This window comes from Monodelphis domestica, chromosome 2 (genome assembly GCF_027887165.1).
Source record: "Monodelphis domestica isolate mMonDom1 chromosome 2, mMonDom1.pri, whole genome shotgun sequence".
NCBI classification, from domain to species: domain Eukaryota; kingdom Metazoa; phylum Chordata; class Mammalia; order Didelphimorphia; family Didelphidae; genus Monodelphis; species Monodelphis domestica.
Genome location: NC_077228.1, coordinates 319,252,698 through 319,396,876, shown reverse-complemented (window position 1 = coordinate 319,396,876; position 144,179 = coordinate 319,252,698). Strand labels below are relative to the sequence as shown.

Below are 144,179 nucleotides of genomic sequence, written 5' to 3'. Positions count from 1 at the left end.
TGCCTTGTGAGGTCACTTGATTCTAGTTGTTGTATTCTGGTTCTTAAAGATTGGATTTCATCTCTGGCTTTTTGGTCGTCTTTTTCCTTCTGGTCTGATTTTCTTTGAAGATGGTCTTTCATCCTCTTTACCTCATCTTTCATCTCCTTTGCCTCATTTTCCAGATGGTTGATTTTGGCTTTCAAGACACTATTTTCTTGTTTTAGTTCAAGTGCCTCTGTTTCCAGATGACTTATCTTAATTTTTAAGTTCTTTTCCCAATTGTCTTCAGCCTCTCTTAGTTGTGTTTTGAGTTCGTCCACAGCCTGTATCCAATTTGCTGGGATTTCTGGTTTATCGTTTGCTGATCTCTCCCCCTCTGTTCCATTTGCTGAGTAGTAGCTGTCTATTGTAGTTTCTTTCTTCTTTTTCTGTTGTTTGCTCAAATTCACCCCTTCTTTACTCCCCGTATTTGTCTGTGCTCTTATTCCTCTCATTTTCTTTGATTTTTGGGGACTTTTATCAGTCTCCCCTCTTGGAGCTTTAACAGAAGATCTCTTGATGTAATCACGTGTATTGAGTTTTAATGAGGCAGAGTTGTAGAAAGCCATCAGCACAAGTTTCTCTTCCAGTCATATAATTCCAGTGGCAAGACAAAAGTCAGGGGAACTGGTCATGGCAGGGGGTGTTTTGCTTCCTCTATATCTGACCAAGCTCCAAGCACTTTCCATCCAGTACCTGTTTCATCCGTCTTCATGGCTATTGGAACAAATTGTTCTTATCTGCCTATTTTGCCTGGGGACTTCTGGGGACATCTCTGAGGACTTTCCAAGCTTTTTTTTCAGGACTTCAGCATATCTACCTTTCGTATCCATTTTTGATCTAATTCCCACCTGTGGCTCCAAGGAACTGTGGCAGGCACAGCAGCCACACCCCAGTAAACTTTCTCCATAGCATGATTGAGCCAAATTGAGGGTAGCTGACAGACCTCAATCCCATCAATGAGTTTAGTATGTTAGAAAGGATGGGTGGGGCCAGGTTATGAAGAACTTAGAAAAACAGAGAGTTTTCTATTTGATTCTGAAAGTATAGGAAACTACTATATTTTTTTTATTAGTGATATGAAATAGTTAAACCTGAGCTTTAGGATGATCAATTTGACATCTGTTTGGAAAATGGACTGAAAGGAGGAGAGATTTGAGGTAGGAAGACCAACCAACAGGCACCTGTCATAGTTTGGGTGTGAAATGATGAGGGCTTACACCAAGATGATGATACTGTTTGAGTTAAAAGGGGGGGGTTATACAAGAGAGATGTCAGAAAGGTAAAATTTGATAGGATTTGGTAACAGATTAGATATGCATGGTGAAGGAGAATTAAAAGTCAAGGGTGACACAGGTTGTGAGCCTAGGCAATGGGGATATTGATGTTATTGACAGCAACAGAAAATTTCGGAAGTAGAGAGGGTTTGGTAGAAAATATTTGATTTTAGCTTGGGGCATGATGAATTTAACTTGTCTTTAGGATGTCCAGTTTGAGGCAGTTGGAGATGAGAGTCTATAAATTAGGAAAGAAGTTAGGGATGAATAGTTAAGATTTGAGAATGATTAGCATCGAGATGATGATCAAATCCATGGGTGCTGAGGAAATTAGCGAACTTGGATGTACTCATGATCAATAACTCCATTTGGGGTTTTCTTGGCAAAGATCCTGGTGTAATTTGACATTTCCTTTCTTTGGAGGAGGAAATGGAGACAAACAAAATTAAGTGGCTTGTCTAGGGCCACACAGCTAGTGTCTGGGCTCAGATTTGAACTTGGGTCTTTCTGACTTTAGGCCTAATGCTCTATCCACTGCATCACCTAGCTGTCCTTTTCAAATGCCACTTGGTAAATTGGTCATTAAAATTTTTTTCCCTACTCTTACATTGCATATACAAGATGTCTAAAGTCCTTTCTTCATTAAAAGGACTTTGATGTTCTAAATTCTCTAACTTCCTCCTAAACTATCTTAAGCATATATATGTAACAAAGCTTATTACAAGGGCATTTTTCTTTTTTTTTCTTTTTTTTAGAATACCCTTATTATTAGAATTACTGGAAACAGGATATTGACAAACCTATCACTTATATTATCTTCATCTAATGAATAATGAATTTCAAACATGTCCAAGTGGCAATATAGGTAACAAATTAAAGATAGAGGCTGGATTAGAACATGGAATTTCAATAAATATATTTTCAAGTGTTTCATTCCTGCGCTTGTTGTCTTTCTTCTTAATAAATATATGTTTTAAAATCTGTTGTGTTGACCATTAGACAAGTCTAAATTGTAAAGTTGCAATGATGGCATTTTCCACATAGAAAAACCATCATCAGAGTGAGTATTATTTATTATCTTTTCACACACAAAAATTGCTAGAAATATGCTAGCAAAAATGAGCATTAGTACTTGGCTCTGTCCAAATGATAGCAAGCATCTGGATGAAAATTGCAACATTCAATTAAGCATCTACATGTTTTACATTCATAAAATAAGACATCTGGATATTTGGTAACATCTGGATGATTATCTGAATTTTTCAGTATTTTTATTCAGATTCAATTGAAATCAACCAATATTTACTGAGTATTTTCTACATGCAAGGCATATTGCAGAATCCTTTCCCTGGCTGCCTCCTTCCATGGGCTGTGGTTTTCAATAGCACATCAATTTTAAAGAGTTGCTCATGAAAGAATATTTCAAAGAACTAATAATAAGAAAAATTCAAATCAAAACAATCCTGAAGTTTAATCTCACATCCTGAAAATTGTCAAAGATGATAAAAATGGCAATACTTAGTGATGAATGGGTTGTGGGATGATAGGTATATTGTTGGAAGAACTGTGAAATGGTATAACCCTTTTGGAAAGCAATTAGAAGACATGCAAATAAAGTGACTAAAATGTTCATACAATTTGAACCAGAGGCTCCATTACTAGTTTTTTTTGATATGAAGAAAGTCCCATATATACCAAGATATTTTTTGCAGCACTTTTTGTGATGGAAAGGAATTGAAAACAAAGTTGACATCCATTGATTGAGTCATTGCTAAACACATTTTGGCACTTTAATGTAATAGAATATTAATATGTTTGAAGAAATTATATATGATGAATATAAAGAATTATTAAAAATATGCATGAATTGATACAGAGTGGGAGTAAGCAAAACCAAAAAAGCAATATGTATAATAATTGCAATTATGTAAGTAGAACAATCATACACAAAAATTTAATGTTAATGTGATAAAATTCTAAAGATTGAGTTATACTTTAATGAAGAAATATGAAAGGATACTCCTAACCAATCTATCCCCTTGTGGAATGTGGCGGTAGAAAAGTGATACATACTGCACATGTTTTTGGACTTTTTTCAAAGTATCAATCAGTTGTGCTGTTTTTTTTTTCTTCCTTCTTTAAATAATACAATTTCTTTTGAGTAGTGTGAGGGTAGAGCCAAAATGGTGGAGTGGAAGCAGGGAAATGTCAAACCACTATTAAAATCCTCTTCAACCAATCTTAAAATAACATCTCAAAACTAATACTGGAGTGAAAGAACCAACAAAGAGGTGGAATGAAGCACTTTCATGCAGAGAACAACTTGAAAGGCAGGAAGAGAGGGTCTGGTTCAATAGGGTGAAAGCAGACCATAGCCTCCAGGAAACCATATCAAAGAGTACCAGTGCAAGTCAACAGCAAGATACCCACTCCACATCTACAGTCCCAGGTTCTGAACCTGGGCCCAAGCCAATGGTGAGACCTTGAGACCCTGCTTATGCCAACAGCAGTAAAACCCCATGCACACCCCAGTAAAGTTCAAAGCCCCAGTCCAAGCCATGCAAAACAATCTGCCTTGCTTTCCTGATCTGTGTAAACACAGAGTAAAGCTGGAAACCACAGCTCAAGCTTATAGTGAGAACTTGAACCTCAGTGCAAGGCAGTACATTGTACTCATGGTTGGGGTAAAGCTAAATGGAGGCCCCATGCTCTAGATCAAAGTAGTCCCCAGTGGTTGGCCTCTGTAATCACACCCCATGCCTCAGAGCTATCTCCTATTAAAGCTCAAGGGGAAGTTTTAAACCCCAAGGCAGGGCAATCTATAGTGTGCCAGACCTGATGAAGCCCAGAGTAAAACCAAAAGCCTTTGCTGAAAACCTAGCCCAGAATCTAAGATATAGCAAAGGATAGTTCACAGTGCTCTGAACTTTGCAAGCCATCAGCTGTCTCAGGGAGTTACTGAATCAGAAGTGGGAGGTGGCTTTCATAGCTCCCAGTCCATGGGCCATTATACCACCTTGGACAAACTGAAATATGCAGAAACCCAGAAATACGGATAAGGGTAGCATCAAGTAAAAACTGAAGCTTAAGAGAATGCCCTCTCTAACCTGAGAGCAGAGTCCATCTTTAAGATGAAAGTTAAAGTCAAGAAAAAGACTGGGAAAATAAGTAAACATAAAAAATAAAAACACTTAGCCATAGAGAATTTTTAAGGAGACAAAGAAGAGAAAGGCACAGTCACAGATGGGAATAGTGAAAGCAAACAAATGCCCACAAGACTTCAAAGAAAAATATGAATTGGACTCAGGCTCTGGAAGACCTCAAAAAGGATTTAAAAAATCAATTAAGAGAGACAGAGAAAAAATGAGGAAGAGAAATAAAACCAATGCAAAAAGAAAATGACAGCAGAATTGACCAAATAAAAAAGGAGGCTCAAAGTCTCATAGAAGAAAATCATTTCTAAAAAATTAGAATTGGGCATCTGGAAACTAATGACTTCATGAGACATCAAGAAACAAAACAAAATAAAAAGAATAAAAAAACAGAAGAAAATGTAAAATACTTCATTGAATAAACATCTGACCTGGAAAATCCTAGATAGACATATTAAAATAGACATATTTGATTTCTTTGGCCGAGAACTGCCTGTTCATGTCCTTTGCCCATTTGTCAATTGGAGAATGGCTTGATTTTTTGTACAATTGATTTAGTTCTTGGTAAATTTGAGTAATTAAATCTTTGTCAGAGGTTTTTATGAAGATTGTTTCCCAATTTGTTGCTACCCTTCTGATTTTGGTTACATTGGTTTTGTTTGTACAAAAACTTTTTAATTTGATGTATTCCAGATTATTTATTTTGCATTTTGTAACTCTTTCTAATTCTTGCTTGGTTTTGAAGTCTTTCCCTTCCCAAAGGTCTGACATATATACTATTCTGTGTTTGCCTAATTTTCTTATAGTTTCCTTCTTTATATTCAAGTCATTCATCCATTCTGAGTTTATCTTGGTGTAGGGTGTGAGGTGTTGATCCAAACCTAATCTCTCTCACACTGTCTTCCAATTTTCCCAGCAGTTTTTATCAAATACTGGATTTTTGTCCAGTGTGTGGTGTCTAGATTGCAGCCATGATTACCCAGAAGTCAAGAAAGAGCATATTTAAGGGATTTAATGAGGCCAAACTATATATTCCTATATGGAAAGATGATATCTGTAATTCTTAAAAAAAATTTTTTTATCAGCACTAGAATAGTTAGAAGGAGTGTACAAAGACAGGCGTTGTGAGAGTAAGCTGATTAGTATGATATGATATGCAAAATAAATCAAGGGATGGCAAAAATAATTGTACAGAGAGAAAAAGGAAGGGAGAGGTGGAATGGGGTAAATTATCTCACCAAAAGAAGCATGAAAAACTTACAATGGAAGGGAGGATAATGATGGTAATGGGCAATGTTTAAACCTTACTCTCATCAAAACTGGCGCAGAGAGAGAATAACAATCATCCTTATTCTGGTATAGAATCCTATCTTGTCCTATAGAGAAGTAGGAGGAGAATAAGACATCTTGGGGCATAGGGGAAGGGCAGCAAAGAAAAAGGAGGGGAAGTAGGAGGTGTTGATTAAAACAAAATACCTGTGAGGTGGGGAAGAGTGAAAGGAGAGAAAACAGGATCAAAAGGGGAAAACAAGATGGAGGGGAATGCACAATTAGCAATTATAACTGTGAATATAAATAGGATGAACTCACCTATAAAATGGAAGTGGATAACAGAGTAGATTAAAAAACAATTCTGTAGAAACAATCAATAATTTCATTCATGAGAATGACAATGAGGAGACGGCATATGAAAATTTATGGGATACAGACAAAGCAGTACTTAGGGGAAATTTTTTATATCTCTAAACACTGACATCAATAAAATAGAGAAAAAGCAGATCAACAAATGGGCATGCAACTAAAAATGAGAAAAAAACAAATTAAAAATCCCCAATTAAAGACTAAGTTGGAAATCCTACACATTAAAGGAGAAATTAATAAAATTGGTAGTAAGAGAACCATTGAATAAATAAATAAGACTAGAAGTTGGTTTTATGAAAATACAAAATAGACAAAGCATTGGTTAATTTGATTAAAAATGGGAAAAAGAAATAAAATAATTCATATAAAAAATGAAAAGGATAAATTCATCACCAATGAAAAGGAAATTAAAGGAATCATTAGAAGCTATTTTGCCCAATTATATGTCAATAAATCTGGCAATTTAAGTGAAATGGCTGAATATTTACCAAAAAAATATAAATTGCCCAGAGAAAAGAGTAAATAGAATACTTAAATAATTTCATTTCAGAAAAAGAAATGAAACAAACCATAAATTAACTCCTTAAGAAATAATCTCCAGACAGATTCACAAGTGAATTCTATCAAACATTTAAAGAGTAATTAATTCCAATACTATGCAAACTATTTGGGAAAATAATCAGAGAAAGAATCCTACCATTTTTTTTATAACACAAGTATAGTGATATTACCTAAGCCAAGAAGAACAAAAATAGTGAAGAAATATTATTGACCAATTTCATTAATGAAGATAGATGAAAAAATCTTAAATAATCTTAAATAAAAAATAAATAAAATAAAATAAATATTAGTAAGGAGACTATGACAATATATCACAAAGATTATTTACAATTGTAATGGAGGTTTGTGGGTGGTAAAAGAAACAGGATCTAGGAGAGATAGCTGATGTTTAAGGTTGGCTCAGAGAGAGAAAGGGTTTGAAGTATTTCCCCCTTTAGCCTTATCTCCTCAGGTATGGCTGCTCTCACAGATTGACTCTTGTCCCCCTCCACTACTAGAGCCTAAAATGTTTCTTCTCAGGAAGTTGTCCCTCCCCCTTTAAGCTGTTCCACTCAAATTTAATTCAAATTTGGGAAAGGATAAACACTTTAATGTAAACTAATTCAATGAGAGTAATACAAAGAAAATGACTGGCAGGGAAAAGAATGGGAAAGGAAAATGGGGAATGGGGGTCACTTTCTCTAAATCTACCCCTTTCCCTCCCACCTCGAGTTTGGGGAAACTCAGGCTTTGGCAACCTGAGACCCCTGAGAGAGAGTCTGGTTGCCTAACCCTAGGTTTGGCCCCTGGCCACAGTTCAGATCCAGGGCACCAGGAGCTGTGAGGTAAAGTTTTGACAAAGGCTCAAAATGTCTTCTTCAAATGTGCCTTTAGTTTGGGAATTGGGGGTGGGGGGAGAATATCTAGTCACTAGGAGAGGAAAGAGATGGATATCTTCAGAAGAAAGTCTTGGCCAGATCTCTCCTCCTAGACTTCTCAAGGTTGAGAGAGAGCTATCCAGCTGAAATCCTAGCCAGAATCTTCTGTCTTCTCAACATTCCAGACCTCCAGGGACCCCTCCCCCATTGAAGTGAGCAGATCCACAATCTCTTCAGCCTGGCACTTTTTCTTATGTGCAAACCCTCTGTCACACTAAGAACAGGTGGGGTTTTTACTAGCAATGAAGGCTGGGTTAATATTAGGAAAATTATTAGCATAATTGAACATATCAATAATAAAACTAATAGAAATCACATGATTATCTTAATAAATGCTAAAAAAGTCTTCAACAAAATACAACACCCATTTTATTAAAAACACCAGAAAGCATAGTAATAAATGTGTCATTCCTTAAAATGATAATTAGTATCTACCTAAAACCATCAGCAGTTATCATCTGCAATGGCAATAAGTTGGAAGCCTTCCCAATAAAATCAGGAATGAAGCAAAGATGTCCATTATCACCACTATTGTTTAATGCTATATTAGAAATGCTAGGTTTAGCAATAAAAAAAGAAAAAGAATTCAAAGGAAATAAATTAGGAAATGAGGAAACTAAACTATCACTCTTTGCAGATAAATGATGCTAAACTTAGAGAAATCTAGAGGATCAACTCAAAAACTAGTTGAAATAATTTATAATTTTTGTAAAGTTACAGGGTACAAAATAAAACTGCATAAATCATCAGTATTTCTATATATTGCCAACAAAGTTCAGCAGCAAGAGATAGAAAGAAAAATTCCCTTTAAAATCACTTTAATATAAAATACTTGGCCATATACTTGTCAAGACAAATCCAGGAATTATATGAACACAGTTACTAAACACTTTCTAAACAAATACAATCAGATCTAAACAACTGGAAAAACATTAATTGCTCATCAGTAGGCTGAGCTAATATTATAAAAACAACAATTTGGCTGAAATTAATTCACTTATTCAGTGCCATATCAATCAAGCTGCCAAATTATTATTTTATAGAACTAGAAAAAATAATAACAAAATTCATCTGGAAAAATGAAAAAGTTAAGAATCTTAAGAGAATTAATGAAAAAAAAAAGTGAAGGAAGATGGCCTAGCAGTACCGAATCTCAAACCATATTATAAAGCACCAATCATCAAAACAATCTGGTACTGGCTAAGAAATAGAATACTAGATCTTATATATATATATATATATATATATATGTATATATATATATATATATATAATATACAGGGGTAAATGACCTTAACAACCTAGTATTTGATAAACCCAAAGACCTCAGCTTTTGGAATAAGAACTTACTGTTTTAAAAACCGTTGGGAAAATTGGAAAACAATGTGGCAGAGACTAGGTATAAGCCAATATCTTACCCTACACCAAGATAAAGTCAATATGTGCATATGATTTAGATGTAAAGAGTGGTACCATAACTAAATGAGGGGAACATGGAATAGTTTACCTGGCAGATCTAAGAAGAAGTGAAGAACTTATGATCAAATGAGATAGAAAGCATTATAAAATGTAAAATGAATAATTTTGATTATTTTGATTAAAAAATTTGTATAAACAAAACTAATGTAATTAAGATTAGAAAGGAAACAATGAATTGGGAAAAATTTTTTTTATAATAAATTTTCCCAAGGCTTCATTTCTCAAATCTATAGAGAAAAAAGTGAAATTTATAAAAATATAAGACATTCCCCAATTGATTAATGGTCAAAGGATGTGAACAAATAATTTTCAGATGAAGAAATCAAAGCTATCAATCATCTTATGAAAAATGTTCTAAAAATCACTCTTGATTAGAGAAATGCAAATTCAAACAACTCTGAGGTACCATCTCATACCTATCAGATTGGTCAATATGACAGTAAAGGCAATTGATAAATCTTGGAGGGAATGTGGCAAAATTTGGACACTAAAGCATTGATCCAACCATTCTAGAGGGCAATTTGGAACTATGTCCAAAGAACTATAAAACTGTATACCCTTTGTTCCTGTAATACTATTTCTAGGTCTATATCCCAAAGAGGCAATAAAAAGGGGGAAAGAATCTACTTGTACAAAAGTATTTATAAAAGACCTTTTTGTGGTGCAAAGAATAGGAAATTTAGGGAATGTCCATCAGTTGGGGGCAGTCTGAACGAATTGTGGTACATGTTGATAATGGAATACTATTGTGTCATAAGAAATGATAAGCAAGATGGCTTCTGAAAAAATGGGAAAGATCTGCATGAACTGATGCATAGCAAAATAAGCCAAAATGGGAGAACAGTATATACAGTAATAGCAATATCATAAGATGCTGTGACTTTTCAACTGTGAAAACTTGGCTTCTCTCTGTAATGCAATGATGGAGGACAATTTTGAAAGACTTAAGACAGGGGATGCTATCTACCTCCAGAGGAAGAACTTTAGGAGTTAGATGGATGTGGATCAAATCATATTATTTTTCACATCAATGTATTTACTGCTTTGTTTGGGTTTGGGGTTTTGTGTGAGTGTGCTGTTACAACAATGACTAATATGGAAGCAGTTTTACATGATAATACATGTATGGCCCAGAAAAAAAGTCATTGATATGGAAAAAATCATATTCTTGGGATAACTATGATTATGTAAGAAACAAAAAACATAAATTACTTACTTAATTTTTTAAAAATTGCCCAGTTGTTTGAATGTTTTTATTTTTGCTGAAAGTGTGTCTAAAGAGATATTATCAGAGAAGATATCATGTTTCCCGAGTTTACTATATTCTCTATTTCTGTGATTCTATGTGTTGACCAGATGTTTCTATTCAATTTCTTCCCAGTTATAAGTAAAAATCAAGCTCAGGGTCTTCTGTTGCTTTTGCTGACCTTGGTTTTTTTTTTTTTTTGTGGTTGCTAAACTTTGCAGGTCTGCACTTACAAGGAAAGATAAAGGTCAGGAGAGGACTCAGTCATCAAGCATTTTACATATAGGGTAAATGTTGTAGCAATACAGAGGATATTGGAATTTAAACTTGTGATTCAAGGGTAACCCCGTCACTCATGAGCAGCATTGCAAATTGGTAACCAGGACACCTCTGAGTCTAATGAATGCCAATTCTCATACTATATCTGTGGCACAGTAGTTTGTGAAATTCTCTGTCTTTAGCATTTGTTTTGATTTTAATTTTAGTAAAAACTGCTCTTGCCTTTGCAGTGCACCCCTCTGTCAATATGTCCCTCAGAAGAATGGAAGAAAGAAGACTTGAAAACAGTCTTGCCTCACACTTGACTTACAGTCTTGGGCAAGTTACTTCTCCATTTGGTGTTTCAGTTTTCACATTAGTAAAATGAGGTAAAGTTTGCCCCGACCCTGCAACATAGAGATTTTCTAAAATTAAACAGTAATGCTTTTGAGCTAATCTATAACCCCATTGAGGTAAGAAGTTCAAACACCAGTTCTTATAAGGAGATTCATTCTTTTAATAGAGTTGTAGAAAGTTGTTTGAGAAAATTTTTGTTCTGAAGGAAACCCATAAAAGTTGCCAGGTTTAGACGTTGTTTTCTTCTAAATTCAGTGCTATGTTGAACAGGTAACCATCTAATATAATTTTAGAAATCTCTAAGGTTAGAGATTTAATTAATTTAAATCAGGATTGAATTCATCAGGTTTTTATTTTTTATTGCTATTTTCAGTATCATGAAGACTTTCTAACCTTCTACATAAATTTGTCCTAAGATATAATTCCATTTCCCCACAACTTATTTCTAGAGAGGCAAAGCAATTAGTTGGTATCTTCCAGGACAAATCCTCTAGTACTGTACCCAATTGCCAGATCTTAGTGTTCTCTGTCTTTCCTTTTTCTGCTCCTTCCTCTCCCAAATGAGATAATCCAGATCCTTTGGGATAGAGATATGGGGACAGTCAGAGCATCTCTCCTCTCCCAAATGTCATGTCCATTCCCCCTCCCCTTTTTCTTTTCACTAGAAAGGCAATTAGTACCAAGTTGTGACAGACTTAAAGCCAGAGGACTTTAAACTGTTTATCTTCAATGCCTTGTATAGAATAGTTTCCCCCCACTGCTGCTATTAATGCTTATTGAACTGAACTGATTTGAATTGAATTGAATTCATTTTATTACTTTGCTGAGGGGAACAAAATGAGAGACCTAAATCATAATAAATTCTCTCTATTGTTTTCATTTACTTCAAATATGTGCATATAGTTATGTCTTTGGATATTCATGCTTTTATATCTAATTATTCTCATTTGTCCCCATAAATCTGCCTGGCTGGACTGCCTTAGTCATTTCTGAGGCTTCCTCTCTAGTCACTGTGTTATTTATCAAGCTTGTCTTGGTGTTCAGGTGCCTAGTGTTAAAGGTGTCTTCTTTTGTATTTGTGGACATGTTTTATGAAGGGGGCTTGCCACTGTGAAAGGATAATTGATTAAAGTTTACTGCTGCATTGTAAGAGTTAGTACTTGGAGAACAGGGGAACCATATCTCAAACTCTTTGTATTCACAGTTCCAAGAACCTTAATTGACATGCAATGGCCACTCCATAAATATTTGTTGTTGATGATGGTAAGTTAATTTCCTTATTTATTAGATCAGCAGGGAACCTTCCTGTGGCTGAATTAGCACAATAAGCAACAACTCTAAACTCTCAATGTAGCAAACACACATGGTAAAATGGAGCTTGTTGCAGTAGTTAACCAGGCACAAAAACAAAAGACTAAAAGACTGAGAATCTGATTTCATAGAGCACAAGGAGAACTTTCCATGGTCTACGGCAAGCTGGTTACGCTTATGTTTTTGCCAGTTTCAGGGAACACCTGTTTGCAGTAAGTGCAAGGTGGTCTGTATCCTTTGGAAAAGGAGAAAATGAATAAAGGGCTGTCTCCTTTCTCTAGATTGTCAGAGAGAATGAAATTCAAAGAAGAAATAGAGGAGGGAAAAGGTGAGGAGACAAAGGAGAAATTGTGACTTACTTAAAGTTAAATGGTGAAAAAAATATGCCAGAGGAGGAAAGAAAGGAGAAAGACCACTGAAAATTCTCAACTATATAATACATACAGGACTCCATGTAAAACTGGGAAGTGAACCAATACAATGAGAAGAATTTTTATTTTATTTTTTGTATTACGAGAAATGATGGTGAAGATAATGGGGAAAAGATTATCCAATCATAGTTAGGAGAGAAGATGAATATTGATGATTGATGATAGGTGAAAGGTGTTGAGGTGCTACTTATAGATTTACTGTCAACAATAGAGAAGTCTGCTACCTTTCCAAAGTAGATAACTGAAACATGGAATACTTCCCACAACAACTAGTCACTCATGGTGAGCTACACCTAAATCCAGACCTAATTGTTCTTCTGAAATTCATTCTCATATGGCCATCTCCCAGGTTGAGATCTATCCCTAGATGGCCCATCAACATTTCAAACTCAATGTGGCCAAAATAAGCCCTCTAAAACTACTCCTGTTCCTATCTTTCTATTTTTGTTAAGCGGGACACCTAACTCCCTGCCACCCCAGTACCCAAATCTCAATCTCATGTTTAACATTTTTCCCTAGCCTGAATACCCAATAAGTTGCCTGAAAGCATTAATTGGATCTCCACAGTATAGCTCACATCAGTCCCCTCTTTTCTACTTTGACCACAGTTTCTTATGACTTTGCTGCCATACTTTACTCCTAATTGGCCTCTTTTCTCCTAGGCTATTCAGTCCTTGCACTATCTTCCACACAGCTGCCAGCATAATTTTACTTAGGCTCATATCACTCCCCAACTCAAAAATCTTGCCGCCTCATCACTGACTCTAGGATAAAATAAAATCTCTTTTGCCTGACTCTTAAAGCCTTTCTTGTTCCTTCTCCAGCTTTATTTTAATCTGTTCCCTATCGTCCTTGCTCTGTTCCAGCTATAGTGGCCTGTTTTCTGATACCTGAACTTAGCAGTCTATTTCCAAGTTCTATGAATTCATTTGGGCCACGACCAAGCTTGATATTCACAGCCTCTTCATCTTTGCTTCTCTTAATCCTTCTCATTTTCCTCTAAGACTTAGGTCAGACTCTGTCTTTGGTCTGTGGCCTTTCTGGATTCCCAGTTGAAAATTTTCTCTCCTTTTAAAAACTAGCCTGTATTCTACTTCTTATGTGCATATCATATTCACCACTTCAGTAAAATATAAATTCCTTAAGAATAGTCCTAGGACCCTTAGTGCCCCATACAATGCCTGGTGTAGGTGCAGTAGGTGACTAATAAATATTTCTCAAACCAAATTAAAAGAAGAACAATAGATGGAAGTTGCAGAGAAGTAGATTTTAGTTCCTTTTACAGAAAAAAAAAAGTTCCCACAATTTGATCTTCCACACAACTGATCAAGAACAGAATGGGTTTCCTTAGAAGAGGGTAGGTAAGTCTTCAAATAGAGCTGGAATTTATAAAGAGGATACTTTGTCAGATGATTTGATGGCCTCTAAAGTCACTTTAAACTCTGAATTCAGTTTTTCATAATTTAGATTTTGAATGCTTTAAATTTATTGTTAGATTATTTTCTAGGTATGATACAGTATATTTTTTCAAGTTGTTGAAACTTTTCATAGTTTATGTCTTGGAGAGTTTCTAATTCTCTCAAGTGTCCATGTAATGCTAGGATAAAGGAGCAAAGGTGTCCTTTAAAGTAAAATTAATTTAGAATTCTGGGGACAGATGGTTGCTATATGACCTTAGGCAAGTCTCCACATTGGCTCCCTTCCCTCTTCTTTATATAGCCCTGAAGAAGTCAGCAATCCAAAATGTGCCCATCTCTTCGAGCAGAGTGGGAAGGAAAGAGTTATGAGCCATTTGATAAAAAGTTCTAGTGTTCTAGTAAGTGAATTGCTCTTCTTAGGCAATAGAGCCTTCAGTACAGAAGAACAAAAATCATTAAGCATTAATTAATTAATTAAGCTCCAACTATATTTGAAGGACTCTGCTAAGGGGGAGGGATACAAAGAAAAAGCTATACAGTCCCTGACATCTATTACACTCTAAAAAAAGTACTCTTTCTACTACCATTACTTTTTATTTTATTTTAAATTTTTATTGAGCATCCATAGTGTTCTGGGCACTATCCAACACATGCACTCTCTGCTTCTTTAAAGCCTGCATTTATTTTGTATATATTTATACTGTGACAGGCATCATGGTTGGTCTTAGAGCCAGAAAGATCTAGTTTTCAAGTCCTACCTCTGACACATAGTAGCTATGTTACTCTGAGCAAGTTACTAAACTTCTCATTGCTCAGGGCAAATTTTTTATGACTAGAGTTATAGAACAGGTGCTAGTTTTCATTGGTAGATAGAATTTCCTAATCTAGGAATTCTTGAGATCAGCGAATCTCAGGTTCCACCCTTGTTCCCTAAATTTGCTCTGTATGTGTGTAGATATGTGTGCACCTGTGTCTCTCCATAGAAGTAAGATCCTTGAAAATAGTGATTGTTTCATCATTTGTATTTCCATATCCAGTGAATGGCATAATTCTTGCCATATAATAGTGCTTAACAAATGCTTGTTGCCTGATCAATTGATTCTATTTCTTGTGAGGATATTCTGTACATTTGAACATACTTTATTAAAAAAAAAACTCAAAACTTTCTCCCTTTTCTATTTTATCACAAGCTCTACTTGTTCAGTAGGTTGACATGAACAACTATCAGACATGGAAGCCTGGGACTGAAGGAGAGACATGTCATTTAAATCTTCTATACCTGAATTTCTTCTCTTAAATAAGTTAGCATTTAGGAAGGATTTCCAATGATATGGAAGTAGAGATTTAGCAAACAGAAGATGGGAGAATGTACAAGACTTCTCAAAAAGCAGAAGCTACTGTGCTAGAATCACTGATAAGACAGAGACAGAGGAGGCTATGAATGGGTTTTCTTGATTAGTAGAGGAAAAGCTGTCAGTAACAGTTGTAGTCATGTTAACCAGAGGACTTGGGAACCCAAAGAAAATTGGACATAGAAGATTAAGCAGAGTGATGGAAAGGCTTTGAGAGATTGACAGTTTATGGAAGATCACTTTCACAGTAGAAAGTGTTTTGCTCAAAAGAGAAAGAATCATTCTTGGAGGGACAGAAAGCAAACTGAGGAGAGAGGGGATGGAAGAATTAAAAGGAACTGTAAACACATTAAATAGGGATAACTCAACTTCCCAGAGAATGGGACTACTTTATTTACTACAAACATATGTTAGAGACATTGTAGGTTCAATTCCAGACCACTGTAGGAAAAGTGAATATTGAAATAAAGTGAGTTAAAAGAATTTTTTTGGTTTCCTAGTGCATATGTTATGTTTACACTAAAGTATAGTCTGTTAAGTATATAATAGTGTTATGTCTAATGTGGCAATGAACATACCTTAATTAAAAATACTTCATTTTTGCTAAAAAATGCTAACCATCTAAGCCTTCAATGAGTAGTAATCTTTTGCTGGTGAAAGGGCTTGTCTCAGTGTGGATGGCTATTTAGTGATCAGCGTGGTGGTTGTTGAAGTTTGGAATGTCTATAGTGATTTCTTAAAGTAAGACAGCCATGAAGTTTGCTGTATTGATTGACTCTTCCTTTCACTTGAACATTTATAAGGTATTTCATATTTTCCTCAATTTTTTCATTCTTTTGATTTTGTTTTATAGTTTCCTACTGCCTTGTGAAGTCATTTGCTTCTAATTGTTGTATTCTGGTTTTTAAAGACTGAATTTCATCCCTGGATTTTTGGTCATCCTTCTCCTTCTGGTCTGATTTTCTTTGGAGGTCATCTTTCATCTTCTTTGCCTCATCTTTCATTTTCTTTGCCTCATCTTTCATCTCCTTTGCCTCATTTTCAAGCTAATTTTGACTTTCAAGACACTATTTTCTGTTTCCAGATGACTTATCTTGCTTTTTAAGTTCTTTTCCCAGTTGTCTTTAGCCTCTCTTAATTGTGTTTTGAATTGTATTTTTAGTTCTTGTAAAGCCTGTGTCCAATTTGTTGGAGTGTCTATGTTTTTGCTTTGTGTTCCTTGATCTCCTCTGTTATATTTGCTCTTTGTTCATTGCCTGGATAGAAGTTGTTGATTGTAATTTCTTTTTTTTCCTATTGTTTGCTCATATTTGCCCCTTCTTTTCCCCCTGTAGTCTTGCTCCTGTCATTATGTGCTGGATCTGTGGGTTTGGGCTTTTCTGTCAACCTTCACCCTTGGAGTTTAGCAAGACTCTCAGAGCAGTCTGTGGGGGAGGGGTGTTGGAAGTTGAGTTTCCCTGTCCTCTGAAGGCTTGATAAGATTAAGCCTAGCAGAGTTGAACTTGCAGAGCAGGATGTGCCCTGAGCTCAAAACCTAGGGAAGGTGGGGGAGAAAGGGGGGAGAAGGAGGGCATTATGGAGTGTCTCAGCAGTGATTGGGCTGCCTTCTTTGAAGTTCTCCTCTAGCTACCTCCCCACCACCTGTGATCAAAGCTCTGAGCCTGGCACAGCTTTGCCCACAAGGTACTCCCTCTAGACTAGTGCCCTTGCCTGCCCAGAGATTCCAGCCACTGCTGGAGTCTCAGTGGGAGAGGGGTCCTGGGACCTTCCTTCTTCCTTTCCCTTAAATCCAAGTGTTCTCAAATTCAGGCTTTTGGGGAGCATACTTTTTAAGTTGAGTCCAGCAAGAGGATTCCTTAGGTCTGTCCTGTTAGATTTGGTTTTCAGTCCCCTAGGAGCTTTTTGTTTTTAATTGGTGAGGGAGGGTTTTCAGAGGCCTAAACTTTCACTGCCTCTATGCTGCCATCTTGACTTTGCCTCCTCACTTGAACAATTAAAAGCCATTTAGGGTTGTCATAGGCCTAATTTCAATACTGCTGTGTGTCAGGGAAGGAGGAGGCCCAAAAAGAGGAAAAAATATACAAGATTTCCTGTTTGCTGAGCAGTTAGAATGCACAAATTTGTTGATGAAAGTCATTGTCTTATATGAGGGATATTTGTGGTACCCCAAAATAGTTATAATAGTAATATCAAAGATTTAACTATCATAGATCAGAATTACAGATAATAATACATGATAATCTCTATAACAGATAATAATAATGAAAATGTTTGAAATATTGCAAGAATTACCAAATATGACACATAGATAAGATGTGAGCATATGCTGTTGGAAAAATGGAGCCAATAGACATATTCAACTCAGAGTTGCTACAAATCTTCAATTTGTAAAAAATATCTACAAAGTGTAATAAAGCAAAATATGCCTATAATCTTCTGGTGACTTGAAAAGCAACTACACAAAATTATTAGAATCATGTGTACCTCACATACTTCCTTGCTGGGTGACCCTGGGTAATACACTTAACCATCACTGCCTAGCCCTTACAACTCTTCTGCCTTGGAACCAGTACACAGTATTAATTCTAAGACAGAAGATAAGGGTTTAAAAAAAAAAGAATCATGGGTAAACCAAAAGTAAATGAGCTTTAAGTGAGGACTTACATCCTTTGCTGAAAGAGCCTGAATGCAAAAGGTCAGTTGAGAACATGAAATCTGTGAAAATGGATGTAGCAGCAAAAGGTCCAGCTAGAAAAATCTTACAAAGGTGAGATCTTTGATTTGCATTCTTTTCTGTTTTGGGAGTGGCTGATTACCAGATTCAAATTCAACAGAGTTCCCATATAGTTAATGAGCCATGCTTCTTCTTAAGAACTGGGGAAATCAAACTGTGAGAGTTCATCAAGCTGAGGAATAGCTCTAAGCAGGGAGGCTTCAAAGAAGTCAGCTAGGTTTGAGCACAGAGCAAAGAGGAGTGAAGGGTCTCAGATATAAAGTGATCTGGGCCAAATTGAGACTGACACACGTTGCCTGTCTTAGAATTTTTTAAATGGTCCTCGACTATTCCTGTAGTCCTAACTCGTGTGTATATGGATTTGAATCCTGATATTTGGTCAGTTAGTGAAACTTAAGGTCTTTTGTTTATTTTTATTTACTTTTTATATTTTAAGGTGTTTTAAATGAACAAAGCATAGGGAGTTTGTAGCATCTGTTTTGATTCTCAGAGAACTTTTTTTCCCCCTTTAAGATAGTGGACTTGACATCAAAAAGCCTGGGTTTGGCTTTCTATCTTGTCACTGAGCAATCCACTTAATCAGAATAATTATGTCTCAGTTGTTTTTTTTTTATGTATAAAATAGAGACAATAATACCTATGCTACCTATTTCACGTGATGGCTTTGAGAAAAGCATTTCATAAACTTAAGAATGCTATGCAAATGTGAGCTACTATTTTTGTTCCTGGTTCTTGTTCATATTCTAAGTAGGAAAGATTGCTAAATAGCTGAATGTAAGTGAAGTCTTTTGGCTTACAAATGCATGAAGGATCTATGATTTTTCTCATCATGAAAACTCCCAGTGTGGGAATCCTTTTCATCAAAATAGATAGTAACCCATCTATAACTCAGTAGGTGTGTAGATAGAATGCACTCCCCAGGCTCGTCCTCCCCAAGCTCGTCCTACCCTGCATCCCATTTTGTGTACCTACATTGAGGGATGGAGGGGGACATGAAGAAAAAGGTGTGGTTTAGCATGCAGAGTGCTCTCTCTCAGTTGGTGCTTCAGTGGAACACAGTCTCGAGCGGGAGCTGTGGTACCTGCTGTGTGCTCGAGGGCATTTGTGGACTTTGGAGTCTTTGCAGGCTTTGCATTTGGGCTTCCTGATTCAGTTTAGGGTATTTTATCTAGGTAATATTTTCTGTCTCCTTCTTACATTTCCCTCTTTTTACTTTATCTCCATTTTGATTAAAATTTAATTGTTAAGAGCTACTAACAGATGTGTGACATAAGAGTTAATTTTATAAATGGCGACCATGACAATTTTTCTTTTAATTAATATTACATTTAATATTTTACTTTCATTGTTACATAGGCAAATCCAAGGGAGTAGCTTTAGAAACCAAGGCTTAAACAACTTTTTCAGGATGATAAAGCTAGTAAGTGTTAGAGGAAAGATTTAAATCTATGTATGACTTCAGACAGCTAGGTGATACAAAGGATAGAACACTGAGCTTGAAATCTGATCTATATGAGTTCAAACCTGGCATCAGACGCTTACTAACTATGTGATCCCAGGCAAATCACTTAAACCTGTTTGTCTGCATTTCCTCATCTGTAAAATGAGCAGGAGAAGGAAATGGAAAACCATTCTAGTATCATTGCTGGAAAAAATCTCCAAAATGGGATCATGAAGAGGTGGACACAACCGAAACAATTCAACAACAACAATAATAAAAATAACAGAAATTAAATAGGGACAAAAAGGAATACACCTTCTTCTCAGTAGCACATGGCACATTCAAAGATTGACCATACTCTAGGTCATATAAACATGGCATACAAATGCAGAAAAGCAGAAATAATGAATGCAACCTTTTCAGATCATAAGGCAATAAAAATAATGATTAGTAAGGGTACATAGAGAGCCAAATAAAAAATTAATTAGAAATTAAATATGATACTACAAAATTGGTTAGAGAACAAATCATAGAAAAAATTAATAATTTCATTGAAGAAAATGACAATGGTGAGACATCCTTTCAAACCTTATGGGATGCAGCCAAAGCAGTACTCAGAGGAAAATCCATATCCTTGAGTGCATATATTAACAAATTAGGGAGGGCAAAGATCAATGAATTGGAAATGCAAATAAAAAAACTTGAAAGCGAACAAATTAAAATCCCCCAGAAGAAAACCAAATTAGAAATCCTAAAAATTAAGGAAGAAATTAATAAAAGTGAAAGTGATAGAACTATCGATCTAATAAATAAGACTAGAAGCTGGTACTTTGAAAAAACAAACAAAATAGATGAAGTACTGGTCAATCTAATTAAGAAAAGGAAAGAAGAAAAGCAAATCAACAGTATCATAGATGAAAAGGGCGACCTCACCTCCAATGAAGAGGAAATTAAGGCAATCATTAAAAACTACTTTGCCCAATTATATCTAGGCGATATGGATGAATATTTACAAAAAATATAAATTTCCTAGACTAACAGAAGAAGAAATAGAATTCTTAAATAATCCCATATCAGAAAAAGAAATCCAACAGGCCATCAAAGAACTTCCTAAGAAAAAATCCCCAGGGCCTGATGGATTCACAAGTAAATTCTATCAAACATTCAAAGATCAGTTAACCCCAATACTATGCAAACTTTTTGACATAATAAGCAGAGGGAGTTCTACCAAATTCCTTTTATGACACAAATATGGTACTGATTCCAAAGCCAGGCAGGTCAAAAATGGAGAAAGAAAACTATAGACCAATCTCCCTAATAAACATAGATGCAAAAATCTTAAACAGGATACTAGAAAAAAAGATTCCAGCAAGTGATCAGAAGGGTCATCCACCATGATCAAGTAGGATTTATACCAGGAATGCAAGGATGGTTCAATATTAGGAAAACCATCCACATAATTGGCCATATCAACAAGCAAACCAACAAAAACCACATGATTATCTCAATAGATGCAGAAAAAGCCTTTGATAAAATACAACACCCATTCCTATTAAAAACACTAGAAAGCATAGGAATAAAAGGGTCTTTCCTAAAAATAATAAACAGTATATATCTAAAACCAGCAGCAAACATTATCTGCAATGGGGATAAACTAGATGCATTCCCAATAGGATCAGGAGTGAAACAAGGATGCCCATTATCAATGCTATTATTTAACATTGTACTAGAAACACTAGCAGTAGCAATTAGAGAAGAAAAAGAAATTGAAGGTATTAAAATTGGTAATGAAGAGACCAAGCTATCACTCTTTGCTGATGATATGATGGTCTACTGAAAAAATCCTAGAGAAACAACTAAAAAGCTAGTGAAAATAATCAACAACTTTAGCAAAGTTGCAGGATACAAAATAAACCCACATAAGTCATCAGCATTTCTATATATCTCCAACACATCACAGCAGCAAGAACTAGAAAGAGAAATCCCATTCAAAATCACCTTAGACAAAATAAAACAGTTAGGAATATATATGCTAAGACAAACACAGGAACTATATGAACACAACTACAAAACACTCTCCACACAACTAAAACTAGATCTGAGCAATTGGAAAAACATTAACTGCTCATGGGTGGGACGAGCTAACATAATATAAATGACAATCCTACCCAAACTTATCTATTTATTTAGTGCCACATCCATCGAACTTCCAAAAAACTTCTTTACAGAATTAGAAAACACCATAACAAAATTAATTTGGAAGAACAAAGGATCAAGGATATCCAGGGAAATAATGAAAAAAATGTAAAGGAAGATGGCCTTGCAATCCTAGATCTCAAACTATATTATAAAGTAGCAGTCATCAAAACAATTTGGTAATGGCTAAGAGACAGAAAGGAGGATCAGTCTAATAGACTTGGGGTAAATGACCTCAGCAAGACAGTCTATGACAAATCTAAAGACACCAGCTTTTGGGACAAAAATCCACTATTTGATAAAAATTACTGGGAAAATTGGAAGATAGTGTGGGAGAGATTAGGCTTGGATCAATACCTCACACCCTACACCAAGATAAACTCAGAATGGGTAAATGACTTGAACATAAAGAGGGAAACAGTAAGTAAATTAGGTGAACACAGAATAGTATATTTGCCAGACCTTTGGGAAGGGAATAATTTTAAAACCAAGCAAGACTTAGAAATAGTCACAAAATGTAAAATAAATAACTTTGACTACATCAAATTAAAAAAGTTTCTGTAAAAGTAAAACCAATGTAACCAAAATCAGAAGGGAAATAAACTGGGAAACAATCTTCATAACAAAAAACTCCGACAAAGGTCTAATTACTCAAATTTATAAAGAGCTAAATCAATTGTACAAAAAAATCAAGCCATTCTCCAATTGATAAATGGGCAAGGGCCATGAATAGGCAATTTTCAGTTAAAGAAATCAAAACTATTAATAAGCACATGAAAAAGTACTCTAAAATCTCTTATAATCAGAGAAATACAAATCAAAACAACTCTGAGGTATCACATCACACCTAGCAGATTGGGTAACATGACAGCAAAGGAAAGTAATGAATGCTGGAGGGGATGTGGCAAAGTGGGGACATTAATTCATTGCTGGTGGAGTTGTGAATTGATCCAACCATTCTCAAGGAGAATCTGGAACTATGCCCAAAGCGTGATAAAAGACTGTCTGCCCTTTGATCCAGCCATTGCATGCTGGGTTTGTACCCCAAAGAGATAAGGAAAAAGACTTGTACAAAAATATTCATAGCTGTGCTCTTTGTGTTGGCAAAACATTGGAAAATGAGGGGATGCTCTTCAATTGAAGAATGGCTGAACAAATTGTGGTATATGTTGGTGATGGAATACTATTGTGCTCAAAGGAATAATAAAGTGGAGGAATTCCATGGAGACTGGAACAACCTGTAGGAAGTGATGCAGAGTGAGAGGAGCAGAACCAGTTAAACATTGTACACAGAGAATGACACACTGTGGTACAAGAGAATGTAATGGACTCCTCCACTGGTGGCAACGCAATGACCCTGAACAACCTAGAGGGGTACAGGAGAAAAAACACTATCCACATCCAGAGGAAAATCTGTGGGAGTAAAAACACTAAATAAACATTACAGCTTAAGGTCATGGGTCAAAGGAGATATGAATGGGGAAATAGACCCTAAATGAACACCTTATTGCAAATACCAACAACATGGAAAGAGGTTCTGATCAAGACCACAGGTGATACCCAGTCAAACTGCGCATCGGCTATGGAAGGGTTGGGGTAGGAGAGGGAGGGAAATAAAATAATTTTTGTAACCAAGGAACAATGTATGAAATTAAAAATAAAAATAAAAAAAAATAACTGCCTTCAAGTCCAGCACTCTATCCACTATAAAACAGTCCCTCTTTATTTGAAATATATAATTGTATGAACATATAATTAATTGTAGCATGTTGATTTCAGGTGATGTGGAAATTATGCTAGATTTTTAGATCAGTTCCTAATCTGCTCCAGACTTCATAGGAACTGTTTAGAATGAATATATTAATCTCTGCTTCTAAAAAACACAAAAACCACCAAGACATAGACTTACCAATGTAAATATATTGAGGAGTAGAAGCTGGATGCGATGACCTTCTGCTTCTATTCTCTGGTTTTCACCTCAGTGGATAGATTAAGATTGCAAATCATATTGTTTTAGAGTTGGATGGGATCATTTACTTCATCCTCCTTTCCCTGTACATTTAATAAAGAAATACATTGAGGCCCAAGAGAGGAATTAATTTGTTTTCATATATTCATCCATTCATTCAACATGGCTAAGGTCATACAGATCTAAATTAATTAAGGTTAATGGCAGAGTCAGGGCAAGAATCTAGGTCTCCCACTTCTTATCTAGTATTCTTTCCACATACTGTACTTTGGATCGCATTATAAAAAGATATAAATAAAAAGAGCAAAGAAACAGTTCTATTGAATAATGTTTAAGGCAGAGTCAAATAAATGGGCAAAAGTTTTTGCATAGCTGCTCTCAATATTACTCTCAGTGATCCTCTTGATTAAGGGTAAAAGAGAAGAAGGAATATGGCTATTTTAGGAGAACCCCTATCATAATGGCAGTTTCAGACTTTAAGGCATCAAGTAAGTACCAAAAGTAACCAGTATTGCATTTTTCCTCTCCCCCTAAAGAACTGATGGGACAGAAAGCCATTAGAGGGAATATGCAAACAATGTTCTTTTTCTTAGCTTTTAACACAGATGGTGGGTAACATGTAGATATGAAAATCAAAGTTCCACACCAAGGAACTTGTCTTGGGAGCTTGAAATATTATTTGGGCTATTTAGGTTTTATAGATTTGTGCATAAACTAGAAAAAATTTCCCTCTTTATATCCCTACCAATAGCAAATAGTTAATAAGTGATTATTAAATCCCTACTATGTACCAGACACTGGACTAACACTCCCCCCCCCCAATTTTCAGAATAATAGAGACATTAAGGTGGGGCAAAATTATTAAAATTGGATTGAAGAAAAGTACATTTTTTCTCAAAAATAAAAAACATAAAAGAATACCATAAAAATGACAAAAATATTATAATTTTTTTTTCAAATTCACTTTTTCAGGTACCAGCCTGGGTATTGGCCAACTTGAAAAATCCCATTCAACTCATTCCATTGTATCTTTTCAAATTCCAGTGTCGGCATCTGAAATTGGAAATTTTGGTATTTTCTAACTCAAACTACTATCATTTTGTATAGTTTATACAATTGCAGAGTGGACTAATTAGTCAATTTCCCTCTCTCCCCTCTTCCAAATGAGTACTAGCCTTCCTAGGCAAAACAAGGGACAAATGTGAGCTCTAGTAAGAACCCAAGGATGGTTCTCTGCTGTTTTGTCATTTCCAGCAATAGCTCTCCAATATATCCTATCCCTTTGGTGAACTCTGTGCTGAATGCCTCACACCTAGGATAACAATGTAAGGGTGATATTATTCAGAAGTAACAGGAAGAGAATTCTTACAGCTCCCTATAATAGAGAGTTTATTGTTTTTATACCAATCCATGAAGGTTCTGGGACATGATACTAGTTCAATATGGCTTTAGAAATGAGTCAAGATGCAAATACTGCTTTTCTACACAGACAATAAATCACTGGAAAGTTTCAGCAGCATCATAAACTGCAAATTCAAAGCAAATTGTCAGGGTACATTCCTGTCACATGTACACTGACAAGCCAGAGATGCAGTATATATATATTGCCTGTTGTTTTGAAAATTGTCACTGTTCGTGATTTATGGAGTACATTTAAAACAGATATATTTTTTGACATAAGTGACAAATGTGATAATCTGAAAATGGTGAGTCTAGTATAATCACTTTATTTTGTAGTCTGAAGAATATATAATGTTTTAGAAAGTAAGCTGCCAGCAAGTCCTTTGGGATTCAGATAATTATATGATGACTGGGACGTTTGCTGATACTTCCCAGTTTTGTGTTGCCAAGGCTGTCACCCCAGAGGGATTTTTATTACCTCTTAGGTTTTTAGGATGTGCACATTTCCACCAACTATGGGTGCTACCTTATGATTAGAGAAGTTAGATTTCTAATGTTCATGAAAACTGAAACAAAACTATGTAAATGCATTTGATTCAGTTATGCTTCTTTAAATGTGAAAATATTCTTTATTTAAAGAGTAAAGCATCAACATTAACCATTGTTACCCATAGCTTTCTCTTACATGCAAGAAGATGACATATAAAGTAAAACTTAAATTAATATTATATCTCTGTGCCATTAAGTTCCTTATTTTTAGAATTCTTCACTGTAATCAATTGCTCCTTAACCTAACCTTGTTTTTTTTTTCTCTTTCTTCTAAGACCTAAGTAGAATGTTTTCTTCAGTTTGCCATGATTTTTATATTTAGAGTCAAAATTTCTTCTGGGGAATATGTATGATTCATCTATGAGACATGCCTAAGATGGTGGTTTTATCCAAATGTATATCCAGATACTTGGTATTAAAGTGCTCTAGCAGTTTCCTATAATAGCTATGCACACTAATTATATTTTTCCTTGAGGCTTTTTAGTTGCTTTTCTTTGAGTCCATGTTCTTTTGTTTCTTTTCCCCTGGAATATAGGGAATCATGGCCACATGATAGAATGGGTTTCACAGATCAGGCAATATCAAAGTCAGAGTCTTAGGTCACCTAGGTCACCAGAGCTCAAAGTAGCAGCACCAACCAGAGAAGGAAATCAAATAGACATGAGGTTGTAGGGCTCACTGTATAAAAAATAAATGAGATTTTTATATATATATATATTTATATATATATATATATAATAACCCGGGATTATTCTATTGTTGGTGGCAGTGGTAGTGACCTGTAGTTGCTTACCATGTGGACCCAAGTGACTGAGTTGGGAAATACTGAAGAGATCAGGTCAGGATGATGAAGTAAGATACACTTGAAACCCACCAACCATCCTCTGAATGACCACAGAACAAAAATGTCTCAAAAAAAATTCTGGAATAGCAGAATCTCCAGGATGTGGAGAGACAGCAAGGATGATTTATCTCACTGAGGCATGAGGAGAGAGTACTGAACAAGCCTCAGTAGAACTCAACTGCAATATATACCACAAGTAGTGGGGGAAAGAGCGCAGCCAGCTTGGTCCAGCTTCATCAGGGTAAGAATGGAAAACCAGTGTAATAGAGAACAAGAAGGAAAGTGGCCTAGCATAGTCCAGCCAAAACAGAGGCCAGACTCAACCCAGTGCAGGCATCAGTTGGAGGAACACAAGGTCCAACCTTGGCAAGATTAGGTGGAACCTAATCCAAACCAGCTGAACTGAACAGTTGCAAACCTTCACAGAGCATGCCAACTAGGCTGCCTCTACAAAATGCTTATTAAGATTAAGACAACTGAGCTAATTATGGGCACCGTACAAATGCAGAACAGTATTCCCTCCACCCCATATAGGCAAAATCAAGAGAAAAAATAATCCCCAGATAAACAAAAGATAGAGGGGAAAAAAAAAACCCTGACATTAGAAAAATATCAGACTAAGAATAAAGATCAGAATAGCACAATACAAAAATGGGAAAAAAATGTGAACTTTCAAAGGAAAATGTGAAAAGATGTCAACCTTAAAATGACCTCCTAGAAGAGCTCCAAAAAAAGGATAGAAAAACAAATAATAAACTTAGAAGAAAAATTATATAAGAAAGTGATAAAAATCAATAACAGAACAAAAACTTATTGAATAAAAGTTCCCCCCAAAAGGAAATACCTCAAACAAGAAAATAACTCCCTAAGAAAGGAAGCCACAAAGAAGAAATTTTGTCCTAAAATTGAGAATTGGATAAATGGAAGTGAAAGATTTCATGAGAAGCAGGAAACAATAAAACAAATTCAAAAGAATGAAAAAAAATTGAAATCTATCACTGGAAAAATAACTACCCAGAAAACAGATCCAAAAGACATAATCTAGGAATCATTGAATTGCCTGTAAGTCATGATGATAAAGAGAACCTGGACATCATATTGCAAGAAAGTATCAGGGGAAAATGGGCCTGATATTATTTTTTTTTCCCTTTTAAACATTATTTTATTTGGCCATTTTCAAACATTATTCATTAGAAACAAAGATCATTTTCTTTTCCTCCCTCCCCCCCACTCCTTCCATTGGCAATGCATGATTCCTCTGGGTATCACATGTGTCCTCAATCCGAACTCATTTCCATGTTATTGGTTTTTGCATTAGGGTGTTCATTTAGAGTCTTTCCTCAATCATGTCCCCTCCACCCCTATAGTCAAGCTGTTGCCTTTCCTTGGTGTTTTTGAATAAGAGGGGGAAATAGAAATAGAAAGAATCCATCAGTGACCTATTCAAAGTAATTCCAAATTACAAAATCCCAGGAATATTATAGCCAACTTTCAAAATTCTCAAGTGAAGGAGCTAGAAAAAAAACAATCTAAATTTTGTGGAACCACAATCAGAGTTATACAGGTTTTAAAAGCTTCTACATCAAAGTACTGAAAGGCATAGACTATGATATTCTGCAAGGCACAGGATCTAGGCCTATAACCAAAGGTCATCTACTTAGCAAAACTGAGCATAACATTCCTGGGGAAGAAATGGACATTTATTGAAATAGAATTCCAGATATTCCTGATGAAATGACTAGAGCTAAAAAGAAAATTTGATGATCAAATTTGACACTTTAAAAAATACCTCAAAGTTATTTTAATTTGTATTTATCTTATCAAGAGTGATTTATAATATTTATTTCATATAATTATTGATAGCTTTGATTTTTTCATCTGAAATTGCCTATTCACATCCTAAGACTATATCAATTGGGGAATGATTTGTATTCTTACAAATTTGACTTAGTTCTAGTTCTTTATCTATTTGAGAAATGAGACCTTTCTGTCCCAGTTTGTTGTTTCTCTTCTAATCTTGGTTGCATTGGTTTTGTTTGTTCAAAGACTTTTAAATTTAAATTTATCAAAATTGTTCATGTTACCTCTTGTTTGGTCATAAATTCTTCCCTTTTCTTTAGAACTGAATACTTATAATACCCATTTTGGTCTTATCTTGGTATTGGGTGTGAGAGATTAATCTAAATCTAATTTTTGCCATATTGTTTTCCAGTTTTCCCAACAGTTTTTGTCAAATAGTGGGGCCTTATCCCCCAAACTGGAATCTTTGAGTTTATCAGTCCCTAGATTGCTGAGGTCATTTTCCTGTAATCTATTCCACCGATTCACTCTTCTGTTTCTTAGCCAGTACCAGATTGTTTTTATGATTATTTCTTTATAGTACAATTTAAGATCTGGAACCATTAGGCCACCATATTTCACTTTTTTTTTATTAGTTGCCTTGATATTCTTGATCTTTTGTTCTTCCAGATGAATTTTATTTTTTTCCTAGTTCTATAAAATAGTTTTTTGCTCGTTTTGATTGATATGTCACTGAATAAGCAAATGAATATAGGTAGGATTGACATTTTTATTATAATAGCTCAACCTACCCATGAGCAATTAAAGTTTTTCTGCTTGTTTAGATCTAAATTTATTTGTGTAAAACGTTTTCTAATTGTGGTCATATAATTCTTGCATTTGTCTTGGCAAATAGATTCTCTGATATTTTATGTTGTTTAGAGTGATTTTAAATGGAGTTTCTCTTTCTGATTCTTGCTGCTGAGTTTTGTTGGAAATATATAAAAATGCTGACGATTTATATGGGTTTATTTTGTATCTTGCAACTTTGCCAAAATTATTAATTTTTTCAACTAGTTTTTTAGTTGATTTTTTAGGATTCTCTAAGAATCCCATCTTATCATCTGCAAAGAGTAATAGTTCAGTTTTCTTATTGCCTACTTTAATTCTTTCAATTTTTTTCTTCCCTAATTGCTAAAGTTAGCATTTCTAGTACATTAAACAATAGTGGTGATAATGGGCATTCCTGTTCTTATTGGGTAGGCTTCTAACTTATACACATTGCAGATGATACTTACTAATGTTTTTAAATAAATACTACTTATTTTAAGAAAAGGCCCTTTAATTCCTATGTTTTCTAGTGTTTTTAATGAGTGTTATATTTTGTCAAAGGCTTTTTCTGCATCTCTTGAGATAATTACATGATTTCTGTTAGTTTGATTATTGATATGGTCAATTAGGCTGATAATTTCCCTAATATTTCCTCATTTAAACTCATTTACAAGAGATATTTATGCTTAAGATACTTTGAGGTAATAATGGGAAACAATGGGGTTAAACTGATTACATTTCTAGTAAGAAAATCATAACTAACATGCTTAAGATATCTACGAGTAAGGGGCAAGTGGGTGGCTCAGTGGATTGAGAGCCAGGCCTAGAGGCAGGAGGTCCCAAATCTGACCTCAGGCACTTCCTAGCTGTGTGACCCTGGGTAAGTCATTTAAACCCCAGTGCCCGGCCCTTACTGCTCTTCTGACTTAAAACCACTACAGAGTTGATTCTAAGGGAAGGTGAGGGATAAAAAAAAATCTATGAGTGATATTTAAGATACTGAACATACTTAAGAATTTTACCATTATTAATGAATAGAAACATGTAAACAGACCTGAGTATGTTGCATAAGACAGGATGATATTCAAACAAAATAAAGGGATAAGAAAGAGTAATATACTGTAAAACAAGAAAAAGAGAGAAAGTTGAGGGTAAATGATCTCACATGAAGGAGCATGTAAGAATCAATACAGTGGAAAGGAAAATGCTTAAACCCTATTTCAGAATTGGCACAAAATGAGAATGATATCCATGCTATAGAAATAGATCTTATGACAAACCAAGAAAAAACTATTATAACAAGTCTCTCTGACAGAGCCTTCATTTCTCAAATATATAGAGAAATTGAGTCAAATTTGTAATAATACAAAGCATTTCCCAAAAGATAAATGGTCAAAGGATATGAATAGGCAGCAATGCAATGATCCAAGACAATCTAGAGGATCTTATGAGAAAGATTGCCAGCCACATCCAGAGAAAGAATTGTGGAAATGGAAATGCATTAGAAAAATATGTGAGCTATCACATAGTGCAATAGGGATATGATTAGCGTTTTGATGTTAAAGGTTTTCTCTACTGCAGATATGAATAAAACAGGAATAGGTCTTGAACAATGATACATGTATAGCCCAGTGGAACTGCTTTTTGGATTTGGGAGGGGGGGAATAAAGAGCATGGGGTAGGGGGAATGGGGGGGGGATCATGTAACCATGGAATAATATTCTAAATAAAAAAGGGGGAAAAGAAAAAGAGGATATGAATAGGCAATTTCTCAAATAAAGAAATTAAAACTATCTTTAGTCATTTGATAAAATCCTACAAATCATCATTGATTAGAGGAATGCAAATTAAAATAACTCTGAGGTACCACCTCACATCCATCAGACCAGCTAACATGACAATAATGGGAAATGATAAATGTTAGAAGGCATGTGGAAAAATCAGGGCAATAATACACTGCTGGTAGACTGACACAACAATTCTGGAAGTAATCTAGAACCATTCCAAAAGTACCATCAAATTGTGCATATCCTAAACCTAGCTGTATCCCAAAGAGATTAAAGATAGAGGAAAAGAACCTTTCTGTAAAAATACACTTATAGCAGCTCTTTTTGTGGTGGCAAAGAATTGGAAATTAAAGGAATGTCCATCAGTTGGGGAATGGTTGAACAAGTTGTGGTGTATGCTTGTAATGGAATACTGTTGTGCCACAGGAAATGAGAAACAAGATCACCAAAAAACCTGGAAAGCTTTACATGAAATGATGCAAAGTGAAGTAAGCAGAAACAGAAAAACATTGTACATAGTAACAAGAATAATGTATGAAAAATTGACTTGCCTATTGTCAACAAGGCAAGGATCCAGGACAACTCCAAGAGACTCATGACAAAAATAATGTCCATTTCCAGAGAAATAACAGATGGAGTCTGAATGCAAATTGAAACATACCATTCTTAACTTTATTTCCTCCATGAACTTTTCTTTAGTGTAGGCAATATATGTCTTCTTTCTCAATATGCTAAATATGAAAATATATATTGCATGATAACATATGTTCAACCTATATCATATTGTCTGCCTTAGGGAAAGGGAAGAAATAGAGGAAGAGAGAGAGTGTGGATTGCAAAATGTCAGAAATCAAATATTAAAAAAATATACTGATATGTTAAAAAACATTAGCTTCTCAGACCCAGAAAATGGAAAGAAATGTACCAAGAGACATAGTCAGGTGGTCTAAAGCCAGCATGGCCATAGCATTAATATTGATCAAGATCTTAGGTTTTCTGTAACCATTTATCTATAGGCAGTCCAAAGTGATCTGATTGGCTACCTCCAGCCCCTAAAAGAGTATTCTTTGGGCTTTTAGAGATCCTAAATATTTAATGGGAATGTTTAATCCTTTTGAAGTTGGGAACAGTCTCAATTGGTCTGGGAACTTTCACACTATGTATCCAAAGACAAGGGTCTATTCTTTTGGCTAAATTTGAAACTCAATAAGGGCTGTATCCTCAGACAATTTACTATGTTGGATCCCAGTGGTAGAGGTGAAACATCTAGCTTTTCTACTTTTTCTTTGAAATCCTTTTTTATTTTTATTTTTATTTTTGGAGCTTTACTTCCATGTGCTTCAGTCCCACACTACCAACTTAAATGTTGGTCATTTTTAACTGTTTATATCTGGGGAATCTTAAGCTCAATATATCTAAAAGAGAAATCAATCTCTCCTAAGCATTCTCCTCTTCTAGCATTCCTATTTCTCTCATCTTTCTAGTTGTTTGTATAAAACCTTAAGAGGCTTCTCTTGTCTTTCTTCAATCTTCCTCCTCTTCCCCTACTCCTTTGTTCAATGACTTTCCAAGTTTATTATTTCATCTGCTACATCTTCCACACTTCCTTCTACTTCTACTACTCTTTAGAAATTTATCACCTTCCACTTAGATTACTGAAACAGCCTCTTATTTGATCTTCCTGCCTCACGTCTCTTAGCTTACTAGACTGTTCTCTCTAAGTCTGAATTGGGAAGGGGGTGACATGGTCAGATCTACACTTTAGGCAAATAAGTGTGACAGTTGAGTACAAGTTGGACAGTCATGGAGGGATTCATGTCAAGGAGACCAAGCAGAACATATTGCAAAAACTCAGTCTGGAGATGATGAAAGCCTTTACCTGGGTGGTGGCAATGTCAAGAGAAGAGAGCGGAGCATATACAAGAAATGTTATGAAGGTAGAATTGATAGAGCTTGGTAAATGACTGGATATAGAGGGTGAGAAAGAGTGATGAGTTGAGAATGTCACCTAGATTGTGAGCTTTGGTGACTAGGAGGATGGTGGTACTCTTGACAGTAATAGGATAGTTAGGAAGATGGAAGGGCTTAGGACGAAAGACAACAAGTTCAGTTTTGGCTGTGTTGAATTTAAGATATCTATAGGATATCTATATGGCATATAGCACACCAATAATAATGGAAAGCATGGAAGCTGATGAGATCAAAGGTGAAATAGTATAGAGGGGAGAAAAAAGGCCCCCAATACAGACCTTAGAGACCAAGGTTAGTGGGTGTGACCTGGATGAAATCCTAATGAGAGATCCTGAATAGGAATACAAGGATAAGAAAGAGGAGAACCAGAATAAAGTCATGAAAACCAGAGAGTATTAAAAGAAGGTGTCTGACCATATCATAGGCCACAGAGTGATCAAGAAAGATGAGAATTAATAAAAGTCATTATATTTGGAAAGTAAGAGATAACTAGTAAGTTTTGAAAATAGCAGTTTCATTTGAAAGATGAAATCAGAAGTCAGGATATTGAAATTAAAGCAAATGAAAGTGTCAATCAAGGAATTTAGCTGCAAAAAGTAGGAAAGATCTGGGAAAATAACTCTTATGGATGGGTGGATCAAGGGAGAGGGTTTTTTTTTTTTTTTAGATAGAGACTATATGAATGTTTGCATGGGAGTAGATTAACATCCAGGATGGGTGGGAATTATAGATAAGGCAGGATAAAATGGAATAGAGAAGACAGGATAGAAAGAGATGATTTGACCATGTAGAGGATTTTGCCTTTGGAAGGGATAGGCAAAGGTAGAGATGACAGAAGTTATCTGTGTGGTGTGGGATGAAGAGGGGAGGAAAACAAGAGGAAGCACTTACTAATCTTTTCAGGGGAAGATGAAACAAGGTTTTCAGATGAGAGGATAGGTGGGAAGGTGATCTACAAGAGGACTGAGGAATTATATAAAATTTGGAGAAGTAGCAGTAATTCTGGAGTGAGTGGTAATAAAACAATTAGGGTGGTATAAAAAGATTGTCTTACTGTATGTAGTAGGAGTCCAAAGGAGATTACATAACTTGAATTGGTAGTAGATTCACTAAGCACAATTTTATGATTTTCACTAGTTTATTAGCTAGCATGTGGGAAGGAGTGAAGGCAAGAATGATGGGAATAATCCAAAATTTAAGATTATTGCCCTTGGTAGGACCAAATCAACAGTAGGATAATGTGTGGGGGGAGGTCAAGGGATTCAAAAGGATAGTGTAGAGTTGAACTGGCTCACCAGGGATTCAAGATAGGGAAGGTAGGTGAATGTAGCCAGTGCAAGGAGGTTGAAGTGAGAAAGAACTAAGGCATCCTTTTGAGCTTGGTGTTTCAAAAAACCAAGCATAACTCAGGTGGTATGTCACTTTGAGAAAAAAACCATAATTTCATGATATTTATAGTTTAGATAGCAAAAATGTATAATTGTAATACATAACAGTGTTTAATAAACCAAATAATATTTAATAAATTTAATGAACTAAAATACATTTAAATTAAACCAAATAAATTTAATTAATTTAATAAACCAAAAACTAATTATTAAAGTTACCTGCTTAGTGACTTCTTTGTTCATCTGTCAGTTAGATTCTTTTGTTGGTCTTGATATTATTTAACTTGTGTGGGGTGCTGTGAACTAAGATAAGAGAGGGAGAAATTAGTAAATTCAGGAACTGGGAGGTTAGAATGTGTGAAGGAATATCAATATGGGTGTTGAAGTCCCCTAGTATGAGAAAGTGAATTGAGTCAGAGAGGATTGTGAGTGGGGCACTAAACTGATTAATGAAAGAAGGGAAGTTTCTAGAATCTTAATTGTATGGTAGATATGAACTGAATGACCCTCAAAGTGATGGAGTAGAGAGTAGAGATGGAAGTGTCAGTTACAAAAAAGGATTATTACAACTTCCTCACAGTAATCAGGGAGTAATCCTGGAAGTGCAACAATGCAAGAAGGGATGATCAAGGAGATCATATCATTGGAGTAGAGACAAGTCTCAGTGAGAACCAGAAAATGGAAGGAATAAACAAAGGAAATGATTTAAGATGGAAACAAATTTGTTATCTGTGGGGCAGGCATTCCACACAGCTCTGTAGAAGGGGTAGGTGGTTTTAGAATGCTACCTGAAAGAAGGGATTAAGTTGAGATAGATGGAGATAAAGGAGTGGTAGTGAGAATGGAGAATAGGACTTGAATAATGACAACTGAGAATATAGAAGCACAGGGCTTGAGAAGATATTGCCAAATGGGAGTTTGTTAATGAGTTGAGCTAATTAGCATCACTAAGGGTTTGACCTCTGAGTGAAGTTCTCTCTGGGGTTTAGGCTCTTCAGGGAGAATACTAATCCGGGAGTTTATAGAATGCCAATTTTTGACTACCCCTTGCTGGCAGGACAGGCCAGGAGGTAATAGTTGAAGCAGGATGACTCTTGTGACATTTAAAAGAGTGGGTGCCATAAACTGTTATATTTAAAATAGTTGTCTGCCATAAACTGTAAGAATTAAAATGGTTGAGGTTGTAAACTGTAGTGAGTAAAATAGTGGAAGATATAAATTGTGATAGATATAAGAGTGGGTGAGTAAATTTGACCGCAGGAAATATGTTTTCACTACAGTGTCTTGTTTTTAAATCAAATATAAGGTGGTCGCCATGGAAATATTCCCAATTATGAATATACCCAAGTCAACTGGGTTTTATAGAGAATTTAATTAATAATACAATGAGGAATCAAAGAAAGAGAGAAAGAGAGACAAAGGAAATAATGAGAAAAGGATAGACAGGTCCAGGGTAGCCCTGGCCAACCCAGGCCCGAGTCCTAAAAGAAAGGATCAGTCAGTCAGTTATCACTCACCATAAGATCTGTTCAAGCAAGGATTCTGGGGGACAGAGTCTCCCCAGAGGGAGTTCCAGCCAGAGTCAGCCTCCCTTGAGAGACCTCCTTAGAGATTGTCCTTCAAGAGATTCTCTCAAGGGACCCTCCTTAGAGCCTGTCTCTCCAGAGCTTGTTTTCTCAAGAGATCCTTTTTCTTATATAGGGGGTTTTCTCCTATGTCACCTCCCCTAAGTTCTTCCATCTACCAATCACAGTAGACGTTTTCCAAAGGACAGCCCATTCTGAATTCACAGCTGAGTCGACTAATCCCTTTAGTATGTTTGAACCAGAAAAAACACAGCTGAGTCGACTAATCCTTTTAGTAAGTTTGAACCAGAAAAAACTTCTGAATAAGTTTTCACCTCTTTGCTCCTTGTAAATTCACAAGTTGCCTGACCTTTATAGGTACTTAGCACCCTATTGTATTAATTCTAAAAATAGGCATGGCTTAAGTATGGGTGTAAGCATTTCTCATTGTTCAGCAAGGAGTTTTCTCCCCAAAAGCAGTCCTAAGTAAGGGTGGAGTAGAGGTCCTCCCATTTCTGATCCAAGTAGAGTTCTCACATTTTAGATCTAAGTAGCTTCACTGTTTAAAATGGGGAATGGTCTTAACCAAATGTTCTAAAGTAGAGTCTGAGAATCTTTTAACATTCACAAGTCTGAGAAATTTCAAGATTCACACTCTCTGCCTCCTGCAGCCAGGAAGGAATTATATGGAATAGAGTGTTAGACATGACCTTTATCCTCTTCTTTCTATTTGATAATAGATTTAAAATGGAATCTTAACGGTCACCTAGTACATCCTCCTTGTTTTACAAATGAGGAAACTGAGAACTCAAGAGGCCAAATAATTTGTCCAATGTCAGAGAAGATAAGTGAAAGAGGCAAATCTAAACCAAGTCCTATGACTCCAAAGTCAGTGTTCTTTCCACTTTAATCAAGCATCTTAGAACATCTTTCATCTTCATCTCGGCATCTTAGAATTCCTATTTTCTTTCAAAATTCAGTTCAGGTGCCAGTTCCAATAGGAAGATTTCCTTGTTTCCTTTCCAGGAGTAGTGCTTCCCTCCCAATTACTTAGTCTTTGCATATATTTTATAAAGACATATATGTACATTTTATTAACTCCAAAAGAATGCAAGCCTTTCCAGTCAAGAATGTGGGCAAGGACTATGCTTCAGAATGCTTAACTTCCTAAGACTTAACTGGTAATGATTTTTGGTCAATTGGGAGGGGTGGTAACTTGGGCACAGTAGATGCTGATAAAAGATAATTGTAGAATCTATACAATTGCAAATGTAACTAACTTGAATGTCTTTTTTCCAATCAGAGAGGAGTAATTTTCCATCTGTAAAGAAAGAAAAGGTCTCTTTCCTAATCTTTGCACTTTGCAGTTAGAATTTAATTATTTCTAATTTTAAAAGCCATTGTTAAAACACCGGGAAATTCTCTGGAATTTGGTTCATATATATATGTTTGCTTCCTATTAAAAATCTTGGGAGTTATACAAATTTTAGATTATACTAGAGTCTTTTAAAAACACATTTTCACAGAATTTTATAAAGTTTAAGAATATAGACATGAAATGATTTCATCAATGTGTCTTGTTTTGCCAAGAGGATCAGTCTACTGGAGAGGAATGCCCGCTGGTTTGGGGCAAAACTGTGACTGAGGCTAGACTTTGACTGACAAGCTTTGCCTGATCATCCATCCTAAGGGAATGTGGGAAAGGCATCAGCCGAGCTTGAGGAGCTGGGGAAGTCAAACAATCCTATTGAAGTGGGAGCACGAATCCAAGCTGGTCAGTGTTAGACTCCAAGATCATGAGTTTTGTGGCAGATTATACTCAGAATATTTTAATGCTGATCTTATTTTACCAAAACCCAATCAGAAGATGGTGGTTTGTTATTTCTTTTCTTTTCAGATTTCTGAGAGGAAGTTTCCCAGCTTTTCATTAAAAGTTTGGTACATTTTTGTTTTGTATCTTACTCCCCCACTATGATTAAAAACAAAACAAACAAAAACATCCTTTAACATTATAAAGCTATATACTTTGCATCATGCCTAGTATGTAGTAGGTGCCATTTAAATGAGTATACCACATAGTATCAGGAATAGAATTTAAATCCAGTTCTCTTGATTCTAGGTTTATTTCTACTACATTAGGTTGCCTTTCCTTCCCTCCTTCCTTCCTTCCTTCCCTCCTTCCTTCCTTCCTTCCTTCCTTCCTTCCTTCCTTCCTTCCTTCCTTCCTTCCTTCCTTCCTTCCTTCCTTCCTTCCTTCCTTCCTTCCTTTCTTCCTTCCTTCCTTCCTTCCTTCCTTCCTTCCTTCCTTTCTTCCTTCCTTCCTTCCTTTCATTATATAGTTGGTAGCATTACAAAGGTCCCATTTCTTTGGGTAAAGAGAATTTCTTCCTAGAATAGGACTCTTGCTGCTATAATTTCTTGGTACAATGCCATTTACAAGGAAGCATCTGACAAATGATTTTTGAGAATAAAGTTGCTCTCTTACAATTAGATGAGAGAGAGAGAGACTAAGGATTTAAGAGCTTTCTTGTCCCTTAGGTAAATGAATCAGCAGAAAAGAAGTCATTAACAAGTTCACAGGATTGCATAGCATAATTCAACAGCCACTCAAGGAGCAGCTAACAGTCTAGAGACCTGTCTTACCTTAACTAAATTTATACCCCACATTAAATGGTGAGATTAAACCCATTATCTTAGGTTGGGTCTCTAGAGTTATAGAGTTTATCTTTGGGACACACACTTCTGGTAGTAGGGACTATGGAAACTTCAATGTGGCAGATGGAAATGACCTTTAGAGACTTTCTAGTCTTACCACTTCATTTTATGGGCTAGGAAAATGAAGCCCAAAAAAGAGAAAGGACTTCCTCCCAGTGCTTAGTCAGTTCCTGTCACATAGTAGGTGCTTAATAAATGTTTGACTAATTTGAAGTCACATAGCTCAGGATTCAAACCCAGGTTTCCTCATTCTTTCCCAAGTACTCAATATCCTATACTACCACATTGTGCTCTATTAAAGTATCTCTCATATTAAATGTTTTATATTGTTACTTTGTTTTCATATTAATTTGTCTTTTATGATAAAAAATGGATAGACAACTCTTAATGGGTATGCAATTCTTAAATGAATTTTACTGATAGGCAATTTGAGTAAGAAAAGAGAAAGAAAGAAAGACATTTTAATTTAAAAAATAAGTATTACTGGTGCCTTTGTTTGCTTTTTCCTCACTAAAGTTTTTAATATACCTTCCCCCAAAACAGGTCAAAATTAATCCTCCCTTGTGAAGAGTTAGGCAAAAGCAACCTAGATTCCAACATTCCATATCCATACCCCTCTCTTCTTTATTGTGGTGGGTGGTTAATATAGTTCATGATTTATGATCTGGATCCAAGACTGGTCACTTCAAAGAATATGAATTTTGCTGCCCTAATTTTTTTTTTTTAATTTACGTTATTGCAATCATTGCATTTGGGATCTGTAGGTAGCATAGTTGATAGAATGCCAGACCTAAAGTCAGGCAGACTCATCTCTCTGAGTTCAAATCTGGCCTCAGACATTTACTAGCTGTGTGACCTTGGATAAATCACTTAATTCTGTTTGCCTCAGTTTCCTCATCTGTCAAATGAGCTGAAGAAGGAAATGGCAAACTACTCCAATATCTTTGCCACGGAAATCCCAAATGGGTCACAAAGAACTGGACATGACTGAAAATGATGGAACAATAAAAATCATTGCATACATTTATCTATATCTATCTATCTATCGATTGTTAAACTGGAAAAAACAGAGAACTATTAAAATAGTCAGAAAACTTCTTTTTAATTAGGGAAAAGAGGTGTGTGCATTAATAGACCTTCCACTCAGAGATGTGTACCTCAAGTCCCTCTCCAGGATGTACGAACCCCTGGGAGTCTCAGCACTTGGATGAAAAACTCCAAAGAATCCTTACAATGGGAAACTTAAATACCTTTCTAAAGGAACAAGGGGACTGAGGATAAGAGGGATAATTGATTGACTTTACAATGGTAACAAAAGAAAATGAGGAGTCCCAGACAGGAATAACAGTGAGGGGCTGAGGCTTTTACAGTGGAAACAAAAGGGAAAGACCCAGCCAAAGGACTTTAGCCTAAGGGGAGAAACCAATGTGGGCTACATTATTCAACATATATGTTCAAAGCATATAATTGGATAAGTGATACGTTAACTTTTGACAAATCGTTTGATTAACATTCTGTGATCATTCTATATACTTATATTGTTACTATTGATTCTGACAGCATACACAAAGCTTTTGCAAAAGATAAATGATTTCATCACAGGTGGAGTATCTAGAGGTCAGTTTTTTCATTAACCTGTGAGGTGCTTGAGCTTGTGGACAATCAAAGAAAATCACTTGTTACTTTTAATAAAAATCGATAATCAATCAGAAGTTCTAGAAAACAATCAACAAACATTGTAGCCAAATCAAGAGATCAAGGAGGTAATAGAAACACAACTTGGTTTTAATATTAGGCTAATCTTATTTCAGTGTTTCATGGGGAGTTTCAAAATGGATTTTTGGTTGGTAAATCAAGTCACTGAGGCATGGTGTACTAAGGCATGGTGTACAAGCCTCTCACTAGGATGACTGATGTACTGGCTTAGGAGAATTTGTTCTGTGCATGGGAGCAGGGAATTTCTGAGCACAGCTTTGTTAGACGTTATATGCATAAACAGAAGTTAACCCATTATAGTCTTTTGGATTTGGTTTTGTGAGTATGATTTTTTGGTGGTATTCTGGGGGAGTAACGTGCAAGTATTTTGCTCTAATATTATTTTTCCTAAAGCTAGGGAAAGAACAATAATCATAGCAATTCTAATAGTAAGGGATGTTAGTGAGAGAAGTCACATATAGGGGAGCTAAGTGGATGTCTCCATCCTTCCAAGGAGCCACTTTGTGATCTCCTGGCTTCCACAAGTGACCGTGTCAAGACATCATGGCTTGATGGTATCATTCTGCCCCCCAAGCCTGGAATGTCCTCCTTCTTCATCTTCTGGTTTCTCTAGCTTCCCCAAGTCTCATCTAAAATCCTATCCTATTAGAAGCCTTTCTTAATTCATTTTAATTGAGTACCTTTCCTCTTACTTCTTTCCTATTTTTTATTTATATAGCCTATTTATTTATATTTATTTGATTGTTGTTTTTCCTCTTAGATAATTAGGTCCTTGTGGGCAGAGTCTGTCTTTTTGCCTCTTTTTGAAACCTGAGCCCTTAGCACACTGCCTGCCATGGAGTTGGTAGTTAATAGATGCTCTTTGACTAACATAGTCAATAAGTACTTAACCTGTTTCTAGTTTTTCGATGCCCCAGAAGTATCAATTAATCAACAAATATTTATTAAGTGCCTAGTATGTGCTAAATCTTTCTGTCTTTTCAGTTCTTGAGGTACAGGGCTAGGATTTCTGAGGAAAAAAATATGAACAAATTAGTGTTTTTTCTTCTATAATTCCTAATTGTTTTTCCAGTATAAAAAGAAAGGAACAAACATTTATTGTGTCTGCCCTTGCCAAGAACTTTTAAAATATTTCCTCAATTTATCCTTATAAACAACCTCAGAGAATAGGTGTTATTATATCTTTACTTTAGAATTGCAGTAACTGAGGCAGGCAGAGGTTAAGTGACTTCTCTAGTGTTACATAGCAAATGCCTAAAAGTCAGATTTGAACTCAAGTTGAATTTATTTATAGTTCTATAAACAGTAGGTGCAACCACTGAAATTCTTGAGAGGCAGCATTTCTTAATTTTAGAATTATTTATTAGTGACTGCTCAAGACAAACTAGACAGTAGATTCCTTCCATAATCTGAATGGATGTCAATGTCAAGGAATGAGAGTAGAACAAAAGAGAGCTGAGCCAAATGAACCTGCCTGACTAGAGAGAGTGACTTCTTCTTGTGCAGGTCATTATATATCCCTTGTTATATCACCACTCAATCCCTCCCCAAGACATCTCTGAGTGGAAAATCATCACTGAGAGGGTGGAACTAGAGACCCCCAACTCCAAGATACAGAAAAGTCCCTTTCTCCCCACCTTATGGCTAGGCCAAAATAACTACTTAGGGAATGGTGGTTAGGGCTTGTACTTAATTTAATCTTTCAAGGGCTTCAAGTAGATGCTTGGACTTGACCCTAATACTATTATCATCAGGGAAGATCTCAACCAAAGGGAATACCAAAGCCATTTTAATAGCCTGGGAGAGAAACTGTTTATAGCTAAGAATCAGATTGTTTCTCAAGGATCATTAAAGAGACAATCATTTCACAAAAACAATACCAATTCGACATTAATTTTCTATATGCGTCTTTCTTCCCAGAACCCATTCAATGTTAAATATTAGAAATTTGGGGAATTATCTTTTCTGCCTTTTCTTTTTTCTCTTGGGTATTCCATCATTATTGGAACACTTTTATGGGAGCTAGAATATCTGTATGACTCTGATATGGTTGAAAATGATGGGGAGACAGCTGGGGGGCTCAATGGATTGAGAGCCAGGCCTAGAGATAGGAGGCCCTAGGCTCAAATTTGACCTCACACACACTTCCTATCTGTGTGACCCTGGGCAAGTCACAACCCCCATTGTCTAGCCCTTACCTCTCTTCTGCCTTGGAACCAATACATAGTATTGATTCTAATATGGAAGGTAAGGGTTTAAAAAAAATAAAGAAAATGATTCATTTTTAGCTTTTTGCCCTTGGCTTTCTTCTAAATTCTTTCCTTATTTTTTTCTTCTTATTTGAGGGGTCCCTCTTTATGTTTGAGATGTCTTTTACTTTGAAGCTTTGTATTCTCATTCAATTGTAGAAACAAGGACTAGTTTTAGAAAAGTCACTAAATTTGATACTGAGTTTAAATCTCAGCTCTTTTCCTTCTTACCTTTGAGACTTGAGGAAAGTTATCTCTAAGTGTCTTAGTTTTCTCATCTTTTAAAAGAGAGAATTGTATTAAGATGCCTTCTAGTTTAAATTTTTTGTATATATTTAAAGTCTGATTTATCTGTATCTTTTGTCCATTTCCTTCCCAATTTCCCTAGGGATTTTTTTCTAGTCATTTAATTTTTGTTGTTCAGTCCTTCAGTCTATATATACAAGTTCCCAATGTAAGGCTCCTCCCACCTCCCCTGGCAGTCATTAGGCTACTCAGTCCTGAGGTCTGTAAGCTAACTTCTCTGATTCACTCACTCTCAGACTCACCAGGTCTTTCACTGGATCTCATCTGAGATGTCTTGGAAACTAGACACCAGTCATTGAAACCTCAGGCTCACCAGTCAAGGCTATCCTGTGAACCAGCCAGGCTGCTTCAACCTTGAAAAATCTCAATAGGCATACAAACCTACATAATTGTCACAGCTTCCCTTCCTGGAAGCCCATTCAGACCTTTTCTGCTTTTTATTTTCACTTTCTTATCCCTTCAGGCTTGGAAGCTGGCAGGAACACACAAAATCTCTTCCCTGGCAGGGCCACCAGAATGACCCACCAAAAGGAGGAACTGAGAGTCTTTCCACCATTCCAAAAATCCCAGATGAGCCCCCACCTGAGTGGGATGGGGTCACAAACAGTGACCATTTAATTGCTGTCTTATCCTTTGGCCTCTCCACTCTTTGTTTGTAAACTTATTGCAGTGGTGGGGTCCACTGTTCATGACCTTGTCCCCACTCACAATGGATTATCAAAAAATCTTCTCTATCACCACAATTCAAAAGTGCTGATTCTGTGACATTCAGCTTTCCTTTTAGCCCAAATCTCACAGCCACTCATAGCTACTGGAAAAATTATAGCTTTGACAAAATGAACTTCTATTGGAAGGTGATGTCTCTGCTTTTTAGTATGCTGTCCAGATTTCCTATAGCTTTCCTTCCAAAGAATAAGCAGCTTTTAATTTCATGGCCATACTCACCATCTGCAGTGATCTTGGAGCCCAAGAATATAAAATATGACATAGCTACCATTTCTTCTCCCTGTTTGTTAAGGAGTAGTGGGATCAGTTGCTAAGATTTTGTATCTTTTGATGTGCAAGCCAGTTTTTACACTCTCCTTTTTTTACCATCATCAAGAGGGTTCTTAATTCTTCAATTTCTGCCATCAGAGCAGTATCATCTGCACCTATGAATTCACTGATATTTCTCCCAGCAACATTAATTCTGGCTTTTGATTTCTCTAACATTGCATTTCACATGATGTACTCTGAATACTAGTTAAATAAATAAGGTGACAATATGTAGTCTTGTCATATCCCTTTTCCATCTTAAACCAATCAATTGTACCATGTTTGATTCTAAGTGTTGCATTTTTTACCCACAAACAAGTTCCTCTGGAGACAAATAATATGATTTTATACTCCATCTTTTTGAGCACTTGACACATTTTGTTGTCATCCACACAGTCAAAGGCTTTATTGTAGTTAATGAAACAAAGAGAAATAGAAGCTTTTCTGGAAGACTCTTGCTTTCTCCAAATCCAGTGAATGTTGGCAATTTGGTTTTTATTTCCTCTGCCTCTTTTAAAACCAGCCTGCTCTTCTGTTAATTCTTAATTCATATATTGCTGAAGCCTAGATAGTAGAATGCTAAGGGTAATCTTGCTGGCATATGAAATAAGCATAATCATTTAGTAATTTGAACATTCTTTGGCCTTGCCCTTTTTTAAGATTGGGATGTAAACTGATATTTTCCATTCCAGTGGCCACTGTTGAATCTTCCAAATTTGCTGACATATTGAATATTGTAGCAGGTAATTTTTACAGTATTGATGGCATTTTTTAAAGATATTACATAGCTCAGATAGAATTCCATCACCTCAATTAGCCTTATTGTTCAATGCTTCCTAAGGCTGACTTGACTTCATTTTTCAAGGTATCTGGCTCTAGATCTGGCAACTACATCAATCATGGTTATTGATGACAAGATCTTTCTTATAAAGTTCTATATATTTTTACTACCACTTTGTAATCTCTTCATGTCCCTAGCATTTTTGTCTTCTATCATGCCAAATTTTGCATGAAACATTCTTGTGATATATCTAACTTTTCTCTACATATCTCTTATCTTTTCTATTGTTTTCTATTTCTTCACATTGCTCATTTAAGAAAACCTTATAGCTTTTTGTTATTATCTTGAATTCTGCATTCAGTTGGGTATATCTTTCCCTTTCTTTCCTCAGATATTTGTAAAGCCTCATCAGAGAGCCATTTTGCTTTCTTGATCTTCTTTTTCTTTGGAATATTTGTTGTTGTTGTTGCTACACCCTGTAAAATACTGTGAACTCCTGACTATAACTCTTCAAGCACGCTATCTACCAGATCTACACTGTTAAATCTATTGGTCACTTGTTTTTCATGTTCGTAATTGATATTATTTAGGCCATGCCTGCACAATCTGATGACTTTTCCTACTTCAATTTAAGCCTACATTTTGTAATAAGAAGCTTATGATCTGAGTCACAGTTAGCTCCAGGACTTGTTTTAACTGACCATATTGAGATTTTTCACCTTTGACTAGAAAGTATAAAATCAATCTGATTTCTACATTGATCATCTGGTGATGTTGTTGAATCACCTTTTGGTTTATTGAAAAGAGTGTTTGCTATGAAAAGCAAGTTATCATGCCCAAACCCTTTTAGTCTCTATCTTGCTTTATTTTATACTTCAAGATCAAACTTTCCTGTTATTCAAATTATCTTTTGACTTCCTACTTTATCCTTCCAACTCCCTGTGATGGATGTGACTTTTTTTTTTAACATTATTTCTAAAAGATGTAAGTCTTCATAGAACTCATAAATTTTGGCACAAGTAGTTGGAGCAAACATACACTTACATTACTGTGATGTTGAACAGTTTGCCTTGGATTAGAAAATATATCATTCTATCATTTTTGAAAATTTACCTTGGCTCTTTTAGTGATTATGAGGGTCATTCCATTTCTTCTAAGGGATTCTTGCCCATAATAGCCAATTATCACCTGAATTAAATTCACCCATTCTTGGCCATTTAAGTTCACTGGCACCCAAGACATCAATGTTTAATCTTTCCATTTCCTTCCTGTTTGACACCATTCAGCTTATCTTGGCTCATTGATCTTACATTCCTATGCAATATTGGTTTTTATAGCATTGGACTATCCTTTCATCACCAGATTTTTCCATAGTTGAGCTTCATTTCAGCTTTGGCCCACCTGCTTCACTTTTTCTGAACCTCTTAAAGTTGTCCTCTATTCTTCCCCAATTACACTGTTGGACAACTTCTGAGCCTAGGGGTTCATCTTCCAGTGTCAAAACTATTATCATTTTAATATCATCCATGGGGTTTTCTTGGCAAAGATATGGAGTGGTTTGCCATTTTTTCTCCAGTGCATCATCTTTTGTGAGAATTCTTCACTATGACCTGTCCATCTTGGGTAACCCTACATAGCTGTTTTTTTTTTTTTTTAATCCTTACCTTCTGCATTAGAATCAATACTGTGTATGGCTTCCAAGGCAGAAGAGTGGTAAGGGCTAGGCAATGGGGGTAAAGTGACTTGTCCAGGGTCACACATCTAGGAAGTGTCTGAGGCCAGATTTGAATCTAGGACTTCCTGTCTCTAGGTCTGGCTCTCAATCCATTGATCCACCTAGCTACTCCACCATAGCTCATAGTTTCAATGAGTTTCACAAGCCCCTCTGCCAGGACAAAGAAGTGATCCAGGTGAGGATACATTTAATAGGAACCTATGTAATAGAATTCAATATACAAATTTCCTTAAAAAACAACTATTCAGAAAAACATTGATTGTCAGTGATTTTATTGTTCTAGAGATCACTTTTAGTTTAATATTCTTAATAGTGATCAGCCATGTCTGAATTACTTATGGGAGCATGAGAGTCATATTCATTTTATTTTTGCTTTATTTTGATTTCTGGAGTGATATGAACTAATATTTACTCTGACTCCCTTAAAGAATTTCCATGCATGCACTCAAATATGTCTCTATTTGCAAGCTAGGTTTGTAGAAGATTTGTATGACCTGTGGTATACCTCAAAAGCAGTCATGTTTAATTTAATTTTTGATCAAATATCACCTTAGAATAGAAAAACCTTTTGTTAGACTATGTACCTTCCTTCTTTTCCCACCTTGCTGTTTATTTAAGTCTTTTGATGGAAAAAAAAACCGTGTGCTATATTGTGCCTCCCATATCTTGTCTTTCCATATCCATTTCAACTGTCTTCTAGAGATTGCTTTTAAATCTTCAGTCTTTGGAGACCAAAGGCTCCTACTGAGTAGTATTAGTGGTTTATGAGAAAAATCTTTTCAAAAACTTTCCATTTTCTTGGTGGGTGAAGAGAAACTAGGCTCTTATCGTGTGACAAGTGTCCTGGAATTCAACAGAATGCCAGTTGGCAATTAAGTTTCTTTCTAGTCAACTATGTGTGATATAATTATTGCTGCTAGTCAAGCAAGGGAGGGAGTTTTACTTACTCTGCAGGGAATTATGTGATTTAGAACTAGAAGGCACCTCAGTGGCCATCAAATCCAAAATAGTCCTGCAAGATGAATAGGAGGGGGTATAAATTGTAGGCAGGAAGAATAATTAGGAGATTATTACAAATTAAAAACAAAAATAACTGTAAGGCTATAATGACTAAGCTTGGATATGAGAGGGCACCTCCCTCTGCTGACATATTCAACTTGCCTTCCAGCAAACTAATTGGAAATTTGGGTGTTGTTACCTAAAAGAGGTGATTGGAAGGGACCACTGTATAGACAAGGCATTTTGCAAACCTTATAGACCTTCTAGCTTTTAGTTTTAAGCCATGATATGCAAAAGGATATAACAGGGATCTAAAGAATTACTTAAAATCTTCCTTACAGATGAATTGATTCCTAATGCCTAAGGCAAATCTACCTGTAGTAAAATCCTATTGAAGTAATAATTGGATTAGTGCTCTGTGAGTGATTTCTTTTTAAGCAGGTGTCATTCTTTATAGTCTCTCAACCTTTAAAACTGGAGAGGACCAATTTAATAGTAGAAGAGAGGATAGGGGAATGGAGGAGGTACATTGTTTCCAGATATTGGAAGAGAAGAAATGACACAGGAGGTAGCTAAGTGACTTGTAGATAGAATCCTGGACTTTGGAGACAGGAAGACTTTAGTTCAAATTTGACCTCGAACACTTACTATTTGTGTGATCCTGGACAAGTCACTTAACCTCTGTTTGTCTTAATTCCCTGCAGAAGGAAATGGCAAACCATCCAGTATTTTTGCCAAGAAAACTCCATGGACAGTATGGTTCATAGGGTCATGAAGAGTTGGACATGCCTGAACAACAAGAATGTTGAAGTCAGGGAAGATATAAGTATATATTCTCATCTGATAGCTAAAGAATAAAATGTCCAGCTGATCTTTGTTTTATTCAGAATATTCTTCTGAGAAACTCACATGCGTATACTTTTGGTTTTAATGAATAGTTTGTGCAAGACCTTGAATTCTTTATAATTGGGCATTTAAATTCCTTGTTAGAATTTAATTAATGTTTTTAAGAAAATATGTTAACTTAGGCATATGGTGGTTAGCACCAACTATAGCTTAGGAAAAAAAGAAAAAAGCCCAACATCATTCTACTTTCATTTTTTGCTTTCCTTCATCTCCTAAGCACACTACCTGAGTTCAGCTGTCAGGATTTAGTCATCAGGGTACTAGGATAAAGGGGCAAGCAGGATGTGCAAAGCATCAACAGACAAACACATTGCAGAGGAGGCACTGCCCTGGTCAGGATACAATTTCAAACTAACAGTTATAGATCAGGAGAAAAAGCCTTATGCTAAATTTAGGAGGGAGGGTGAACAGAAGCTGAAATAAGTTAACATGGAGGATTCAAAACTAAAATGTTATCAGAATCCACCCTGCACACAAATGCAGAGATTTACAAAGTTAAAGTAAATAAGGAACTAACCAAGGCAAAGCAGATTCAAGTAAATTCAAGAATTATTTATTTAGATCCCAAATCACTGTTAAATTCTCTTTTTAAATGAATTTTATTAATCATTTCCCCTACATTTCCTAATATAATCCCCTCCCCCAAAGCCATCCTTTGTTTAAAAAATCCATCTTTTTTTAAAAGAAAAAAATCAGTTTGACAAAAACAACCATTGAAAAAAGTGTGAAATTAGATGCAATTTTCCCATATTCATGATCCCCAAATGGTACAAAGAAGAGAAGGGGAGGTGCTTTGTCATAAAATTGGATACTTAGCAGACTTTTGATCTTGAAATTTATAGGATCACATCTCATAGATTTCAAGCTGGAAGGGACCTTTAAAGGTCATCTATACTTAGTTTTCAGGTGAGGAAAAAGAAGTCCAGACAAGTGAAGAAACTTGCTCAACATTCTCTAATCAGCAAGTAACAAAACTAAGTTTTGAACAAATATCCTTTGTACCTGCTGGCTATCCTCTCTGTCTTAAGGAATTCACACAAGCTATTATTCTCTGCTTGGAATACCAACCCTTCCTCATCTCTGCCTCTTAGAAGCATTATAGCCCTCCACCTTCTCTATGAAGCTTTATTTTCTCTCTATCTCCATCCCCAAATATTAATATTTTTCCTTATTCAAATGACCTCAAATTGCTCATCATAATGTCTGTGCACTAGAATATAATCTCCTTGATGCCAGAAATAATTCAGCTTTCATTTTTGTATTCCTAGCACCTGGCATGATGTTTTGCACATGATGGGACTTAATGAATGCTTATTAAACTGAAGTTTCAGAGGTAGGATTTGAACCCATTTTTCTCTTGACTCTACTCAACATGATTCTCCCAATATTAATCTGTATCTACTTAATGTGAAATGAAACTGATACTATATATTCAAGTCAACAAACATTTAAAGGGCTTACTTCGTGGAAGATATTGGATGTGTCATGGATTAAATGTTTCAGCAGGGAAGACCATGTGGTGGGTAACTGTTAGTCCCCCTGTATACTGACTCTTCTGTTACATTCAAAGCTATCAATCAATCATGATATCTCCCTCAGGAGCTTTGTCCTGTGTGAGACAGAATTGAGTGTGCTATTCTCAGAATGAGCATTCTAGTTTGTTACCTTTTGTTGATTGAAGATTCAGGGAAATGCTTGGGAGGGAGACTGATGAAGGACAGGAAGGGCAATGAACAGCTCAGTTATTTCCTTTACTGCATCTGAACTGGGTTGGAAGAATTTGCAATTGAGTCACAGGTGCTTTGGATTGTGGGTCTGGGCCCCATGTGGGGGCCTGACAGGGGAGGGGGAGGAGCCTTTTATTGGGAACATGTATATATTGCCTGTTTGCTGCCTAGTTAGTCAGCACTTCTTAGCCCATCATTGAAGTGCTCTCTTTCATGAAGAAAACAAACCACTGCCTCTTTTTACTCCTACCTTCTGACTCCAGGTTTTGTTTATTTGTGTGAGTGCAACATTTGTCATCATTTTTTTTTCACACAGCTCCCACCTACTAATTACTCCCATTCCTCTCAGATTCAGTGTTTTGCTTCCCTTTTTGGTCATTTAGTAAGCATTCATTAAGCACCTACTATGTGCCAGACACTGTGCAAAGCACTGGATTAGCAAAGAAAGGCAAAATATTAAGTTTAGAAGGAAATAATAGTTTAATTAGATTAGTAAAAGCATAGTAAAACCAACCCAGTAGCTGCTCATACCACAGCATATCATATTCCAAGCACTTCTCAGGCTCAGTCTGAAGACAAACTTTGTCCCTTTAGGTTGGAATCAGTTTTTGCTCTCTTTATGCTACCAACTTGTGAGCATAAGTCAGGTCATTCATCTACTTATTGTGTACTTTTTACCTCCTGCCATTAAGAACATTGTAGTGGATGGGAGAGAGGCTGGTAGCCATCAATTATTGTACTTCCCATGGAAGCAGGTGCCTTGCCATGTAAAGAATTATTACAGCCATTCTGACTGTAGCTAAGTCTGGCACTGGGCATTGGACTTCTATGCCAGGGTTGTTCCACTGACAATATAAAATCTAGATCATCCTCTCTGGGCTCCCTGGCTCTGCTCCAGAGTCTATGCTTCTGTCTAACCTCACAATGCATCACTGAAAGGGGTCACTACTCAAATATCCCAGAAGCTAACACTTATGGAATGTCACCTATCACAAATCTAACATCAGCAATAGTAAGGGAATTAGTTAAAGCTACACGTTGGCTCTGGTTATGATCTCTCTATCTCTTTCTTTTTCCCTTCAGATTTCTGCAGCCTGCTCAAATGTCACATTTTTATTCCAAAATTCCAAGTCATGCTGGCAATGAAAGCAATTGGGAATTATCCCAGTACTTACATCCCTGTGGAACCAAAGGATGCATTCCTTATAGTTGTTTCACACACTTTGGTGTCAAATAACTTCTAATCTAATAGAAGGAAAGACAAGTGCATTTATATTCATGATATAAGAGAATGTGAAATAAGTACAAAGGAGACATCCGCTCAAAGTGTTCTGAGAATTTTTGAAAAAAAAAGGGGGGGGGAGGAGAGAGATAACTTTCATCCCTGGTGTCAGGAAAACTTCATGGAGGATGCAGCATCTGATTTAGTCCTTGGGGGCAGGGACTCAAACTGTTGGAAGTGGTATTAGAAAAAGAGACAAAGGATGGGGTGAGGCAAAAACCAGGAGGGAAAGAGTAGTAGCCAGGTTGGTCTGAAACTTGGAAGAGATGATTGGGGGTGGGGCTAAATATGAGATTTAGATAAAGATGCAAAGATTATTGGGAGCCAAACTATGGTGAGGTTTAAATGCCAGGAACAGGAATTTATGCTTTAGTTATAGGAAACTAGTAAAAACTGAAGATCTTTCACTAGAGAAATGACATGATTAGAGCAGTGCCTTAGGTAGATTGTTCAGCATTTTGAAGTATGGATTGATGAAAGAAAAGACTTGAAGTAGGAAGATGAGTTAGTAAATAATTATTAATAGTCAACTAATATAGCACTAATAAGATTATTAGATGATGAGATTTTATTCTATTTTCTACTAGTTATGGACAGAAGCAACATGCCCACCTAGATTTTATAGTCATCTTTATGGCAATGACAATTGAGTCTTGAGGCAGAAGTGTAATGAAAGCCAATGGGCTTTCTCATAAAGTGGCTCACTCACTCCAAAGGAGTGTTTTTGCTTCCTTCCTATGGTGATCACCATCCATATAGTCCCCTACTAGTCTGCTGAATGTTAAATATCTCTCAGCCTCAAGTGTCTCATTAGTATGGCACCCCTTTCCCAAGCCTGTCTTCCCCCTTTAACCAATTCCTATAATGGCAAGAGCCAGATAGCCTCTTTGCCCCATATAACTACCCTACTGACTATCCTCTGCATCATCACCCCCTTAAGTATTCTAGTTTTCAAGGCATTTTCTTTTGCCTCCAGGGCAAAACATAGACAGAGGCTGAGTTGTGTTTAAATATAGCTGCTTAATATGCCCTCTGCTATGCAAACACGCTCATTAAAGCTCTGCTAGCAACTGATTGCTTTGGACAGAATAGTGATTGGCTAGATGGGGAGTTCATATTAGGAAGTAATGACTTACTTAAGGGAATATTGAATGAATGCAAGTTATGGAAGACCTTGAATAGAAATATGGGCAAGGAGTTCAGACTTAAACTCAAAGGGGAGCCATTGAAGGTTTTTGAGCAGGAGAGTGATAAGGAGAGGAGCTGGTATAAAGGAAAGAGCAGTAGACTTTTCTTTCACCTTTATTCTCTTAGTTAGGATACATCATATCCAACACAAACAATGGGAGGCAGCATAGTGTAGTTGATAGTGTATTAGACTTGGCATCAGGAAAATCTTAGTTCATATATCACTTCACATATAGTAACTGTAGTGACCTGGGCTAGTAACTTGAATGCTCTCACAGTTCCTTCACCAGTAAAATAAAGGGTTTGTACTCAATGGCCCCTAAGATTTCTTCCAATATAAAATTATGATCATTATTCTTCCTAACAGCCTTATTTTTGGCAGCCATTTACCACACTGGAGAGAGTGATGGACCTGGAAAGACAAGATCTGAGTTCAAATATGACCTCAAACACTTATGCATCTGAGTATGACCCTGGGAAAATCACTTGCCCTCTGTCTACCTTAGTTTCCTCAACTATAAGTTGAGGGAAATGATAGTACTTATGTTATAGGGTTGTTGTGAGGATGAAATGAGATAATATTAATAAAGCACTTAGCAAAGAGCCCAGTAAATAGTAGGTACTTAGTAAATATTTTTATTTTCTACCTTCCTTCTGTTGATGGCACCACCAACCATCTAGTTAGCTAAGGTTCTCTCCTCTCCCTCCTACTCTCATTATCAATTCCATTTCCCAAATCCAGGCTTTTTTTTTTTTGCTCAGTTCTCTTTTCTTTTTCTCTGGGCTCTTACATTCACAATCCATCATTCACACTGTAATCTACTTAAGTCAGGGTTCTGACTGTCCTGACATGTTAAAAAATTTCACTGACTCCAGGTTTGGTAAATCAGTTGACCAAATAGTAAGTATTTATTATGTTCTATGTGCCAACCACTGCCCTGAAGGAATTTACATTCTACCAGATAATATGTACATGTACTAGTAGATACAAAATATATACAAAAATATATAAGCACAATGTAATTTTTTTGAGAGAAAGGTTGGAAATGTCCGGATAGGCTTTATATTTAAAATGAGCTTTGAAGAAAACTATAGATTCTAAGATGTTAAAGTGGAGAAAGTATATTCCAGACATAGGGGATGCCATGAAAAAACCATGGAGATGGGAGCTGGAGTGTTTTGTGTGAGGCTAGTTTTGCTAGACTGCAGGATGAAGGAAATGGAATAACATGTAATAAGAACAGAAAGGCAAGTTGGAGACAGGTTGTAAAAGGCTACAAAAGTCAGACTGAGGAGCCTGTGTTTAGTAATGGAGATATTAGGGAGTCACTGAAGTTTATTGAGTAGTTGGCTTCCCAAGAACTATCTTGGGAAAATCACTTTGGCAGCTATGAGGAATATAGATTAGAGAAATCAGAGAGTTGAGGCAGGGAGACAATTTAAGAGGCTATTGTAGTAATTCAGGTGATCATGACCTAGAGTAGGATAGCAGTTGAATGAGCTCAGAATGGGAAAGATGTGAGAGATGTTATAGAGGTAGCAATAAGACTTGGAAACTGAAATGATAAGTGGAATGAAAGAGAGGAGTTAAGGATGACTTTCAGTATGCAACTCTGGGTGACTAGATGATGGTGCCATCTACAGAAACAAGGACTATTGGGAGAAGAGGGATGGGGAAAGATGTTGAGCTCTGTTATATACATGTTAAGTTTTGGGTGGCTTATAGTCATATTTAGTTTGAAATCTCTAAAAGGCAGCTGGTGATGAAGGGCTGGAGCCAAGAGAGAGATAAGAACTGGATATATAGTGTGAGAGTTAGTTGCATAGAGTTGAGTAAAGATAAAAGAAAAAGTCTCAAATTTAAGAGATATGGGATATGGATGATGATGTTTCATTATAGAATCAGAGTTGGAATCAATACATACTTATTAAATACTTAGCATGTGTTAGGCACTGTGCTAAGTACCAAGGATACATATAAAAAGGGATAAGACAGTTTCTCCCTTTAAGGAGTTTATAATTGAATGAGGAAAAACAACACTAAAACTAAACACTAAAACAACACAATGGGGAAAAAGTTGGGAGAAGTGGAGAGAGCACTTGTTGAAGGGTCATGATGAAGTCCTATAGCCAGATCAGGGAATGATCTGAAGAGGTGTGAGTTACAGGACTGATTTCATCTGGCAGAATGATGAGTTTCTGGTCCAGGAGAATAGCCAGATGGGAAACAATGAGGCAAATGCCCTGGAATTTCTTTTTAAATAAAAATGGAAAGATCTGGAAATTAGGAGGATGCCCATCAATTGGGGAATGGTTAAACAAGTTGTGGCATATGATTATAATGGAATACTAATACACTGTAAGAAAAAAAAAGATGAGTAGGTTTAGAAAAAAAACAACAAAACAAAACATATAAAAAACCACATATGACAAGCAGAACAAGTAGAATCAAGAGAACATTACCTACAGAAAGAGATTTATTGTTTGAAGAATAACTTGTGTATATACATTTACCTTGAAATATGGAGATTATTATTGATGTTATTGAGGAGGATGCTGTGGTAAAATATTTTGTTGATGTTCACAAAGTTATCTTTCAGCTCTCCTCCTCTGTAGGAAAGCCAGGGGTGACTTTCCTTCACCAGGCCAGTATGTAACTTACTTGGAGACTATATATTTATATAAAAATCTATTTATTTATATTTAACAGATATCAGTATAAGGATTGGTAACAAGGAAAGCCTTAACAATAAAAGGGAACTATACCCACTCACTTTCCTACATTTTCCTCATGGTAAAGTCTTCTGTCTCTTCAAGCTACTCTGAACTGCATAGCACTTACTAAAAATACCCCAAACGCTATCTGACTAAAAGCTAACGATAATACTTATTAAAAATAACTTAATATTGTCAAAGATGTCTCCAAGTAAACACAGAGTCGGTCAGCCCAATATGGCAGAGGCTAGCTGACCAGAGGGTAACTCTGAGATGGCCCAGAGTCCAGGCAAAAAGGCCTTAGATCTTTCTTCTCTCAAAACTGTTCTTCAACAAAGCAATATGACAACTTCTTTCTCCAAGATGAATTCTCAGGGTAAGGAAGGTGGGAAAACCTCTTCATATGGTTTAGAGTTCCCTATATCCAGCAAAGAGAAAGATCTGAGTTGTTTGTCTTCACCAGAAGCCAGAGAGAGAGTCTTCCCAGAAGCCCTGACCAACTGTCAGAACTTTGCCCATTTTCCTCCTTCCAATTTCAGATATCATTCACAGCACTCTGTTTTGTCTGCAGCCTCAGAGACCCCTTTCCTAAAGTTCTTATCTTATCAATATTTAATATATTTCCTATTCCATTTCTACAACCTCCACAGAAAGATAAATAGAAACAAACAAGACAGTATATAAATAGATAGATAGATGATAGATAGATAATCTAGGTTTTTCTTTTGTCAAATGATGTCTTCCCTTATCAGTATTTTTTTTGACAAATGATATATTTCCTCATCTCTCTCTATTTTTTTTTATGATGTCTTCCCTAGTGCAAAGAGGGGGAGCAAGGAGGGAGATACCTGGGAACTTTAATGTAGCAAACAAATAAGTTTTAAAAAATATAATTAAAAAAAGAAAGATATGTAAATAGTTCTCCAGTGTCTATATACTCTATCCCATTTTACCAGAGGGAGGGAGGGATGCTTAAGAGGTATGAGTTTAAGAGCTGATTTTTGTCTTACAGAATTATGTTTCTGAAGATCATAAAGTCCATGAGAGCAATCAGAAGAGATTGAAGAGTTGTCATATAAGAGGAGAATCAAAATCATTATCTTTTCATGAAAAATATTCCATTTTCAGGCAATATTTTCTAGTTTCCTTATCTGTAACCTGGGTCCAGATCAGAACTACAACTAATAATTTCTGTGACTGGACATATCACTTAACACCCCAGAAGCCCAGTTAGATTGTATAATAAAGTACCAGATTTAGCATTGCCTTAGACACTTAATAATTGTGGGACCCTGGTCCAGTCACTTAAACTATCTTTGCCTCAGTTTTATCAACTACAAAATGGGATGATTGATGCAGTGACCTTTAAGGTTCCTTCCATGTTTATTTATATTGTCCTATTATAATAGGAGAGCAGGTAGATGGTCCAATGGGTAGAATATTGTGCCTGGAGTCAGAAAGACTTCATCTTCCTGAATTCAAATCTGGCCTCAGACACTAGCTGTGTAACCCAGGACAAGTTACTTAACACTGTTTGCCTTAGTTTTCTAATCTGTCAAATGAGCTAGATAGGAAATGGCAAATCACTCTAATATCTTTGGCAAAAAAAACAGAAATTAAAAATTGGGACACTAATTTACCATTGGTGGAACTGTGAATTGGCCAAGTCACTTTTGGAGAGTAATATGGAGCCATGTCCAAAGGTAAAATTATGCTTACCCTATGACCTAATTATACCACTACTGGATCTGTATCACAAAGAGATCAGAGATAGGAGAAAAGGACTGACTTGTACAAAAATATATTTAGCAGTTCTTTTTGTAGTGCCAAAGAATTGAAAACTGAGGGGATACCCTTCAATTGGGGGAAAGGCTGAACAAATTGTGGTATGTGGTTGTAATGCAATACTATTGTGCCATAAAAATGGTGAACAGAATGAATTTAGAAAAACCTGGAAAAACTTATATGAACTGATGCAAAATGAAATGAGCAGAATCAGAACACTGTACACAGTAACAGAAATATTGTATGATGATCAACTATGAAGGGCTAAACTGTTCAGTAATGCAGGTTTCCAAGATAATCCCATGGGACTCTAGATTAAAAAAAAATACTATCTAAGGCAAAATAATGAACTGTTGGATCTAATTGCATGTCAAAGCATTCCATTTTTAAACTTTATTTCCTTCATGAATTTTTTATTATATGTGTAATATATTTTCACAAGGAATGAGGAAATGTGCATTGCTTAATAGTGCTGACATAACCTTTATCAGATTATTTACAGCAAAAGGGAAAGGGAGGGAGAAAATCTGACTCTCAAAATGTCAGATAATAATTGTCAAAAATTGTTTCCATGTGTAATTGGAAAAAAAATAGAGGAAAAAGAAAAGCTCAAATGGGGTCATAAGACATACAAATGAAAAGAATGAATAACAACAATTGTCACAGGAATTTGAGAACTGAATGATATCTTGAGATTTTTAGTTCATAGAGATAAGCATTCTATTCTCAGCCTTAAGAATTAATTTAGGACTATCTCAGTGTTTGAGTTGGAGATGGAATTGACTCATGCCTTTGAATTCATAAAGAGACATTCACAGTCTGGAAGACAGAGAAGAAGAAATCATAGAGGTTTTTAATAGCTTGTGTAGGAGATATGGTCTGCTTTCACAATCCACCCAGGACTTAAGGAATCAAGCCAAAAAAGAGTCAGTGACAGAGTACCAAAAGAAAAACAGTTGGTCTGAATTGTGGCAGAGAAGGGAGAAATCAAGGAGAATCATTGACTATAGTAATCTTTAGAACAGAAAATTTAAAGGGAAACTATCCCTTAAGCCTTCTCTTTGAGAACTGAAGGAAGGTCCAAGAAAATGTCTTCTATTTCCTCAAGTTCTCTTCTCTCTACCTGTCTTGTTAACAGACACTGTCACAGACTCCGTTTTACTTCTTTATCCAAGTGTTTCCCATAGCCTGAATTTTGCTTCAACCATAAAGATGTCAAGAGATAACTAGAGAAAACATAAATTTACTGGGGGCACTAAGTGATTATGATTTTTCTTCTAACTTTTGTTTTTATATAAACTTCATTGAAGGAGATAATTATATGAGGCTATTATATTGCCCCTGGGCTAAAAGAGAGATTGTTGTTTTCATCAGGTGTGGCTGATTGATATGGCTCCAGAGACAGAGAGATTAAGAAGGAAAAGATAGTGACACCCCAACACCTGCCTCCACTATCATATCTCAAATCCATATACTTCTGACTATATTTCCAGGTTGAAAACTATTTCAGGAAGATCAATTTGACAGTTGACTAGGTTATAGGGAATGGAGACTAGAATCAAGGAGACAAGCTAGGTGAGAAAATTAATTCAGATCTGAGGTGATGAGGACCTGCACTAGGCTAGTGGTAGAGAAAAGGGAGAGAAATGAACAAATCTAAGAGATAGTTTTGTAATTGATCTTGACTTTGTATGTCACTGCTGTAAGGTGCTCAGATTTTGCCTAAGCTCAAAAGAGTCTCTCCTTCCCTTGAACTCCTTTAAACTCCTTATCTTTTTCTTTTCATTTATTTCTAAAATTGAGAAAATAAAAAGTCTATACCAGATATCCCTATTTCCTCACCCCTCAAACTCTTGCACTCTAGCTTCTGTTTCCATTTCCTTTGAAACTACTTGTTCAAAAATCAATTAAAACCTCATTAACAAATCTAAATCTTAGTTCTGATCTTCCTTGATCTTTCTGCATGTTTGATATTGCTAACCATCCCCTACTTCTGGATATTCTCTTCTCCTGGATTCTAGGAAAATGCACTTTCCTGGTTTCACCTCAGCCTCTCCAATCTCTCCTCTATTTCTTTTAACACCAGTTAAAACCAGTACTTTGTCTCTCCTCTTTGCATATTCTCTTCTTTTGCAAATGTGTTTCCTCCCTTGACTTTCAGTATCATTATTATGCATATGACTTCTATACCTATATCTCTAGGATGACTTTTCTCTCAATCTTTAGATCCACATCCTGAATGTTTTACTAGCACTTCAAATTCAGCCTATAATAAATCTTATTTATTATCTTTACCCTGGCACTTGCTCCTTCTTTTGGCTCCCCTGTTTCTGCCAGTGGGATCACTGCCACTTATGTTTGAAACACCGGGGTAGCTTTTGATTTTTTCCTCTTTACCATATCCAGTCAATAGTTGAATTCTATCATCTCCACCTCTTCAATCTTGCAACTGTCACCTCTTCTCTTTTTCCAATGCATTACATTAATGCAAGCTTTAATTAATATTTATATGAACTAAATAGTTGGTCTCCCTGATTCCCAGGTACAATGTATTCTTTTCACTGCTGCCAAATTGGCCTGATTTATACATAGAAAAGATCATGTCTCTCCCTTTTCAAAACCCTTCAAGAGTTCCCTGTTGCCTAATAGGTAAAGTTCAAACTCAGCTTCGTTTCTGAAACTCTTTATAATTTGGCAATTTATAAATTTATCTGACATTATCTATTGTTCACCTATACTTCAGTCAAATTGGACCATTCACCATCTCCTATTCATGCCCTGTGTCTTCCTGTCTCTTCAGATTTGCTTGTGCATACATCCTATGACTGGAATATTACATCACTATGTCCTATCTTTCTACCTTTTGAAATCCTACCCATCCTTCAAGGGCATTCTCCTCCATGAAGTCCCTACTGATCTTTTTCAATAAAGATCCTTACATAATGAGAACTTGCATAGAACTTGGTCATGTACCTATTATGTACTTATCATGGATCATTTCTCAGAATTATTATTTGTGTTTATGTGGTAACTCTACCCTTTCTCCAGATTGTTAGCTCTCTGAAGGCAGGGCTGTAATTTATATTATCATTGCATCTTCCCCTAAATCCTGTATCTAGTAAGCACTCAATAAATGTTTGTTACAAGGTACCATGCCAAAAGCTTTAAAAATATTTTATTATTTGACCCTCATAAGCACTTTGAGGGGTAAGTGTTATTTTTTTTAACCCTTACCTTCTGTCTTGGAGTCAATACTGTGTATTGGCTCCAAGGCAGAAGAGTGGTAAGGGCTAGGCAATGGGGGTCAAGTGATTTGCCCAGGGTCACACAGCTGGGAAGTGTCTGAGGCCAGATTTGAACCTAGGACCTCCCATCTCTAGACCTGGCTCTCAATCCACTGAGCCACCCAGCTGCCCCCTGGTAAGTGCTATTTTTATCCCTATTTTCTAGTTGAAGAAACTGAGTCACACAGAGGTGAAGTGATTTGCTAAAGTTACACAGCTAGTAAGTGTCTGAGGCTAGATCTGAATTCAGGTCTTCTGAACTGCTGGCCCAACACTATCCACTGTGTCATCCAACTGCCTCTTTTCTGTTATTGTTGTGATGCATAGGGTCATTATGGATGCCTCCCCTGGTCCAGTGTTATGGCTCCTTCAGATTCACAAACAGCAAGCACCAGAACTGAAAGAATAAGCAATAATGAATGCTATGATCATATCCAAACTAGAGCTTCCTAACAGAGTGGAGCTATTTAAATTTACTACCCATTTCCTATCCCTCGAGAAGGTAGCCTGGTGGTGGACATGAGGCTTGTGAAGCTGATTCTCCACCTGATTAATTAGCCTTATAATATTATAGGCGCTCAGTCATATAATCAATCATTTATAAGCCTTTACTGCCTGCCATGTGCTATAATATATGGGTAAAATATGCTAGAGAGATCTACAAGAGACACAATCTGTGCTGATCAGCTTTCAGCTGTTCATTCTTCCCTAAGGCCTCAGTTAATCTTCATATATGAGGACCTTTGAGGATAACACAACTTGTTTAAGAGGAAAACAATCCATTTTCTAATAGCTGGAAGGGACTGTCAGTTCCAGAAAGTAGGTGGCAGTGGGGGATGAGTGAAGTGGGGGAGACAAGCCTAGAAGAGTTGTCTAAGACCAGAAGTGGAGGACTGGAGGAGGGGAGTGTAATGGAGTGGACAAGGAAACATCTTGGACTTGAAAGCTGGGGGGGTCTGGAACCAGGTGCACATTCTTGGAGTGAGAATTCAACAAGATATTATAGGTCAAAGCAAGGCTGCGAGGCAGAACTAAGTAAGCAAGCTGGAGTCTGGGCATACAGAAAAATCTTAGTCAGGAAAATTAATAGGTCAGAAGCCAAGTTGACAGACAATAAGCAGGAGGACACAAATATTGGAGGGCAGAGAAAGGCAGGAGATCTAAAATACAAACAAAACAGTCAATATCCAAGGGACCTGCATGGATCAAAGTAATAGGGCAAAGTGAGAGATTGCAAGTAAATAGCATGGAAGAACAGAATAATATAATAATAGTCTAGGGCAACGAGATGGTACAGGGAATAGAGTGCCAGGATTAGAGTCAGGAAGACTCATTTTCCTGTGGTCAGATCCAGCTTCAGAAACTTGCTATCTGTGTGATCCTGAACAAATCATTTGACACTGTTTGCCTCAGTTTCTTTATCTGTAGACTAAGCTGGAGAAGGAAATAGCAAACCACTCCAGTATCTTTGCCAAGAAAACCCCAAATGGAGTCAGAAAGAGTTAGACTCAACTGAAAAACAATAAGAGGCCTAGGAATCAGATCTAGTTTTGAATCCTTACTCTGACACATGGAGCCTTGAGCCAAGTCACTTATAATCACTGAGACTTAACATCAGTATCCTCATCTGTGAAATGGGGTTAATAATATTTGTACAGTCCTTTCATAAGGTTGCCATAAAGCTCTATAGAAATGAACTATGGATGGGTTAGAGACAGGACTTGACATTTCAGCTATCAGATAACATTCTTATAATGCTTTAAGGTTTGCAAAACACTTTTCAAGTTATCTTTCTTGATCCTCCCTACAACCTTGGAGATAGCTGCTATCCCCATTTTACAGATGAGGAAATGGAAGAAGCCAGAGGTTAATGATTTAACCAGAGTTGCACAACTAGTAAATGTCAGATAGGATTCAAACTCAAGTCTTCCTGACATTACGTTCATTGCTCTAGGTATTGTGTCACCTTCCTCCCTCTAGCTGGTTTTTCTTGCTTCCATACTACCTGTTACCTATTCCCAGTATGACCCTGGACACTTCTCAGTGCTTTAGACAACTCTCTATGATGATAGAGAAAGGATCCTCACTTGAAAGTATCCTATATCAATGAAATCATAAATAGTTGTTGTTGTTGTGCTTCTTTCTTTCTCTTTCTTCTTCTTCTTCTTCTTCTTCTTCTTCTTCTTCTTCTTCTTCTTCTTCTTCTTCTTCTTCTTCTTCTTCTTCTTCTTCTTCTTCTTCTTCTTCTTCTTCTTCTTCTTCTTCTTCTTCTTCTTCTTCTTCTTCTTCTTCTTCTTCTTCTTCTTCTTCTTCTTCTTCTTCTTCTTCTTCTTCTTCTTCTTCTTCTTCTTCTTCTTCTTCTTCTTCTTCTTCTTCTTCTTCTTCTTCTTCTTCCTCCTCTTCCTCTTCCTGTTCTTCTTGTTCTTGTTCTTCTTCCTCTTCTTCTTCCTCTTCCTCTTCCTGTTCCTGTTCTTCTTGTTCTTGTTCTTGTTCTTGTTCTTCTTGTTCTTGTTCTTGTTCTTGTTCTTGTTCTTGTTCTTGTTCTTGTTCTTGTTCTTGTTCTTGTTCTTGTTCTTGTTCTTGTTCTTGTTCTTGTTCTTGTTCTTCTTCTTCTTCTTCTTCTTCTTCTTCTTCTTCTTCTTCTTCATTTTCCTTCTTCATAATTTAGCCAGATGAAGAAAATCTGCCTCAAGTAGAAGATATAGGGGCAAAAGCATGCTTTACCTTCTGGGAGACCAATCCTAACCTTGTTCTTAGTTTCAGGTGGAAAATTATTTTAAAGAATGTTTGTTGTCATTATTCAATTCTTCATGTCCAGCTCTTATGACCCATTTTTAGGGTTCTCTTGGCAAAGACATTGGAGTGGTTTGCCATTTCTTTCTCCAGCTCATTTGACAGATAAGGAAACTGAGGCAAATAGAGTTAAGTGACTTGCCCACAGTAACCCAGTTATTAAGTATTTGAGGTTGGATAGATTTGAATTTGGGTCTTCCTGCCTCTAGGTCTGGCACTATATCCATTGTACCAGGAAGGTGACTTTAAGGAATATTAGTCCTCTTTGAATCTTTAAAGTTACATTAATATTAGGTATGTGTGTGCGTGTTTAAAACTTTAGCTCTGTGGCATTCTTATGATAGAAATTAATTTAAGAAATGGATATAAATCATGAAGGGAATTTGCTTTGTAATACTTTTCCATTGAGACATAATTCCTGTTGATGATTTGTTGCTGTGATTACTAAGGTAATTCTCAATTTTCACATCTGCAACATAGAGAAACACCAGTTTTATCTTCTGAGAGAAAGAGATAAAAATCCCTGGAATAATTTAATTGGTTAGCTATTAGAGACTTATTGTCCCTGGTAGAAACATAGAGCCTTGATAGAATGTTAGAATTGAAAAAAGGACCTTTGAGATGCTCTGGCTCAATGCCCTAATCTTACAGCTGAGGAAACTGAGGCCCCTGGCAGTGGCTGCCTTGCCCAAGGTCATATGTCTGCTTTTATTTTTCAGATTACCCCACTTTCATTGCTCACATAAGATGCTTTTTTATCTTTCTTGGGAAAAAAAAAGGAACTGTGCAGTAAGAAAAAAAATGAGATCATACTGAAGTAGCCAACTCTAGTGAGGGATTTAAAATTATTGATTTTCAGCACAAATTATTTCCTCAAGCCTGGTGCTTCCAGTCATACATTCAATGTTTACATCTGGTGCCAAGTTGCAGGGAAATATTTCTGACAGTGTTTTCCTTTTGCCCTGTGCTGACTACTCCAAATTTACAGTTGACCTCAATGATAAGAATTCTGTCAGGAGGAAGGTCCTGCAGGCAAATTGCCAGTTCAGACAAATGGCTCAGTGGATAGAAGAATGCTAGTTTTTTTGGGGGAGGTGGTATTAAAATACTTAAAGAGGACCTGTGTGTGTTCATGTGGGCGTATAATTGTACAATTTTTTTGGTATGTATCTATGTATCTACATATTTTGTGTGTATATCTACATATGAATATATATGTGTATATATGTATTTATGCACATATATCAAAAGAGAGTACATATTGAGATAGCCCAGGAAAGTGCCTGGGAATATATTGGTTCAAATTCCACCAATGACACTTATTAGCTACATAACTTTAGCAAGTCACTTACACTCTGTGTCTCAATTTCCTAATCTGTAAAATGAGAACATTGGACTTGATGATCTCTAAGTCTCATTCCAGTTTCTAAAACTTTGATCCTATATACATAGAAACATGATTTGAGAACAAAATTGGCATTTAATATTTGCCCTTGTAAGTCATTTCTCTCTCTATACCCCTCCTGCCAATCCAGTTAGAGGAAAAGCAATAAAACCGGCTTTTCTCCTGGTTAGAGTCCAGTGGCATTAAAAATGCCAATTACTCATTATTACTCATGAAACATAGTTCTCACAGATGAAAATTTGTGGTTGCCAGGAAGGCTTGAGTTAGTTCCATTCAGTGAACTGGAAGATTTCTCTCTTGATATGTGGCATTCTACAAATGGAGGAATTGAAATTGGGGCAGGGAAGGCATGAATGATTTTGTTTTTTTCCCTACTAAGGGCGATTGCTTACAGTGGTTTTTCACCTACATAGATTTGTACTATATCGATGAACCCTACCTGGTTGGGAGCAGCCTATGGTATTATAACAGATGCATATTGTTTCACAGCCTTTCTTCATGAACTCAGTGTTTACTGGGAGATAACTGTTATGAGTGAGTTATTAAGATTTTCTCGCAAGGAAAATAAAAAAGAATTATTGTTGCTCAATGATGACACTTTATTTAATGGGGCAATATTTTTCCTTACAGAGAGGCATTGCTTTCTGGCTAAGTGTAATGAATGTACATAGATAAGTGCTTTTGCCTGACATCAGTTATTTGCAGGTGCATGCACATTGTATATGTTGTAAGGGACATATTCTCTCCAGCACAAAACTTACCTTACACAGAGAAATGGGGTTGTGTAGAAGGCAATAGTCACATTCATATGACTTAGATAAAATGTTGTTTTTTATTGCTAGTTTAATAATCACCAGAGAATCAGAGATTTAGAGCTAGAAGAGATCTCAGATCATCTAATCCAAACCCAATACCTTCCCTCCACCTTTACTTGACTAGAAAATTAAGGTCAAGAAAAGGATAAATGACTTGCTCAGGGTCATAAAGTAAGGAGCAAATAAAAGATTTAAATTCATGTCTTTTGTTTCTAGCTCCAGGGTTCTTTCCATTATACCTACCCCTCCCATTCAATTTTGGATTCCACTAAAGGGAATATATATATATACACACATATATATATGTGTGTGTGTGTGTTTTGTGTGTCTGTATGTTTATATATAAATATATTTTCTAAATCCTCAAATTACTTATGATATAGTAGCTTTGATGTAATGAATATAGAGTTATACTTAAGGCTAGGAAGACCTCTTTTCCAATTGGCCTATTCTGTTTTTTTAAGAGTAAGGAGCAGATATGAGATTTGAACCCATGTCTTTTTTCCTAGTTCCAATGTTCTTTCCATTATACCATGCCCCAACCATTCAACTTTGGATGCCACTAAAGGGAATATATATTTATGTTTTTCTAAATCTTCAAGTTGCTTATGATATAGTGTGCATAATGTAGTGAATAGAAAATAAGCTTTGCTGCTACATACTAGCTTCTGTGATACTGGCAAGTCATTTTCTTATCACTTTAGGCAACTCTCTAAAACTATAAATTATAGAGAAAGTGTTTACCTGAATGCTAGAGGAAATTCCTTCTAATACAAGCAAAATCACAGGTTGAATCACTTCTCCTATAAGCAGCAACTTTTCATTTTATAAAACCTACAAATAGTATTAATAATCATCTTTTAAAAATTTATTTAATACCAAGTTGATTTAAATGTGAATTATTAGATGGAGAATAAAAATATGCCTTTCTGGTTCTAAAATTTTTAAAAGGCCAACAAATTGGTAAAAAAAATTAAAAAAAAACAAATTAAAAAGGAGACAACAATGTGAACTTAATGAAAAGAACCAATCAAACCAGCCTGAGTCAGTGATTGCACTGACCAGTTTGGTCAAAATAATAGTCTTGGTCATTGTCACTGTTTAATTCCCAATACATTAAATTCTCTGTCAGATTTAGTTTCAATTCAATTCAAAGAGCATTTATTATATGCCTGCTATGTCCTAGACATTGTCTTGGGTGTTAGGGATATAAAAACAAAAAGACTTTCCTTCAAGGAACTTCTAGTTTAGGGGGAGGGTGGTGGCTGAAGAACAACTGATACACAGTTAAATAAAAATAAAATATAGTCAAAGTAAATACGGAGGTGAAGGGCAGTAAAATCAGAAGTAGGATCTAAAAAGGCTAACTTGGCATTTGGTCTCATCTTTGAAGAAAACATGGATTGCAAGAGGTGAAGGAAGAAAAGGATAGCTTTTCAAGGTATTTAGGGCAGAGGAATGCCATAAATGCACAGATATTCGTCATAGTTTGCACGTGTGCATACATGTGGCAAATTTTTTATTAAAAAATATGAAAAACATTCTTAAATGATTAGAAATAGAAAATCAAGCCCTAGCTGAATTTAGTTCTTTGGCCATAGCTTACTGACTCCTGGATGGTAGAGTGGATAAGGAGGGTTAGTATGAAATCAACTAAGATAGGTTGGAATCAAATAATGAAGGACTTGAAATTACAAACAGATGAATTTGTCTTTTGTTGTACTACAATAGGGAGCCACTGTGGTTTACTGAGCAAGTGAGTCACATGGTCAGACCTGTGCTTTAGAAATTCAATTCCTAAAATTCAATAAATATATATTAAGTGCCTACTATATGCCAGGCACTCAGCTCTAGGTTTTCAAAAAGAAGTAAAATAGACAGTCTTTGCTCTCAAGGAGCTTATGATCTAATGAATATCAGTTTGGGAGCTATGTGGATTATGAATTAGAGATTGGAGAAGAACTTGGTAGAGAGATTGATTAAGATGATACTGTATGAGTTCAAGTAAAAAGTGATTAGTCTTACCTAGGGTGAGTTTGTGATTTAAAAGATGGAAGGAGACTGGGTAGATGTGAAGGTTGTGGAAATGGAATCAAGACTTGGTATATGTGGGCATGTGGGATAAAGAAGGAGGAGTTGCAGATGCTTTTCCAAAGAATTGTAAATATTTCCTCAGTGATCAATAAAATAAATGTATGGAAATCAACTTCCCCTTTCCTCAATAATGTTCCATTAATCTCAGATAGCATATAGTAGAGACTCTTTCGATTGACCCCAACTAAACTACAGGAATCTTAAATAAATAAAGCTGATGAGATGTTATTTGCTACTTCCATTTATGGCCTCACATATCCATAAAATTGATCAATGGAACAGATCAATGTGGTTAGCTAGACTTAGAATTCAGTCTCAATTACAACAACAATAGAATTTGGAGTTTGTCATCATGATATTTAGAAAAGTAAAATGAACAAAAGAAAAGGTTATTTAGGAAAAAAATACCAAGTTGATAAGGCAGAAGCAATGAGGGGATGAAGGCGATTGTGTGTTAGATGCATTTGCTGGGAGAGATGACAAAAGACAACACACAAGTGCAGAAAGATCTTCCCTTTGCAATGGTGGACTTCAGTTTTGAGGGATGCACTCAGAGCAATGCTATTCTCATTGTTGTAGGATAAGAAGTGACTGCAGCTTTTTGTGGTTTCAGCTGTCAGGTGCTTGTGGAGATACAAGAATATTTGGGTGGCAGCAGCAAATCTATGGCAGGAACATGAAAGATAAGGTTTTTATCTCATCCTCCATATCAGTTCTCTGAGTTCATAAAGCATCATGACACACGGTGGTTTCAGTTATTGTTTTGATCATGATGAAGTACAGGTTACTTGTAGGAGAGGAGTTGGGGAGATAACTGGCTATTCTTAAAGGACCAGCTACCTGGCCACACTTTAGAGGTCTGTGACACATTTCCTGAAGTGGGAGGCTATTCTTTTTCTTGTGTAATAATAGAAAAGAGAATTGACTCACTTAAAACAAGGCTTTCTTAACTTAGTTATCGTTTTATTGCAGATTCTACCAGATTTTTTTTTTTTGGGTGGGAGATATGAGTTAACATGCCTAAGGAGAGAGAGCAGTAAAATAATACTTGATACTCAGCTACATGGGTCAGGTTCTGTGGAAGTATTAAAGTGTGAAAACACCTAGGGGATATCAAAAGTTGTTTTTCGCATGAGATGTCTTTGTCAAAATACAGAATGAGTCTAAAAATCTCATGCTTATTGAAGATATCAGAATACCATAAGACTTACTGATTTGTCCTTCATCTACTCAAATCAACCATCCAGACAATTTGATCTCCAAGCACCAGAAAGATAAAACACTGTGAGAAAAGCCCAGGGACAACTCTTGAAATGATATAGTAGATAATGGACTTGACCAGGAATTAACCTCTGATTGTTCATTTCTGTAGGGTAGTAGGCAAGGTTTTTTTTTTTTTTTTGGTCTAGTACCTCAGTTTTCAAATCCATATTTAGTAATAATGAATGTTTATTGCTATATGATTTACAAGATTGCTTTCTGAGAAATGATAAATATGGAGAATGTTTTTTTGCCAAGATATTGGCTATGATTTGCAATGAATTGCTTGATCATAGCAAACCATGAAACAAAGAAAAGCAAATATTGCCCTCAGTTTGCCCTACATGTCTTCTGCTTTTGTAATGCCACTGACAGTGGCTAGAGAAAAGGTAGTTTGTTAAGAATAACAGTTTTTATAGACCCATCTATTAACAAACAATATTTTGTTCATTGGTAGTCTAAGGAGAGCGCTTTATCCAACACATACGTATTTATGCTATTGGAGGAATTTGACCAAATCAGCTTTTATATTTTCTGTGTAAATGATATCAGATGATGTAAGGAGGTTGCATCTAAGAGGAAGAATGACTCACAGATTCTCTTTTGATAGACAAATAAAGGAGATGGTGAAGATAGTTTCAAAATATGTCCAAAGACAAGAAGAAACTTTTTAAAAATGAAATATCTAGTTGTCTTTCCTTACACTTCTTATGATGGGGATAAGCAAAATGATCCCAATGAAAAGCATTGCAATTTATGATCCAACATCTGTTAAAGAAAACGAAGAGGCAGATTTCCTACAAAAAAATTCAACAAGATCAAACTGTATATCCTGAAGACATCTCAAATTGAACATGTCCAAAATTCAATTCATCATCTTGCCCAAATCCTCCCCTTTTCCAAATTTTACTATGTCAGTTGAAGGTACAGTTATCCCTCCAGATTCCTAGGTTTATAATTCCATCAAAATCTTTGGCACCTCAACCTATATAACTCATTTTTTCTACCTTTACAACATTCTTCACATTTTATCCCATCTCTATTCAATCTCTATTGACCCAACTATCACCTTAATTCTGGCTCCCATTATCTCTTACTTGCTTACTTCAACAGCATTCATATTGGTCTTTCTGTCTTGTCTTTTATCATTCTAGTTCATGCCACACATTGCTACCAAAGTGATTTTTTATAAACATAGAACTGATCATGTTGTTTCTCTACTCAATTAACGCCCATGGCTTCTTGCCTCTAGAAAAAATATAAACTTCTGTTAGTTTTTAAAGTCTCTCATAGACTGGCACCAACATATTTTTTTAGGTTATTTAAACATTTTCTATGCCCTTCCCCCTTTCAAAATGGCCTCTCTGTCCTTCCCATATATAATCGCATCTCCTTTCTCAATGTGTTTTTTTATAATAAATTTTTTTCTCCAGGTTATGCCTATACAATTTTAAAATAATTGTTTTCTGATAGTTTGTAATCCATATTCTCTCTCCCACTCCTTCCCCCTTCCCAAGAAGGCAGGTGATATGATTTAGATTTTATATATGTTATCATTTAATACATATCTCCAGTTTGGGAAAGAAGACACATATTGCTTACACTAGAGAAAAATTCAAAGAGGAAATAAAGTAAAGAATGTATGTTTCAATTTGCATTCAAAATCCATTTGTTCATTTTTTAAAAGTGGATATCCTTTTTTTGTAAACTCTTACATTCTGTCTTAGAATCAATACTGTAAGGGATTGGCAATGGGGGTTAAGTGACTTGCCCAGGGTCACACAGCTAGTAAGTGTCTGAGGCCAGATTTGAACCTAGGATCTCTTGTCTCTAGACCTGGCTCTCAGTTCACTGAGCCTCCCAGCTTCCCCCTTGCATTTCCCTTTTTTGTCATAACATTCTTGGAGTTATCCTGGAACCTTGCCTTGTTGATAACATTCACTATTCACTATTGATCATCATACATTATTGTTGTTATTGCATATAATATTTTTCTGGTTCTGCTCACTTTGCTTTGCATTATTTCATATTAAGTGATTCCAGGTGTTTTTATGATAATCTTATTGGTCATTTCTTATGGCACAATAGTATTCTATTATGAGCATATACTTGCTCAACCAATCCGGGCTGATAGACATCCCTTCAGTTTCCAGTTTTTTGCTACCACAAGAAGAACTGCTATAAATATTTTGTACAGGTTGGTTCTTTATCTATCTTTAATATCTTTGGGATAAAGACCCAGTAGTGGAGTTTATTAGCTCTTTGGCCATGGTTCTAGATTGCTCTCCAGAATAGTTATATCAGTTCACAACTCTTTTCCCTGTGTTTTTGTCCTTGCTATTTCCCTGGCCTGGAATGCACTCTCTCTTTATGTTTGCTTTGTAGATTCATTCTCTTACTTCAAGATGAAATTCAAACACCATTTTCTTCATAAAGCCTTTCTGGATCCCCTAACTGCTAGTGTCTTCCTTCCCCAAACCACCTTATATTTACTTTGTAATTAATAACTATATATAATATCGATTTATATATTTTATATTTATGTATTCTCACTGTCTCCCCCATAGTCAACAGTAATTCAATAAAATTTTTATTAAGCTCTTTCTAAATATTTTTTTTAAACCCTTACCTTCCATCTTGGAGTCAATACTGTATATTGGCTCCAAGGCAGAAGAGTGGTAAGGGCTAGGCAATGGGGGTCAAGTGACTTGCCCAGGGTCACACAGCTGGGAAGTGTCTGAGGTCAGATTTGAACCTAGGACCTCCCATCTCTAGGCCTGGCTCTCAATCCACTGAGCTACCCAGCTGCCCCCAACTCTTTCTAAATATTAATTCAGACACCATACTAGAGATACAAGTAGAAGCAAAAAGATAGTCTTTGCCCTGGAGACAATATTATAGATAGCTGAACAAAAGAGGGAGAATGGAAGAGAGATACTAAAGCAAAAGTTAGAGCAATAAGGATGATAACCTGGTGAGACAAGAAGAGATGGTTGACCTTGAACACCCTCCTTAAATGGAGGTTCTGAAAAGGGCCATCCAATCAGAAGGAGGGGATGCAGTGGTAGAGGGTATCAAAGTGTGAATTCCAGGACTAGAGTAAACTTCCAGGATGAAGAGCTTTCTTTGGATATGGTAGAAAAATTCAGAATGAAGCCTTGTGATAAAACATAGTACAAATTAAATAGAACTGACATACAGATAAAATAGAATGTAAGTTCATTGTGAGTAGGGATGCTTTTCCCCAGGTGTTGTTTCTGTATTTCTAGAACTTAGCACTGTGTCTCGCACCATAGATATTTAATCCATGCTTATGCTATTAGTAATTTTTGTAGAAAAGTATAATAAACAATACTTTAGAAATAGGGCTTAGGGTTGAGAGGAACTAGAACAAAGGCTAAATGAAGTCTGTAATTCAAGAACATTTTCTTCAAGAAGAGTCAGGAGGAATTGGGTATGCAAGCACAGAATAATATCCCTGAAAAATACAATTTCCTATATCTTAGCAAACAAGAAATGACAGGTCACCAAGGTAGTAACCTCTTCCAAATCATCTGTCTGTGTGCAGTCAGACCATTGACTTGTTAGGGCAAAAGTCAAAATCAATACCAAGCTACTGTAGAAGGAAGGATAAAGATGACAGCTCCAACTTGACCTACTGATAAACCATCGATGCTGAAAAATGGGAAATGGATAATGAAAGGGCAACACTAATTATAACTTCTCCAACAGGAATTTGGCCAATATGAAGCACAAAGGGGATAAAAGGGTCCCACAAGCCACTTCAGTCTCAGAAGTCAAAGGCAACACTGGCTACTAGAATAAAAACTCATTTGCCAAATGTCATGAAGGACTTTGGCAGAAGGTTATTGTCTTGCAGTATAAAAAAGAGTGGCAGTCAGAACCAGGTGTGGTAGAAGGTACACACAATCCCTGCTACATAGTACAGTTTATGCCAATGGTTGATTGAGCTCAGCAGTTCTGAGTTACTTTAGGGCTAAATCCGGCACTGATAGGGTGAGATCCTGAGCAGAGAGAGCAATCAGGGTGCCTTAGAAGAGGCAAGCTGGTCCAAACTGAAAAAGCAGAGGAAATTAAAGCCTCTCTTTTAATTGCCAATAAGAATCAATTCTATGGGTGACTGTTAGAGATCTAACTCAGGTAAGATAGAAAGATGGGGCTAGGTCTGGGGAACTTGAGCTAGAGAGAATAGCTTAGAAGTGAAGTACTATTCAGTGTAGAACTAAGTTGTTTTCATTCATATGCCCTTGTAATTACCTTTCCATGGAGAATTATTGTGGAATTTGGTGTTTTGGAGTGTGTTATGGAGAGATGTAAAAATTTAAAGAAGAGCAGCAGGTAGGTGTCTTGGTGGATAGAGATCCAGGCCTGGAAACAGGAGGTCCTAGGTTCAAATCTAGCCTCAGACACTTCCTAGCTGTGTGACACTGGGCAAATCACTTAACCCTGTTTGCCTCATGTGTAAAATGAACTGGAGGATGAAATGGAAAATCACTCTAGTATCTTTGCCATGAGAACCCTAAAAAGAGTCATGAAGAATGGAACCCAGCTAAAAAAAGGCTAAACAACAACTTCATGATTTAAAAAAAATGTGGGAAGGTGAGATAAGGTTACTGAATTCTTGTAACTGACAATACTATTAATGACAATGTTCTCAAATGAAGGCAGTGCTTTTGATTACATTATAAAGATGCCCGAGGTTCAGGACTTTCTGGACTGTACCTTTATGGGTGTTGTTTATCAGGTTACATTTAAGTTTACTCATTATGGCACTTCTGCCTCTTAGCCTCACCTGTCAACCTTGCCAATCATTCTTTACAATAGCATTTTTTAGATTCTTATCTGTCACCCAGATGTTGACTTAAATTGTCTCTTCCTTAATATCTATATAATATCTATCTACCTATCTATCTATCTATCTATCTATCTATCTATCTATCTATCTATCTATCTATCTATCTATCTATATGTTTGTTGGCAGAAAAAAGTATAGCTAAGCATAGGTCATGTAGCTTCTGATCAGAGCCACTCTGTGAGTTATTTCTTAGGAACAACAGCTCTACTTACCCTGCTAATATGTCAGCTTCACCTGGTACTGTGATGGTTGCCAGAATAGACCACCAAGAGCACTGTGCTGAGATGAGGGTTAGCTGAGATGTATAGCACTGCATTTGGGCTGTTGGCTCATCGGGATGTTACTTTGTAGAGGACAGCAATATAAAGGAGAGATGTAAACATAATGGCAAGTTCATCTGAAAGAAGAGATATAATCTTTGGGTCAGTAAGAGATTAAAAGAAGCTTTTCTCATCTTTGCTGTTAGATAAAATTTCAAGAGCAGTGCCTGCACCCACTGATATATCATATTTATAAGATTTGTGGCTGACATATTGAGGTTGTAGCCTCCAATTTGATCATATTCTCTCCTCCTCCTACATTATCTCTGTTTCCCAAGCTATATTTCATTCATTTCCCTGTGTCTTTGGGGCACCACATTATTAGGTTGGAAGACTTATTTAGTGTGTTCCAGGAAATGAGATAGAGACGAATGTCATCTGTGTTGATGACTCTGATGACTCTAATGACAAAAAAAAAGTATTTTGTCTGCTTCTTTCCCCACCTCTGACCAAGGAAGCCATTAATTTTTTTTTTACCTTTCTCTCTGATGCCCTATAAAAAAAAGAGTAAATGTTAATACTCGCTTGATCCCACCCAAACCCATTAACAATTAATAGTTGCAAAAATAACAAATCACTAGCACAACAAAAAGTTCCTACATCTCAACAACCTCTGGGATCATATCTCATTAAGTTCTCCTTTTAAGTATGGTGACCTTCCCAAAGAGCAAATCCTTCAGGACTTTATAAGACTTTACAGTACAGTTCTTATGTATTTGAATTTGTTCAAGTACGGACAGCAAGAATCCATTGAAAATAATTTAAATTAAATTTTTTTAATTAAAGCATTTTTTCAACTAACAATTATTTTCTCTATTAATTCTGTAGGAGGAGGAAAGGGAGGACGGAGGTGGAAAAGGAAGAAGAAGCGGAGTTATCAAGTAAAATAAATCCCCACATTAGCCATGTCCAAAAATTTATAGCTCATTCTGACTACATCCATCTCTTTTTTGTCATTAGGTGGGTAGAATTCTTTTTCTTTAGTCTTCTGAAATCACAGTTGGTCATTGTGTTGATCAGAATGCTTAAGTCTGAAAGCAACAGATTTAAACAGGTGATTATCTATCCATATCTATATATAAAGATAGCTCTATCCATATAATTTTCCTTTTCTTCCTCATCAATGAATTTTAAACACAAACAAAACCCCAGTTTTTGTAAGGCTTTATGTGACCCAACTGCTAGCCATGGAAAAGAATTTAGGAAAAATCATAGACGTACCAACTATAAAATATTTCTCTTTGGGAGTTTGGGGCAGATTGGCTAAAGTCTAGAGTCCCTCACTTGTTCTGGAACTTTGAGAAAAGAAGTCCTGTGTTGACCATATTAGGGCTAAATAGCAGGAATGTGCTCTCTCCATACCTCTTCCCCAGAGTCCCTCACTTCCTTTAAGCAGCAACTCAAACACTATCATTTTTTTTTTGTATATAGATTGTGGATTTAAAATTTTTTTTTCAGTTTTATTACCATCTTATTTATTCTTAATGGAAACAAATTATTTTTTTCAAGACCTATTTCCATATTATTAATATTTGCACTAGGGTGATCATTTATAGTCTATATCCCCAAACATATACCCATTGACCCATGTGATCAAGCAGTTGTTTTCAAACACTATCTTCTGAAGAAAAGGTGGCTAGGTGGCATGATGGATAGAGAAATAGATTCTGAGTCAATACCTGCATTTAAGTCTGTCCTTAGACATTTACTAGCTGTGTGACCCTGGGCAAGACACCAAACTTCTTATCTGCTGTAGTTTCTTCATCTATAAAATAAGAATAATAACATATTTATAACACCTAACTCTCAGGTTTCTGGGGAGGATCAAGTGAGTTAAAATTGGTAATGTGTTTGATCCTTACTAATATAAATGTTTTTATCCTTATTTTTGTTAAATCTCTCCAACTTACTGGTTCCTTCCCTTCAAATTACCATATGTATGATTGAATTTATATATTTATGAGAGTATATATACATCTTTATGTATATATATATATATATAGATATACATTTTTATATATACATCTATATCTATACCTATCTATTCATGGTACATTCATACTCTATATCTGTATGTTGGGTGGTAGAATAGTCATACCATCTGGCTTGGAATCAGGAAAACTCATCTTCCTGAGTTCAAATCTAGTGTCAGATGCTTACGAGCTTTGTCATTTGGGCAAGGCACTAGCCCTGTTTGCTTCAGTTCCTCATCTATAAGATGAACTACAAAAGGGAATGGCAAACCATTCCAGAATCTTTGCCAGGAAAATCCCAAATGGGGCCACAGAGTTGGATGTAACTGAAATAACTCATTAATAAATACATTTGCATATGTTTTTGTCTTCTCTATTAGAATGTAGACTCATTGGGAGAAGAGATTGTTTCATTCTTTGTGCTTGTATCTCCATCTCAAGCACCTAGCACAATGCTTGGCACATAGCATCTGCTTAATTAATGCTTGATGATTGATGCATAAGGCTATGAAAGGCCAAGTCAGTGTGTAGTAAAGGGTTTTCCAGAATTTTGAATTACTTTGGGGGGGGGGGAGCTTTGCTGATTGAGTTAGCTAATGTAATAAATACTAATTTGGTCTGGTTTCTCAAAATATAATCTTTTCTAATTGACATAACAGAACAATGTCTTCCAATTTTATAATAATTCTGTCATGTGTTTTTTCAGGTGTATTATGACAAAGCTTTGTTTTCTATGTTCATGTTCTGATATGATCATAGACTTAGAATTGGAAGGGACTTTAGAGATAATTTAGCATGACCACTTCATTCAGACAGATGAGAAAACTGCCACAGAAAGATGAATTCTTCTGTTTCTTACTTCATTAGGTCTAACGATTTTGTTGGTGAGTTTGCTAACTCATCATACTGGTTCATCCTGGATGATTTGTATTGATACCTTTCTAGAAATCTCAATTTCTAGAACACAATATGATCCATTTTCTAGTTCTTTTAATATTTAATTCAATAATTTTATTAATCATAATATCAATATAACATATCATTAATATATTAATAACATATTATATTATTATATATCACAATATTATATATAAATAATATACAATATAATAATTTTTAAAATTAATAACCATCCACAATATAAACATAAATTTATAACAATTATACTTCATATAATTGAGTTGATATTATGTCATAATATAACATTTATGAGAGAAGAAACACATTTTAATAATATAAGCCATCAAATTATATTTATATTTAATATCAATAATTAATGAATTATTATTTAATATTTAGCAAACTTCTATCTTCTACTCCTTATTCTTGCTATGTGTACAGCCCATTTCCTTTTCTGGTTATACATAGGTCAAATATGAACATTTTGTTTGTTTTCAGGATTTCTGAAGTTTTATTTCAAATCTTAACCCAACTCCAAATTGCAGGAAAAACTGGAGGATATCTTTGAGGTTTTCTAGAAAACCCTCATATCAGAGATAAGGAAACTAAAGTCTGAAGAAGCTATGACTTACCCACATTTACAAAGGTAGCAAAGATCAATGGTAAGATTTTAATTTGGATGCTTTGATTCCAGAGCCATGACTCTTTCCACTGAATACAGTCTCTCAAGTTTGGTTCTAGTTTGAGTTCTGGTCCTTTTTTCAAACTCTTTTAGGATTTTAATTCCAAGAGAACTAAAGCAAATATTTGTAATGTTTTGCTTTAGTAGTAACATACTGAAGATTCTTGGGAAATCAATTAATTAAAGAACAGTACAACCATTAACAGCCTATCATTAGAGTATAGTAACAGACAAAATACAAGTATTTGGGAAATGAAAAATAGTCAATTAAAAAAGGCTTAAGCAAATGTATATTATACTAAAGGACTATTAAAAATATGATATATTTTTATATCATATAATATAATAAAAATATAAAAATATTAAATATACTAAAGCATATTAAAATTTTAAAAATTTCTTAAATTTTTCTTAAAATTTTTCTAAATTTTATTTTTTTCCAATTATATGTAAAAATTTTCAATATTTTTCAAAGAATATCGGGTCTCAAATTCTCATGCTTCATCCCAATTTCCTCCCTTTCCCCCATACTCCCCCCTTGCCTCAAAATCCCCCCTCACTTTTGAGATGGTAAGCATATTCAATCATATAAAACACTTTCTATATTTATCTTTTTGTGAAAGGAAATGAATAAAAAATGAAGAAAGTGAAAAAAGTTTTCTTTGGTCTGATTTCAGACTATTAGTTCTTTTTCTCTGGAAGCAGATGGCTTTTTCTTTATCATGAGTCTTTTGAGATAGTTTTAGATCATTGTATTGCTGAAAACACCCAAGTTATTCACAGTTGTTCACTTTATAGTATTCCTGTAACTGTGTACAATGTTCTCCTTGTTTTGCATATTTCACTCTGCCTCTTTTTATGTAAATCTTTCCCAGTTTTTCTGAGTTCTGATTGCTTATCATTTTTTATAGAATAATAGTATTCCTTTACAATTAAATATTATAACTTAACCATTCCCTGATTGATGGGTATCCCCTTATTTTCCAAATGTTTGCCCCTACAAAAAGAGCTGCTTTAAATATTTTTGTATATATTGATTCTTTTCATTTTTATTGTTGCTGAGTCAATGATATACATTATTTTATAGCACTTTGGGCATAGGTCCAAATTGCTTTTTAGAATGATTGGATCATTTCCCTCCCTGAAGGATTATGTTCAGTTTTGTTGGGTCATTCTTGGTTGAAGAATTAGTATTTTTGCCCTCTGAAATATAATATTCCAGTCCCCCTCTTGAATCTGTCAAACAGTTCCACTGGGTTATACATATATCATTGTTCAAAACCTAATTGCATGTTATTTATCTTTGCAATAGAGTGATCTTTTAAAGCCAAAACCCAATCATATCCCCATCAAACCACGTGATCAATCCTATGTTTTCCTTCTGCATTTCTATACCCACAGTTCTTTCTCTGGATGTAAACAGCATTCTTTCTCACAAGTTCCTCTGGATTGTCCTTGGTCATTATATTGCTGCTAGTAGAAATGTCTATTACATTCAATTGTGTAATAATGTGTCAGTCTCCATATACGATGTTCTCCTGAGTCTGCTCCTTTCACTCTGCATCATTTCCTGGAGGTCTTTCCAGTTCACATAGAAATCCTCCAGTTCATCATTCCTTTCAACATAATAGTAATCCATTACCATCAGATACCACAATTTGTTCAGTCATTCCTCAATCGATGGACACTCCCTCATTTTTCAATATTTTACCACCACAAAGAGTGTGACTATAAATATTTTTATACAAGTATTTTTCCTTATTATCTCTTTGGGGAACAAGTCTAGCAGTGCTATGGCTGGATCAAAGGGCAAGCATTCTTTGAAAAACCTTTGGGCAGAATTCCAAATTGCCCTCTAGAATGGTTGTATTAATTCACAAATCCACCAGCAGTGTATTAGTGTCCCAGTTTTGTCACATTCCCTCCAACATTTGTCACTTTCCTTTGCTGCCATATTGGCCAGTCAAGTTATTTTCTTCATTGGATTTTTGTGCCTCTTTTACCAACTGGTCTTTTCTATTTTTTTAAGATATTAATTCCTACAGTTTTTTTTTTTATGGCTCTTTGATCAAGCTGTTGACTCTTTTCCAATTATATTCCTATATTACTCTTATTTCTTTTCCCAATTTTAGTTGTACCCATCTTATTTGATTTTTAAAATCCTTTTTGAGCTCCTCCACTATTTCTTTTTGGGCTTGAAAGCAATTCATACTTTTTATTGGATGCTCTGAATGCAGTCATATAGACTTTGTTGTCTTCTGAGTTTGTGTTTTGGTCTTTCCTGTCAACAAAATAACTTTCTATGTTGAGTTACTTTTTGTTTGCTCGTTTTCTAGTATTTTCTTTTGTTTTAATTTTACAAATGGATAAAGTAATTGTAACTGAGGTGAAGGAAGAACTAGTCTAAATTTCATGTTCTTTGTTTAACTGCTTTCAGCACAAGCTCTGGGAATCTATTTGTTTTTAGCTCTTCCAAGGTGGTATGTTGTATGGAGAGGTGCACTTAATACTCACAAGCATTTTTTTTCCTCCTTGGACTGTGACTAGACTCCTCTGCTCTCTCTTATGGCGACAAGTTCTGACATGTGGTAGTGTTCCTCCTTACCCTGAGATGCACCTCAGGACTGCTTCTTGGATCTGCATATAGGCAATGCAAACAGAGCCAGAACCATCCTAGGCATCCCTGTAATATCTTTCTGAGCAGTTGTCCTACCCCTTTTATGTTTTGTGGCTCAGAGTTCTGGAAGCCTTTCCTGATGCTTTAGCTATATTTAGGACCTATTGCAGTTTCTGTGATGTGGTCTGCCCTGGCACTGTGCAGTACACCTCTATTCCAGAATACTAGATCCCTTAGGCAGTCTTTCTAATTTTGTTGGGCTGAAAAATTATTTCACCTTTTTTTTTTTGGCATATATTGCTCCAGAATTCATTCTGAAGCATTTTATCAATTTTTTTTGAAGGGCAATTTGGGAGAGATCAGATGGGTCTGTATAGCTTTTTAGCCATCTTGTCTTCACCACTCAATACTTGGATGTTTACAAGTGTTTAGTGAGCAAATTATAAAGCAAAGTTCATGCTACTATGATGATTCAAGTGGATTCTACTAGGCACTTACCCTAGGGACCAAGTTCTTTCCATGTTTCTCTCTTATGCTGGAATTTCTGATTACTCTCTCTATATATTTAAAATATCTCAAATATGATAAAATATAGCAAACTCTGACCTTTTGTTTTAGAAACATACTAGGTATTGGTTTCAAGGCAGAAGAGCAATAATGACTAGGCTGTTGGGGTTAAATGACTTGCCCAGGGTCACCCAGTACCAGTATATTTTAACTCAGGGCTTCCCTTTTCCAGTCCTGGCTGTATCCATGGAGCAACCTAGCTGCCCTTGTAATCAATTATTTTTAAAAATGACATTTCAAAGAAAATGTGTACACATGTAGAAAATTATGGAGAGATATGACAAATGGATTTGTGGAAATGTCCTTCCTTCCCTAGCATGTGTTCTTCTAAACTAATATTGCCCTTGGCTGCTCCCATGTCTCTGCTTGGCAAGCAACTCAATTGTTTGTTGGCTGAGGCAGTTCTGGGGCTCTTTCAGACTCTTTAGTGTGTTGGTTATTTTATATAAATTAAGTCTTTCTAAGAAATGGTGATATCCATTCCTCATTTTTGGGGACACTGACAGTTTGTCTAAACAAGGTGAACGGAAGCTGCTATGTTTCCTCATCTTTATTCTTTTATCTAATTTAGTATTGATTATGACTCTTGTTCTAACTAAGTCAATGAATGATCTTACTGCATCCAGACAGCAGATTCTAAAAAAAATCACCATGCCAGCAGACAATTGTTTGCTGTCTGTTAAGGTAGAATTAATTTCATTTTTTGTAGAGTTGTCTGGAGTTAAGCTTATCATCAGTCCTCTGAAGTCAGTTATGTCTGATCTGAGTTCTGATGTTTTTTAGTATGGCTTTATTTAGATTATTATGGTTACTGTGTAACTTGTTCTATTGGTGTTGCTTTACTTGCTCTATAACAGTATAAGCCTTAAGTTTCTCTGATTTTTTTTTTGTATTTGTCTTTTGTTATGGCACAAAAATATTCCATTAAAATTCTATACCACTGTTTCTTCTTCATATCCACCTTCTTCTTTTCCTCATATCTTTTAAAAATTTAAAGTAAATTAAAAGTTTTAGGTTGTCTTCATTTATTTGTTCAGAGCTACACTGACTCCTAGATGAAAGGAAAGTAAAACAGAATGAGGGAATCCCCAGGGTGGTTAAATCTACTTTGTGCCTTCACCCTCTTTCCACTGTTTCCCACCTGGATCCCTGCTTAGAGTAATAGTCAGTTTAGACTTGACAAATGTCATTTGACTAAGAAACAATCAGCTCTCAAAAAAATATAGACATGACACATTTTTAAGTTTAATCTATATTAAAACATTTTTCTCCATCATTTTCTTAAGTTTGGACATTGAACAAAATAGTAAATCAAGCCCTAATCTGTAGCTTGTTAGTTTAAGAGTTGCCAATGCTTGTATTTATAATTTAACAACTGGAGTTAACCCCAGTACATCTCTGGTTCAGGATAACTCTGGTTTCCTATTTCTCATCAGAGACACCTTTGAAAAAGAAGTACAAGGGCCTAAACGTGACAGGATAATGACTTTATTCAGTGTTAGAACAGATGCAATAATACTGGATATAAGGAATCTCACAGTGGTGAACTATGCCACTGTTTCTGCTGAGATCTAAACTCATGGTCAGACAGAAACAGTTAAATATTGATACAAAATACAGCAACTCTCTTTGAAGGTAAATTATAGGAATATTCTTCATTATAAAGAAACTTCAATGGGTAAGCTCACAGTTTATAAGCTTAAATAGCTTAGTATTAAAAAAATTATTGGAGTCTCCCTTTACTTGGTTTTTAGAATTTCATTTTTTAAAAAATACCTTTTCCCCCCAATTTTTTCACAGATTGTGGTTGTTCTTAGCATTGGATTCATTGTCATTCTGTTAATATGCAGAACTGGAATAGGACAGACTTGGGCTTAAATCTTGTTTTGAATATTCTTAGTTATTTCTCATATGAATGTTGTCATATGAATTTTTCTTGTTCAGTATTTCGTGACCCCAGTTGGGGCTTTCTTGGGAAAAGTTACTGGAGTGGTTTGCCATTGCTCATTTTACAGATTAGGAAATGGAGGCAAACAGGATTAAGTGAGTTGCCCAGGTCACACAACTGGTAAGTGTCTGAGGCTGGATTTGAACTCAAGAAGATTATTCTCCCTGGCTCTGGCACTCTGTTCACTGTGCCACCTACCTGCCCAGCTCTTTATCATTTAGTAAAGATTGTAGCTCATCTTAACACAGAAAACCTTGACTTACTTACTGTTTCCTCATGTTGATTAAAAGCTCTGCCCCCTCACATCTGCCTCTTAGTTTCCTTGATTTCCTTCAAGACTCAGTTGAAATACAAATTGTATTTCCTAACTGTAGTTAGGAAGACATGGGTTTAAAGCCAGCCTTGAATACCTACTTAACCTCTATTTCATTCAATGACCTCAACTGTAAAATGGAGATAATAATACTATTTATTTCCTAGGGTTATTATGAGAATTAAATGAGCTAATATTTGTCAAGCATCTGGTACACAGAAGGCACTTAAATGATTTTTCTCCTTTGTATATTGTCTGGCCATTAAAATATATACCCTTTAGCACAGAGAGTGATTGTTTTTGTTTTTCCCTTTCATTGTATCCTAAGTGCTTAATGTAGTGACTGGCATATCATATACCCTTAATAAATACATGGTGATTGACTGTCCTATCTTTAAATTCCCAGTAGGCAAGCACACACTTTGTGATCCAACTTGACAATCAAGAATGGCCCCATTATAAAATTAAAGTTTATTATATTTTTTCTGCCCAATCATAAATGATGACAATCTCTCATTTTGGTCTCCCTTGACTCCTTTTTATAAATTAAAATTTGTTTATTACATTAAAATACCCAGGTAACACCCTCCCTCAATCTCTTCTTCCAATTAGAGAAGGCACAATTTGACAAATAGTATATATAAAACTATGTCGTGCTTCTTTCTGTTTATCAGTTCTTTCTCTGAAAGTGGACATGAACAACTCTGTAGATGTATTTATACAAGTCTTGAATGGGGCTTAGTAGGCTAACTCAAAAACATTTTTTATAAATATTATAGTTATTGTCAAGAAAATTTATCTATTTTCTTCTGGCTGAGTTTTATTAGTAGGATACAGAGAGATCAATGATTTTTTGTACTTTTTTGTATGCTGATTTCAATTATTTTTTACATTAAATTCCTGGATTTTAGCTTGTATTCACATTTCTTGATGTGTTAAATGTGGGATTTCTTTCTGAGGATAATCTTTGGATTCTATCTACTTGTACTTTGGCTCCTTCTGTGTAATTATCAATTATAATTTCCTGAAATGATACCAAGGGTTTTTTTGTTGTTGTTGTTGTTTCCTCATGGTTTTCTGAGAGCTCATAGATTTTCAAATTAGCTCTACCCTATTTTCCAGATCAGTTTTCCCCCCTGAGTAATCATCTCTAATTTTTCCAGTTTTGTCAAGTTTTATTGATGTACTTTGTTTTTATCTTACAATCATTTTCAGATACCATTGCAACGTTCCATATTTGTAGCACTATTACTGTCATTAAAAAATTAATTTGTAATATAAAAGTTTAATATTTAAAATTTTATGAATGGTGTAAACTTATTTTTGTTCATATATTTTTGTACATCTTTTATTTGTACAATCTTATCACAAAATTTTTATTAATGGTATTTTAATGATTAATATATTAAAATAGTGAACACAATGTGTACATACTTCATTATTTTTTTAAATTCTAAAACTCTTACCTTCCATCTTGGAATCAATACTGTGAATTGGTTCCAAGGCAGAAGAGTGGTAAGGGCTAGGCAGTGGGGGTCAACTGACTTGCCCAGGGTCACACACCTGGGAAGTGTCTGAGGCCAGATTTGAACCTAGGATTTCCCATCTCTAGGCCTGACTATCAATCCACCGAATTACCCAGCTGCCCCCTACTTCATTATTTTTTAAAGCATTAGTTTAATGTTTTGTGATAAAGGAATTTGAAAGTTATATTCAAAGTTCTGATTATTTTGAGATTTGGTGTTAATGGCTACTAAAATGGGTAGTAAAGGTCTCTTGCAAACATATTATTGAAGTGAAAGAAGTAGAACTCTTCCTGGCTTACAAAATCATGAGACCTTTTTTAATCTTATCCACTAATTATTCGAAGGTTCTATATATGATAAATTTCAGTCTTCTCTGATATCTGTTAATTTCCTTACTAATTCATTAGAAAGTATTAGATTTTTATATTTTTAACAAATGGATTTAATACCCACTGAAACTCTTGATTGGGAAGATTTTTAAGGCAGTTAAATTCTGTTGGCAAATTTTAAAATTGTGTAAATATGAATTTTTACAGGTGATATATTACATTATTTTGGCACTAAAAGCTTAGATTTAAAGCACTTTGTTAATTCTAATGACTTCATTACATAAATGAGATTCATTGCTAATAGTAGCAGATGTAAATCTATGTTTGAAATAATCTTGATAATTTCAAATTTCTGTGACTAACTTATTGCCATATATGATTAGTCACTGTTTATACTTTGTGGCTAACAAAGAGATTGTACTAGTAGCAGCAGGATTGTTAACTCTGCCATTTCTCCTGGTTTCCTTGAAGGAATAATTCAAAGACACATCTATTTTTGTAAGAGATAGTTTAGTTAAAACTAGATAATTGAATCTATAAATCCACTTAACTGAACACATGTGAACTACAATACAAGGTGATTCATTGAAAGTGCATGAATAAGTGAGGGTGCTACTGTCAATCCTTCTCTTTTGTAGAACTCCCAGTTTTTCCAGAGGATACCTCACATATCATGACAGGAGACAGTCTGACAAATGGGCTAAGTGAGAGTGCCAGTATCAATCTCCATATTAAGTACTAGAGATTCACTTTTAGATTAAAAAATATAAAAGTAGTGCTTATATTGTCTTGTATTCCAGTGGGTTATTTTTCACATTCCCTCAAAATTTGAAGACCACTGATATATAATGCTGATAGAAAGCAGGAAATTTCCCAGAGGTGGGGTGAGGATTAGAGTTGTAAAGATTTCTATATTTTGTTGATGAGGGATAATTTTCTGTGTTGCTCAAGATCTCTTATGTCATGAACCTTTTTGGTAGTCTGATGAAACTTACGATTCCCTTTTTAGAACTATGTTTTTAAATGCACAAAATAAGCTGCAAAATATTAAGAAAATCCAATTTATTAAACTATAGTTATTAAAATATATTAAAATGGCATATGATTATGATGGAATACTACTGTGTCATAAGAAATGATTAGCAGACAGTTTTTAAAACTTGGAAGGAACTGCATGAGATAATGAATGGTGAAATGAAGAGAACCAGGAGAATGTTATATACAGTCACAGAATTAATGCTGAAAGAATAAACTGGAAATGCTACCTCCAGAAAGCAGAGAGGTGAAACATGAAAGACTTAATTTATATGTACATGTTGATCTTCCTGAAAACATCTTTTGTGATGTGGGGAGCCTGAGGAAAGGCTGGGACCTTTGTGGATGGGATTTATTATGTAGATATAAAGAAAAGTAAGCTTAACATATTGAAGACTTGTGACTTCATTTGTGTACTATCTTTTCCTTTGAATATGAAAATGCTTGTTTTATTTGGTTTTGTAAAATTTGAAATAGTAATTAATAAAATATATTTTAAAACCAAGTTTATAGATTCTAGTTATGAATCTCTGCTCTAAAGTCATTCAGAACCTAGGTTCTTGCAGGGAAAGTTTCATACAACTATGTAGAATAGTGGATAGAATGGTGGGCCTGGAGGTGAGGAGACCCAAGTTTAATCTGACTTTAGACACAAGTTCTGTGGCTCTGGCAACTCATTTAATCTCTGCCTCAGTTTCTTCATCTGTAAAATGGGCTATCAAATCATCTACCTCATAAGGTTATTGTGAAAATCAAATGGTAAAGCACTTAGCACAATGCCTAGCACATAGTAGGCACTTGATAAATGCTTATTTTCTTCCTTGGTGAAGTCCAACTGACTGTAGTTGCATATGAAGGGAATCTGTTACGTATTTGTGAAAGGCTTCTATTAGTCTGATGGCTGAGGTTAATCAAATTTCTGGACGCGTTTTCTTCAGGGTTTCTTTTTGGGAATCCTATATTTACAAGCCTAATGATTTTTATTTTGACAGGTACAAATACTTATAGAGTTATTATTTCTAATTTCTTAATGGCATCCTGTTTTTTGTTCTATCATATTTTTTCTGGGAGCCCCGTGATTTTAAAATTATAGATGAGTTTACAAATCATGATTCTATGCTAACAGCTGATAAAATGATTTCCTTTCCTCACTTTATCCACATAAAAATAGGCCATGAGCCAATGTGGACTGTTTGCACTAGGGCAGTGACCCAAATGCTACCTGGAGTGCCCACCAAGAAGATATACAGCCCATACCCCCCTCACATCTGTCTGTAATTGCTCTAACTACATCCCTGTGTTGTTCTTATTCTTCAGCCTGTCCTTCCTCCAATCTGGGAAACCAGGAGGGCAAGAATGTACCAGAAGCAATCACACACAGATCTCAGTATTCAGTTCTTACTAAAGAACACTCATCCTTTAGCCTCCAGGGAACCTTCAGCCTTTAGCAGAGGTTGGGTTGTAGCTAAAACAGCACAGTGCAGTTGATAATATCGCTTTCTTCTATTTCTTTCTTTATTTCTCTCTATCTCCCTTTTCCTCCTTTCCCTCCTCATCTCCCTTTTTCTCCCTCTCTCCTTCTCCCTTTTCTCCTTCCACTTCCCCCACCACTCTTCTACCTTACTTGTCTGTCTCTCCTATTTCCTTATCAACATTCACTTTCCTCCTTTAAGATCTTCACTTGTCATTTTTGGGGGTTGTTTTCTATATATTGGTAGAGGTAGCTGGGTTTGCTCAGACTCTTTTTCCCTCTATTCTTTTAGTGAAACTCATTATAATCATGTATTATATTTATATAATTCACCCTCCATTATTACAGATTTTAAAATCATAGACCTAGAGCTAGAAGAGATCTTAGAGGCCAACTTCCCTTATTTTTTTAAATGAGGGAAATAAGACCATAAGAAGACCAGATATCTCATGCAAGTTTATACAAGCTGCTTGAGAGGTGTCTGAGAGGAGGACCTTAGTCCTATTAGTTTGCATTAAATGCTCTTTTCACTGCACCACAATGTCTTTCAATACACTAAGGGAGTCCTTTGAGATATTTTAATAATACAGTAGGAGTTGTGTTATCTTAGCTTATAGGAGGTTTCTGTAGGCATGTTGGAAAATCGAACAATAGCATTTTGTTTGGAGATAGTGATCTATATTTTTCAAAGCTTTTCCTCATATCTGAATTTAGTACCCTTTTGTGGCAGTCTGAATATTCCCCTGCAAGAGACTCTTGTGATGCCATGTATTTGGAGGAAAATAGGAGTCTTGAATGGATGACAAACTTCAGAGAAAGAAAAGAGAAGTAGACAAAGGGATTACGAGGTGACTTGAAGAGAAAGAAAACTTAGACCTTGGTAGACAGAAATTCTTCAGAACCATAACATAAAGGGAGGAGTAAGTACCTCTCTAGTAATCTGGAAAGTAATATAGATTGGGTGATAGCCCCAAAGTCCTGCCAATGGATGAGAGAGAATATTCTCCTTGGGAAGTATACTCTTCCAAGTCTTTGGGAGGTGTAAGAATCAAAGGGCATAGAGGAGTATTGGATCTTTGTCAGTTCTGCAGTTTAAGGGCTGCCCAACTTCTATTCAAAGTATGAGCATTCTCTCTTTGTCTGTCCTTTGTTCATATCTCTGCTCTTTTCTTCTCTCTTTGTAGTCTCTCAACCAATTTAAAGTCACTCAACCCTGTATGTAAGCAGACTCATTATTCTGTCCTTTAGAGTATTTCCCAATCTACCTGGAAAGGATATATTTCATGAAGATTCAAAGATAGAAGTCAGACTTGTCACCTGGTGGGAATATAGTCTTTTCTTAACCTCCAAAATTCTCTGCATATTTGTTATACACAGTGGATAATGCTAAGAGCATTTATATTTGCTTTGCTTTCATCTATTTATTTTAAAATTTATTTTTATTAATATATCTACCTTTTTTCCTGTGTCCTTTACATTCCCCCTTCCAAGAAAAATCCTGTATAACAAAGAATTCTCCATCCATTTACTAATGAGCCGATTTTGTTCATCTTAGTAGATAGCTAACTTCATATTCCACTTTATTCAGAAGGAAAGATTGAAAGCATTTTGATGTAAACTCCCTCAACTTCTGTCCTCTGCTCCTCATCTGTTAGACCCCATTCATTCTTCTTCCTTTTTAGTCTTAGAGGATGTAATGTCCATTCTAATTATCAAAAGAAACCTCTTTACTTCTGCTTTTAAACACCTGACCTTCTATTTCCTGTGTGGCACTATTTTATTAGCTGTTTCCCTTCAGTCTACACTTTCTGTTGACCCTAACAAGCTGTCATTCTCTTTCCTTCCTCTTTCTGCCAAACTTTTAGAAAGAAATGTCTACACTTGCTGCTTTCACTTTTTCATCATTCATTCACTTCTTAAAGCCTAACAATTTGGCTTCCACCCTCACCAATCTATTGACACAATTATTGCAAGTCACTAATGATCTAATCCTGAAACGAAGTCACTTTTCTTCCCTCATCATACATAAGTTCTTTAGACAGTTATTTAAGTAGATACCACCCCTTCTTTGTGGATACCCTATCTTCTGGTGGTTTCTATGACGTCACTTTGAACAGGACTAATGACATCTTGGGGTGATATCTTTACTTGTTTTTGAATTGGATTTAAGTGAAGCAGAGTTTGACAGAGTCATTGACTCTACTTTCTCTGAGTCATCAAAGTCCAGTGACAAGACAAAAGAGTAAGGATGACTCACAATGTTGTCATAATTCTCCTACATCTCTACCACTCCTTTCTTTTGCAGAATCTTCTTTTACTCTTTAATCATGGTTGTTTTTTTTTCTCACAAGTATATGTAGAAACAATTTTTGACAATTGTTTTCTGACATTTTACAGTTCAGATTCTTCTGTTCCTTCCTGTTCCAGCTTTCCCAAGGCAGCAAATAGTCTGATATTGGTTATAACAGTGCTTTCATGCAACACAAATTTCCATATTGCTTATGTCACCACAGAAGACACATGTCACACATATAATAAAAACGTTATGAAGGAAATAAAGTGGAAGCTGGCATGCTTTGGAGTCTGCAATCAGACTTCAACAGTAAGGATAATATTTTTCATCATGAATTTTTTGTAAATATATTGGAAACTTGCTTTGCTAATAATAGTTTAGTCCTTCACAATTGATCATCTTAATATATTTATATTTCTGTATATACTGTTCTTCTAGTTCTTTTCCCCTATCTTTAATCTCTTTGAGATACCTACCTAATAGTAGTACTGTTGGGTTAAATGGTTTGCACAATTTTATGACTCTTTGTGCATTTCATACTGATTTCCTGAATGGTTGTATCAATTTGCAATTTCACCAACAGTGAGTGTCCCATATCCCCTCTAACAGTTATCATTTTCCTTTTTTGGTCATATTAGCCAGTCTGATAGGTATGAGGTGATATCTCAGAGTTGTTTTAATTTGTATTTCTCTAATCAATAGTGATTTGGAACATTTTTAAATATAACTATTGCTAGTTTTAACATCTTCTGAGAACCACCTGTTCATATTTTTTGACCATTAATCATGGTTGTTTCTAAAGACTTTGTCCTTGGTTATTATTCTACTATTTCTCTTCTGATGGTTCCATCTATTTCTATGGTTTTAACTGTCAGTTTTATTCAGAGATAACTCTCAAGCTTATATTTCCGCATACTTCTGCTTCCTTTCCTTAAGGCTCCAGAATGGTATCTTCAACTGTTTGTTGGATATTCTTTGCTGGACCTTGAATGAACATATTAGGAACTAAGCTCATCTTCTTTCCAAATTCTGCCTCTTCTCTATTTCTATTAATGGCACTATCTTCCCAGGCACCAAACTTATAACTATCGTTGACACCTTTCTCTCCTTCATCCCACACATCCAATCAATCATTTGCCAAGTTCTGTTGATTCTACCTCCTAATATTTCTCACATCCAGCCCCTCTTCTCAATTTCCATGGCAACTACCCTCATTCCGCCTATCATTCCTTCTCACCTATACTATTGAGCCAGTCTTTCTGCCTCCAATTTAATTCTTCTCCAATCATAGATTTAGCCCTAAAAGGGACATTAGAAGTCATATATTGCAAACCCTTCAAGTCATGAGGGAATTGGCCAAAGTCCCACAGGAAGTAAGTGGCAGTGCCAGGATCTAAATTAAGGTCCTTTGACTCAAAAACTAGTTACTCCTTCCACTGTGCTATGCTTTAGTCTTCATAGTATTGCCTGAGCAATCTTCTTAACACATTCTCTAATAATGTTATCCTGCCATTCACAACCCTCCACCCTTCCTAATGAATATCAACTCCTGGTTCTAATATTCCAGACTTTTTATAAGTTTACTCTAATTTGATCTTCCAAACTTTTCTAGAAATTCTCAGCCTTAATAATCATCATATGCCCTATCTTACAGTAAAAACAAACCCCTCTATCATTATCTCTCCTATGATTATTGTTCACCTTTGTTCCTGGAATGAATTATGTTCCATTCCCAATCTCTATTAAAGTCCAAGATAGAGGTTATCATTTCCATGTACCTCTTTCTTCTTGCTTATCTGTCCAGATGACAGAGATCTCATTCTCCTCACATTTCCCATAACATTTTGCCAGAACTTCTTTTCCTCTTCTTTTTATTATATTTATTGATATGTTTTATCCTTTCTTATGTCTTCACTTGACCCTCAATTAAACTCTCAGCTCTCTGAGAACAGGACCTGGATTGATTTTATTTTTATATCCCCAGTGCCTGATAGTATTTTTCACTAAGAGGGTACCACAACACTAATTTTTCAATGAATAAATGAAAATATCTCCCATTAGCTTCTTCTTTATGCTTTGTGATATTTAAAGCAGGGAAGAGTAGTTGAGAGAATGAATAGGATTTTCATTCAGAGTGAGTAGTTTTGTTGAAGCCTGGCATGGAAGGCAAGGACCAATGTTTTGTTCTATTTACAAATTAATAATTTGATGCTTGTTATTTTTGGTAACCATAGAATCCACTCTACATCCAAGCATCTTGCATTTTGAATGGAATCCCTGGGTAGAATTTATATGAGGACATAGATGAGCTGCACAGAATAAAAGCATGGTGGGTCATCATCTGTATTGTTAAAGGGAATAGCCACATAGAAGGGATTAAAGATCTATTGTATTATCTAAGTATATTTTGGCAGAAAAAGGTTGTTGTTGTTGTTGTTGTTTTTAAAGTGAATGTTGGCCATTTCAATGAGTAATGAAGTTTACATATTTAGGATCATCTGAAATACCTCATATTAATATAATAAAAGATAAAGAATATTTTTTGAATTAAATGAATAGGTGATCAGAGTCTAATTTACCTGAAAATTGTGCAAGGTCTTACTATTTTTAAAGTTGTTGTTCTTCTGAATTTTTGGAAGGAGCCAAGTTTTTCACAGAAATCATGTATTATTTAAAACCTTATATCAGAGTGACATGTATATTTAAAATTAAACAAATATTAAGTACCTAGTATGTGCCAGAGACTATGCTTGATAATGTGGATATAAAGGCAAAGAAGAAACAATCTCTGATCTCAAGTTGTTTACATCCTAATGTAATCCCAACATATACAGCGACATGTAACCTATTGCTGGAATTATGCTCCAGAGACCTCAGGATAGGCAAAAATTCATGAAGTAGTAGCCTTATATTTATTTTATTATTTATATATATTTTAAGACTTTATAAACCCTTCCCACCTTCCTTTATACCTTTTCTACACTCTTATTAACCTCTCCACACTCTTGTATACACTGAGCCGATCAGTAACCAGGTTATAGAACACAGTGCTGTGATTGGTTCATAGCAATAAAGCAAAAATTCCATGATAAATAATTTTTAATATATATGTGTGTGTATATATATACACACACACGCACCCATAATACAGTGAAGCCGTAATAAGTGAACCAATATAGAGAGGGACATCTGTACATGGAAAATAAAAGAGAAATTAATGTATAAAGAAATTTCTTATGGAAAGATATTAACTACTGGGAAGGGGGAAATTAGGGTATGCTTCCTTTTGGAAGATATCTCTTCACCTGAGCTTTGAACTGTTAGGTAGAAATAAGAAAGTAGGGCATTCAAGGAATGGGGACAGTCTGTGCGAAGGCATAGAGATAGAGAATATTATGTTACATATGGGAAGTAGTGCACTGGTAACTAACAGCTAATTTTGTAAAATATAATGTATTCAAAACAAAAAAATTAACTTTATTGTGCATTATTTACATTTTTTCCATCACTTTCTTAAATATAGAGTCTAAACAATCAATGAAATAAAAAATGCCTCTGGACTCCAAAATCAACGAAATAAATGTCTTTAGACTAGACAATTAACAATAAATAGAGCCCAAATTTCTAAGATGTAAATACTCATACTGAAAATTTAATAATTGGCATTCTGGTCTGAGCTGGCCCTAGCATACCATTGTGTATACTACATACCACAAGCCAGTTTGGCTTTATCATAAAATATTTGAAGGCGAATACTATCCTGCTAGATTTTAGGGATATATGGGATATTCAAAAAAGACTAGAATCTATGGTTTGAGGGCTTGCTGAACATTTTTCAGGGCTATTCATCCAACTTTGGTGCCTACCTTTCACCTAACTCTCACCTGTGGACTCAAGAAGCTGTAGCATGTACAGTGGCAATACCCTGATAAAAATCTCTTGGCAGATGGGCTAAACAGGTGAGTTAGAGGGGTGTCTGCTCTAAGTATGTGAAGACTTGTCCTGACAGAATATGCAGATGAGAACAATTTGTTCCAAAGGCCAGGAAGATGGTTGAAGCAGGCACTGTGGAGCTCTTATACCTTGGTCAGACATTGAAGATACCAAGGTCATCCACTGCATCCCAGGCCATTGATAGTTGTCTGGACTTTTGTCCCATCACAGGACTTGGATGACTCTGGAAGAGAGAGTGAAGCTAACCACTTAGTACACCTCTACCTCACTTAAATCTAATTCATGAGTAAATCAAGACATCACCTATGATGTCCTAAATTCTCTTAGAAAATACAACAAGTAGATCATGAATGCCACAAGGACAGAGATTCAGTCTTAGTCATTTTTTTCTCCTATAATGCCTTATAACTAGTTGTTCAAGAAATGTTAAATGAATGCATGATTCCATCATTATTAAAAACCTAGAGTTGTATTTGGCACAGAGACCACTTGATTAGAGTTGAGAAGCATTGACCTTGTATTTTAAGGATTAAAGGGTAATGTTTGAGATAGTCAGCTGACACAGCCCAAAATGATGAAATCATTTCTTGCAGATGTTTCTCCATCTAATCCTGCCCCTGCCATGTGAGTTTTTGTCTTTAAAAATGGAGGTATCCTCTGAGGTTGGAGAGAAGGACAGAATTGATGAGAACATAGTGGAGTAAGTGGAAGAAGGAAATGGGGAGATTTTACTTGAAATAGCTTCAATCTTCTTAATAAAGTGGAAGAATTCAACATATGCACATATATATATCCTCAATAGGTACATGTTACATTAATATTACATTACAAAATATGATATTCCCAACCATTACTCTACTAAAAATAATAAAAGTGTATAACTTTAGAAATTTTAGATATTATAGTCTTTATATATCTTACTTCTTTAAAGGAAGGAATGATAAATTATATTTTATATATTACATAGAATTATAATCACATGCTGTAGTTTGTCATATATCACATATTATACATAATTATAATATAGTTATGAATATATGTACATTATATATTATATTACTCATTTAATTTCCTTCCTTAAGTGCAATGAGACAAATGGAGTCTCTACAATATCTAAAATTTCTGAAATTCCATGCCCTTACTTGTTTGGAGTAGAGTGACAGTTGGAGAATATAATATTTTTGTTGTAGTAAAAAGTATGGAATTTTCTATTTTCATTTACTTCACTCATAAATATAACATGCTTCCAAATGTCTTAGCCAAGTAAATTTTGAATGTAATAGTTCTATAAATGGTTAAAAAATTAAGACAATTAACTCCTCATTATTCAGAAACTAATTATTTTGTTGGTGTGTTATTATGTTTCTCTTCTCTTCTTCCCTCAGGTTTGTTTGCATTTTAAGAAGGCTATTGATCATAAGCCCTAAAATTAGAGGGTTGGCAAGGGAAACAAAAGTAAGGGAAAAATAAAGCCAATCATCCCTCCACTTCTTGTGGAAGAAGAAGGGATAGTATGATGTAGGAGGAGGTTGCAACTAATGGATGAAATAAAGTTTTAAATTACCTATAGGAACAATATATTATGTTTTCTCTGTATCCTTTTACCATATGTAACCAAGACTTGTTGAGTTATCCTTATTATGTGCCTACAGTTTATTCTAGTTACCTACCGCTGGCACTGTCTCAAAAACTACCTACTTCTTTTCTCAAGAGTGGGTTCTCTTCTTTAGGCTATACATTCCCAGTTTCTCTATCTGCAACTCATGTGGCATAGTTTTAAGAGCTGTATGAAGAATATTATCTTCAGTATGTTTGTTACCTTTCATAGATCCTCTCTAGCCTGTCCACGTCAGTCTTTAAATAGGGTGCCCAGAACTGAATTCAATTCTAGTCTAGATGTATTCTTACTTATATAGAGTATAGTGAGGCTATCATCACCTGCATTCTTAATGTCATACTTGCATTAATGCAGTCTAACTTAGCTTTAATTCTCTTCTATCTCTTTGGCAATAGCTTCACATCATTGGTTCATATTAAACACCAATCTCCTTTCTGTATGAACTGTTGTTAAATTGTATTTACAGTATTTTTTCTCATAAAATTGATTTTTTCACATACATTTCAGACTTTGATCTTTATTAGATTTCATCTTGCTATTTTTGATCCTTTCATTTTCTTGAGATTGCCATAAATCCAAGTTCTGTCATCACATATAGTACCTTTTCCCTAAAAACATGATGAAAATTATTTCTCTGTCCCTGAGGTTCCCTTACCTCCATATTTGATACCAATCACTCTCTGCAGACATGATTTCTAAAACATTCATGGTTCCATTCAATTGGAACATTCAGTCTATATATCTTCCTCTCTTCTATAAGACTACCATGAGGGGTTTTGTACAATTCCTGGATGAAATCAACATACTCTGTGCCACTAGGCAGCTCTGTCCCACCAATCAAATAATGCTTTCAAAAAGTGAAATGAGATTAGTTTGGCATGATTTTTTTTTTTTACTGAACCCATGTTGGTTTCCTATAATAACTATTTTTTCCCCTCTAAGGGTTCATCTGTTTGAAATCTATTCCAGAATTTTACCCAAGATTAATATTTACTTATTATTTTTGGAATTTATCTTCCTTCTCTCCCCACCAAAATAATGAATATTTGGAGATCTTATGGCTTTTGATGCACCTTCTATCCCCTGGGATTTTTCAAAATTTAAATAATTCAGCAATTTCTCTCTCTCAATCTCTCTCTTTTTCTCTCCTCTCTCTCTCTCTCTCACACACACATGCATGTTCTTTTTTTACTCTGTAATAGATAATTAAACTCATTTAAAGCTGCTAGGAACTCTCTTTTCATTACTGCAATATTTCAGAGGCTTTATTTCTCCTGTAATCATCTTTGATCTGCCATTTTTCGGTGTGTAGATGCTTGTTCTTGATAAGTAGATGAAAGAAAATTGGAGTTGAGAAGTGATCTAGAAATCCTATGAAATGTTAGACATGGCGACAGACTTTTTGAAATGTAATACCAAAAGGATCCTGGAAAAATTCCAGCTGATAAGGCATCTTTTGAGCAATGTTGGCAGTTTAGAGAAATGATTGACTAGAACCTGAAAGGATCGGTGCCATATTGTGAAAGAAATTCCATAATTGCAAGAAGTAACAAATCTGTATTTTGATGTTACTCTTGAAACTCGTGGTCTTTAAACCATAAAACCTACCACTTAGGAATGAATAAAAATCTGCTTCACCCACTTCCCCTTGACATGGTATTCTTAGTTCCAACCATTGCAATCTTTCATCTTAAAGCAGAATCACCTTATGAATAGAAAGAAGCGCTTCGATCCATTTATAGCTCTCAGTGAGACATTGGGCTAGACAGTTAATATTCCTCTAGCACTAGTTTCACAACACTAAGTAAATAGATGAATAATTTCCACCAGGTAGGTTTTGAGGTTATGGGACAGGAAAAAAATATAATGTTTGTATAGTGAGGGGGGATTTCCTTTTTAGTGCTATCTATAAGTCTACACTATTCACCTACACTATATTTTCATACTTAGATAAGTTAGTTGGTTATTTTTACTTTTTTTTTTTTAGTTTTCAGCTATAAAAAGCCTAGGGAAATGGCCAATTTTAAAAATTGTTGTTTTCTAAGTACTACCATGTATGAAAGTATGATCTTTAGAAAAACATGGCATTTTTGTGTTGGGTCATAGCTATAAGAATGGGCTAGTAGTCCATTGTTATAGTCACAATTTACTTATATATTGACTGAGTAAACTGGGGCAAGTCATCTATCTTCTCTGATCCTTATTTTTTTCATCTATAAAAAGGGAACAATTATATTTGCCTTACCTATTTTCAGAGTTGCTGTGAATTAATTACAAATAAGATAAAGGATGCAAAAAAGGTGCTATACAAATGTAAGCAATTGCTGCTATTATTATTTTGCAGTCAGGCAGTTAAAGCTATTTTAAATAACAAGGTGTGTTTCAAGAATCTTCAAGGTCTGTCAGAGTCAGAAAAAAAGCATTTGTGAGTACTGAGAAAAGTTTGAAAATAGTGGCTGATCCTTCTTTCCTGTCTCCCATTCTCATGAATACACAGACCCTATTGGTGCCTATGAGAGAACAGTTTATTTCAGTTCATAGCTGTAAAAGAAGAAAAAGCCTGACATTAAAATACATTCATTTATTTAAAAAAATATAACAAGCTTAAAAATTGTCCCTTATTATACCTCCTGCATATTGCCCTATAGGGAGCTACCTAGGTGGACAACCTTCCAACTTGGTTCTAGTTCTTATTAAAGGTACACAAGAAATTTTATTAAGGAACTGGTGGCACATTGGATACAGTAACTAGCTTGTATTCAGGAGGACCTGTGTTCCAATCTAGCCTCAGACACTTATTAGCTGTGTGACTACAGGCAAGTTGTTTAATCTCTATTTGCCTCAGTTTCCTCAATGGTAAAATAGGGATCATAATAGCACTTTCATCATAGGACTGTTGTAAGAATCAAATGGGATAACATTTTTAAAACAGTGCTTCCCATAGCATTTAGTAGGTCCTTTACAAATGGTTATTCCCTTCTCAGCCTTTCCTCTTTCCTCTAGTAACAAAAATAACAAGCTAAACAATCAATGCTAAAGCAACTTCTGATAACGTTTATGACACTCCATTCTCACAGGAACTATCTTTTTGTCCCAGGATGGAGATATGGTTTATCATCTGCTCTCCAATACCATATTTAAATTCTTATTTGATGAGTCCTATTTCATTGGAAATATCTCTTTATGAAAACTTGTTGGAGTTATTGCACATATCATTATTTTCATTTTCTTTATTTCACTCTACATCAATTCATATTCCCAAGATATTCCCAGTATCATGACACTCCATTTCCCTTTTGTGATCATCTCTGTTTCATAAGGAGTAATCAAAACCTCAGGAAAGAAAGGTTTCACTAATTGAAAAAATAAAAACTGCCTTAAGTTGGGAAAGTTGCTCTCCATACAACACTAATGGGACTTTACTATTTAAGAGCTTGATTATAAAAGTCTGATGAAGACAAAACTTCCCAAAGTCATTGGAAACACAGGGATGTAGCTTCAATTATTTACTGACTAGTGTTTTTTTAGATGTGCATTTCCATAATTTATGCAGTATTGAATTAAAATGGGATTGTATATCTTACTTGATCACTGACCTCTTAATGAAAATTGTGTTTAGAAACTTGGGTGATTTATGAGAAATTGTCATGGTGTTAGATCCAAAAAAATGAAGCATTATAAAATTTTACCATATTATCTGATTTTAGTAAAGACAAGGAAAGAATGAATTCATTTAATAAATCTTTTTAAAGGATCTGCTTCATACTTTCCTGTAAATAGAATGTGAGCTCCTTGAGAGCAGAAAACTTGTTGCTTTTTGAATTGTAATTCATTGTGGTATGTGCTGTGGAAGGATACAAAGAAGCATGAAAAGTAATATAGTTTAGCTGAACTATGGAATGGAAATCAGAAAAATTGACTTTCTATACATCTAATTCATCTACTTCCTCCTGTGTGACTTTGGGATGAATAATGTCATTCCCTTGAATCCCAGGCACCTCTTCTATTAAAAAAAAGTGTTGCCTAAATGTCTTTTGATGAGTTTATAGATAGGATGGAGAGATATTTTTAATTTAAAAAATTTAGCTTTTATTTAGAGTTTTAAGTTCTCATTTAGCACTTTACAAATAATTTCTCATTTTATTCTTGCAACAATCCTGGAAAATAGCTGCTATTATTATCCCCATTTTATTTTTATTTTTTAATAAACTAAAAAAAGTTTTTTAAACCCTTACCTTCTACCTTAGAACCAATTGGTTTTAAGGCAGAAGAGGGGTAAGGGCTAGGCAACAGGGATCAAATGAGTTGCCCAGGGTCACATATCTAGGAAGTATCTGAGGCCAGATTTGAACCCAGGACCTCACATCTCTGGGCCTGGCTCTCAATCCACTGAGCCACCCAGCTGCCCCCATATATTTTTTTTTAATTTAAAAATGTATTTATTTATTTAGAATATTTTTCCTTGGTTACATGATTCATGATTTTCCCTACCCCATTCCCTCCCTCCTCCCTGAGCTGACAAGCAATTCCACTGGGTTATACATGTATCATTATTCAAACCCTTTTCCCATATTATTCATATTTCCAATAGAGTGATATTTTAACACCATAATCCCAATCACATCCCCATTGAACCACGTGATCGATCCTATGTTTTTCTTCTGCGTTTCTACATCCACAGTTCTTTCTCTGGATTTGGATAGCATTCTTTCTCATAAATTCCTCTGGATTGTCCTGGATCATTGCATTGCTGCTAGTAGAAAAGTCTATTACATTTGATTGTGCCATAATATATCATTCTCTGTGTTCAATGTTCTCCTGGTTCTGTTCCTTTCACTCTGCATCAGTTCCTCAAGGTCTTTCCAGTTCACATGAATTCTTCCAGTTCCTCATTCCTTTCAGCACAATAATATTCCATCACCATCAGATACCACAGTTTGTTCAGTCATTCCCCAATCAATGGACCTCCCCCCCCCATTTTCCAGTTTTTTGCCACCACAAAGAGTTTGGCTAGAAATGCTTTTGTACAAGTATTTTTCCTTACAATCTCTTTGGGGTACAAACCCAGCAGTGTTATAGCTGGATCAAAGGGCAGGAATTCCTTTAAAACATTTTGGACATAATTCCAAATTGCCCTCCAGAATGGTTAGATTAATTCAAAATCCTCCAGTAGTGTATCAGTGCCCCAATTTTGCCACATCCCCTTTAACATTTATCATTTTCCTTTGCTGACATATTGGCCAGTCGGCCAAGTGTGAGATGGTACCTCAGAGTTGTTTTTATTTGCATTTATTTTCCAAGCACTGTGTATACCTTTACATATATATGTATATACACATATGCATATATTTATTATGTATATATGTGTATATATTATATATCTCTCTTTGTGTATATAATATATATATATATATATATATATATATATATATATATATATATATATATATATATATATACATATGGCAAGCATAACCAACTTGGAAGATGGTTCTTTGTCCAGCAGCTTTAGCTTGATGGATACCTCTGAATGCACATCAATTAATCATTGTCAATCAGTGACAGTCAACTAGCTTTTACATGCTCACTATCATCTGCCTCTTGCCTTGTTAATGGCCATAATAATGACTTTGGGGAAATGTGAATTTTTAAATCATCATTGTAGAATCAGCTTTAAACTAAAAACAAATGACAATCATCTGTATTGTATTGCTGTTTTTTTCTAAATCATGTGCATTAAACTAGATTTAAAAAATTGCCAAAAAAAAAGGTAAAACACTTCCTGGCTTTGTGGAGCTCACATAATAATGCTGCAAACAACTATGTACATATAAGATAAATACAGGGAAAATTGGAGTTAATCTCAGAGTAAAGGTACTCATAGTCAGGGGGATTAATTTAACTGACACTCAAAGGAAGGCAGGAGGTCAAGAAGAAGGTAGAGGTGAGAAAGAAGAACATTCTGGGAATTGAGGGCAGTCAGAGAAAGCGCATGGAGTAAGGAGACGGAGTGTCTTTTGAGAAGAACAGCAAGGAGGTTAGTGTCCCTGGATTATGGAGTATGGGTTGGGGAGTAAAGTGTTAGAAGAGTGGAAAGGTAGGAAGGAGCCAAATTATAAAGGAGTTCAAAAGTGAAACAGAGTATTATATTTGATTTTGGAAGTAATAGGAAGTTGCTGGGGTTTATTGAATAGGGGAGTAACATGCTCAGGTTTTTTTTCATGATTACTATTGGCATCTTAGGGGTGGGTTGTTAAAATTAAAATTCTCTGGAGACTGTATCTTAATTTGTAATTATTTATTAAAAAATTAAAAAGGAGGTCAGAGAAAGAAAAGACCCAGTGGAAGGAAGAGGCAGGTCTTTTGGATGCCTGGGAATCATAGGGCTTCTAGCATCCCCCCAGAGCAGGGGTCCCCAAACTTTTTACACAGTTCATTGTCCCTCAGACTGTTGGAGGGCCAGACTATAAAAATCTAACCCTAACCCTAACTCTAACCCTGACCCTAACCCTACAGCAGTATACACAGTGCGGAATCCCCTCCCCCAGATCATAGCTCACCAAGCTGATGTCTTCCATTGTGCAGCCACATAATCCTTTGCACAGCACCTAATTCTAAGGTGTCACACAAAGGATTATGTTAGGGGAAGTAGTGCTGTACATGTGCTCCCTGGTGCCTCCACATACAGTGCTCTTCTCACTGACCGCCAGTGAAAGAGGTGCCCCTTCTGGAAGTGTGGTCGGGGTTGGATACATGGCCTCATGGGGCTGCATGTGGCCTGAGAGCTGTAGTTTGGTGACTCCTGCTCCAGAGTATACATGGCTCCTCTTCTCTTCCCCCATTATCTTTTCCCTATCTTGATTTGATCCAAGGGTGGGGCAGGTTACAGCTTAATCCAATCAATCTTAATATCAAAACTCATCCTATTTAAAATCCAAGGATAATCTAGGGGTGCCAAAAAAGAAAATGCTAGAAATAGCCTAGTGTTTAATTCACACAGCACAAACTAGAATGGGAAAAGGCTTGAGGGAGGAAGGTCAAAGGAGACAATTATAATAGACAAGGAGTGAGGTGATTCACCCTCCTGATGAGAAGGGTTGACTTTCATGATCTTTCAATTTGAGAAAATATTTCATGACTTCCTTTGAGTATCCTCTTTGCCACCCCCTAGACCCCCTTACTTGAGCTGTCCAAAAAGTTTTCCTCCAGCTAGCATAAATTCATGCATGTGCATGCAGAACTCTATGGGTTTTAGCGACTGTCAGAATCTAGTATAACTCAGCTGATTGTCAGTTCTTGAGGACTCTTTTTAGCATTGCTTCTCTGGTTTCCTGGGTGATGTGCTTATTGGCACTCATGTGAGAACAATAGACAACTTCTTTTCCTGGAGTGTGAGCTGCTCCAGTATAGGAATGAACAGAATCATTATAATCCATACTGCAATAGAATTACTTTACAGGAAAGGAATAATAGCTGGGTTCATGGAGTAATTGTAATGTATTAGAATGAAATATTAAAACTGATTGTCTATAGGAAGTTTGATCACAACACAGCTTATTGAGTAAACCCTCTTTCTAAGTTAGCAACAAACTTCCATTGTAACCACTACCTAGAGGTGGACAAAGGGGAATGGAAAGCATATGCAACTGGATTAACAAGTAATAGGCAGAAAAGTTTCTACGGAGTAGGTGAAACTTTAGACTTTGGGTTGATAGCACTATTCCCAAACCAATCCAATTATAGTTGTGTTTGATAGGCAATCAATTCAATTTTACAAAAATTTATTCAACAGGCATTTTTAGATACCTACTTTACACTGGGGACAAAAAGACAAAATGAAAAATAGTTCCTGCTTTCAAGGAGGTGACATTCTTTCTAGGGTGATATTGCATATCCCCTGGAAAATAAATACAAGATAATATGATGAAGAAGGGGTGGGGTGGAGAAAGGTTTCCCATGGAGGAGGTGGCACCGGAGCTAACCTTTGAAAGAAGTTAAGGATTCTAGAAAGGTAGAGGTGAAAAGGAAATGATAGTGCTGATGCATAATACCTTTGTGGTTACATAGCTGGGAGATGGAATGCTGAATTAGGGTTTGAGCAAACTGTGTATTCTGAGTTGGGAATTCTTGGTAGACTCCAGTGGCTCATGGAATGTGAGAGGGGAAAGAATGTGGGCAATGTTTTCTAAGGATGAAGGAAGGTAGAGAAGCAAGGGTGCTGGCTGCATCACACTTTCTGGTCCTTGCCAATTGTTAAGCAGAGCTCATCATAGCTGTCCTGACAAAGTGTCCTTCAGGTCACCTTGTTATCATCTCAACTCTTCCAGCAACTTTTGATGTCCTTCCGTTAATCAGTCCTTCTTCTTTTATAGTGTCCTCTGATTAGGAGAAATTTGTACTGCCCCACCTAGGGCATTTCTTTGTGTTAGAAATAGCCCAGGATTAGCTCAAAATATTTTTTTTTCTCTTTGATGTGCCAAACCCTTGGGTTGAGGTGAGAGATAGCTAGGAAGTTCAGTGGATATAGTGCTGTGCCAGGAGTCAGGAACACTTGACAAATCCAGTTGCAGACTCTTACTATGTGACACCTTTGCTTTCTCATCTATAAAATGGGGATAACTATAGCACCAACCTCTCAAAATTGTTGGGAGGATCAAGTGAACTAATAATTATAAAGCACTACATAGATGTTAGCTGGTATTGTTATTATTGATATTTAAGTAAAATCCCTCTGCCTTACAATTTAAAGAATAATTTACTCATGCATTGAGGCTATCCTTGAAGAATATATTAGAAGGAAACAGGAAGGCTTTCACAAACAATATTCTTTAGCAGAGGACATTTTTATAGGTATCTAGTGGTCTAAAAGGCATAAAGAATATACGCTCTCACCATACTTGCTTAGTGACTATAAAAAAACATTCAGTTTGGTAGATCAAAATGCCACTTTAAAAATTCTATCATATAAAAATTCTTTAATGATGCAACAACATGGAAAACTTTATTCAATCCAGTGATTATTCAAATGTGCCCCATGCCTATGGGAGCTATTTGTCACTATTATGGAGCTTGTTCAGCAGAGTCTGAATGGAAAAGGGCTTTCTTAGGGAGAATCAGAAGGAGCTAGTAGGTTCTCCACATTTTTACAGTTTAGTCAAGCTATTTTTTTTTACTGTGTATATAAAAAGTGAACTAGTCCATGAATATACAAGCAGACATGTTTTCTGAGCAGAGTATGTCTAAAAAAATTATAGTCTTACAAATGGGTTGAGAAGACAAAGAAAAAGTTTGGGATGGTACAGATCAGAAACAAAAATGGAAGTTATTAATTTGAATATGCATTGCAAATAAGGAGATTGATGTTGTTATAGTGAGTGGTGCTCAATGATTGAATTGTGATTGGGACATTCTAGAAACAAGTTTTGCAAACTAAATATGTGCTTTCCATTGTCCTACATACACATAGCATTTCCATGGAAATGCAATTTCCCATAATCTCTTTAGGTTAGTACTACCTAGTCTATTCACTGCTTTTGCAGTAATTTTAATAGTTAATGTAGATACATAATAAAATTAGGTAAGCCTTGTGAGTTTTAAAATTAATATTCAATAACTAAGTATTATATTTTAAAAGTTTTATTAATAATAACTGGGTGAAAGAACTGCTTGAATTCAGCCTGTTCACAGGTCCAAAAAAGAGAAAAAGGGAGGAGTTACAGCCACTTAAATACAATCATGCAAAATGTGGGGACACAGGAAAAGGGAATTTTGGGAAATATTAAGGGACTTTTGGGGGATGAAGTCCAAAGGCTCAAAATCTCCATTTTTACAGCCTGTTGTCTTGATTCCACAATGTTCCTATTTGTAAATATTATTGTTCGAATTTCATTCAATCCTGAACCATTGTAAAGCCCTCTAGTGCTTAACCATGTAATCATTCAAAAGATTTAGGCCTAACAATATACAAAGGAAAAAAAAAACATGGATAAGAATACTCATTGCCCAGGGTATGACATGTATGTAGTTAGCTCATTAAGCTGATTCATCAGTACACCCTTCCTGAGAAGATACCATAGATATATAATGAACAGGGAACATAATTGAACAGGATAAGAAGAGTAGGCTGAATTGTATTTAGAAAATTGTGAATTGCTTTTAATGATCTTAAAGCTTTTTCCTGAAAGAAAAATCCATATTTTTAATACCAATCTTCTGGTGATGCTATATGTCTACCAATATTGGATACAATAGTCCCTAAAGGATACAAACTTCAGATTACCCAAAGAAAGATGGACAGGCACAAGATGATCATAAATAGATTATGACATTTTAGCAACAGAATTGCTCTAAAGAATTGCTATAAAATATATTCTGGTCAGGTGATCAGAAAAAGAAATAGACTATACTGAGGATGAGGGATGATTAGTGTGCTACACTTGTAAAAATGGAGATTTGAACCCCTGACTTCAATCCCCAGAAGTCCTTTGTACTTCCCAGAATTCCCTCTAATCTCACCTGAGTCTCCACCTGGGAGAGATCACAAATTAGTATTTAAACCGGCAGTAATGTCTACATTGGCCTCTTCCTCTACTCGAAGATTGCAAGATGTAGTGAGTAAAATGTGAATGGGCTAATCAGTCCTATGCACATGGTTTATTATTTTGTATCCTCGATTTCTAATCATCTTTAATAAGCTTCATAAAATACAAGATTTTTATTACTAGAGACTAATTTAATTTTTATACACTGATGCATATGGGATGCAAGAGAACTTGAAAAAGGCTCCCATCATATTGGATGTATTTCCTGTGAAAGATTTATGGGAGAGCAAAGATAAGATCTGTAAGCAGATGAGTTTTGATATGTACAATTAGGAGTACTGCAATGATGAGATAACAGATCCACTGACATTGAAGTCTTCAAGTATGCTGTGGTGGAAGAATTGAATTTGATGTCTGAAGTCCTGCTTTACATATCTCTGCTACTACATCTGTTATTTTAGGGAAATCCTTTAACCTTACTCTTCAGGGTAAAATTAAGGGCCTAGAAAAGATCTTTATTTTATTTTTTAACACTTACCTTCTGTCTTAAAAACAATACGATGCATAATTTCTAAGGCAGAAGAGCTAGGCAGTGAGAGTTAAAGTAACTTGCTCAGGGTCTCACAGCTAGGAAGTATCTAAGGTCAGGTTTGAATCTAGAACCTCCTGCCTCTATTTGCTGAGCCACATGTAGATCTTTATTTTAAAGATATTATTTTTTAAAAACCTAAATGAGTGTTGTATTTTGTCCATAACATTTTCTGTACCTACTGTAAAAGATGTAGCAAAATAGAGTGGAAAGAACATTAGCTCTGGAATTAGAGGACATGGGTTCAAATCCTGTCTTAGTTAGTTATTATCTGTGTGGCCTGGAGCAGGAGATTTTACCTCTTTGGAACTCATTTTCCTCATATATAAAATGAAGGGGTGAATTATATGACTTCTAAAGTTCTTTTCAATGCAAGGTCTATAAACCAAGGTCCTTTCTATTGATAAATACTTTGATATTTTCCACATCTTTCTGGAGCAGTTGACTCTTTCTCCCAAGGCTGAATTTCTGTTCCAAAATACAAAGCTTTTAAAACAAACTAGAGAATAAATAGCTTATCAGTGGTGAGAGTTGAATTTGAAATGAGAAAAAAATATGCTAAACATGAAGTGAGGATTGCAAAGTCTTCTTGAAGACAAAAAAAAATTCAAGGTAATGTACTCACTTAAACTAATTTTTTTTTTTTTGGTAAGGAAAATCTCAATAGTTCAAAGTATTAAAGAAATTGTCAAAATAGCTTTTAAGAAAATGAGGAAAAGATGCAGTCTTAGAATATTAAAATATAGTTAAGAGAGCAGGTACAGATGCTATACTTTGCAACACCTTCCCCAAGTACCTTGTGAAAATTATAAAGACAGTCATAGGTTTGGAAGAGGAACAATCTCAGCATAAGTCCAATAACTATTCTTCTTATAGAAGAAATCAATGCTAAAAGCATGGGATTGATATGGGGGAATAGAGAAAAATCCACGAGTTCGTTTTAAAAAGAGATTATAAAGTAGAAAATAAATAAAAATAAAATTTTAATATTTACTATTTCCCTTCTGGTTGTTATTAAATTAGAAATAATAACATTGCTCTCCATACACATTTTACAAAAATCTTAGATAGCATATCTTTGGAGTTCAATGGACATGGAGAAAAGCAGTTAATTGTATTGAAATCTGGCTGACTAAGCAAAGCCTAATGATAAATGAGGGTGATCCATTTGGAGGTGGAAAGTAGCTGGTGGGGTGCCTCAGCAGGTGGTATTAGCTATAGTCATAATTAGCATTTTTATTAGTGAATTGGAATGAGGAGTAAACATCAAATTAATGGAACAGCTGAAAAAAACTGAAGCAGAATGTTAGTTTATAGTACTGGGGACAGAAGAAAATATAGGGAAATAGAACACTGAGTAGTCAAGGAGAAGAGGGGGAAAAACAACTACTAGAAGATTCAGTTTTATAAGATAATAAATCATTTCCAAGAATATTAATCTGAAATACAATTATAAAATGGGGCAAATATGCATAACAATGACACAAATAGCCCAGTGGCTAAGTTGCAAACAGTAAACTTGGAAGTTGTGAATTTTGAATCAGATCCTGCCACTTTCAATAAATTAATTTACCTGTCTTGGCACAGTACAGAGGTGAGAATAATTTCTCATCTATAAAATGAAAGAAAATGCTAGAATATAACACCTGGAATGGAACACCTATCTTCTATCATGATAAGTAGATCAGCTTATTCATAAATGTCACTAAATTCCTAAGTAGGGGTATGAAAGACAGGAAGAATGGGAAAAGTGAATGAAAAGCTTTTTTTTTCCCTCATTAAATGTTTATTATACGCCAACCACTAGGGATACAAATAGGAAATGAAAGTCAGTCCTTGTCCTCAAGGATCTAATTGTCAAAATGGGGAAGACAACTTATAAAAGAAAATTTAGTCGAGGCTTAGATGAAAGTCCTGATAGGATAGAAGGCTTAGTCCAATGGTTTTTGGTTATATCAGTTAGTCACATAGAGGTAAGGCATATAATTAGATCTGGAGGATGTTAAAGGGAAGTAATAAAGCATCCAGTAAGACCTAGAGATCTTTTCTCTCATTGGAAGGCATATAATATTTGACTTTCATCTCATGGCAAACCTGTGAAAAGTCAGGCAGCCTAAGGAAAAGGAGAAGAGAAAAGGTGCCTCCAGTGGTGGTGGTAGGGTCTTCCTGAGCCTGACCTCTCTGGAAACTGAGAGGAGATAAAAAGATAGGAATACAAAGGAGGAGGGATGACCTTGGTGGTGATGGGGCTTCCATCCACCTGGCTGAAGGAAAGAAAGAGAAGGAAAAATAAAAGAAAGACAAAAGCAATTTTTAAATGTTTTATGATATAAATAAAATAGAACTCATGTAAATCTTTATCTGTGTATGAAGTAGCATAGGGTTACCACACTTTTTCTATACACATGTGTTGAGAATCCCATCCTAGAAGACCATGATGACAAACAACATTTAATGGGATTGGTTCAATGAGTGCAAATTTTATGGTTGGACTGAATATATATTTTAATTGGTGGCCAGGGATTTAAATTCTAAATCCCAATGAAATACACAAGTCAGAATGGAATTTTATGGTGGTTTATTTACAATAGAAGGAAGAATTTAGAATGAGAAAGAGAGAGAGGGAAAAGGGAAAAATATCTGCTCCAGCCTGGTCTGAGCCAGGCAGGAGTTCAGAGGCCTCAGCCAAGGGGTCTCTCCAGAAAAGCCAAGGAAAAGGGAGTCCCAAGAGCTGAGCCTTTCCAGAGACTATTGCATCCATAAAAACCAAGGAAAGGGGAGTTAGCCTTATCATTCACCATGTGATCGTCTAAGGGAAACAGTCTAAGGTCTCATGCTCAAGCTCCTCCAGGGTCGAGTTCCACAGCCAAGTCCCTCTCACAGGAAGTAATGTGAAATATAAAGGCAGTTCTTTATGTCACTTCCTGTGTCTTACATGTACCAACGGTGGCTTAAACTTGACTTTGGACAGTCCAGGGGTCATTCAGTTGTTTCTGATTTGTCATTTGCTAGCACACATGGGTCATAGATCTTCCTCCCCCACACTTAATCCTTAAGTGGGGGTGTATACATTCCTGAGTGCTAGAATTCTAAAGACTAAGCAGGGCGGAGTAAATCTGAAATTCACAACCTCTCCTGATGATTGGGGTTCAATCAACTGCACCCCCAAAGTTCATTCTGCATATTCCTGATGTAATGTAAGTTTTTCAGACATCTTTTTTTTTTTTAACCCTTACCTTCCATCTTAGAATCAATACTGGGTATTGGTCCCAAGACAGAAGAGTGGTCAGGGCTAGGCAATGGGAGTCAAGTGACTTGCCCAGGGTCACACAGCTGGGAAGTGTCTGAGGCCAGATTTGAACCTAGGACCTCCTGTCTCTAAGCCTGGCTCTCAATCCACTGAGCCACCCAGCTGCCCCTTCAGACATCTTTTTGCAAACAGCTCATTCTCTGGATTTTAGGAATTAGTAAGCTTCTTTTCCTTGAAGATCTTTCTCAAACAAAAATTTTAAATCTTGTATTTTATGAAAATATAATTCCCCTCTGAAGTGGGTATTGAGAAACACCCAGTTCAGCTCAGAATTCAAGGTTGAATTATGGGGTATGTGAGTCAATTATCAAAAGAGAAAAACAAAAACATAAAAGAAAAAAATGGAAGAAAAATTAAACTTTTTGGAGAAAGAAAAATTCAAAATCAGAATCAAAATATCAAAAATCTATGTATACAAAATTTTGAGTAAGCAAGAATAAATTCATAACAGGCCCTTGTACAAGGATTTAATAAATTTCCTAACAGGCCCTTGTATTAGGGTCCAATTAAAGTAATTTCTATCCTACAAGTCTGTAGGACAGAATGCAGTAATATTTCACTTACCCATTTGCAACCAAGACTATAGGAAGTTGCCATACTATTAGAGAGAAAAAAGGACCAGATTTTTGTGTGTGATAGGGAAGTGTCATTCCCTGGTCTGATTTTACCTTCATTCTCAGGGATAGCCAGGATGATATAGCCAAACTTTGGTACTTGTGTGTGAGTATTTCACAAAGAGTGTGGATGCAAGGAGTCCTAAGTTCAAATGCATTTGCTTTGTATGAGCATTGTTATGTGGAAGGGGACTATCCCCTAACTGGTTTTTTGCCAATGCTTCTAGAATTTATTTGTTTTTTTATCTTTTCCTCTTATTCTCAAATTATTTTAATTTCATAGTTGTTATGTTTACAAGAGGGAATGTACAAATGGAGATTTTGAACCTTTGATTCCATTCCCCAGAAGTCCTTGGTATTTCACAGAATTCCCTATAATCTCTCCTGTGTCTCCATGTTGGCAGGATCACATTATTGGTATTTAACTGGTGGTAACTCTACCCACATGGTCTTTCTTTGGGATGATGTAGCAAGTATGATGGTAAGCTAAGAAAGGGGATTTTAAATGGGCTAATGAGCCATGGGCACATGGTTTTTATTTTGTATCCTCTTTATTCCTTGATTTCTAATGATCCTTAATAAACTTCATAAAAATCATATTTTATTATTAATATATAATTTTAGATTTTACATGAGAAAAGTTTAAATTTATCTCTTACTAATAGCTCTTCAGGCAGAGATATTTCAAATAAATTCAATTTCAATTCTATTCATTAGATATTTATTTTTAAGGGCCTACTAGGTGCAGAGTCTTGTGCTAGGTAATGGGGAGGATGCAAAATTTTGGCAAGACAGACCCATATGTCTTGATGGTTTGTTTACGGTTTATTATGTTTATGGTTTATTATGCTATAAGGTATTCCTAGTGTAAAACCAAATGCTAGGAAGTAACTTAATTGTGCTTGCCCAAGTTCCTTATTTGTAAAATGAACTGGAGAAGGAAATGACAAACCATTCCAGTATCTTTGCCAAGGAAATTCCAAATGTGGTCACAAATACCAAGTGGTAGGAGGTCACTTAATCATGTTTACCTCAGTTTCCTCATCTGTAAAATTAACTGGAAAAGGGAAATGACAAAGCACTCTAGTATCTTTGCCAAGAAAACCCCAAATGGGATTACAAAGAGTCAGACATGACTGAAATGACTGAACAACTAATGCTAATTTTGAAGGGGTAAACTTTATTACTGTAAGAGGCAGTTAGAGAAGGGTTCCTGGATGAATTGTTTTTGAGTTGGCATTTGAGGAATAAGTAGTAAATCAAAGGCAAAGAAGGAGAGGGGCAACTTTTCAGGCATAGTGAATATTAAGTAGTAAATAGTAAAGACAGAGAGCTGGGAAAATACAGAGCTTGAAGGGTGTAGAAAAACTGTTCCTCTTGTATTGTAAGGATAATTTAGGGTCATGACCTAATCTAAATTTAATTTTTGGTCACCAGGGGATATCCCAAATAAAAATACCCAAGTCAATTTGGAAATATATGGTGGTTTAATCAATATATAGGGAAGAAATCAAGGAGAAGAGAGAGGGAAAGGGTACAAGATTTCTTCCACCTGGCCTGTGTCAGGGGGAATTCAAAATCCTCTGCCACAGGGTTTCTGAAGAAGATTAGAGCTTCTAAGTGGATAGTGTTTTGAAGGTAAAAGAGAAAGAATCAGCCTAGAACTCAGAGATCTCAGAGAAGATGCCTCACCAAACTAGGTTACTAGGCTTCCTCCAGTATGGTATCAAGGAAAACTCACTGCTAAAAATCAGACAATAGCAGCCGCCATGCCAAGATGCCGACATGCTCAACCAGCTGCTGCCAGCCACCTCACTGCCATCCAAGAGAGGAAGTCACATGAAATATATAGACGGTTTTACATCACTTTCCTGCATCTCACATGTACCAATGATATCTTAGGCTTGACTTAGGACAGACCAGGGGTCTGCCAATTGTTTCTGATTTGTCATTTGCTAGCACATGTCTGTCATAGGCCATCTTCCTAAATACTTAATCCTTAAGTAGGGGTGTAGACATTCCTGATTTTGTTAGACTAAGTAGGGTGGAGTAATCTAAAGTTCACAGTATTGATCACAGAAGGAGGAGAGAAAAATAATATGACATAAGGCTGAAAAAGTAAACTGAAACTTGACTGTAAATGACCCTGAAGATTAGGTCAGGGCATTTTAAGTTTGATTGGGAGGTAACAGGGAACCCAGGGTTCTGTGACAGATTTATAGATAAAGAAAAGTAAGAGCACAGTGAAGGATGGTTGGAAGGGGGAACAAGTGAATATAGGAAGATGTATTAGAGACATGGTTCTCGAATAAGGGGTATCTTATAGTTTTAAAAGAAACGACCTCTTCTTTTTTCACTTTTTGATAGAATCTGAGTATATCCTTTTTGTTCTCCTTTATGTCAGGCTTCATGGTAAATGGTATTCCTCCTTTTTTCTTTAAAGGATCTTATTTTTCACTGCTCCTTCAATTTTTCTGAGTGTGTCACAGAGAAAGGTTCAACCTGGATACTAGTAGCATATAGAACCTATTTACCACATCATATTCCTAATTCAGAAGGATGGGGTGTTATATTCAGGTTTCTATAGCACCTGGCAATTAGTATTGATCAATCAGCTAATGCTTTTTAAGTGCCTTTTTTGTGCTAGGCACTTCCTTACATGGTGAAAATACAATAGAAAGAAAATAGTCTCTGGGAGGTGGATATGAAGGATCAATGATTGAATTAGGTTCCTTAAAATAAGAATAAAGTCTTGGTTCCAGTAGTCATTTTGAATTGGAATGGGATGATAATTTTGAAGGCCTAAAGCCAATCTACAAAGATGAAATTATTCTTTTGTCAGATACTCAAAATGTCCATTTTACTTGGTATTGTTGAATTATGAATAAAAATGAAAACATTTTAAAAAGTCAGCTTCCAAGGGAAAAAAAATAAGAGAAAAATGCCCTACACTTATGGGGGTACTGATTTGTTCCTATTGTCATATTGAAAATTAATATTATTCCAAATATAATATGCTAAATGTTATATTTAAAAATTAGTTTGGAAATATAATATTAGTTAAAATTGTTGTGGTCACCATTTATAAAATAATTCACCCTTAAGTAATGAGGATGATAAATATAGTCTAAGAAAGAAATAAAGAGGGAAGGAAATAGAAAAATATTTCTGAGCCTACCATCTATGTAATTAATTTCTGTACCCTAGAACTCCAATACCTAGTATCCCATGTTCCTTCTCATATTATGTGCTTACATAGGGAGGATATAAATTTGGTGTAGCCCCATCTCTCACTCTCTTTTTTGATGATTATATATATATATATGCATTTTATATTTATGTTGTATAGCTATAAATCTTATATACATAATTCACATAAACTTATATATATAATATTTATATAAAATAATATATAATATATAAATATTTTATAGAGTTTATTAATAATCACTTGAAATAGAAGGAATAAAAAGAAAATAGAAGTAAAAAACCTAACCCTCCACGGTGTGCTGTCACCAAAAGATAAAGTGAGAGGCAGGGCTACACCAAATTTATACCCTCCCTATATCAGCACATAATATGAGAAGGAACATGGGATGCTGGGAAATGGAGTTCTAGGGTACAGAAATTAATTACACACACCCTAATTTTACCAGCCTATGAGAGTATCTTCTGTTCCAGCCAACAAAGCCAAATTTCAGAAAGACCCCCAGCCAAAGACCTCCAGAATAGACCCTGATCTCTATGATCTCATTTTCTCTACTCTTCTTTCTTCACATCATTTCCTTTTCCTGTTCACTGATTTATCACATTTCAGGAACCAATCAAAGTCTCTCAACATTCCTGGTTCAGATGAGCAGAAAGTTCTCGGCCATGGGAGGAAGGAGTTTCTTTTACACAATCCCCCCCCTGTGATTTTTTTGGATGATGAGCAAGTTGAAATTTCCCAAATGTATATGCCTAGTCTCCCCAATGAATGATTTCACATAACCAGCTTATATCTCTAAAGATCTCTTACTAGAGGTACATACAATATTGCACTTTCTAAGAAGAAATTACAATAATTTGGGGATAAGAAGGAAATAAAAGAGAAAGAGAACAAAACTAATGATTGGTAGGTGCATTGACAAAAAGCCAATTGGGGGGCAATCCTCTTTGAAATAAGAGCTTACATTCAGAGTAAAGGTGTTCAATCCCCTTCAATTTGATTCATTACATACCAGAGTTCATTCTGGATATTCAGACTCAATGTGTGGTTTCTGTAGGTTCTTTATGGCAACTTCGCCAAAAAGTTCACTTTCTTGATTTGGGGAGTTAGCGAGTTTCTTTTCCTGAAATTTCTTTAAAAAATGTTTTTTTATTTATCTTGAATTTTACAAAAATTATACAATCCCCCCGAGGAGAATTAACACTCTGGATCAACTCAGTATACATGGTTTGAGTTTTGAGGAATATGAAGCAATTGTCAAAAGAAAATCCAAAAATATAAAAAAAAACCCAGAAGGGGAAAAATAGAAAAAATAAATTTTTGGGGAAACAATCTCAAATTCTATGTATATAAAAATTCTAAGAAAGCAAGAATAAGCCCATACCAGGTCCTTGAATCAGGGACCAATTAAAGTGATTCATGTCCCATAATCCTGTAGAACAATTGTAACAATATAGCACTTATCCATTTGTGTCCAAGACTACAGAAAAGTGCCATACTATAAAGAGAGAAAAGGGACTAGATTTTGAAGTAAAAGGGAAATATGATTCCCTGGTCTGATTTTATCTTCATTCTCAGGGATAGTGGAACCAAAATGGCAGTCAAACCGAGGTACTTGTCAGAAATCTGGCATGAAGAAATACTGCATTTGATGTTGTCAAACAGCCACTTCCTTGAACCTCAAAACAAGTCCTATGTCTTGGTGGAGATTTTCATCAATCCCACAAGGATTGCTTGATCTCCTTGACCTTGTGCTTCTCAGCACTGTACAGCAGCTCTTTTTGTGATCTCTTCTTCGGAAATCAGACACATTATTAGTAACAGTCCCATGATATTTAACAATTAATGGCAGGTTTCTATAGTCTAAAGCTTTTGGGTATGCATTTATGTTAGACAATGGATATTTTAAATTTATCCTTCAATATAAAAAAATTGATACTGGTTACAAGTACTTCAAGAACAAAAAATAATAGAATAAATAAAATACAAATATCCTATTGTAAATAAAAGGAAAAAAATAATAAAATTTTTAAAAATCAAAAATTCATAGTTCACATTCCGTGACAATGTGTTAGTCAAAATTGTGTCCAACTTGTCTATGGACTTTTATGATGGCATTATTTCCAGTCCAATCATAGGAGGTATAAAAAAACAAACAATCACATTACAGTGGCTTCTTCATTATTGTGAGGAGAACAGACTGAAACAGTTAATCATCAATAAGGAAATGGAGTCTGAAAAGGTTGAAAATTCACCTCTGTACTCACTGGGGCTCCTTTCCCTCCCAAGTTCCATCATTCATTTAGACTTCATTTGTTACATCTCTGGGGTCCCCTACACTGCGGGGGGATTTCCACCCTGAGTATAGTGTGGATGACTCCATTTTTGGTATTTGGGTGTGAGTTATCATTTGCCTCATTCAAATTGTTATTTCTATAATTGTTTCTATTATTTCTAAATTTATTATTATCCACCTCCTACAGTTCATCATTACATTACCCCTTTTTCCACAGAAGTAACACATTAATGGTTGATTTGTGGATTCTTGCAAAAGGGCTATGACCACTCCTTGATTTGCTTTTTCTTTTTCAATTTTTTCAGTTAACACTTTTATTTCCTTCCTTAACTCTTTGCTTTGAATTGCTTGTGTTTGTAGGCTGACTATTATAGGTAAATACAATTGAAGGGGTTCATTGAGCTATAGGCTTAGCAATATATACCCACAAAGTAACTTGAGTACAAGGTAACTATTGTCCCCTTGATGGATTCAATCTGTTGAGTATGAGTAAATGGGTGGCCCAGAGTGGTTCCATATATGATTGATGAACCTGAGGCTCAGAATAGTTATTCTGGGTCATATAGCTAGTAAGTATTTGAAGAAGAATTTGAACTTAGGCTCTCTCTTCTGTCATTCTGCTATTTTTATCTCTTTTATATTTTTTGTCATCATGAATGAGCCCTCAAATTCTTTTTTTTCCCTATCCCTAATGTTCCCATTCTCTTCCATTCTATCCTGCAATGAATTGTTAATTGTTCTCTTTTCCTATTTTTACTATTGTTTTGTCCCTCTTTTCTCCTTTGAATTCTTTCTGTAATCTCATCTGAAGATTTCAAATGGGAAAGAAAAATTCAAGAAATTTACTCTTTCATTCTTTGTGGCTTCAAACTAAGTACTTTAAATATATCCTTAGTTTTCAACATCTCAAACTGAATTAACTGAGGTTAAGAAAACAAAACCCAGAGACAATTCAATGGCTTAGCAGGAGCTCAGTAAACATTTGTTGATTGATCAACAGCTATAGCAAGGAGTTATTCTATTAACTTTTCAGTGTTCTGTCCACAATTTAAGCTCCTGCTATAATGGATCAATCAGTGTCAGTGGGTATTGTCTGTGCTATTCAGGAGATGCTGGTGTGGTCTCTTTTAGTTAGGTATACTTAAATCAAAGTTGGGTTTCAAAAATACAGGGTGGTAAGAATTACTCACATTCTACCAATTTAGCTTTCAAATATATTTACCATTTAGGGGCTGTCTATTGAAATGAATTTTCTTAATTTGCTTTGGTGCCCAACACTCCTTCAACTAGTGATCAGTTTTCTGGAAATGAACTTCTCTGACCCTTAGGATGATTTTCATAATTTATAGTTGATGGATCCATACTCCATTGTTGAGCTTGTCTATTGGGGTTCCTAATCCTGGAAGAGGTGACAATGATATAGTAGAGTGAGAATTAGTTCTGGAGTTAAAGGTATTGGGTTCAAACACCACCTCTGACTTCCACTATTTGCATTACTTTGCACAAGTCACTATCTCTCTGGAACTTAGTTTGGTCACCTGTAAGATGAGGTTTGGGACTTGATGGCCAGTGAAGTCCTTTCTATGACTATACCTAAGACTATATCCTCATTTTTGTCTCTAACAAAATCCCTAGTTTCCTTTGAGCTCAGCTGATATCTCCTATTCAAACACCTCCTAAATTTTCTTTGTTTTTAGGCTCTCTTCCTTCATAACACAATGCATACATTTCCCATTTATCAGTGTATATATGGCTTCCCCTTAATATAAAGCAAGCTTCTAGAGAAGGGGCTATTTTTCCTTTGATATTTCTATCTCCAAAGCCTAATACGGTTGTTGGCAAATAGTTGGAGCACAATAAATGCTGAATGAATGAATTCTTCAATTTTGAAATTCTTTAAATGAGACCTTTCCTCCTTTGTGGGACCTACCAGAGACTGTACTTCATTGATGTAGCCTTTGAGAACCCAGTTAACTCTATGCTAAGATGAGACATTTGAGTGGGACTTTATTAGTAGAGAATTGAACCAATAATGATTGATATTAAAATAATAATTGACAAAAGTCTCTCCTCTAACTTTTCTGTTAGGATGAATTTACATCACTCCCCAATGATAGAGAGCAAATGGTGTTCTTGCACTGAGCCTCAGTTACCACAATGTGATAGAAAGTTCCTGATTGTTAACATTTGTATGAGAAAGCTTTAAGGTAGCATTCAGTTCTTCTGATGTGAGTAATTTTTAAACTTTTGCCCTGAAAGCAGGACAATTATTCCTGCATCTAGATCTGCTCTGTAGGAAGACAATGACCAAAGTGAGTCATGCAGAAATCTCTATACAACTACAGCTCCTTTCCTGGAGCAGTTAATTAGAACTACCCCCTTTCTTACTCCAATGAATTTAATCTGGTTAGTTTTCATTAAAATTGAATTAAAATTAAAGAAAGCTAAAATCTTTAAAGGAGGGAAAAATGGTAAGGAAAGGTCATTGTTTTCTTACGATGGTCAGATGTCTTCTGGGTGATATGAATTTTATTCAGAACCCAGGTTGGAAAGTAAAAAACAGAAGCTACTAACTTGCCTGTGACCTTATCAAGGTAAAATGAGACCACCTCCTCCTTCCTACCATGATCATTAAGTGGCAGCCGTTAGCAATTCCATTTCTGCCATTGGGACTTTACAAAATATCTGAGAAGTACATATGTAAATCTGTTAATGTTTTGCATGCCATAATCATTGAAAGCATTCCCCTTTCCCTCTTAATGTTTTTTTTCTAACCTTTTGTTACAATTTTTTTTTTAATGATTTGTTCTGCTATGCCATATATAGATGGTGGCATACTTAAAATCACCAGAATGGTAACTAACTACCCTCCAGAGCCTCAAACTTAATGATGCATGAATTAGAGCACTTGGGTAGGGAGGCATTCAGGTAAGAAGGCTTTTCATTTCAGAATCTAAAAGATGTGTTCAAATTAAAATGACCATACATGGAGAAGACTTTCCTTTCACTAAGCAGCTGAGTTTCAATTGGCTAGATTGGATGGTTTCTCACTCAAAGTAGGACTTGGAATCCAGGCTTTATGGCTGTTGACAAGCTTGGTTAACTGTTTGCCACTGGGCTGAATCTCAAACACCTTCCTACCTGATGGAAGACTCAGATAATATCAATTAATACATTACCGCTACAGACTGCACTCTCTAGAGGCAGCTAAGGAAAATAAACAACTTTACTTACTGTCATTCTGAATCAGGAAATAGAATCTGACCTATTTTTTCCCTATGACTGGCAATACATTAGAAAACTTGCCAAACTAACATGTCTAAAGTCCTATTTTCAAATAACAAAATGTTAGTAACAATTTGGAGAAGTTAACTTTTCTAGGAAGTCAAACCACAAAGGCACTAAAATGGTCTAGTTTCAGTTTATAATAGACTGTATGTCCTTCCCCCCATTTCATGGACTAGATAATTAGCATTTAAAAGACTTCAACCTCTTTTTATTGGAATGTTTTATCAGTCAACATAATAATGTGCATTAATTCTAAATGATTCTGAGCTAAAGTTGAGCTGAACTTGTATATATATATGGATCTTGTAAAACTTGTTAGGTCTATAAAAGTGGATGAAAATCTTATAGCTTTTAAAAAATGCATTTGGGACAGCTAGGTGGCTAAGTGAATTGAGAGTCAGGTCCAGAGATGGAGATCCTGGGTTCAAATTTGGCCTCAGATACTTCATAGCTATGTGACCCTGGGCAAGTCACTTAACCCCCATTGCCTAGCACTTACGGCTCTTCTGCCTTTGAACCAGTACTTAGTATTGATTCTGAGACAGAAGGTAAGGTTGTTTGGTTTTTTTTTTTAATACAGTCAGTTTTTTGGTATGCCATATACTAGATAAGATGGGAACTTTTCCTTCATAATATTTAACTTTTACAATGCCATTTTAGGCAGAAAAGTAAAAAGAGATACACTTATCTAAATGTTTGCAATTTTATCAAAGATCATGCCTATGGAGAGTAAGCTCTAGAAAATTCTACTCACTGGAAAGCCTTTGGACTCTGTCCATTAATCAGTTACTAGAAAATTACCTAACTAGGTTTGAAGAAGTTCATTACCAGAAACTGAGAAAGTGATAAAATATTTTTCCCCTTTACCATTTAGGAGTAATGTCCAATAAAGCACGTCTGCTTTACAATTTATGTTGATCACAGTGGAATACCCAGACTATGAGATCACAGATGTTTTGAAGTTAGTTCTACTATCAAAATGTATTATCTTTCAAACCAGCCTACTGTTCAGCATATCATCAACATTCCTGTCTTGTATATCCTTAAAGTAGAAGGAAACTCCTCATAAGTTTCTAAATGAATAGAATCTTAAATTCTTTATGTATAATATCCAATCTTCTATATCTCATAGAGTAAAAATTATTTGTATTCATTGTTACTAGAATAAGAATTGACTATATAAATTCTTGGAGTTTTATCAAATGATGAGATTTTGGAATAGAATAGTTCTCAATCAATAAGCTAGTTTGAAAATTTTGTCTCTTTCTCTCTATATATACATATTTCTCTATATAGGCACATATATATTTATATGTCATAAAGATGAGAACATAGCTCTTATAAAGGGACATTTAAACCCCATGTCTGGGAAAAGTTCCAGCTGTGGTAGCTATTTTTCCCCCACTGACATTTTCCTTGTCACAGAGACTAGTCTTAATTTCCTGTTTGCGAATGACTCTGTAAGATGAAAATGTTTCTTGAAATGGCTGCCCCTTTTTACCTAGAATCCAACACCCAGACACCCCAAATAATTAAGACTATATTTACAAATTCTGCATTCTACTTTGGTACAAGCAAAAAAAAAAAAGTAAAGCAGAATTCAGGGAATTTTCCAGAAAGAAACATCTAGGCTATTTCACAGTCAAACTAGATTCCAGTCAAATCTTGTGAACTTTCTTCTTCTAAAGGACAATGCTAAGATAATTGATTCTCTTAACTATGACACTAAGACACTGGTCAATAAGAAGTGTCTTCTGAATCATCAAATTCAGATGATGTCAAATGTAGTTTTAGTGATGAATGGATCTGATTTTATTTGAATTGATTATAAATTGGTAACCCACAGATAGGAGAGATATTTAGTTAACTAAAATACTATTTCATAACAATGAAGGATAAAAGGAAATCGAAGAGCTAGGAAATTCAACTCTAGTAATAGCAGAGAAGTGCCCTCACCAAGAAAACTTAGGCAAGTCTTTTCATATAGTGAACTTCAGCTTTCTTATTTCTTTTCTTTTAAACCCTTACCTTCTGTCTTGGAGCCAAATGGCTCCAAGGCAGAAATGTGGTAAGGGCTAGGCAATGGGGGTCAAGTGACTTGCCCAGGGTCACACAGCTGGGAAGTGTCTGAGGTCAGGTTTGAACCTAGGACCTCCCATCTCTAGACCTGGCTCTCAATCCGCTGAGCTACCCAGCTTCCCCCCAGCTTTCTTATTTCTTAAAATGAATAAGCTAGCCTTGATGGAGTTCTTTAGATCTTTGTAGCTCTAAGATCTTGTCTTTATGTTATCTAGGATCAGGCTGAGCCAAGATTTGAGTCAGAGTATTAAATCTCAGTAGACTAATTAGAGCATAATGGGTGAGATCTACCCTTAGACTTCAAATTCTCATTCTGGAATATATTAACTATGTGACCATCAGTAAAGTTACTTAACCTCATTGTGAGCATTTTTACCTCCAATATCAGCAAATGCTACAAATCAAGCCTTGGTTTATTGTTTTGTTGATTGCTTAGATTGAAGAATGTGATGGAGAAAATATTAATAAAGCAAATTCAACTTAAAAGTATGTGATATAGGGAGAGCTAGGAGGCTCAGTGGATAGAATGCCAAACCTACAGTCAGGAGGATATGGATTCAAATTTGGCCTCAGATACTTCCTAGCTGTGTGACCCTGGGAAACCCTAATTGCCTAGCCCCTACTCCTTATCTGCCTTTTGAACTGATATTTGTATTGATTCTTAGACAGGAAGTAAGGATTAAAAAAATGTGTGTACATTCTTCTGACCCCAAGAGCTAATTCTTAAACATTTAACAACATGCCACTGTTTTTCAGTGACCCAGACATCTCTCAAAACTTTAAATTACAAGGTGATGAAATCTCAGACCCAAACCAAGGGAAAAAACAATTAGCTGTCAAGGATAATATGACTTTGTAGGTTATCTATTTATTACTCTTAGCATTGTTGAGGACCAGACTATAATTAAATAGTTTTTGACTGACTGGTGAGTGGAAGGGAAGATGTTAATGTCACGTTTAACACCCTTCTTTTATATCCTCTGCTACTGAAGCTTTTTCTGATATTGTGGATGGACTAAATAAGAAAGAATAATGTTTCAAATGAGGACTCCAGGTCTGGCACTATATTCAGTATCCCATCTAGCCATGTTCTATTGATGATTCGTGCTCCCTAATTTAGTTTGAGACTTGGTACTTGAGAATTCCCAAGGATCATGGACTCGGTATCTTAGAGGGGATGTTGGACAAGGTTCATAGTAATCATTTGACTAGATTTAGGGATGCTTTCCCCTCTTTCTCCTTCAGGGTGCCAATCTGGATGATATCTTGGTTTTAAATTACCTAGATTCTCTTTTATACTTTCCCCTCACAGAGAGCTAATTTTTAAAAACAAGCATTTTTTTAAAAAGGAAAAAGAGTAAAAAATGAGCAAAACCAACCAATAGTTAGAAAAACTGGACATTAAATATGTAATATTTCATATTTATGGGCCTTGACTATTGCAAAGGAATAGAGGGAAGGTATCTATTCATATCTTTTCTCTGGAGCCAATTGTGTTCTTTGTAATTGTGCACCATTCGTTTTTATTTTGTGTGTGTGTGTGTGTGTGTATGTGTGTGTGTTGATTCTTATTCTTTCCATTTATTTTATTATAACCTTTGTGTATGTTGTCTTGACTCTTCTTACTTCATTCAGCATCAGTTCATGTAAATCTTTCCATATTATTTCATTCATTATACTTGTCATTTCTTGCAACATAGTAATATTCTAATACATTCATGTACCACAGTTTGTTTATTCCCAATAACTAGACATTTACTTTGTTTTCAGTTCTTTGCTAATATACAAAGTACTGCTTTAAGAAGATCTCTGTTTATGGAGTCTTTATTTTTGTCAATAACTTCCTTGTGGTATGCAAATTACAATAGAATATTTAGGTCAAACTGTATGAACATTTTAGTAGCTTTATTTGCATAATTTCACATTTCTTTCTGAAATGGCTTCATAAAAAAAGAATTTTAAAGGGACAATACATGATTGTACAAATGTGTACAGGTAAACAAGTACAGGAAGAGATTGGGGAACAGCTAATATCTTGTTAGTTTGTCTGGAATGTAGAATATGTAAAGAGGAATAATATGAAATAAATCTAGAAAGAGTAGTAGGAATCCCATTGTTCCAGTCCTCAAATACTATGCCTATGAGCTGATGTTTTTCCAGTAGACAATAGAGAGACACTGACAGTTTTTGAGCATAGGAGTTGGGACATACTCTAATTTGTACATTAGGAAAGAATTTGGGCAGCTATTTAAGAAATGAATTAAAGAGAGCAGAACTTGCTGTCAGTGAGACCAGTTATAAAGCCAACAGAATATTACATTTCAAGTAGAAGTAATGAAAGCCTAAACCAGAGTGGCAACTTTTTGAAGGGATTGGATGTGAGAAATGTAGAGGTAAAACGTGGCTGCTGACAGAATGTGTAAAGAAGGGAGGCTCTATGTATAGAGTATCTTTTTGAGATAAATTCTGGGGATAATGAAACCATACATTGAATGTGTTACACGTTCATTTTTGAAAATAAGGAAAGGAGGAATTAAAATTTTAAATAGATTATTTTTTGGCTCAAAATTACAATTATTCCTAAAGAAGCACATTTAGATTTTGTATTTAATATCACAGCTTTACAAATAATAAAAACTAATAGCATTGTTTCATGGTAAATAACAATGAATGAGTATCACCAACACATTGTATTTTGTTGCCAGCTTTCATTTCCATCTGGGAACAGATTCTTTCTGGTAAACAAGAATGTGATCAGAGTATTTGTAATTGATTTAACACAAGGTAAAATCCACTGTCCTGATTCTTTGCAATAAAATCTGATGGCATAGCTGCCAAGGAGGATGGGCTGGTGGTGAATTTTATGGAGACCTGTAGGAGAAACTAAACAGAAATTCACAAGGTAAGATGTCCCTCAGCTTGCATTGTAGTGATCAGCTTATGGCTACTTGGTATGTCAATAAAATGTCCCTTGATTTACTCCCTGCTCATTCAGGCAATATGGCCTATTATTGATGACCACATGTGACTGATATGCAACTTCCTTCAAATTAAGAACTTGAATTTGAAGAGGGGATATTAGAAGAATATGAGTTAGATATTATAACTTCAACCTCAGTGTCTTAGAAAACATATATTAATATATCAATGTTATTGTTCTATTATGGTTTTGCAAAATAGTTATTTCTCCTTAACCTCCTCTCTTCTAATCTATCTCTCTAGTCCTTCACTGTAAGAAAAAGGGAAAGAAATACATTTAAACAAAGACAAGCAAATACAGTGACTGTGTCTGCCAGTGTGTCTACATCCAAAATCCTCAAATCTCTCCTGAGAGGAGCAAAGTATTTCCTAATGTTTTCTTCATAATAATATTAGCATATATAATATGGAACTTTAAGATTTGCAAAGAACTTTACAAATATCAACTCATTTTATCATTAGAGCAAGTTCAGGAAGGAGGTGCCATTATTAGCCCCATTTCACATGTGAACTGATTGAGGCAGACAGATTAATTGCCTAGGCTTATGGTGACACAGATAGTAAATGCCTAAGGAAGCACTTGAACTCATATCTTCCTGATTTGAGATCCAGTGCTTTTCCTTCTGTGTGACCAATCTGCTTCCAAGACTAATATTGTTTATTATGATTGTTACTATTTAGTATTGTAGTAATTTAGAATTTTGTTCTTAATAAGGTTCTACATATTTCTCCCTTATTTTAGCCATACCATTTTATGACCTTTGATATTTTAATAGATCTGTGATTTTGATGTTGATACTTCTTTCAAAGGTAGAGATCACAACCCATCTATGACTTCTTATCCTGTGTGAGTCTTATCCATGTCCTCCCATAAATTCCCCATAAGTATACCCAAAGTGCTAGATTAAAAAAAAATCTCTTATTATATAAGCACTAATACAGTAACAAAGACTGTCTATCTGTTTTTCCTTTCTCTTGCTATTAGACTAGTCATCCTTTTATGGTTATATATCTCTTTGTATCTTTTACACTATTTTTAGAGCACAATTCTTCATAAATAATACATACTACTTTAGTCTATGTCCACTATCCATTTTTTACATTCCTTTTCTTTAAGTGTTCTGATATTTTGATTTTTCAGAGTGTGTGGTCTTCAATGGTTCATAGCCATATGGAATCCTTAGAAGAATATTGCCATTTAAAATTTGAAAATTGTCATTTTGTTTTCAGTGATATCTTGGGGTCATTAAAAATACTACATTTTCCCAACTGTAGTTTAACCTGCTTTTCTGTTTGTTCAATTCTGGGTCTTGTTCATTATCTTTCTTTACTGTTTTCCCAAGATATATTCACTGAGAGACCAGTTGTATTGGATGTTTATCAAACTATACATCCGAGTCTTGACAATAAGCATTCTTTTCCCACTTATTTTCTTCTGCATGAACAATTAGGATGAACTTGAATGACTGACAAATTCACTTAGGAGACTCCTTGGTATTTCAGGGTTTTATGGAATAAACATAAAATCACCCATAAAAAAGACCATTTTGAGTACTTGACCCTGGGCAAATCACTTCAATTCTTTGGGGGCTCAGTTTCCTTATCTGTAAAATGAAAGGGTAGAACTTATGAAGCTACACCTCTGAATTTGTGATCCTTTTATACTATGAGCTTTTCTTCATTTTCTTACATTACAGTGGCAAACATTTTTCACAAAAGTTTTTACTTCATTTAATAATTGGAGAATGTTGCTGAGTAACCTTTTCTGCTGACTCTTTCCAGGAATTTTGCATGATTTTGATATATTCAGGCAACATTGCTACATGGGCACTTTAAAATGGCATTTTGTTTAACAATTAAATGTTTTAAATATTACCATACAATAAGCACAATGATACCTGGAATCCTTTTCCTTTTTTAGTTATATGACTAAATATGTGTTCTCCTATAAAATATTGTTTATGCAAATACCCTTCTTCACTTCCTGTCTTCTTCCCTCTATAGATATCTTCAAGCAAAGGCTAGATTACTTCTTTTGGGGTATTATTTGGACTAAAAGGACCGTGAGGTCCCTGTCAATGCTGAAATTGTGATTCTGTGATATTTCCTCTGTAGTGCATCAGGGACAATGATATAGAGTCTAAATGTGATAGCTCTATAATCATTGAGGATAATTGCTAGAGAAATGTTGACCAATCTTTTTCCATTTTCCTTCTGGTTTATTTTCCCTCTTTCAGTTTTATAACTTATTATCATGGGATGATCTGACTCAATTGGGTACCTCACTAAACTTTTTGAAATTTGTTTTTTCCATCACCACATCTTATTGTTTTATGAAGTGACATTGCTCATAAATCTTCCATTGTCCTCTTCTTGTCAGGGAAATAAGTATTTGCTAGCTATGATAGTTTTTAGATTCTCTTAACCTCTTTGTTTTAGTAAGTTAATTTACATTGTTTAAGGTTCCCTAGGAAATAATAAGTATCTTTCAATATAATTTTTTTATCCATTTCTCATTGTTTTTTTCAGTGCCAATAACTTAAAAATTTTAGGTTGCAGCTAGTTTTAATCAAATGCCATATCTTTTCATTTTTATTAGTTATTCTCATTTAACACTATTTTTTTTTATTTTTGCACTTAGGGGCTAATGGCCTGAATGTATGTAGGAAATTGATTTGGAAATTATTTCTACACTGATACATAGTAATTTCTTTCAATTTAACTGTAAGTGAATTTTCTGCTGTTTCTTTCTGCCTCCTTCCCCTTGAAGAAAGGTATATATATATATATAGGCATGTAGCTTCATGATCCATAAACCTGTGGATTCTTTTATTTTTCAAGATTTAGCAATGTCTAACTTTTCAAATGCAAATGCTTATTGTAAGCCCTCCAGTATCTCAATGAACAACTGTCCCATGAAATGGGTTTCTAGTTACCTTTGCATAAATAAAAAAAACAATTGTCAACTCCTTTATTTGACTTTCAAAGGAAAACTAGAAGCCTTTTTTCCTTTAAAAATCTAGAGTGGAGGTTCTTAACCCAGGGCCTATGAATTTATTTAAAAATAACTTGATAACTATATTTTAATATTTTTTATTCCCTTTGTAATATATTTTGTTTATGCCTTTAAAAACACTATGTTGAGAAGAGATTCATAGGCTTTACCTGCCTGCCCTAGAGGTCCATGAAACAAGCAAAAATAGTTAAGAAAATCTGATCTATAGGCATGAGCCTTCTGGGTTGTCTATAAGCATATAGATTGTTTTTATTCAGCCATATTTTAAGCATAGTTTTTGCCATCTCTCTCTATGCTCACTTTTGCAAAGATGTAAATGAATATTAAAGAGTAAGTTGATTTAACACAAAATAACAAAACTGCCATGGTGTCCCTGTCACTCTTAGAGGTAGGACTATTGCTAGTGATCTTTTAGTTTAGGTTCAATTTTGGGATAACATGAAGCACTTGTAAATCATTAAACTGTTAAGAAGGCTTACCCAGCTCTAATATAGCAAGGATGTGCAATAAGTGTCATAGCATATGATAATGAAATATAGAAATATTTAGCTTCATCTTTGGTTGGGAAAGTCTCCCTCAGTTCCTTAAGGAAACAGATCATCAGAGCAGAATATAGTGCAAAAGTGTACCCCTTTTGCTTTGGAACTTTTTTATACCCTTATGTGACCAAGAAGCCGAATCAAAGAACAAATGTCAGGCAGCTCCTACAGACATCTTTGCCTCATTTTAGAGAAAACGAATCCCTGTCATAGGAGGGAAGATGTGGGTCTAAACTATAATGTGGAAGAGAATGGGAGCCTTGCACCTAACCCATATTGTATGGGGAAAATGATAAATCTCAGTCCTATTATGGTCTCCTTAAATTTCTGTACTTTTTTGGTATTGCAATGATATTTTCTTTTTTTTTTCCTCTAGCACTCTAATGAGTTACTAACTCCTTCTCCAACCTGTCCCCAAAGTTCTTCTTATAACTCATAGGTATAAACAGAACAAATCAACACATTGGCCATAACTTTCTGCACCCATAGACCAGGACCTCTTGACTAAGTTGTATGGTTCATTATTAGTATTCTGAAGTCATGAATGGACACTATATGATCAGAATTTTGAAGTCTTTCAAAGTTGGCTTCCTTTATAATATATATTTTTTATTGTTTTATAAATTGTTCTTCTGTTCACTGCTTCAATCTATTCTTCCATGTTTTCCTGAAGCTTTTATATGCATCATTTCTTAAGGTGTAGGAATAACCTATTGCTCTCATATGCCATACTTAGTTCAACCCCTCCCCAACTGATGAACATGCATTTCATTTACATTTTTTGGGGCAGGAAAAAGTACTACTAAATGTTTTTGTGCAGGTTAATCCTTTTCCATTGTCTTAGGCCTTCTTTTGTCTTTGGCCTTTTTAAAAAAAAAAGAGAACAGATGTCATTACACTTATTAAAATGAATGCTACAACACTAGAGCAGTTAGAAAAAGAGTTATATATGTTATAATAAACAAATAAATAAAATTAGGAGAAATGGAATATACTATAGCAAGCAGAATCTTGAGAACTAACCATGCAATATTCATTGAGAAAATATATTTCATTAATACTTTATCTTCTCTTTGCATTTATAATGTGTCACTTCAACAGACATGGAAAGCTTTTTTTTTTCCTCCAGTGCCACAAATTGTCTTCTTTGGGGTGGATATGTGTGTGTGTTGTGTGTGTTTGTGTGTGCGCCCAAAAGCATAATGCTGGATTAAAAAATATTCAAAATTTAGTGACTTCTGTGGTATGATTCCAAACTGCTTTGCTGAATGGTTGGACCAGTTCATATCTCCACTAGTCATAAATTGTAAGAAGAGTCATATTTATTATTAAAAAAATCTTCTTGTCAGTCTCTATCAGTTGTAAGCATTGAAATACTGACAAGTTGAACAGACACCTGGTAAAATATTTCTATTTGCTTTTTAATCTATGCTTAAACCAGACCTGCCAACTTCTTTGTCTTTCCAAAGAAAATCTATGTGTCATCCATTTTCTGCAACTACTTGTTATCTCTTTATTTTATTCATAAAACTATTATTAAGATGAATATAGATCAATTCCTCTAGCAGTATGTCAATTTGTTGGTTACTGGGAAAGGATTTCACATTTAGAGGCACCAAACTTATGTTTATGGTTTAGACAGGGTCAAAAAATGTGTGCTTCTCAGCATCCTTTGTCTTTTTTTCACTCACTTTGTCACTGACTAAAGATGAAAAAAGTTGCATAAAACTGAAGGTCGTTTAAATTTTTGTTTCTTAGGTTGCCACAGATAAATAATTCACCCCTTCATAGCCAGCCAACTTTGTAACTAGATAGACAAATCCTTCCTTAAAAAGTAGTTAGTACCGGTCACTAGCACTCTTTACATGTTCAATTTAAAAGTATAAAATTAGGCCTGGAAAACATTGTTTTAAAATAAATTCTAAAAATTCCATTCAATATCAAATAAATATCTGCTATATGCAAAGCACACTGCCAAGTTCTGGAGAAAGAAGTATAAGGGTGAGGTGACTGATTTACCCAATCCACCTTACTTAAAGAAAGTTATATGATGCCCAATCAATCAGTATCATAGACTTTAGATGTAGTCCTTTATAATGCAGTGATATGGCACAAATCATGCTTAGATAGCTTAGAAAACTTGATTATCCCCAAGGATCACTTACAAATTATCAAATGAGTTGAGAAGGGATGGATTTGAGATTTTGGAGCATGGGGAATATCCCAGCTTACTTCTTAGTAATAAAGATGTAATTGAGCTAGGTCTGAAAAAGGTGGGGGGAACATCAATTTCATAGATATCTAGGAGAAAGAAGACCCACAATGAGGGCAGTTCAGAGAAAGAGATACATCCTTCCAAATCTGCCCCCCACCCAGTCTTTGTTTACCCACAGACTCTATATTATTACCTATTTTGGTGCTATCTAAATATTTCTGAATTTTGCTTCTACTACAAAGAAGCAAGATGTTAAGGTAGGATAGATAGAAATGTAAAGTTAGATAGAGAAACCAGCTTCTTCATATATGTTAAGAAATTTCTTAACTTGAGGTTAATCTAAAATAAAACTCTTAAAATAGAGAAGGAAACACATAAAGCTCAGCCAACATTATGTCATCCTCCTTAAAACAAATCCGTTATTGAAACAGGATGTTACTAAAAAATAAATATAACAGGGATGCAGTGGTTACAAATATTACCTGCATTTCTCTGCCCAAAACTATAAGACTCTTTTTTTATTCTATAATAATTTATTCTTTGAACATAGTGAATGCTTTCATATCTTTTTCATAAATGAAGGTAAGAGTCTGGTAAGAACTTCTTTGAATGAACAATTTTACTTTAAACAGAGTGGGAAAGATATATAATTAGGAGAATTAACTTTTGAAGAGATTTCTAGTTCACTAAAAAAAAATCCATTAAAATGACTTTTATAAATTGAGAATATTATTAATGATAGAAACCCTAAATATAAGTAACAGCTGAATTAAGAAAGGCATAATATTCAGAATAAGGGAGACCATGTTCCTGATGTATTGTGCCCTGGTTGTACAATATCTGGAGGAAGATGTCAAGTAACAGGCACATTTAGGAAATATTTTATCAAGTTTGAATATACTGAGAGGGGAATATTCAAGTGAGAGGGATTAAAGACCAAGAAGGACTGGATAGGAAAAAAAAAAGCACATTGCTTTTTCAGAGCCCAGGAGAACATTATATCCACTATCTGAAACATTGTGGAATGATCATATCTGATAGACTTTGCTATTAACAGCAATACAATGATCCAGGACAATTCTGAGCTACTTATGAAAAAGAATCCTATCCTCCTCCAGAGAAAGTACTATGGGAAAAGGAATGTAGCTGAAAACATATGATTTATTACTTGTTTATTTGGGTATATATTTTGGAGTTTGGGTTTACAAGGTTATTCATTTACAAAAATAAATAATGTGGAAATATGTTTTATATGGTAATACACATATAACCCAGATTGACTTGCTTGTCAACTCTGGCAGTGGGGAAGTAAGAAGGGAGGGAGACAACATGAATCATATAATATTGGAAAACTTACGTGAAAATTTATTAAAATAAAGATAAAACATTTAAAAAAGAAAAAAAAAACACTGCTTTTCATCCTGCAGAATAGAAGATTTAAGGGAGATGTGACAACTGATTTCAAGTATTTCAAGGGTTGTCATGTAAATGAGGAATCACACTACTTGACCCTACAGGGTAGAAATAGGAAAAGTGATTGGTTATTGAAGAAAATCTATTTAAGGCTTAATGCAAGAACCCCTTTCAAAAGAGTTAAAGCTGATCAAAAGTTGAATGGGCTGTTTCTCCATTGGCAGTCTTCAAATAGAACTTTTCAGGGATATTTTAAAGGAATTTTGTGTTCTGTCATAATTTGAATAGATGACTGTTGAATTTCCTTCCACTTCTGAGATTCTGTGATTCTGAAAAAGAGAGCAGTATGAGGTAAGACTGGAAAAATAATGTGTTTTCACATTATGAAGTTTATTGAATGCCAGCTTTAGGGATTTGTGTTTTATTCTGTGGTCAAAAAGTAAGATGCTAAAAATTTTAGTAGATGAGTGACATATTTAAAGCAATTCAATCAAGAATTATTCAGACAGTGACAAGGATGGATTTGGAGGTAGGTTATAAAGGAGAGAAGTCTAGTTAGGGGGCTTTTACATTACTACATGAGAACATATGAAGCCATAAATATTAGAGTTGTGGTGGCTGGAATGAACAGATGAGACATGCAAAAAGGGTTTCATAGATAGAATTGATGGGACCTAGCAACTGATTGTATATAAAGACAGAATAACAGAAATCGATGATAACTGAGATTATGGCTGATGGTATCTCAACAGAAAGAAAAAAATCAGGCATAGTGGCAGATTTGGGAGGGGAATATGATTTCAGTTTTGTACAAACAAGTTGGAGATATCCACTAGGTGTCTGGGTGTATTTATATATCAGGCAATTAGAAAGATAGAAATAGAGCTTTGTAGAGAAAATGAGGTTGAAGATTATAGACTTTAGTTTATTTTTTATTTTTTACCTTCTGTCGTGGAATCAATTCTGAGTAGTGATTACAAGACAGAAGAATGGTAAGGGCTAGGCAATGAGAGTTAAGTGACTTGCCCAGGATCACACAGCTAGGAAGTGTCTGAGGCCACATTTGAATCCAGGACCTCCGATCTCTAGGCCTGGCTCTCAATCCACTGAGCCACCCAGCTGCCCCCAAGATTATAGACATTAAAGGCATTTTCATAGACTTGATAATGGAATTTATGATGGTACATATTCTCACCAAGGGAGAACATAGAGAGATGAAAAAAGAGCCAAAGACAGACATTTTAGAATATATTCACATTTAAAGTGCTGAAATATAAGGAATAGTCAGGAAAAGAGAAAGAAAAGAAATATCCACAGAGATCTGAAACTTGAGAGGTCAGTTTTGTGGAAGCCCTGGGGGGAAAATGTTAAGGATGGGGTGGAGTAGTATCAAATACCAAATGTTACTTAAAATAATTATTTTGAATTTTGATCACAGTTTAAAAGAGAAATGTAAATTTTAAGCCTCGTGAGCCATTTATAGGGAGTTTCCAGTTACTGAAAGGATATTCTGTCCCTTAGTTCACTTTCTAGTGGCCAGTGATATCTTTTTCCACCCTCTTTTCGGAGTCTCCTGCACATGCTACTCTAGTGCATTATAGCTAGTTTCTATATTTTTTCACACTTCTAAATCTACATTAATACCAGGCTACCATATGAAGTTGCATTTACTATTTTATTGAATAATGTGATGAGTCCAAATGTTTCCTAAATTTTCAAATTTCAAAGGCATAATTATTTCTTTCTTTTCATGGAATCAAAGATGCAAAGCCTCTAAGAGGTCATCAAGTCCAAATCCCTAATTTTACAGATGAGGAAATTGAAGCTTGGAGAATAGTTCTGTGATACTTCTTTATGTAACACCTTCCCAAAACCAAAAGTATAGAGAATCAACTAGCTAAGGTAGAAATGATAATTAGGAGTTTCATATATGTTGAATAATCTTTCTTCAAAATTCATCAATAAATCATTATTAAGTGACTAACACATGCCAAGAATTATGCTGGGTGCTAAGAAAGAAGCATAGACATCAATAGACAGGTCTCAAGTAACTGACATTTTATCTGGGGAAACAATGTGTGTGAACTTAAGTATATTCAAAGAAGATTCAAGGTACTTTGAAAGAAAAGCACTAGGACCTACCTGAATGTTGGATTATCACTAACCTGATACTGATATTTCTACAACTATTGCTACCTATCCCAGACATTTTTTCTATACCTTCTGCTATGATGAAGAAATTTGCAGGTAGAAAGGAGAAAAGGGTAAAAGTTAATGTACTAAAAGCTACCATTTTTGTAGTACTTACTATATACCAAGTAGTGTGCTAACTACTTTTCAAATATTACCTCATTGTGCCTCAGAAGAATTCTGGGAGGAAGGTGTTATTATTATCTCATTTAACAGTTAAAGAAACCAAGGCAGAGTTTAAATTACTTGCTCAGGGTAATTCAGTAAATATCCAAGGATAGATTTGAACTCGAGTCTTGACTCTAAGCCTAACACTCTATCAATTATATTACCTAGTTGCCTAGAATTTACCTTTTTCTTCCCCTTTAGTATCTGCCTACTCACTAATGCCTGGAATGTTTTCTTTTGTCTTCATCTTTTAGAATATCTAATGTTTTTCAAGAGAGTTCAAGTATCAATTTCTATAGCAGATTTTTCCAGTGCCCCCAAATACTAGTGTTTTCTTTCCCCTATACAGTCAGTCAGTCAATAAACATTTGTTGAGTATATGTCAACCATTCTATTAAAACCAATCTCTTTCCCCGAGGAGCTTACATTCTAAGGGACTAGAAGACAATGTGTAAATGATGACATACATAGAAGGTATGGGGGTAAAGGAGTGGAGAGAAGGCATAAAGTATTTATATAGTGCCTGCCATGTGCAAACACTGTTAAATACTTTATAAATATTATCTCATTGGAATATATTATATTCATATATATATATAAAATAAAGGACAAACAGCATTTCATATAAGAGAAAAGCTAGTAACAATGAAGATAGGCTTATTAGAAGAGAATAGAAGGGACACACTTGGATATCTGGTCATGAAAGCTTTAAGAATGGCAGATTCACTTGATGAACTCTAGACCTCTACTACATAGTAAGAGAGCAGTATTCTGTGTAGGCTATTCACCCTGACTTGAGAGAAGAAAAGGTTATATGGCCTTAAGTCTTTTCAGTTCTTAATCTTCATGATATAATATGTAATGCTTTATAAAAGTGACATTTTTATCAGCCTGGGTAATAAGATGTATAATCATTTTTCATGATAAACTTCGGCATGGAAAATTAATGATTTCAAAATGTGTTACTATTATTTATTATTATTTAACCTAGATAGAGCTCCAACAGTGTTGTTATTGAATAAGTAACCTTCTGATAGGTTTAGGAAGCATTTATTTTATGTTTTCAAGGCTATATTTGCATATGTCGAGTTTTATTGGGCAAAAAAATTACTTAAAGATTTATCTGATTTGGAAAATACAACTTTTTCAGTAATTATCATATTATCCATGAATCTGATAAATTGGCCCATATTGAGTTTTGAGAGATTAGGAGGAATGGAATTTAGCTTTGGGCAACATGTTTGCAATGGAGAGGCAGCATTTTCCTTAACATGATGTAGAAGGAGATGCTTTATAATTTATCTAGTTGCTTGTCTAACTTCTTTTTATTGGAGATAACATAGAACTTGTATGCCATTAAAAGGGTGGGTCATAGAGGAAGGGAGAATAAGTCAACCATCTCTTTATTATAATTGGAGAGGCCCTGGCTAGACCTTCTTCACTTAAATATCTTGTCATTCTACTCTTCCATTGGGAATGAAATCTTTTCAGTTCAAATACTTCTGGGAATGGGAATAAAAGACAGAGTAAGGAAATCACACCTTTTATCCTTCTCAGTTAACAGAGAAGCAAAAAATTTCAAAATCTCGGAACTGAAGGGTCTTCAAAAGCCATCCAGTTAAGCCCTTATCTCAACAAGAGTATCCTCTACCTGAGGGGTTCTTAACCTTTGTGTGTGTGTATCGTGGACCCTCTAAAGCCTATGTTATTCCTCAGAATAATTAAGAATTATTAATTAAGAATAATAAGAATAATGAGAGTCCCTTTCCAACAACTAGAACAAGAATGAGAACAATAACAATAAACGATGATAATGATGAGCATGATAAGGTTCTTTGAAATCCCAGCTTCAATTTTAGCTTCTTTAGGAAAGCTTTCTCAATCTGTCTTTATCCCAGTGCTTCCCCTTTGCTGATTCTTTTCTACTTATACAGTACATAGCTCATATGCTTACATATTGTCTTGCCCATCAGATTATGAACCCTACAAGAGAAAGAACTAGATTTTTGCCTTTCTTTTTATTCTTAGTGCACAGAACTGCACAGTGCCTGGCACAGACAAAGCACTTACTAAATGTTACTAACTAATGCATGTAAATAATTGAAAGAAATTCTAAATTTCAGTGAGAGGTTAGTAAAAATAAAGATGCCATTTTTTCCCCAACCTAATTTATAGACTGACCCTCCTCCCTCTCCCCAGAATCCTTGGAGGTTCCATGAACCCAGGTTAAGACCCCCTGCTCTACAATATACATGACTTGACTTTACCACCAGGGGCAGCCCATTTCACTTTTGGATAGTAGCTAGGGCTCTTGCAATTAAACAAACAGAAGCCACTCATATAAGCAACCTTCTTGATTGTGTATACATTATTTTTTGCCGCTATAAAAAAGGTAAATAAGTGACAAAATGGATTATAAAGCACTAAAGAGATGCTGCCTCTCCATTAAAAACATGTCCATCAACTGGGAATAGCTGAGTAAAATAAGGCTCATGGAATACACTTGCTATAGGAAATTATTGTGTGAATTTAGTATAAAATGTACTCCCTTATTTCATTTGAAAACCCCTCACCCTCTGATGGGTATTAATTTTTCCAGCAGTTTTGTCAAATAGTGGATTTTTGCCCCAAAAGTTGGGATCCCTGGGCCCATTGTACACTATCTTGCTGAGAACTTTTACCCCAAGTCCATTCCATTGATCTTCCCCTCTATCTCTTAGCCTCAGTGGTCTTATGAAAAAGGGAATGGATCAGTATCTGCTCTCTTTTCACTCTCTGGCTGAACAAGACTTACTCCCTTCTCTGGAGCACTTAATGCTCTGCCTCCACTAGGAGCTGGAGCTGGGGAAGCATTGAAGCAGATGGTTGTTTTGTTTTGTTTTGTTTTTTGGTAGGGTGGCTTAGTGATCTTTCTCTATCACTAACTTTTACTAATAAATAATTCTAAATTAATATACAATTTTCAGATTTTTTAATCATAACATGATGAAAAGGATTGATTCCAAGAAAATATGAAAATATTTTTGTGAATTGATGCATAGTTAAATGAGAAGATTCAGAGAAAAACAACTTTGAAAGACCTGAAAACTCTCCTCAACACAATGACCCACCAGGATTCTAGAAGTCTGATGTTCAAGTCTGTTACCCATCTTTAGACAGTCAGGCATATAGTTTTAAATTATATGTTTACTATTTTCCAGGCACCTTGCTAAGCACTGTGGATTTAAAAAAAAAAAGGTTTAAAAAATTAGTTCCTGTTCTCAAGGAGCTCACACAAGCAAACAATCTTATACCAATGACACATATTCAGGATAAAGTGGGCAGGTGGCTTTAAGATTAAGGAAGTATGGCAGGTGATTCCTCTCCTCCTTCTCCTTCTCCTTCTCCTTCTCCTTCTCCTTCTCCTTCTTCTCGTTCTCCTCCTTCCCCTTCTTCTTTTCTTCATGCAAAACATATTTCTATATCATTCATTTCTTTAAGAGGATACTCATATACAACCAAAGCCCCAAATAAATTAAAGTGAAAAATTGTATGCTCTCATCTGCATTCTGACCCCAACAGTTCTTTCTCCACTGATGAATAGAATTCTCTGTTATGGGTCCCTCAGAATTGTCCTTGATCATTGTGTAGCTGAGAGTAGCTAAGCCTATCATAGATGATCATTCGACTTTGTTTTTGAACAATGTTGCTGTCACTGTGCACAATGTTCTCCTGGTTCTTCTTATTTCACTTTGCCAAGTAATTCTTTTTTTAAACCCTTACCTTCCACCTTCCACCAGAAGAGTGGTAAGGGCTAGGCAATGGGGGTTAAGTGACTTGCCCAGGGTCACACAGCTGGGAAGTGTCTGAGGCCAGATTTGAACCTAGGACCTCCTGTCTCTAGGCCTGGCTCTCAATACACTGAACTACCCAGCGGGAAGGCATTAATGAGGAGAGAGAGAGACATGGGGAAAACAAGTGAAATTTTATCAAGTTAAGGGGAAATTAAGTGGCTCAGTGGATTGATTCAGTGCCAGATACAGGAGATCCTGGGTTCAAATATGATCTCAGACACTTTCTAGCTGTGTGACCTTGAGCAAGTCACTTAACTACTATTTCATAACCCTTACTATTCTTCTGCCAAGAAAACCAATATACAGTATTGATTCTAAAATGGAAGTTAAGGGTTTTAGCGGGGAAAATGCCTTGAGTTGGAGGATGGAGTATCATATTTGAGGAACAAGGCCAATGTCACTGAATCAAACCATATATTAAGAGAAGTAAGACTTAAAAGGTAGAAACCGGACAGTTTATGAAGAGCTTTAAAAAACAAACAAAATTTTATATTTGATTCTGGAGGGAACAGAGAGCTACTGACATTTACTGAATAGGAGAGTGGCATAATAAGACTTGTACTTTAAGAAGATCACTTTGTCATCTGAGTGGAGTTTGGAGTGGAATGGTATAGTAGAGACTTGAAGAGAGAGAGATTTTGCAGGACAAGCCAAGATGCAAGAACCAAGGCTGGGGACCTGGCTGTCAATCAAGAAGAAGGTTCCAAATGGAATGTTCCCAAGAGTTGGCAGTTGAGGCTGGCGGAGGACCCTTGTGGGGCTGGCTTGGTTTTGGGGGCTCTCTGACCAAGGGAGAAACCTCTGCTCTCTCTGAGATTTGACTGACCAACAGTTGGAGGAAATTCAGGCTGAAGGAGAGACTTTTCTTGGTGGCTGGCTGAAGGAGAGAGACCCTGAACTAATTTGTTAGTTCTGTTAGTTAGGCTGAAGGACCCTGGGGGGGTTGGTTCTGAAAATAGGCTGAGAGACCTTGATGACTTTGTGAAGAAGAAAGAAGATTTTAACTGCTGTCCTCCATCTCTGACTGTCCCTCTGTCACAGTTGTGACTTCCCAAGCCCTCATAATCTTCATTTTAGATTAGGGACACCCTCATCCCTCTTACCTCAGTTTCCTATCCTGTTTCCCAATAAACCCCCTGACTTGAAAAGGAAAAGAACAGAGTGTCTTTATAGTTCACACAGGGGGGAGGGAAGAAGCCAAAGGCTTCAAGAAGAACTGGGAGGTGAGGGAGACAGGGAGGAGAGGGTAGGAGGAGATTAGGAGAAATATTGATCTACTAGTCATCAGTAGGGATCAGTAGGCAAACCCCAGAGCATTCCCCTTTAGCAGTATCCCCTGTGTCTCCATTTCTCCCTATCTCAGTAGTACCTCTACCTCCATTGTAACTAAGCATCATCAGGTGTGTCCCCATACCAGCAACAGTTCTCTAGTCTCAAGCCAGAGCATCCAGTCACTGTAGCAACCAGAAATAGTAACACAGATGAACATTTCTACTTTAACTGGTATCCCCGATGCCTCTACCACAATGGGGTAAGTTGAGGCAGGGAGCTCAACCAGCTAGAACAGTCATGGAGGAATGAGTACCTGCAACAAGGTTGTTATGGGGTTAGAGGACCAAAGGAAATATATGAATTATTAGGAGAAAAGAGATTTTCATTAATTGAAGTAAAAATTAAATAAAAATAAATAAAATGTATGGAATTTCAGAACTCCACCACCAAAAAGATTGTATATTTTAGCAGTGATTATCAGTTCTTGAAAACACTTGGAAATAACCCTTGAAGCTTCCAAGGCTAATCTGTGTTGCCTAGGGCAGACCCCAAGTCATACCTATAAATTTTGTTGTATTATTCAAATCTTTAAAAACCTCCCTGCTAGATGGGACAGGGACCAAAATTTGCCATGATCAGAAGAAGCTGAGATTATAGAATTTGCAAAATAGCAACCTTAGGAATTTTTAACTGTCTGCAGCTGTTTGGGGTAACAATGTACACGTATTAAGGGGTGGGGGGAGGAGAGAATTTAGCTTTTCTTTTCAATTACTGTTGGAGCACGTGAGCAGTCTCAGTTCTGAGAGGAATTACCAGCTTCAGCATCTGTACTGAATTGTAGGTTTGTCTTCTTGTTATCTGCTCATATTTCATGCTCTTTAATATTGCATTCAAAGAAATAGGTGATACAAGCAAAACAAAAACTTTCTCCTCTTGCCATTGAAAAAAATTCTTATTTCCCTAGAATGTAAAACTACTAGATATCCTTCACCAATGTTTTATCATACTGCGGAGATGGCTATGGTTCTTGGAGGCTGAATCAGCAAAACTCAAGGCCTGGCAGGTCCAACCAAGCCAGAAAGTCAATTGAATGTGTTCCAAAGATGGACTGTCAATTTTTTGTCCAGCAACCAACCTGGCTAAATCCAGAGAATTCTATCAACAGGTTATGTGCAGAGTGATGAATTTTTCTGCCTGAGTGCCTCTATAAATGACATCCACTAAGTCATTAAGGGGGTCACTCTTCGCCTTGGTGCAGGGAGTACCCATACCAATGAAATTACCAACCCTTGATGCATTGAAGTAGATAGTATTGATCTTTTGGACAGAGTTGCAAATACTCCCATTATTTTCCTGAGTTAACTTTGAGTGAAGGACAGAAGGTAAAGACTATGAATATTAGATTTTCTTCTCTGCTTACGGAAGCACACTGGCTATTTTAATCTATAATTCAATTGCTTTACTTAATCAGGGAAGTGCTGTTGGAGGTGCGAGAATCTTTTCTAGCCACAATTAATGCCCTGTCCAAATCCAAGCTCTTATTCTATGTGCTGTTTATCCAATGGAAGAATTAAAAATGAAAATGAGACATTCAATCATAATACTAGGGCCCCTACCAAGTATTAAATAGATGATGCTGGATAAAGAGGTTGTCGGAATTTTGATGATGTGGAGCTTGAAGAAAGAGTAAGGGGATTTAGCAAATTACATTTATGAATCACCCTTGGATATATAAATTAACAAATTAACATTATGAAGCCCCATACTTCCTGTGCATTCATTGCATTGGATGATGTCAGACTATTTTCAGTACAGCATAACTCTAGCACTATTTAGATCTGCTTATTTTCTACTTGCTAGCTTTTCATCTCATTAGTTCATTAACCGATCAGTACATATTTCAGCTGAATACAACATATTTAAAACCAAGCCCTTGCATTTCCCCTCAGTAGAACTGGAAGTTTCCTGAAGGCAAGGATTATTTCATTTAGTTTTTGCATCCTTTGATTCTAGCTGAGTGCTTTGCACACAGTAGGTGCTTAACAAATATTTATCAAGTGAACAGATGAATGAACTGGGAAGAAAAGAATATTAACCTTGAACTGGTTGGTCTTCCTCTGAGTCAGATTTCTCATCACTTTGGCAAATTGGTAGCTTTGGATTTTAAAGGCTTTTTTATGGTCCTTTGGCCCAATTACCCAAGTCGGTAAATCATCAGTCAAATCTATATTTATTAAGTTAATACAAAAGTTAACACAAAATGAAAACCAATTAGGAGGAAGCTCTATGAAAATGCCCTTTTGTCCTTCCTCCAGACTAGTTTGTTTCTCAACAAGAGCTCTTATTCTATTGGTTCTCAGTATTTTGTTTTTAAGATCTCCCCCTCTCCCTTTGAATTTCTTCTTCTTTCTTCAGTTATTTGCCAATCTCTTTTATATTTATAATCCAGTGTCTTGTCAGCATGTTGACAATTCTATATGGCTTGACTCAGGAAGACCTGAATTCAGGTTCTGTTTCTGAAACATATAGGGATCTCAGTATCCTACGCAATTCCCAATTATTAGTAGGAGAAAAGGTGCTGATTAGCAGTTGGTTAGAAGTAGAAGTTCCTCACTAGAAGGTCCCTTTGTAGATGAAAGCATAAATCAATTGAAAAACAAGAATCATATCAATAGGTGTTATCACCTAAAAGTAGAGGCTATACCCTTTCTGGTGACCTTTTGGGACATGAATGAGAGTATGGTGCTTCTCAGTGATGCTCAAAATAAAATCACAGAGATTCTGCAGAATGAAACTGAGTCCACGCTCATTCCTTTTGCCTACATCTTTTGGGCATCTCGGGACGATGAAATTTACTTAGCATTCTTGGCAAGGACGATTAAAACCCCTATATCTCAATGTGATAGGGAAGAAAGGAATAAGGAGCAGCAGATCTAGATGGATGAGGTGAACTGAAGGGCCCTCTGAGGCATATTCCATCTCTGACACTGGGGATTCTAAGAGACTAATCGCTTCTCTCTTTAAAGAGGAAATCACTGGGTTCTAATACTAATAGCCATTGCCTCTTTAGAGTGGGGACTCTAGGGTTTGCAAATTTAGTTACTTCAGCAAGACAATATTATCATTGTCCTCAATTAAAATAGAGTGTAAGTGATGGGAGAGCTATAGATTATGAGTAGGAAAGATAAGGTCTGGCCTTTGAAGAGCTTATATTATAAATGAAGGGAAAGCAATGTTGGTGCCAGGCTTTAGCTTTAAAATTATACTTTGGGAGCTATTAGTTTTAGGAGAGAATTGGGAGAGGAAAATTCACATATGCTTCACTCTCCTTATATCAGGAAGAAATTCTGTTGGGATGTAAAGTTGTATTTAGGGAAAATGAAAGGCTTAACCTTGGACAGAATACTATAATATGCCAGTAGGTCTATGATCTCATTGATGTGAGTATTCTCTCCAAAAGTTCAACTCTCCACCCCATTTCTTATTCTTACACATCGACATTTACCCATAAATTTTATATGGTGCACCATGTGTACCTCCCCTACTTCCTTCACTTTCTCTTAAAATGGCTTTAAACATAATAAATAATGCTTATAGACTTCTTAAAGGTTTACAGAGTGCTTAACAAACATTGTGTCATTTAATCCTCATGACAGCCTGGGGAGGTGGGTGCATTTATTATACCCATTTTACATTTGAGGAAACAGTGAAATAGAAATCAAATGACTTACCCAGGATCATAAAGCTAAGTAAGGGTATGAGGCAGAATTTAAACTCAGGTCTTCCTAACTCTAGGTCCAATGCTCTAGGTAATCACATATTGCCTCAATGATATGCTTTGATGCCAATGGATTATATAGACTTCTTGTGGGGGGTGAAGAGGTGCACCCCTGGGGCTCAGGAAGGATACTTTTCTGCAAGAATGCAAGATTCCAAAACTTAGCTTAAAAGTAAAAAGAGAAATTTATTAATTTAGAAAGTAATGTTGAGAATGGCCAGGAGTATAGTACAGGTAGAACAGCAAGATGGAAGGCTGCTCTCAGAAACTACCAATTCTGGGGATTTTATATTCTTACAATAGATGCTGTGACATGGTGTGGACCTGACTCTAGAGTGGTAGCCACTCAGACATTCAGTGGGGGAGGGGAGGGTTGGTCATATGACTGGGGTCTGCCTAGAGACATAGGGAATGACCCTCATAAAAGATTCCTTAGTTTTGGGGAACAGAGAAATGTCTGAGATACAGCCCCATAGAATTGCGTTATAGCCTGGAGGTGCATCTCTCTGTCCATCTTAAATCTAAAGGAGGATCAAAGAGTTACAATCATCTCAGGGTCCTACAAGGGTCATTGGATGTTTTAGGTTAGGAGTCATGACAATGTAAGGTAGCAAAGGAATTTTCCTGATAATAGTTTGCCTGAATTTCTGGAGGTATAATGCCCATGTCAGACTATTAATTATATTATAATTACATATATTAACTATAACTTCTGATTCATTGAGTCTTTCTCTTGCTTTAAAGAACAACTCAGGTACTATTTTCTAAGCAGCTAAGTGGAACAATGGAATGCTAAATCTGGAATCAGGAATTTAAATCTAGCCTCATACATTTCCTAAGTTTATGATCCTGAGCAAGTCAATTTAACTATGTTTGCCTCAGTTTCCTCATCTGTAAAATGTCAATAATAATAGCACCCACTTCCCAGAGTTATTGTGAATGCTCAACAAGATCACTGATGAGATAATAAATGAGATTAAAATGAGATAATAATCATTAAGTGCTTAGCACAGTAATGAGCAAGTGCTATGTGCTATTTTATCATTAAAGTATAAAGTCTTTCTTGATTATCCTCAACCTACCCCTCCCCCCCACCTTTCCTCTCTTCTTACATCATACCATTGTCCATGTACTCTCTGTACAAGACACTCAGTAGCAAATTCCTGACTCCAGGCATTTTCAGTGTCTGTTCCCAAGCCTGAAATGCTCTCTCCCTTCTGATTTCCCTGACTTCCTTCAGTCCTCAGAGAAAATCTTCATTCTATAAGAAGCTGTTTCCCTATCTCCCTTAATTCTAGTACCTTCCTTCTATTGATTATTCCTATTTATCCCATATTTACCTTGATTGTATATAGTTCTTTTTATTTTGTCACTACTCTTGAATTTTTATCATTCTTTTTATCCTTATCATAGCATATTGCTCAGAACAAAGTAGGTACTTAATAAACATGATTTATTGATTGATTCCCAATTGCTTGTGCCCTCCCCCTCAAACTTCCTTGTATTTACTACTTTGTATATATTTCTGTTTTTCCTGTAGGTGTGCTATATATATAGTTGCATATATACATAAATATATATGTATGCATGTGTATATGTTTCTCCTCCATTAGAAACTAAACTACTTGCCATTGGAGATTATTTCATTGTTTGTACTTGTACACTCTGCACCTGGCACGATGCCATAAATACATTTGTTCAGTTTCAATTGGGTCTGACTCTTTATGAGTCTGGTAGAGATTGTCTTGGCAAAGATAGTGGAA

The 144,179-nt window shown here is 35.6% G+C and overlaps 1 pseudogene; it reads right to left on the bottom strand.

Moving 5' to 3' along the window:
• Nucleotides 1-43,366: 43,366 nt before the first annotated feature.
• Nucleotides 43,367-139,511, bottom strand: LOC130456942 (uncharacterized; annotated as a pseudogene).
• Between the last annotated feature and the right edge of the window lie 4,668 nt (nucleotides 139,512-144,179).